This window comes from Sylvia atricapilla, chromosome 17, assembly GCF_009819655.1.
Source record: "Sylvia atricapilla isolate bSylAtr1 chromosome 17, bSylAtr1.pri, whole genome shotgun sequence".
Taxonomy (NCBI): domain Eukaryota; kingdom Metazoa; phylum Chordata; class Aves; order Passeriformes; family Sylviidae; genus Sylvia; species Sylvia atricapilla.
The window spans coordinates 1,937,047-2,046,863 of record NC_089156.1 but is presented as its reverse complement, the minus strand read 5'-3'; the positions used below and the strand labels follow the sequence as shown (position 1 = coordinate 2,046,863).

General features: G+C 51.2%; 3 protein-coding genes across 5 annotated transcripts; 1 reads left to right on the top strand and 2 right to left on the bottom strand.

Moving 5' to 3' along the window:
* The first annotated feature begins 13,161 nt into the window (after positions 1-13,161).
* On the top strand, positions 13,162-68,021 carry FBXW8 (F-box and WD repeat domain containing 8). Its single transcript, XM_066331173.1, has 11 exons — positions 13,162-13,450; positions 16,150-16,254; positions 22,482-22,646; positions 22,895-22,983; positions 38,413-38,570; positions 46,085-46,281; positions 47,135-47,344; positions 56,568-56,695; positions 63,056-63,229; positions 65,713-65,829; positions 66,503-68,021. The coding sequence occupies exons 1-11, from the start codon at positions 13,163-13,165 to the stop codon at positions 66,645-66,647; spliced, it is 1,776 nt and encodes a 591-aa protein (XP_066187270.1). The 5' UTR covers position 13,162; the 3' UTR covers positions 66,648-68,021.
* A 4,719-nt stretch (positions 68,022-72,740) lies between these two features.
* On the bottom strand, positions 72,741-78,741 carry TESC (tescalcin). Of its 2 annotated transcripts, none has more exons than XM_066331216.1 (8): positions 78,573-78,741; positions 74,910-74,979; positions 74,066-74,146; positions 73,700-73,761; positions 73,559-73,620; positions 73,386-73,493; positions 72,930-72,977; positions 72,741-72,841 (listed from the first exon to the last, which is right to left on the bottom strand). In XM_066331216.1, exons 1-8 carry the CDS (start codon positions 78,628-78,630, stop codon positions 72,764-72,766), a joined length of 567 nt encoding a protein of 188 aa, XP_066187313.1. In that variant the 5' UTR covers positions 78,631-78,741; the 3' UTR covers positions 72,741-72,763. The 2 variants fall into 2 exon arrangements, with proteins under 2 accessions (XP_066187313.1, XP_066187312.1); XM_066331215.1 differs by having other exon boundaries at positions 72,742-72,841; positions 73,700-73,839; positions 78,573-78,732.
* A 3,293-nt stretch (positions 78,742-82,034) lies between these two features.
* Positions 82,035-101,455, bottom strand: FBXO21 (F-box protein 21). 2 transcript variants are annotated; one of them, XM_066331198.1, is made up of 12 exons: positions 101,217-101,455; positions 98,583-98,718; positions 96,404-96,498; positions 94,611-94,732; positions 92,810-92,956; positions 92,181-92,314; positions 91,802-91,938; positions 91,119-91,295; positions 90,302-90,434; positions 87,782-87,972; positions 86,715-86,872; positions 82,035-83,691 (listed from the first exon to the last, which is right to left on the bottom strand). In XM_066331198.1, the coding sequence occupies exons 1-12, from the start codon at positions 101,420-101,422 to the stop codon at positions 83,513-83,515; spliced, it is 1,815 nt and encodes a 604-aa protein (XP_066187295.1). In that variant the 5' UTR covers positions 101,423-101,455; the 3' UTR covers positions 82,035-83,512. The 2 variants fall into 2 exon arrangements, with proteins under 2 accessions (XP_066187295.1, XP_066187296.1); XM_066331199.1 differs by lacking the exon at positions 96,404-96,498 and having other exon boundaries at positions 92,810-92,970.
* Between the last annotated feature and the right edge of the window lie 8,362 nt (positions 101,456-109,817).

Sequence of the window (109,817 nt, the reverse complement as noted above, 5' to 3'; positions counted from 1 at the left end):
AGCACCATAGATGTGCTTGTTCCATGCTGGCCAGGACAAGTCTTTTAACCTTTTTTGCTGCCTGTTTGGAGCCCCTGAGGAGAGCAATGCCCTGGGAGCTCTGAGGTTTGGGAATTTTTATAGACAAGCCTGTCCATGGAGGGTTGGGACTGAGGGAGATCAGCCAATCCCAGCAGTGGGGTGATCACAGATTTGGGGGCTCTCCCGAGGTGAGGAGGACAGAACTTGCTTTCCTTTTCCTTGGCTGTTCCAAGGGAACTGAAACACTGGAGCAGCCTGAAGGCTGCAGGAGAGGGCAGTGCCAGCTGTGTGCACAGGAAAATGGGATAATGCCCGTTCCAGGTGAGCACTTTATTACATTCAGAGCTGATAAAGGTGAGGAATTTGTGGGAGAGCCTCTGAGGGATGTGACCCAGCCTGTCCCAGGGCAGGAGGTGTCTCCTACAGCCGAGTGTCACATCCCTGGTTCCAGTTCAAGTGGGACTTGTGTGATTCCATGCACACAATTTCACTCCCACATTCCAGGGATTTCCAGAAACTGGTATTTTCAAGGCTCTGCCCAGCACTGACAGCACTGCTGGAATCAGCTGAGGCTCCTCCTTTTGTTAGAAGAATTTGTCCTTGTTTCTGTAGGAGACTGAGCTGGGAAGGGGTTCAGGATGCTGAGGATTACTGAGCATCAGGCCAAAAATGGCAGGAAAACGTTTCATTGGTCCCTGTGGCTCTGAGACCATCCAAAGGGTTTGGACAGACAAACTACACGGAGCTACACCACCCCTCCCAACACTGCACATCACCTAAGGCAGGGCAAGGTCCTTCACTAGGAACAATCTGCTCTTCCAGCAGAGCCCTTGCTGCTGTTTGGGAATGGACTTGGATCAATAACAGCCAGGAAAATGTGTGCAGGGGCTTGAAACACTGGTGAATATTTGATAAAAGGAGAATTTAGCTTTCAGATTGCTTAGAAACCTTTCTCCTGCAGCAGTGGAAAATGCAAGGTGTGACTGTCCACAGTGTGGCCACTTTTCCTGGGCTGGGCAAGGGGTAGGAAGTATTTTTAAAAGACAAAGAGCCAAATTTCCTTTAGAAATCGGGTTCTAACATTCCTTTATGCCTTTGAAAATGCCCTCCCTGCCCTGGCAGGGTCAATTTTCTGGTGCAAATCTCTGAAGGTAGGAAAACTGTTTCTAAAAAACTGTGCACAGGTTGCTGTTATGTGGAAGGTACCCGAAATCTGACAGGTAGTTTTGGCTGCAAGAAAAAAAGTGCTCAGTACTAGACTGAAAAAAGCCCTTTGACTTCTAAGGCCAAGTTCTCCTGTTATCCCCTGCTCTAGTGATCTGTCTGGATAAAAGTTCTCTTCCCTGGTTCACGGGATTTGGGACTGAATAAATCACCATGCAGGAGAATTCCCAGCTCTGGAGCTGCAGAAGTGCTGCTCTAGCAGACTTTGATGTGCACACTGCAGTGGAAAGGGCCCTGTGTCCTTTCCACCTCAGTGCCTGCTGCTTCCCAAGCTCCACACTGTCAAGAGAGAAAAAACTGCTCCAAAGAAAAGGAGTTTTATAAAGTTATGGGGTAGATTATTTGTTTTGTCTTAGTTTCTGCAGAGATTGAAAAAAAGAAAAAAAAATAGCACCTTCTCAACAAGTCTTATTTTTTTGCTATCTTGTGTATAAATATCAATAACCAAAATAGATCTTTCCTTGTCCCACGTTTCATTTCAGAACATCCTCTTGGGGAAACTGTAGCACCACAAGAGAGGCAGTTTAGCCCCAGACAAATATTAAATGTAGCACCAGAGAAACTAAAGTCATAGGAAAGCTGCTCTCCCCTGGTGCCAGAGCATGAATATTTACACACACAAACTGCTGTCCGAGCTGCTCCCCGCCACGCCTGGGCCGTGCCCGCGCTGCAGCACGCTTGGAATTCTCAGGATTACTAATCTGGGTGTAGAGATTCCTCCTCATCCTGCTGCAGAAATGGGCCAGCAGGGCAGTGGGTGGTGTCCAGCAGGGCCAGCAGCAGTGCCAAGGCTCGGCCTGCAGGAGCAGGGCTGCTGACAGCAGCGATCTACAGGGAATGTCGCTTACGCTCTCGACAAGGCATGCACGCGTCCACGTCTGCATACACAGGGGTTACATTCTTCTATATATAAGCAGGTTTTGTGTCTCTGGTTTGCTGCTGGGCCCTTGAACAGCTCCTTCCGGGCAAATCCTCCTTCTCACGTCGCCCAAAGCACTTCCAGCATCTCCCACTTCTTTCTTTCTCTCCACTCTTCACAGCTGCTGCTCAGGCTCTGGATTCCCTGGAGGAAAAGGGGAAACAATTTTCTCCAAGGGCACAGGGTTTGCTCCAGCCTAAGAAAGCAAAAGAATGGGGTTGGGTGTTAATTATGCTGATGCATTGGGTACAATAAAAGCTTCTTTTAAATTTATGCTTGAACCCTCCTACTAAATTTACGGACAAGAAGAGGTGTGGAATTTACGGGGAGGATGGTTTGTGGCTTAGACGGAGGGTGATGCCTTTGGCCCTGGCCACTGCAGATTCCTGGGAGCTCTCCCCCTTGCAAGGCTCCTTTTGGGTGCTCTGGCTTCATTTACATGGCGTTAGCAAAACCGTGAACTTTTAGGGAAGCCATTAAATGCGTTCCAGGTAGGCAGTGGGGTGCACGGAGTATCACAGGAGACCGCAAGAACTCACTCATTCCTGGCTCTGCCACTGATTAGATTTGTGGCCTCGGGCAAACCACTGCTTTCACTTCTGCTGGAAAATGAGGGCACTAATAACTTCTTTGCCTCACAGGTGGGCTACGAGCCTTAATTAATAAAGTGCTCAGAGAAAGGCACCCATCTAAGTGCAAATTAGCAGGAGAGGTGCCCAAGGGGCATCCGCGATGAAATTCCCATGTCGCAGCGTTTATCCCTCAGTTTGTTGATAGCAGCCCTGGCTGGGGCAGATGCCGTGGATTTCTCATTGGCAGGCTGTGACAGTGAGAGATCCTAGGAAAACCTGCACGGAGAAATCTCTGCCGGCCGCAGGGATGAGGTGATTTCACCGCAGGGAGAAGGGGGGGAGTCGCTGCCGGTGCCACTGCAGCAGCCATGAAGTCACCGAGTAATCAGGGCTGGCCAATCGCCCCGGGGCAGATCCTGAGCTGCCTCACTCCGGAATCCCTTCCCTTCCTGCTCTCCTGTCCTGGCCATGCCAGCGGGAAGGCAGCAGGAGACAGCCCTGGGATGGGCTGAAGCTCCTGGGAAAGAGGTGAATTCTGGTGCTGCCGCGGACTCTGAGCAGAAGCAGAGAGTATCCCGAGTGGGAAGGGACCCACAGGAATCATCAGTCCCACTCCTGACTCCAGGACACCCCAGCAATGCCACCCTGTGCCTGAGAGCCGAGCCCAAACAGCCTTGGGGCTGGGACCTTTCCCTGGTCCAGCCACCTGGAATGTCTCTGGCTCCTCGGCACAAGACTGAACCATGTCTGCTTTATCCCAGTTCCTGCCAGCTGCACACAGGATGTGGCAATTCCAGCCTCTCCCTCCCTCATTCCCAGCATTGCTCTCTAGTTCCAAGGAACCTGAAGCGACAGTGGGAATAGCTGGAAGGAGGAAGGCCGGGATGAAGTGTCCAGAGGTGAAGCACATTTCCAATGTGCCCGCGATCAAGGCAGTCAGGCAGCCCCATCCCCGAACTGCTGCACCTCCAAGCTCCATCTCCCACATCCCACCTGCCCTCTGGAAGTACTGGAGTATCCCAAGGCGGTTTAGCAGAGCTGCTTGGCTTTTGTGGCAGGAGGTAAATAAATAGAAGAGAGGTGTTTGCTGTGTGGGAAGCGACAGAGACGGCTACCCAAAACCAGCTGGGCACTGGGAGTCAGTGAGGGACAGCCCCGGCTTTGGAATGTGCCTCTGCTCAGCCCCCGGAGCTGCATGCCGGGACACAGCCCTTCCTGCACCCCTGTGTGCTCAGGGACAGGCACACAGCACCACGGCACTCTCCAGACCTGCAAACATCACCAGGAGGGGATTTGGGCACCTGCACTCCCCACACAAGATGCCAGAATTCCCCAGAGCAGGGCACAGCCGGGGCTCTGAGTGTGGCACTGTACAAAGCAGGAGGATGTGGCTGCCTCTGCTCCGAGAGGTGAGATATTTACTCAAGTTACACAGGAATAAAGAGTTCAGGAGTTGATTAAAGGATTTCCTCCCCAGCAAAACTATTTAATCTTATTTATTATTTCTCCTGTAGCAGCACTTCCAACTGCCAAGGTCTGAACCCTTGTCCTGCTGTGCCACCCATGGCTGGCAACAGATCATCCGTGGTGTCACTGTGTTTTACAAACTGTCTCTCTGTGTCACTTAACGTATAGAAAATCTATAAAAACCTGTAAAAGTTGATAAATCCTAGAACATCTTGAACTCCAAGCGATAAATCTGCTCCAGGGCAGGCAAAGAGCTCAGCACAACGTTTATGCACCTCACAAGCCCCATTCTAAGGGCTTAAATGGCACTTAAGTTTTGCATCAGCCTCGTGCTGGCCTTCTGCAGGAAGGTGAATTTCATGGAAAGAATAAAAGAGAACCCCAGAATCCTGGCCCTGAGCCCATCTCTCAATAAACCAATTTTGAATATCCTAGGCTGTGTTAAAGCCATTTCTGGGTGCATATTGGCTGCATTGCCAGTATCTGACTCATTAATGGAATATACTTTGAGCCAATTCTGATCTCATTTACAGCACCGTAAATCCAGGGCAACCCAATTGACTCCAGTGGAGTTACTCCAAATTTCCCACAATAGGCACTCAGCAGACAGAGCAAAATTTGGTACTTTGGGTCTGAAAAAGGCTGAGGAAAGCCAAACTACATCCCATTTGTACTGGGGTGGATAGTAAGTTGGAAAGAGACAGCATATCCCTTCTGTAGAGCTGCTGAAAAATTGATTATTTTATGCACCATTCTTGAAAGGCTGAAACTTTGGGGGAAACTGTCCACAACTATCAACGTTTTCATTTCCTTATGAAATAAAAGGAATTATGGCTGAGTGCCTATATGAAAATTGCAGTGTCTATTGGAAACATGGATGGGAGTGATAAGAAAGAATTCACTTCCTTTGACATTTTTTCATGGGAACTGCCATTCCCTTTGGTGATGTATCCATCTGTGCCTGGGCATTCAGGGAGAGACAGGTTTTGCTCAGAAAGTTGCTCTCAACCACTGCACAAATGAAGCAGTAAGGTTATGAGACAACAAATGGCTTTGGTTGCAAACCTCACCTCAGCCAACCTCGCCACATCCCGGTGCTCTACAGGCAGCTCCACTTCCCAATTATCTGGAATTCTCCAGCCTTATCCCACAGCTTTACCAAAAAAAAAAAAAAAAAAAAAAGCTGCTTTCTCATGGATGCTGAGCGGGATGGGCATCAAACGACACAGGTAGGGGGTCTTGTGTCTCTTAGCACTCCTCTGAATGATCTTTATGCAGGGAGGGGAGGAGAAGCCACCTCTGGGCAGCAGAGTTTGAGCTCCTAGCTCCGGCAGCAGCTGAAAAAAAGGAGTTCTGCTCACAGCTACTGTGTCAGCATGGAACAGCTCCATTTAAATGGATTACAGGGGCCACTCGCTTGGCACACGTCCCACCGCTAATAAACAAAATAACAGTTATTGATATATTGAAAGGGAAAAATATATCCAAGGGCTTGGATCGCTGAGGGCACGCTGGAGGCAGGGACTAAACGAGGCACAATCGCTTCCGTCCTCGCAGCAGCAGCTTAATGAGGGAACAAGGGCCGGGCAAGAGCCCTGTCAAATTCCCAAGCAGCTCCGTCCGTGTACACTCACACTTCATTAGCATCTCCGCGGGAGATGGAACGGGAACTTGGAAGACCAAGAAACAATTGGGAGGGGGTTCAGGAGTACTAGGGACACGAACTGGGAAGAATTGTGTGTCCGGGAGATCTTTACATAGGAAGACCAGGCAAAGACCAGGGAACCCAGACAGTAAAAAAATACTTTTGGGCTCCAATCCTCCCACAAAGACTGTCCTGCTTGGCCTCAGGCCACCTGTGGAATGAGCCAATTCTGGGCTGCTGTTTGTTTGTGCAAACTCTGATGCTTGTTTATCGGGAGAGTTAATGTTGAAGGTTTTCTTTATTCAATTTAACTGTGAGGCTGGGGCCAGGGTGGCAGGGACCTTTGGCTTTTTTTGAGCAGGATGCTTGCCACTGGGAAGGGCTGGCTTTTTCCTGATCCAGGAGGATAAACAACAGAGCCTGCCTCTTTGTGTGAGGGACACACACGGGGCGCACGAGGCTGGATGTTTGTCCTGGTGCAGAACCAGCTCTCTGCATCTCCACCGCCTCTGGTCCTTCGTTTGCTCTGCTCTCCTGCACAGCTCAGTGGGACACCTCCAGAAATCTTATAAACCCAGTTTTAATACAGATAATTAACTGCACTGAGACTTTGGACAGAGTGGCTCTGCATGAACCTCGCAGCAAACAGTGGGGAGAATTCCTGGCAACACAGTGGGCACGAAACCAGGCTGGTGGAGCTGGCAGGGACAAGTAGGGTTTGATTTTAATACACTGCCACTCCTGAACTAACAGAGCGAAATACAAGTGACATTGTATGCCAAACTGGCACCTGACAACTATACTTCATGCCCTGGTTGGATGTTTGAAGGTGATGTCAGATTACATATTACAAAAGTGCCAGTTGCAAAGCATCCGTCCCCAAATCCCAAGCACGGTCCGCAGATGCAAGCTGGTCACACGCAGCGGCCCCAGTCCTGCTCTCACTGGCATCACCCAGGGCTGTGGGAGCAGGAGGGGTTCCCTGGAGCACAGGATTATTCCCTGAGCTGTGCTGTTGTGTAAAGCCACACGGAGCTGAGGGAACAAGCTGAGGGAACCTTCTGCCTCAGAAGCCGTGTGTACGCTCACAGCAGCCAACGCTGCTGCCTCTTGAAAAACCAGGAGGGGAACTCGAGGAATAACCCAAGCTGAAACTGGCCTTTTCCTCTTTCCTCCATTCCTTCTGCAACCACCAGATCACGAGACAAAGGCTGACTCTGCAGGGCACTCATTAGCTGTACAAGTTACTCTCCTCTTACCAGCCTTTCCATGAAATCCCAAGATCACAAGTGGTTAGAGGCTGGACTTCCCAGCTTGTTGCAGGACAATGTTATAGTCACTGCAGAGTTCTCTGAGGATGGCAGGAAAATGCCTGTTCTGTTCAGAAATACTCTGCTGAGGTAATCAAACACTGCCTTACCTTATCTCAAAGGCTAACTCAGCTCACTGCACTGTCACCGGAGCTCTGAGACACTGCAGACTGTCAGAAACCTCAGAAACTGATGGAAACAAATTACTGCTCAGGACGAAAAGATTATTAATGGCCAGAATAACCCAGGAACTGAGGTGCAGATGACACAGTTAATTATTCTGGGCTTGCATTGCATTTTCATCTGCAGCTTGGTCACTCGTGCCTTAGAAGCGTGGCAGGAGTGGGACAGGTTGCACACAGGGACAGCCAGGAGAGTCACAGCCAGGAGAGTGTCACCATCTCACACCTTTATCCCTGAAACCGCTTCCCATCCCACACCAGGAGCTCCTTTTCAGCCTTACATGTGTATTTGTGTCCAGGAGCATTTGGAGGCAGCTCAACACTGTCTGTGGCAGCCTTTGAAGCCGTGGGCAGGACGGTGGTGCCCATGGAATTCGCCTCAGAGGCGCCCAGGATGAGGCTTGGCTTTTCCACAGCCTCTCATCAAAGCCATTTATAAGCAACTGGTGGGCAGAAATGGAAGTGAGGACTCCAGGAGCAACAGCAGAAGAGACTGGGGAAAAGAATAGTGTCTGCCCAATAAACCTTCACAAAAATTAATACTCCAAACAGCTATGGCCTCGTGGGATTGCCAGGAAGTCTGGGCTCAGTGTGTGCACGGACCACCAGGGCCAGCTAACAGGCTCCCTCTGCCAGCCCTGCTCACCTGCCACCTTCTCTGCTTGGGATGCAGTCCCAGACTGGGCAGGGAGGATTTTCCCTGGCTTGTTAGAAAGAAAAGGACATTTGAGACATTAGATAAGGGAGATCAGTGCAGTTCCCCCTTGGATTTCAACTCTGTTGTCGCTCAGAGAGGCCAGCAAGGCAGACGGGTGGGTTGGCTTCCAAACACTGGAACCAAACTCGCCACAAACTGACGGGGAGGGAGAGATGTGTTTGCTCTGCTCCTGACCACAGTCCCACACCACTGACACCACCTCTGAGGGCTTTGCTGGGCACAGCCCTGCAGGCACCATCCACTGCCTGCTTTTATAGAGATTGAGGCTTTCATTCACCAAAACCCCACCGTTCTCTGTTTTCGTTTCGAAGAAAGCTTTCCAAGGGTGACCAGCGGAACCTCCCGCCAGACACAGCGGTTGTGGCTCAGCTGGATGACAACAATGCTCCCTCACGGTGTGCACACACACAGTGCAAACACACAGACCTGCTGGAAAACCTCATTTTTAAACTCTCTGATAACTTGACTTCCCCGCCACACTACCCTATCCAAGCTGGTGGGATACCAGAGCACGCTGAAAGTTAGACAAGCACTGAAATTGTTCCCTGAACACAGACAGACACTGGGGGGTGTTTATGATGCAATTCAAAGCACCCAAAAGAGGAGCCCGTGCTCCTCAGGTCTGTGGTGACAAATCCACGACCCAAAGCACACTACAGAGCACCCAAAATCCCTGAGGTGACCCTACATATGCTCAGTATCCGAGTGCTCCCAGGGCTGAGACTGCAGCTGTCCCCACAAGCCCCAGAGCTGTCACCAGGATGACAACAACGAAGGTTACAGGACCAGGAATGTCCTGATTCCCTGCTGCTCATTTGCTCAGTGCCTCTGGAGCACAGAACCAGCAGTAACTGGACTTGGGTGCTTTTCCTGGCCAGACCCCTCGGGGAGAACCCCCAGCACTGTGCAAGGTATTATCCAAAACACAGAGTCAATGTCCCAGGCTGCCCCACTGGAAAGTCCAGTGGGACATTCCACCACCCGGTGACCTCAGCAATGGGTGCCCGTGGGTCTAAAGCTCACCAGGGAATGGCAGGACACGGGGAAAGTTCCTCCAGGCAAAAAGAGGGCTGGAGGTTTGACAGGCACGGGTGTACGGAGCATCCTCCAGCTGCCGGGACCGGCGGCCGGGGCAACACGGGACCTGCTCGGCTTTCCCGGAGCTGCCCCGCGCCGCTGCCGGGCATGGAGCTCAAACTGCCCCACGAGAGCACGGGTGGCGCGGGCGGAGGGGAGCCACGGGGGTGGAAGCCGGGAAAAGTTTAAGTTTGGGGAAGGGGAAAGGCGGCGTTTAAGGAGTCCTGGGAAACGGGGAGAGAGGGAGAGTGGGGATGGAGAGGACGGGGAGGAGAGGTGAGAGCGACAGGTCGGTGCGACCCGGCACCAGAGTCCAGGGAGAGGAAGGGAGAGGGAAAAGGAGAGCGCTAGGAAAAGGAGAGGGATCGGTGCGAGTCGGCAGCACGAGCAGCCCGTGGCTCGGCGCGCTGCCGCGATCAGCCCCCGCAGCCCGGCGAGGCGCGGGTACCGCGGACAGCGCGCTCGGCCGGGCCGGACCGAGCCGAGCCCCCGCGCCCGCCGCCCGTCCCGCTCCGAGCCCCCGCGGCCGCCCCGTCCCGCGCCCACCTGTTGCGCGTCCCGCCTGCTCCCCGCTCCGTCCAGCGCCCCTCTCCCTAGAGGCTCCTCCTGCGGATCAGCCAGGCCAGCGCGGCCGCGGGCGTGAGCGCGCAGAGCAGCCCCGCCACGGCGGCCAGGCGGCGGGCGGCCGAGGGGCCGCGGCCCCGCGCCTTGCGCCGCTGCTCCAGCTCATCGCCCAGGCGGCGCAGGCGGGCGGCGACCCGGCGGGCGGCGGCCTCGGGCCGGGCGGCGCGGCCGGGGCCGCAGGGGCTGCAGGGCGCGGGGGGGCCGCGCAGCGCGCACGGGCACATGGCTGCGTCCGCTCGCCGCCGAGCCCGCCGAGTGTGCGGCGGGCGGGACGCGGGCGGGACACGGGGGGGACGGGGGGTTACATCATCCCCCGCGGGGCGGTGCTCGGCCGCGGGCGGAGAGGGGGGAGCGAGGAGACGGCGCGGGGGTGGAGGGCAGGGGGGGACAGCGGCCGGCTGCTGGGACGGTCTGGTGCCCGGCGGTGGGGTGCGAGTTCAGCGGGACGGGCGGGTGGCGTGGGGATGGGGGGACAGCGCGGGGATGCGGGCGGTGCTGTGGGGATAGGAGGACGTGGGGGGACTGGGGGGAGCAGTGCTTGTGTGGTGGGACACTGTGGTGTCCACGGATGGGTGGGAGTTCAGTGGGACAGCACGGAATTGATGGACGGATGGGTGGATGGACAGATGGACGGATGGACGGACAGTGTTGGGATGGAGGGGACAGCACGGGGATGCAGGGACACTGCAGGATGGGATGACAGTATGGGACAGGGAGGGGAGGGAACAGTGCTCGTGTGGTGGAAGATTCTGGTATCCCGGGTGGGATATTGATGGGGCAGCGTGGCAATGGGAGGATAGCAGGGGGATGAAGGGGACAGTGTGTGATAGAAGGGCTGGTGCGGGAGGTGGGACAGAGAGGTCAGCGTGGGGATGGAGGGACAATTTGGGGATAGACAGGACAGTGTGGAATAGAGGGGACAGCATGGGGATAGAGGGACAGTTGGGGCAGAGAGGGGAAGTGTGCGGAAGGGGGGACAGTGTGGGATAGAGGGGACAGTATGGGGACAGAGGGAACAGTGTGGGGATAGAGGGGACAGTATGGGGACATTGTGGGGATAGAGGGGACTGTGGGACAGAGGAGACGATGTAGGGATAGAGGGACAGTGCGAGGCTGCAGATGACTGGGCTGGAGGAGGGGACAGCGAGGAGATGCAGGGGGGCAGTGAGGGGATTACACAGAGCCGGAGCCGATTTCATCACCCACAGCATTACAGATGCGGATCACATTTCGGGTGGCCGAGGCAGGAGTGCGCAGCCCCCGGCACTGACCGGGGCCCGCGGGGCCTCGCCGGCTGCCAGGGCACAGGAGCAGGGCCGGCACCCCGGGCAGGGCTCCTGCACACACCAGCCCTGGGATGGACCCGGGGGGCTCCCTGTGGGGCAGGAATCACCACAAACTGGCCCGTTTCCCTCCCTACTTTGCAGAGAAGCTGCTGCGAACCTCCTGGCAAATCATCCCAGCCCATCCACCCTCCCTGGAACAGCCCCACGTCCTGCTGCAGGGGCAGCTCCTGGTCTGCAGCCCCACCAAGGGCCAGGTTCATCAGCATGTGCGCCCCAGGGAAACCCCTCCTCTAAGTCTGGCCAAGTGATTGTTTGGTAGGGAATACAAGTCACAGAATCACAGACTGGTTTCGGTTGGAAAAGACCTTAAACGTCATCCCATTCCACCCCTGCCCTGGGCAGGGACACCTTCCACTGTCCCAGGCTGCTCCAAGCCCCAGTGTCCAGCCTGGCCTTGGGCACTGCCAGGGATCCAGGGGCAGCCACAGCTGCTCTGGGCACCCTGTGCCAGGGCCTGCCCACCCTGCCAGGGAACAATTCCTGCCCAATATCCCACCCAGCCCTGCCCTCTGGCAGTGGGAAGCCATTCCCTGTGTCCTGTCCCTCCAGCCCTTGTCCCCAGTCCCTCTCCAGCTCTCCTGGAGCCCCTTTAGGCCCTGGAAGGGGCTCTGAGCTCTCCCTGGAGCCTTCTCCTCTCCAGGTGAGCACCCCCAGCTCTCCCAGCCTGGCTCCAGAGCAGAGGGGCTCCAGCCCTGGGAGCATCTCCTCCTCTGGCCTCACTCCAGCTCCTCCACATCGTTCCCATGCTGGGACCCCACAGGCAGGGGCAGCTCTGCAGGTGGGGTCTCACCTGGGCAGGGCAGAGGGGCAGAATCCCCCTCTCCTTTCCTGCTGCTCACACTGGGGGCTCAGCCCAGGGCACAGGGGTTTGGGGTCCAGCACACATGGCCAAGGCATGGCCAGCCTTCACCCACCTGTCTTTTGCAAGGTTTCTACAAAAAGGAGTTCCTTCCCTAAACGATGTCATTTGGGTTCTTGGACACCTGCTCATGTTCATTAAGTCGGGTTTTATATACAGCACAGGCAGCAACAAGCTGTAGAGGAGAGAAACCAGCAAGTGGCCTGTGATGAAGGTAGAGGTGGACACCAGGGTGGGGGCAACTTTCTCAGCCGGTGTGGTGGGCACGGCAGCGGTGGGGTCACCCTGGCCCGCCCTCTCGGCTTCAGACATGGCCAAGAGAAAGGACATAATGGCCTTAGAGAGGTACATCGGTCACTCAGAGTGGTCACCTCCATGGGCAAGAACCCTCTCGTGGGTTCTCCCCGCGGGACCGGCCCCGGCCGTGAGGGGGCTGAGGGCTCCCCGCGGGGCCGGCCATGGCTGAGGGCTCCTAGAGGCGCTCTGTGTGCCCAGCAGGACCCTGCCCTGTCCCCGGCCATGGCTGAGGGCTCCTAGAGGCGCTCTGTGTGCCCAGCAGGACTCTGTCCTGTCCCCAGCCATGGCTGAGGGCTCCTAGAGGCGCTCTATGTGCCCATGAGGAGCCTGCCCTGTCCCCGGCCATGGCTGAGGGCTCCTAGAGGCGCTCTGTGTGCCCAGCAGGACCCTGCCCTGTCCCCGGCCATGGCTGAGGGCTCCTAGAGGCGCTCTGTGTGCCCATGAGGAGCCTGCCCTGTCCCCGGCCATGGCTGAGGGCTCCTAGAGGCGCTCTGTGTGCCCAGCGGGACCCTGCCCTGTCCCCGGCCGTGGCTGAGGGCTCCTAGAGGCGCTCTGTGTGCCCATGAGGAGCCTGCCCTGTCCCCAGCCATGGCTGAGGGCTCCTAGAGGCGCTCTGTGTGCCCATGAGGACCCTGCCCTGTCCCCGGCCGTGGCTGAGGGCTCCCAGCGGGTCCCGGAGCCCAGACCGGCTCCGCCGTCGCCGCGGCCTCGCCCGGCCGCCCGCGGCTCTCCAGAGCCTGACCGGGCCCTCAGGCCGCCATCGCCGCCCTCGTGTGGGGATCACAAAGTGCCAGCCCCCGCCCCAACACCGGCTTCGCTCCCGGCCCCGGTGCCGGCGGAACCTTGTGGCGGCGGAACGCGCGGGCGCGGGGCGCGGTTTCCGTGGCGGGCCGGCGCCGCCATGGCCGCGGTGCCGGCGGAGCGGGAGCGGCCCCGCGGGCGGGAGGAGCGGGCCGGGGCCGCCAAGCGGCGGCGGGAGGACCCCCCTCGGGAGGAGTCCCCGGAGAGGCCGGGAGGGACCCCGCGGGAGCCCCCGGCCGAGCCCGGCTACCTGGCGCTGGCCCGCGGGCTGCTGGCCGGCGGCGCCCCGGCCCGCGGCAGCCCGGCGCCCGCCCGGCCCGCCGGGGAGCCCGCCAGGGACGGAGCCGGAGATGGGGACGATCTGCTGGGGCAGCTGATCCGGGACCTGGTAGGGCTGCGCGGGGCCGGGGGCGGCCCCGGGGCTGTGCCGGGACAGGCCGGGCCCCGGGCCGGGGAGGTCGCGGTACCGGGGCTCGGTTCAGGGGCCGCTGGGAGGCGGCGAGCAAAGGGGACGTTGAGTTTGTGCTCCTGTGTGCTTGTTTATAACCTCAGCTTCTGATTATACATCCTTCCGCCAAGCTTTAACCCTTCAAAATCTGCTTGTCCGGTGTAATGGCGCGGGGTGGCACTGTTGGTGTCCTGTGTGGGGCCGGAGTGGGGCTCCATGACCCTCGAGGGTCACTTCCAAATCGAGATATTCCGTGGCTCTATGAAACAGGGTTTGTTTTTTTTTTTTTTTTCCTCTTAAGATTTTTGTTGTTTACTCAGACAGTTTGATGCGAGTGCAGTAATTAAGGGTATCCTACCTTGTACCACAGCAGAGTAGTAAGAAAACAAGTTTTACTTCTTTAAATAAAGGCGTTAATTTGGAAATAGTCTTAAACACAGCTCTGAACCAGATAAAAGTTATTTTGGTAAATCCTCTAAATGCCATAGAGATGTTATTTACAGTATAGGAAAACTAGGGGGGAAACCCATTTTCTTGTTTCTCACTAACCTCACTATGACTAATTACTCTTTGCTTGAAAAAATTAAAAGGAACAGATTAAATTTCTGTCTGCAAGGCACAAATTAATCCATTTACAGAATTAGTGCTCCATTAGCACACAGGAGCCCGAATCTGTCTCAAAGGGGCTGGTTGTATTTGAGTTTTGGACTCATTCCAGTAGACTTTTAGACAGAGTGATGCTGACTTAACATCCCTGCTTCCTTGTGCTGAGGACAAGCTGCAGGAATTTTGGGGGTGTGGGAAGACCTGGATCTGCCCCTAATGTTAGGGTTGTATTAGAGTGGGATCAGTATGAGTTTGTGCTGTGCCTTCAGAACCTCAGGCAGATCCCAAATCGGGATCATCCCCTGCCTCCTGGCACTTTCCTAACCCCCATTCCTTTGTTTCTTTGTAGGTCTCTTCTACAGCTACTCTTCATTTAAACTTGGACCCCTTTGCAGCACCAGAATAGGAAAAAAAAAAAAAAAAGCATTCTGGGTTTATTTGAGGCAGGGTATACATCCTCTTGCAGTTTATAAACCGCCTGCTTGGCTGTTTTTTTTCTCTTTCCCCCTCCTTTCCTTGAGAGCACGGCTGGTGCTGAGCGTTGTGTCAGCACTGCAGTGTCTGCAGGCCCCCAGTCCTTGCAGCGAGACCTCTGTGTGCATCCAGCCAGCCCAGGATCTGCTGCCTGCACACGAGTCAACTCCAGTTTGGAAGGAGCACATCCCCGGTGGTGCCGTGCCTGAGCTCACAAGCCTGGAGCTGACAGTCCTGCCCAGCGGCTCCTGTGATTTGTGTGGGCAGCCCGTGGCTCCAGAGCGCTTCTGGGGCTGCTGGAGCCACGGGGATCACATCTGGCCGGCTCAGAGCCTGCCTGCTTGTGGCCGTGGAGAGGCTCCCGGGGTGTTTTCCTTGGGATGGGATTTACAGCACACGAAAACAAAACACATGGAAAAGGAGCTGTTTGTGCAGGGAAACTGTGGGTGAGGAGGGAGGGCAGCAGCAAGGTTGGCTGCAGGTCCTGCCTTAAGTAACTTTAAACAAGCAGGAGGTTCCAGTCTGTGTGATGTTTTGTTGCTCAAAAGATGGGAACATTGCCCATGTTTGTGTTGTCTAAACACTTGGCTGGTGTAGAATATCTTCTGCTTTAAAAACCACATACCACATTATAAACCCAGGATATTCCTCTTCTTCTACTTTGGTACTGCAAATGGCCCAGATTTGAATGAGAAGGAGCAGTTGCAGGAGAGTCCCACAAAGAAACAAAGGTAGCAGGGTTAGGGAAGTGCAGAGAGACAGGAGATGATCCTGCTTTGGGATGCCTGAGCTTCTGAAGGCAAACAGTGGAGATGGGTTTTAACTGAGCAGCTGATTTTGTGCGTGAGGATTGATAGACAATGATCAGGAGCATCTGTGGGGGGGACAGAAACCAGAGAAAACACTGGAGAGCAAAACTGGTGACACAGAAATGGTCAGAATCAGCTGATTGAGCTCCTTCTCTGATACAGAGTATAAAAATTTTGAATATCCAGGCAGGATTAGAGAGAAGATAAATTTTGTTGTGATAACTGCAGAAGGAAGTTGTAGTAATTATGTGATTAAGCCAAACAAAATGCATCTAGGAAAAATCTATATGCTACATTTAGCTGTTAGCTTAAACTGATGCATTTGGCTTCAATTTTTTGTTTGAGATGCTCAGTCAGTTAAAGGAAGAGTGTTTCATATTAAAAAGACATTTTTATGTTAATAATGAAAGAAACCAACATCATGTCCATTTAATTTTATTTAAAACATTTATTCATTTTTCCATCATATGGGATTGAAATCTTGCAAGTGAAATTAATAACGGGCATATGTCTTCAAAGTGCTTGTTTATTGGGTCTTTTTGGCACTTCAGCCAAACTATTGTACTAGAACTTGTGTCTTGCCTTTCTCTGCCCTTTGAAGGGCCATGAAAGAGGGGAGAGGCAGAACTGATGTTTTCATGGAGCTCTGGTGGCTCTGAGGACACACCATTCCTTCTCCTTACCTTCTCCTGCTGTCAAACTGTGTGTTAAGGCAGCCTCACAAATTATATTCTCTTTTTTCCTTTCCAGAATGAAATCAATGAGGTTCCTTTTTTCGATGTGCAGCTGCCTTATGAGCTGGCACTGAAGATATTCCAGTACCTGGGCAGGGCTGAGCTGGGGAGGTGTGCTCAGGTAAGTGCTGCTGGCAGTTTGGTGCTCTGATACCACTTAAAACTGGCAGAAATAGTGAAAATCCAGGCACCTCCATGTAGGGAAGTGGGGTGGCAGCCCAAGGAACTCGGCTGGTTGTGCTTTCACTTACAGGAGACAGTTCCAAAGCTGAATATTGAAAATGTAATGGTACATGAGCTGGATTTACAGCTGCACTTGAACAGAGTTAAATAAAACATCTGTGGCTTGGGCAGCAGCAACACCTTAAAATTGAAAATAAATAGCACAAAGATATTTGATTCAAGGGAGTGTTCTGAAGCATTTTTGATTCAGGTGAGTGTCTTGCAGTATTTAGAATCCAGCACCTGGCAGTGCTAAGGGCATGGCAAGAGCTGCTCCTCCCATCTCCAGCCTGGGATTGAACCACAGGCACTGGACCAGTAACTTTCTGTCTGTAGTATTTCCACGTGAGGCTGAATTCTCAAATGACCCTGATTTCCTCCCCCCAGCCCTGCAAGGGGTTCATATTTTTCTCCTCTGATACTTTCAGATAATGCTCTCAGCAGGCTGTACTCAGCCATGGTCCATAATTTATGTGTAGTTGTAAACTGCCTGTCTCTTCCAGAACTTTACTGACTGAAACACTCACTCTCACCTCATTCTGCTTAGAGTTGTTCAGCCCACACTGTTGGGCCTCTTTATTTCCTTTCTTCACACACTGAATGATGAACCTCCTCTCAGAATGAGTCTTCACAGCAGACTTAATTGGCAAGTGCTGATTACCCTGTGAAATCAAGCAGAATTCTATGATGTCCATTATATTGTGGATATAATTCCAGCTTCTCCTATGGCCACTATTTAGGGTTCCAGGCTGGTGTTCATTAACTCTTATGTACAAAAATCCAACCAAAACTATTCTTTGTGTTAGAGACAGTGGAGGAAAAAATGTTAATGTGTGAAAGCTGAGAAGTGACACACAGGCTCTGTTGAGGATGGTAAACTAAATTCCAATATTCTGCAAATGGCCCAGGCTTTGAAAGGAAATTGGGCTTTTAATGTTCACTATGAGCGTGTTTTGGTGTTAAGTAGCTACAAGTGGTTATTGCTTAAATCCTTGACTTGCTAATGCCTTTTAGGAACAGGGACTGTTTAAAGAAAATTAATTCCTGGTGCAGGACTGCTCTTGCAGAGGGCAGAATTCTCTAGGATTATTTTTTGATGCTGTCCAGGGCAGGGAAGTTTTCAGATATGCTCAAGTTTCTGTCCCTTGGGGTAGAGATGTGCCATCAGTAAAGGTCACAGCCCATGACATGGAACTGGGCTGCATTTTTGAAGTGGATTAATTTAAGGTAATTCTTTCACTCTGTTTCCCCACACACCCCCCCCCCCTTCCTTAGGCACCATCAGTTTACCTCATGGCATAGTAAAAAAGATTGGCTGCTGTAGGGCTGCTCCTTTCCTCTGTGCCTGGGGCTGCACTGGGTTTCCCTCCCCTTCACTTGGCTTTTTAGATTGACCCTGTTCTCATAAGATGGGTTTTAACACACACGATTTTCCACATTTCTCATTCTCCTCTTCCCAAGTCATTGTTCCTTTGTGGCAGCTGACAGGTAACTGAGCAAGTGCCCAGTGTTTTACAGGGCTTTCCCAATCAGATGAATATCCAGTGCAGAGCTGGCTTCTTTTTAAGTGTTCAAATAAAAAGCAGAGCTATAAAAATAAATAGCATTTTCATTTTTCTCTTGATGGTTTTGTTTTTGAAGGGGGGGAGCCCTCTTCTGTTCCATGGAAAACCCTGCTGCTTTATGGTGTTATCCTAGAAAGATTTTTTTTATTAAGGTGCCTTGGGATTTCAGTGAAATTGGGCCAGTTGGTGGAATTGGCATCATTATCTATGTGAGTGCCTTTGGAGAAAACCTGTTTGCTTAGTTTTTTATGCCAAATTGGTAACCAACTAACACGAAAGGAGCCTGACTGCAGAGCCTCTCTGAGATGTAATCACACCACAGACTGTCTGGAGAACTTTATTGTCACCTTGATATTTCCTTCTCCCTCACTCCCCTACAGCTTTTCTTTGATTTTTGGAATTAGTGCTGTAAACCACAACCTGTCTGTGTGGCACTGGAAATACAAAAGCCTGTAAATAAGTGTTCTCGGTGCCTGAGCTCTGCTGGGTCTGTCTGCAGTAGGGAGGTGACATTCAGTAGCATCCACCAGACCAGTCCCTGTTGACAGCCCACGTTTGGAATTCAAGGAGAAAGGTATCCAGGGCTTCATGTAACACAGAGGCCAGAGAAATGCAGGGTTTTTCCTTGTGAGCACTTTTTGATTGTGTTCTGACCATTGGCAGAAATATCTGTGCCATGAGTGACTCTCTTGTGGGTGTGAGCAGGTTTGGGAACAGTCACTCCTTCCTCCTGCTCAGGGTGTAGAGGGAAAGGAAAAACAATCCCTTGGGACACCACAGATGTGACAAACTGAAATGTCCCTGTGTGATTTGGGGCTGATACTGTCGATACATTAATTTTCCCATGGCCTGGGGACCTGGCCTTTATGGTTCAGCTTGGTGATGTGAGGATGTGTTTGAATCCAGCAGCACTGAATTCTGGCAGTTTTGTTTCTGAACAGATGAGTGAGAAATTCCCTTGACCTGTTAGGTTTTCATTTTAAAGAAGGTTTAGAAGTGTTTACCAACAGAGGAATTGTGTATGTATCTAGGGCAGGGGAGACTGCTTCTAGGAATTTAGGAATGAATTACTGTGCATAAATCAAGAATTTCAGCTGCTTGCCTCCAGGACTTCTGGGATTGTCAAACGATTGAGGCTTTAGGCTTTAGTGTTTATACATTTACAAAAAGAAAATTGAATGTGGTTTTTTGAGCATGGTTTTTGCATCAGGGTTGTTTATGGGTAAAAGCCATCATCTATCCTCCTTGTGATTCCCACAGAGAGCAGAGAAATGGATGGATAAGGATATCCCTGCCCTGGGCTGAGCCCCCAGTGTGGGCAGCAGGAAAGGAGAGGGGGATTCTGCCCCTCTGCCCTGCCCAGGTGAGACCCCACCTGCAGAGCTGCCCCTGCCTGTGGGGTCCCAGCATGGGAACGATGTGGAGGAGCTGGAGTGAGGCCAGAGGAGGAGCTGCTCCCAGGGCTGGAGCCCCTCTGCTCTGGAGCCAGGCTGGGAGAGCTGGGGGTGCTCACCTGGAGAGGAGAAGGCTCCAGGGAGAGCTCAGAGCCCCTTCCAGGGCCTAAAGGGGCTCCAGGAGAGCTGGAGAGGGACTGGGGACAAGGGCTGGAGGGACAGGACACAGGGAATGGCTTCCCAGTGCCAGAGGGCAGGGCTGGATGGGATATTGGGCAGGAACTGTTCCCTGGCAGGGTGGGCAGGCCCTGGCACAGGGTGCCCAGAGCAGCTGTGGCTGCCCCTGGATCCCTGGCAGTGTCCAAGGCCAGGCTGGACACTGGGGCTTGGAGCAGCCTGGGACAGTGGGAGGTGTCCCTGCCCAGGGCAGGGGTGGCACTGGGTGGGCTTTAAGGTCTCTTCCACCCCAAAACATTTTGTGCTCAGGGCTGTGAACAGAAAAGATGAGCAGCTTCCATCAGAATGGCTTTGGATTAAACACTTGGCACTATTTTTTGTACTGAGCTCAAAGTCCAGCTAGTTCTAATTGAGGCCCCTGGTCTCAGCAAATGAGCCTTGACTCTGCCTTTGTGTGTCTGGGGAAGAAAATAAACCTAGTGAAATAAAAACCATTATCAGATGCAGAGGGATGAATAAACCTTCATTAGGATTTGAGCCAGTTGATTTAGATGGGATTAGAAGAAATTTTGGATTTGATGGAAGAGGTGGGGTTTTTTAGGGGGAAAAATATCCCCCAGAGGCAAAACCAAATAGCAAAGCCTATGTCAGCAAAAGCCTTTGAAGTCCTTCAGAACATTATTACTTGCTGAACTATAAAATGTAAAACTGTCCCTCTGTGGAGCTCTGGGGAACCCAAACTTTCTTTGCTGAGAACAGTTGTAAAAAGATAATAGGAAAACTGAATACAAGATTAAATTCAGGACTCCAAATCTCTATACAAGTCTGTAAGATGTTGTCATTGATCCTTGCTGGAGTTTCTGTGCAGTTTAGATTTGGAAACAGTTTTAACAAGAGCTTTGCCCATCTCAGCTCCTCTCCAGCACCCAGCGTTTGGGTGCATGTAAATAAAGCCATAATGCCCTGGCTTTTGGGGCCTCACCTGAAAGTCCAAGTCAAGCAGCTCTAATAAAGCTGACTTGAAGCCAATGGCTGGTTTTAATGCTGCAGCTCACAGTGGTGCTGTAAAGTGAAATGCTTGAGACTCTTTATTAGTGATTTCGTGCAGCTGAGCCTCGCTCAGTGGGGTTTTACAAGGGATTGGCATGCGAGTTTGGGGCTGTAAGAAAAGGCTGGGTTAGGGACCCTTTGGAAATTCAGGCTTGTAAAGCAGCAGGCTTTGCTGTAATTTGATTGAAAAAAAATCAGGGTAGGATAGGATCTTTATTCTCCCTGAAAGTTGAAAAGCCAGTTGAAATTTTATGTAGCTTCCCCCCCTCCTTTTCTTTTGTTTTACTGTCTTTATAAAATGCTTTTAAGACCTTGAAACTTGAAAGGTCTGTGCAATATTGTCTGTTTTGGCAGAGTGAGAGGTGTGTGTTTATTTTTGATTTTTCTTTTGGAAAGCAAAGCCAAAGCTGGCCTGGTTTGGCTGTGCTTCCCTGTGCGTGTGCTCAGCCTGTCCCTGTCAGGAGACTGTGCTGCTGTTTGGGGAGGGGGCAGAGGTTCTGCCTGGGGAGCTCCACTCCTGCACCACAGCTGCTCTTTTGGTGTGTCAGCAGAAAGCTGCTTTGGGGTTGGTTTTTTTAATTTTTTTTTTCTGGTGTTCTTGGAGCAATAACACAGATATTTATTCTACTTTCAAATCAAATTGAGAGCAAATTCCTGATGGTTTGGATTTGGGATTGCCTCTTTTTGGTGCTTTTGAAGTTGCTGAGTGTGTCCCTCTAGGGACAGGAGCACTCAGTACTTTGATTCCAGGGTGATGTGTGTTGCTGGAGAAGCCTCAGTGCTGGTTCTGTCATTTCAGGGCATTATTCTTGCCCTGTGCAGGTTGTTTCTTTTGTCAGAGGATGGATGGGCATTGTCTCCCTCCACCAGTTTGCACTGAGGTCTCTGGATGATTAAGAACATTCATTTTGCTGCATTTGGATATTCTTATTTGAGCACTGCTCTTCTCTGTAGGCCTCATATCTTAAAAACACTTGCAGGTTACTCAGATCACCCCTTTTTTCATCATGTTAAACATTTTTTGTGTGTGTGACTATGGAAAAAATGGCAAATAAATTAAAAGTGATGGTCCTGGGAGAGTTTGTGTCCATAGGAGGCTTGGATTCTTGGCATAATCCAGGGACTGAAATGAACATTAGATGCTTAATTGTAACTTACTGAAAATGATGTCAGTCTCAGAAGGTTCTTTTAATCTTTTTAGAAACAGAGCACAATTGATTGCTGCTTTCACCAGTTGTGGCTTTCATTGGTTACGTCTGTTTTTTTTAAATTAAAAATTACAGAGAAAAAAAAAGCTACTTAAGTTGGCTCTTACCTCTTGAATCTTTAATTCTGAGCCCACAATTGATTGTGATGAAGCTGTTCTCTCTGGAATGGGCAGCAACTTGAAGCTGCTTGAAAAACTTAATAATTCATTCCTATTTATGCATACTGTAATACAATAGGTTATAAATCACTAATGTTATACCCCTAATCAGGCATTGTCAGTGGGACTTCAGAGATATGGTGCTGTGATCTGAGAGGGTTTCTTAGCTACAAATATGAAAATAAATTCATATTTTTGCTCTAAGCTCAAAATCCTCTCTTAATTGTTTTCTTGCTGCTTTCCCTGTCAGAATGTTCCAGTCACTGATATTTCAGGTTGTCAGTGGGGCCACTAAACTGGTGTCCACATTATGTGGAGTTATTAGTGGAGTATAAACTCAGTTATTTCCTGAAGAACCCACAGAAAACAAGCCTTTTGTTTAAGGTCTGGGGGTTTTATACACTCAGATGTATAAGGAATGAAAAAATATATCTGTTTAAGTATGACTTTCACCTTGGTACAGGCCTGTATTAAGTTAAATGTTTGCCTTTCGGATACTATTTAATACTCAATATTAAATCTAATGTTCCCTTACACATTTCTGAGAGATCCATATATAAACACTGATTTCTAGGTCAGCAGGACGTGGAAGGTCCTTGCAGAAGATGAAGTGTTGTGGTACCGGCTGTGCCAGGAGGAGGGATACCTGTTGGACATGAGCATCTCTGACCATTCCTGCTGGAAACTGGCCCTCAAAAACTGCAGAGCCAGAGAGCACATGCTGAAAACCAACTGGAAGGTGAGAGGGGAAGTTCCCTAGAGGGATCCAGATGCTGGGGAAAAATGGGAACCTGGTTCCAGCAAGTGGGAGAGGAGAGTTGGTGTTGTGTTTTGGACCTCCTCATTCCCAGCCGAAAGCTGCTGGGGGGGTTTTGGGCTGGATGTGTCTTTTCTCAGCAGCAGTAGCAAAGCTGGGAGTTCCCCAGCAGTGGATTTTGGTGGATGAAGGAATGGCAGCACCAAGCCCTGTGTGTGTCCTCTCTGCAGAACCGTGTGGGTGCCGTGAGCCAGCTGCGCTATGAGCCCGGCCGCGTCCTGTGCGACGTCCACTGCTGCGACGGCGTGGTCATGGCAGGGTGAGCACGGGCTGGGCAGGGCCCTCTGTGCCCTGGACACGGTGTGTGATGCCCCCTGCATCTTCTATGGGGTGTGTAATACACCCTGCATCTTCTATGGGGTGTGTAATGCCACTGCACCTTGGATGGGGTGTGTAATGCCACTGCATCTTCTATGGGTGTGTAATGCCCCCTGCACCTTGGATGGGGTGTGTAATGCCCCCTGCATCTTCTATGGGGTGTGTAATACCCTCTGCATCTTCTATGGGGTGTGTAATGCCACTGCACCTTGGATAGAGTGTGTAATGTCCCCTGCATCTTCTATGGGGTGTGTAATGCCCCCTGCACCTTGGATAGAGTGTGTAATGCCCCCTGCACCTTGGATAGAGTGTGTAATGCCACTGCACCTTGGATGGGGTGTGTAATGCCCCCTGCATCTTCTATGGGGTGTGTAATACCCTCTGCATCTTCTATGGGGTGAGTAATGCCCACTGCATCTCCTATAGGGTATGTAATGCCCACTCCATCTCCTATAGAGTGTGTAATGCCCACTGCACCTTGGATAGGATGTGTAATGCCCATTCCATTTCCTATAGGGTATGCAATATGCTCTCCATCTCTATAGAGTGTGTAATGCCCCCTGCATCTTCTGTGGGGTGTGTAATGCCCACTCCATCTCCTGTAGGGTATGTAATGCCCACTCTATCTTCCATACAGTGTGTAATGCCACTTCATCTCCTATAGGGTGCCCACTCCATCTTTTATAGTGTATGTAATTCCCACTCTACCAGGCTGTGTAATGCCCACTCCACCTTTACCAGTCTGTGTAAGGCTTACTCCACCTTTACCAACTGAAATCTCAGGTGCTTCTTTTAACAGATTCAAAACCAGCACCTGTTTGAAGCCTAAGAAAGGATTCCCCTGCAGCTCCTGAGACAGGCTGTCCTTAAGTGACTGATAAGGATGGTTATCTGTATTTTACCTCAGCAGTTCAAATTTTTATGGAACTATTCAAAAGCTATCTCACGTACAAGTAGTCCCTGTAAAACCTCAGGTGCTTTCTGATGAACTCCATCTATTGTTTTGCTGTGGAAGCACCCAGAATGTATTAAACATTTTACACATGGACTGAAAAAAATCCCCTTTTTTGTGTTTTTTCCATAAAAATCTCTGAATCACAAGGATATCTTGTCACAGCACAAAAATAACTTTAGGAAGACTATTAGTTTTCTTCATTCTTACTTAAAAGACAACCTGGGAGGAAAAATAATCCACTCAGAATAGATAAACTCAAACTTCTTTTTTCCTAATACAGAAGTTTTCTGGACCTTGGTTTAATGTTAGCTATTCATGTGGTTTATACTCTTAAGTACAATTTTAAGAGCCTCACAAATTTTTGGAAGAGGTTACAGTGATTCTCTCAGTAAGTGTGAGGCTTTATTGTGTTCTGTTTGGAATTCACAGGTTCAGTAATTAATAACCCTCCAGAAATCACATGAGTAAGTAAAAATTATGATGTCCTGGGGAGCTGGGACATTTTCCTTGACATAGCAGAGTTCAGTGTTGTGTGGTAGCACTTTGTGTTAATGGTGTGGGATTAAGGAAAACTGCTTCTAAAATACTTTAAAATTCACAGACTGGTTATAAGAAAGATGCCTGGAAAACTTTAATTCATGGAAATGCTTTTGATTGCTCTTGAGTAACTGAGAGCAGGACTCTAAACCATCAGACAGCAAACACAGTTGTCTCCATGCTGCTGCCAAAACCTCCAGCTCTTCTTTTTCTTCATTTTCTCCCTTGTGTTTATATCCAAACATGAAATAGAAAGGAGTTATGCAGATTAAATTACTTTTCTGAAGAATTAATAAACAAAGGTTATGAATCCTGCATATTGAACTCAAATAGTCCATGTTTTGGGTTGGTGTGTTAGAGAATTTGGGTTCTGATGGTTGCACACACCCTTTGCATGTTGGTTCTCCAGTTCCTCCAGTAACTCCAGATTCTCTTGGTGTGGTACATTTAAATAATTCAGGTTCCTCAAAGTAGATGAGCAGGTAAGAGACCACTGAGGGAAATTTGCATGTGTGTGTCCTGTAGAAAAAGTGATGTTCACTTAAACGACTTTCCAGTAACTTCTCTGAAAAAATGAATTATCTTTTTATGGAGCTGTGAGTATGTATTTGATAAAACAGCCTGAGGAAATTAGAATTCAGCTGTTTGAATTTACCTGGTTAGTAAATGAAACGTTTAGAGTATTAGAACACAACAATTATGTTATGTCCTTTGCTGTTTACTGCTTGCACTCTGCTTTGTCTCTTAATTTGGTAAATGGTAAATATCAAACAAGGGAGACTTCAAGTTATAACTAAAACTTCCAAGGGCATCAGCAAATTGTGCAGAGAAGTACTTTATGTGCATTTGCTAAGTATTTAGGATATTGAGGAATTTGTTGGGGTTTTGTTGTTTGCTGTGTTTTTATTTTTTAAATCCAACCATAACCCTCCCCTGTCTCTCCCAACTTATAAAATTGTACTTAATGGCACTGTGCTTTCAAATTTGTCATAAAAATGTAATGAATCTGGTGATCAATAGCAAACTGTTGCATTCTTTCAGTACTGAAGAAGTAATTTAATAGCTGAGGTTTACAAAGTCAATTCTCCTCTCAGTATAAATACCAATTATCTGTTACATTTAATGATTCTCTCTCCTGTTTCACAAACACTTGTGTGCTCAGCTTTGCATGGGAATAATCAGTGATTACAGAGGGCCCTGTGTGTCTGAGCTAAGCTGCTGTGTGAGTTTGAGAGGCCTGATGCTGCTAATCCAGAACTGTGAGGCATTTTCTGAGGTTTTTCTGTCCAGTGGCTTGGGCCATCACCTTTCTTCTGTCTCAGGTTGTCGCTCAGGACACTCGGGGCTGCTCAGTTTTTAGGAGGTTTTTTGGTCAGAATTTCCTCAGCCCTCTGGTGCTCCAGCCCCTTCCCTGGACATGCTCCAGCCCCTCAAGTTCCTTTTTGTCCTGAGGGGCCCAGCACTGGACAGAGGGTTGGAGGTGCCCCAGCAATGTCCTGGGACAGCCCAGGTGCCCTTGGCCTTGCACATCTGGGCACACCTGGGCTGGTAACCAGCTGCTGTCACCAGCGTGCCCAGGCTGTGTCCCCCTTGTGCAGCCACTCCTGCCCAGGCCTTTGGCATTCCCTGGGGGGGTGGTGGCCCAGCACTTTGCCCTGGTATGTGGTCTGGCACTGAGGTCAGGCTGACAGGCCAGCATTTCCCTGGATCCTCCCTCCAGCCCAGCTCCTGGATGGGCATCACTGCAGTCCCCTGGGTGAGGAGGGTCCATGACCTCCCTGGTGGGAAGGTGGGAAGGGTCTGGGAGAGCTCTGCCCTGCTCCCTCAGCACCCTGGGGTGGAAACCATCCCTCCATGGAATTGTGTGTCCTGAGTGTTGCAGCAGGATGCCAGCCATTTCCCCTTGGATCATGGGGGCTCCATTCTGGCTCCCCGTCTGCGTTTTCCAGCCTGGGTACCCTGAGGACAAGGCCTTAATTCCCTCAGCCTTTTCCTCATCTTTTGTCACTGCTTCTCCCTGATCCAATAAAGATGGAGATTCTCCTTTTGTTGCTGATGTATTTATAGAAACATCTTTAATTCTTTTTCTGGCAGCAGCCACATTAAATTCTAGTTGGGCTGAGAAGAGTTCTAGTTGGAGAGAGCAGGAATGCTGGCGTTGGTGTGTTTGGGAATCTGGGAGCAAGCCTGGGATCATTGATTAATTTGAACCTGTGCTGTGCATGATCTTGTCATCCTCACTGTCCTGCTTCAAACTGCCGCAAAGTGGAATCAATTTTATTTTAGTTGCTGTAGAGCTTTTTAGTCTTTCTGAAAGGGAATTTATACAGATTGTGTGCAGAGAGACTTAAACCAGCAGCTGCTGCTGTGATTTATAGAGGCACAGTTTGAACTGGTTCAGGAGCAGCTCTTTATTAATCTGTGGAGGAAGCAAAGGTACACTGCACAGAGAAATGCTCCTGTTCCATGCACTCTCCACTTTTCCCCACGCTGCTGCCCAGGCTGAAGCCAGGAGATGGCAGAGTATCAAGGATTGATTAAGTGCAACCTGAGCTGGGAGCCGAAGGTGGCTGCGAGCAGCTCCCCTTTGTGCGAGCCTGACATCAGATAATTCAATCTGGCCTGCACGCAGAGCTTCTTGTGTTTGTCATTAAAATTTCATCCCGGTGGTTACGAGGCTTGTTTTCTGGGTCAGCCCCTGAATCCCTTTTCATTTGAGCCAGTGGTGTTTGTGGTTACCTCACTCCCAATCAATGTTGTATTCGCCAGCCTTTCTACAGTTACACGTCTCGAAGGATCTTCTCTAAAGGGATGATGTTCTCCCCCTCAGCCTCGAATCAAATGGAGTTCCAGCTCTAACTCAGAGCTTACTTAAAGCAATTATATAGCTGCTTGCTTGGCTTTTAGAAATTCCTACTGGTGATGAGGCTCGCTGTGCCTAATGCTGTCATTTGCTGTGCAGAATGCCTGGATTGCTTCACTTTCTCTTACTAAAATCTGGATTTATCTGGGTTTTTTTTTAAGCAAATGCATGTTCAGACAGTAAAATTGCTACTTTTTTGCTACTTCTTTTCTTTTTTTTGGCAGCGCAGTCAGAAGTTGGGTCCTCCTGGACAGAGTGATCTCAGAACGTGCATCTGGTCCTTGTTTGACCTTGTCATTGCAGAGGGTCCCGTGGTGTGACATGCCCATGGCACGTTGTGAGGCTGCTGCTGCCTGACTGGCTCTGGAATACTCACTGGTGGCCGTTCTGAGCCCTGTGCTGAACTTGCCTTGTGCTGCTGGCACCCATCTCACCTCACAGCTCACCCCTGAAACCACACCAAGTGGGCTTCGAGGGGGATGTGTTAATTTTTTAATGCTTGCAGTGGCTTCACTGCTGGTGGCTCTGAAAAGAAACATTCAGAAGAGGCCTAGAGTCAGACCATCCTTCCCAAGACCCAGAACTATAAAGTACTATCTATTCCTTTCTTTTTTCTTCAGTTTTCCATGACTGAAATGGAAATGGCCTGTTAATGAGGAGGTTGGCCACAAACTGATTTAGCAGATGCTGTGAGGAGTCCCTGCACCTCTTACAGACTGGGAAATCAGCCCTGGGTTCTCTTGAAATTTTAATTTGAGATGTTTTCCTCCTTCCCCACTAAGTACTGGTAGCTTTGCTTGAGATTTGAGGAGTTAGGGCTGGTGAGATTCATCTTCTGCTTGCCTTGATAAACCAACAGATTCACGTGTCCTCCCTTTTCAGGGTGGAGCACACCTGGCACAGGCGGTGGTTCCCCAAGTGATGCTTGATAAAGGAAATGAGAAGCTAAGGAAGAACTTCCTAAATATCCTCTGTGGTTCATTAGGGGAATCTGGACATTTATTTCTTGTGCTGACATCCTAAATGCTGAATAGATTTTGTACAGTTGTCTTCAGTCTGGTGAGTCTTGGGGGAGCACTCACAAACAATTTGACCTTTCAGTTCAAGTCATTTTGAGCAACATCTACACACAAGTCGCTGCTTCTTTATGGTGAGTTCCTTTGTTCTGTTCCATCACCTCCCACTCCACTTTGCTCCTGCTCAAAGGTGACCTGCAAATGACTTTTTAGAAGCTGGGCTTGCCACTCTCTTTAGTTTCATAATGATGTGTGAAACTAGCCCGAAAGGCTTGAAAACCCTTTCCTGCACTTTTTAAAACTTCGTGTCAACTCTCATCTAATTTGGATTTTTTGCTATAGGGCTCATGGGTTATTCTCAAGGTATTTATTATTAGCTCTTGCATCTTAATTCAGTGTGCAGACCTGAGGAAACCAAAATATTAATTAGTCATGAAAATGAATCAAAGTTAACAAACTGAAGACTTGAAACAGCCCAAATAAACCCCCGCCTTGTTTAATTGCCTAAATTTCACTTCTGTGATGGCACAACTTTCATAGGTTTCTCCCTCCCCTCCCAGTGACTGCGAGCCAAGTTGTCAAACAAAGCAGAAGGTGAAAATAATTGCTTTTTTTCTTCAACCTTCCCCAAACCTTTTGTCCTCTCTTCACTCATTCTCGTCATTGTTAGGGAGCAGAGTCAGGACTCCTCTTTTCCACGTGAGTCACCCTGAGGAGGCTGAACACGGCAATGACATCATGAGCTCACAGGGGTCGGGTGACAGATGACCAGGGGCTTAGGTAAGGTTCTGTCAGTGACAGCCAGGTTGGCTTTTCTGTCAGCTCCTGAAAAAAGCCTTTCAGGGGAAACCAAGAGTAGAAGCCTGTTCTGACTCTTTGTGGAAGCTGCTTTTCCAGCCTGCCTGGCCCTGGAGCTCTTGGTTTACCTGTGGGTTTTGCTGCTGCAGGGATGTGCTCAGTGGTGCCTTTAGTGTTCTCAGGCACAGGCAGTAATTTTGAGCTTGTAAATCCTGGTTTTCTACTAAAGCCAGACAAACCCATCCTTCTTTTTACTAAACTTCTTGAAGATTTCATTTTTCCTCTTTGGGCTGTCACCATCAGTGCCTGGAGTTCAGGTGATGCCTCTCCTCTCTGCTGCGTGCAGCATGTTGCAGTCTGAATTCCTTCCAATGAGCAAACAGATCAATTTCCAGCATCCTCACACGGTGTTTTCTCACCTCTGTCTGCAACTGGAGCCATTGTTTTTTCTGTGCTTTGTCCTTTGTGACATAATAGGGCTGATGGAGCAGAGAGCCTTCCCAAATTGCATCAGAATTCTTCCTGAATTCTTATGAAAAAGATAATTTTTTTTTCTCCTGTATGCCCAGTAATTTGTTTCCTTGGTAGAGCAGCTGCTTTAATTAATGGGCCTGGGCTGATGCAAGCCACTGGAACCTTGAGCTAAGGGATGGGAGACTTTTTGCCTTAAAAATCAAATTACTAGAAACAGTTTGGCTTTTTCCAATTGCTGCTTTTATCAATGTTCATTAAAATGTTTTCCTTACGATACAACCCTTTGGCTTGTTTCTGTTCCCTTGGTATGACATTTGCATGCACTTAATATAGAAGGTGAGGCAGAAGCAGTGAGGATGGTGAAATGTTAATTTTGTTACAGATAACAGTGCTAAGCTGCAGAACTACACACTCCAGCAGCTTAACCCACTTTCTCAAGGGATAATTTCCTAAATAAAGCCCTAAAAATGAAGGTAGGAGCTCTCTGCAGCTCCCTTTCTGTGAGGGGTCCACAGATGCGTGTGGGTTGGTAAACTGGGAAGTCAGGTTTCCAGCAGAAGAGTTTGGGAACGGATCATGAGGATGCTCAGAATGGTTTTCCTACATGCTAAATCTAAAAGTGCTTCCAGATCCATTTTGGGACACATTAGTCACATTTTTCATAGCTGTACTCGTGTATCAAGCAACCCAAAAGAACATTTGGATGAAATCAGGGATATTAATTTTCTACTCTACATTCTCTACCAGCATTAGGATTGTTTCAGACTCTGGGTTTAGTTTACCCCATCTGTTTTTCCTTGTGTTTTATGGTGTAGCTTTCTGCTATGTAATAGAAAATTTTCTCTTCCCTGTTCCATTAGTGTTTTATTTTTGGCCATCATGGTCTATTTATATTCCTTTTTCACCATTTAAAGTAGCTCTTTTCTGCTACTATTATTTTTTCCTGAATCCTTTCCTTAAGGAATCCCTCAGCCAAGCTACCTGTTGGTCAGAGTCAGCAAACCCAATGTCTTCAAATACCTGGGAGAATTGGGAACATTTACCTCTTCCAGTCTTTGAGGCACCTCAGCCTGTGGTAGACGTTTCTAAGCAGTCCATCATTCATCCCTCACTTCAGAGGAGTACAAAGAAGGTGCTAGAATCCCTTTATTTCCAGTATTTTTAATTGTGATTGAGGTGCCTCCCAACGTGCCCTGGCTCTGATGAAGAGGTGTTTTGAAATTGGACATGGAGTTGTCTCACGTGAGCCCTGGACAGAGGATGAAGCTCAGGAGCAATTTGAACCAGCTTGAAGGCGTTTGGGCTTGGGTTTGCATCTTTAATTGGGCCTTATTCTTGAGCCTGCTGAGGGGGGCACTGGCTGATACCTTAATTAAACACATGAAGGACTGGAGAGTTGCTTTTGGTGGAATAAGGATGAAAGCTCTGAGGTGCTTGTTGGAGCAAGACAATGCAAAATACTCATTATTTTACTTGCTTATCAACAGGCGTCCATTTAAACAGAGACTGTTACTGCAGCAAAATTCCTACTGACTTCAATAAAATGCACTGACATCGTAAGGACTTCATAATCTTTTGAGTATTAACAGATGGTCACTGACTGCCTGAAACAAAGTTGTTGGGTTTTTTTTGTTTTTTTTGGTTTGTTGATCACCGCAGGTATCTGGAAACCGAACAGACTTTGCCTTCTGGAAATCAGACCTGACTGTGAAACAAAGGGGGTTCTTTCTCCTTCCTTTTCCTTGCTACAGACTTTAGAGAAAATATGGAAAATGTAAACTGGTTTCTGGTGTGTTTTATCAGAAGTCTTTGGTGACCAGCCAGACAAGGTGCAGCGAGCCTTGCCCTGGAGGGGTGTGCTTGAGGCAGCACCAAAAGTGAGTGGCACCAGCAGCCTGTCTGAACAGAAACCCAGCAAGGGTCTTGTTGACCCTGTGCTTTGAAGTGAAATTCTGCAGTGCCAGCAGTACCCCAGCCATGAAGGAAAGCAGTTTGTCTTTGCTGCTGCCATGGACTGAATGAGCAGAGTCTCAACTGTTTGGAAAATGTTCCTGTTAACAGTTTTTCTTTTGTGTATTTGTCAGTTTATATATTAGTTGCAGTTGTACTTTGCACAAACACTAATTAGACAGCCATCAACACTCAGGGCCAAAGGCTTACTAACAATGCAACTGTGATAGCAATGTCTTAATTGGTTGAGTATAATTGTCATTAGGCAACCATAAAGACATCTGGGGCTCTGGAGAGAGATCAGCCTCCCCCTCCTCCTCTTCCCCAAATTTGTTCTGGCTATTGCTATGTGGCACAGTGGAGCTTTTTCAGATGAGATTCTGTGTTTTGACCAGTTTCCTGATGTTTTTCTCCTTATGAAATCGTCTGCCTCTTCAGCACCACTTCATTAGAGCTGTGCCCAGCCTCCAGCTCTGCTTCCTCCCACGTGTGCTCTCCACTCCACCACCTGCTTCCCAGACATTCATCGTGGGGCAGCAGCAGCTTTTAACCCCAGCTCCTTCTGCTTTCACTCATGTGAGAGGGCATGAGCAAAATGTTCATCTCATTAGGGCAGTACTGCCAGTAAAAAGTAGTCACGATGCTTTTGGTTAGTGAGTAGGTATTTTTATTGTGTATGAATTTAATTTTTCCCAGTTTTTCTATGTTATATGCATTCTACCTATTGTTGCTCCATTTCAGCAAGATTTTGATGCATCTCTGTAAGGCTTAAGCTCAATCTCCAGGCTAATTTTTACAGCTAGATCCATATCTGGCCAGAATTACAGAACAGGCTCATTGAGGAGAAGTATATTTAGAAAAATACAGCTTGTCTCTTCTCCTGCTGCTTCTCGTGTGTCTATACTGAAATATTCCGAAGAACAAGGGCAAAGTGGAATGTGAGTCCATCAAAGAAGCTGAGTTATTTGGGTGGAGAGGCTCTGTTGAACATCAGAGATGGAAAAACGTGTCTGTGAGTAGAGAGAGCTGGGAGCCAGGTGTGGTGTGGATGGAAGGGATATCAGGAGGGGGCAAATTGGCCTTGTGAGCAACAGGCTTCTTGTTGCTCCACGTTATGCTCAGGAGAGCAAGACTTTGGACAGCATTTCTAAATGAAATGAAGCAGGTGTGGCCTCTAATGTGGGTTGTTTCAGGGTTTGGGGTTGGGTTGTTGGGTCTGCTCAGTGCAAGTGGTATCAGGTGTTGGAGTATTTACCTGCCACTGCCACAATCAGCTCATGGCACCCCTCAGGGGAAAACAGCAGCAGCTGAATGCTCTTGGTGTCAGAGCAAATAGGATGTGATTGTTGTTGTATTAAACAGGGAGGGAATTTTGAGCTGGTTTAGGTGTTTTTTCACTCCAGCAGAAAGCTAAGTGGGCATTTCATTGCCGTCTTGGTAGAAAAATCAGAAACAGTGGGTTTGGAGTGCTGGGCTTGTTCTTGGGCAGGACTTGTGTCTGGGGTTATTTCATTGAGTGACCCAAAGGAAATTTTCAGGGTAAAATGTAAAAGTTGTGGTGGGAAATGAATAGAAGTCTTGAAATGATCTAGAAAGAGTGTAGTGTGTTCCTCTCTCCAGCCATCTCTATTGATAAGGCAGATTTGCCAATTATCTGCAATAAAGCAGCCTTTTAATTTTTTTTACAGCAAGGCAGTGCTTTAATAGTTTAAAAGCCTTTTGTTGTGGCTACAAATTGAAAGTGTGGTGCTCTTTACAACAGCATTAAATTTTTTTTTTCCTTCTGAATTGGATTCATCTGTGTTTGAAATTCTTCCAGTTCAGTCCTGGTGCAGGCCCAGTGCACACTGGAAATGGGCAGTGGAGGAGGTGCTTTATATCTTTCATTTCCCCAGGCTGCTTCCCTGCCCAGACCTGGAGCTCCACTTGTGTTCCCACCACGGTCTTGTGGAGCATCTCTCCCAATCCTTCAGCTTTGCTGTGTGGGGCTGCACTGGGAAGGATGGGAATGGTGAGGAATGGGGGAGGAGGAAGCCTTAGGAACCTTCCTGAGGAGCCTCTCCTGTGCTGGCACTGCTGGCATTTCTGGGCAGCCCTGGTGGAGGTTTGGTGGGCTCTTGCAGGGTTCTCCTGGCACAGGGAGTCTCCCTGGTGTCTGTCACTGGGGCCAGGATGCTCTCAGGGATTGTTGGGCAGTGTCAGAGCCCACTGGGCACAACTGGACAAACTCTGGTGTCCTGCAGGGCTGGGAGAGCACCTGTGGGTTTTTAATCTTCTTTTTGTTAGAGCCAGGATTAAATGCTTGAGAGATGTGGTTTTGTGTTCAGACTCAGGTGTTTATTAATTCTTATCTATGTTACAGTCTCACAAGTTGTGGGTTCTAGCTAACAAAGTGAAAAATGGCTGTGTCTCTATCTCTCCACAACGTCTTTTAAGAACAAACTGTCCAATTAAGAAATGACACCTAAATTATTTTTATTTTTAACCCAATGACCAACCACCTGTGGCCTGCAATGTGGATTTTTCTATCCAATTACAAAATACCACCCAGACCCATGAAGAAGAAGGTGAAAAAGAAGGACTTAGGTTACACCTGAAAATCTCCATCTTGCTTTATTTATATTATTATATGCTAAAGCCTTAACACTGTTTTCCACCCTGTGACATTTCACACTTCTATTCAAATTGCACACCCACAATCCCAGTGCTGTCACTCAATTTTGGAAGCCTTTTCCAAAGGGTCAGCTGCAGTATTTGCTTGGGGGTCAGTGCCTGTCAGCACAGAAAGTCTGAAATTCTCAGCTCCCAGGGTTCCAACAGTACCACGGCTCCCTGGCACAGGAGTGGGGGCTCTCCAGCATGACCTGGGCCATCAGGAGTGGAGGAGCTGCAGGATGGGCTGATGCAGACCCTGCCAAACAGGTCCCAGCACAAACACATCAGAATTTGTGTCAAATTGATGTTAAACCAATGGCCAGAAGTGTTTGGTGGTGCTGCTCCAGTTTGAGCTTGGCTTAGAGGTGGTTCAGGTGGTTCTGTGTGAACAAAGAATGGTTCAAACTAAATTCTGACTTGATTGAATTCTGAGATAAAATTAATTTAATTTACTGTGGTCCTGTGATGGTGGATCTCTAATTCCAGGATTGCAGTCACTGCATTGTTATTTTTTGGTGGATCCCTTGTGTCCCAGGCTGTGTAGGGAAACCAGATGCAATGTGCCTGAGAATTATCCAGCCCCGGGTCTCTCCTCCTGCCATTTTCTCCATCTCTCAGTCTTTCTTTTTACATCTCCGGTCTGGAGAGCTACACTAGGAGGAGATGCTGTTCTTCCTTGTTTATTTAGACATGAAAACAAATATTCTGTCACTGAGTTCTGTCCAGTCTACCAGTGTTTTATGTCTCCCCTGAAACTCACTTTCCAGTGACAAGAGAATTTTGGCTTCCTGTGGGAGGAATCTGCTGCTCTTGGCAGTCAGGAGAAGCTTGAAAAGACGACCCCAGCCAACCCTAACATAAGGAAACAAAAATCAGCTCAGAATTAAAATGCTTCCAAAACATTGTGTGCCTCTTGTTGAAGGGGCCTGCAGCAGATCTGTGCAATCACCTGTCCTGTTGTGGTTTATCTCCAGATTTTGAAGCAAAATGAGCCCTTTCCAGTTTTGCAGCGTGAAGAGATTTGTTGTGATCTGATCCATGCTCTGTGTCCAATCCAATGTGAAACATTTTGCTTTGGGGAAGCTTCTTCCTTGGTCTGTTCTTCTTAAATTGTGTGCTGTAAATTGGAAATGAAAGCAGGTTTCAGAGGGGGTTTGGGCCTCGTTTGCAGAGGGAGGGAAAGGGAGAAGTGTCCCACCCTGTTCTCTCCTTTCCCTGCATTTCCCCTGTAAGGCACAGCAGAGGAGGCAGGTGACAAGGACACAGTTCTCTCTCTTCCTGATCAGTGCAGGGAATTAATGTGCATCTCTCTCTGCCTGACAGATTTCACCACCCCCCTGGGCACTTTAATTCCTTCTGTAAATTGGAGCCTTTTCACCAGGAGATGTTGTTTGGAGACTTTTCATCAGGGAGTGATGTGCTCCCAGAGAACTGGGAAACCTGAGTGCAACTTCCACATCTCCGAAACCTTCCTTTCCTTCTTTTTCTGTGTAGTTAACTGGGTTTTTTCCTCATAAGCACAGCCCAGCCAGATTCTCAACCAGCAGACCTCTGAGGCTTGTAAGAATCACCCTTACACAGTACTTTTCCCCCAAAATCAGGGTGTAACGACAAAGGTGACAGGGCAGGAAGCACCTTTGATTTTCCAAAAGAATCCAAGTGTCAGCTATGCCTAAGGAAGACATCTGACAGTGTTAATTATCACAGTTTTGCTGGTCTTAAGTAATTATTGAACTGTGGTCTTTGACCAATTGTAGAAGCTTCTCTGCTTTTTCTGTGATTTCTTTTCCTTTAATAGTCTCTTGTGTGGGCATAGATGGCCCAGAGCAGTTTATCCATTGTTTGCTGTGTAACAACTTCCTTTCATTCAGATATATTCAATATTATCTGAAAAGTTTAGTTCTGTTTCTTTAGTTCCTCATTGACGAGCTGATGTTAAACTACAGTTTTTGTGATATTTTAGTGAGTCTGCTGCAAAAAAGGAACCACTGTCTGAATTCCGAAGACACTTAGTCTAATTAATTAACTAATTAGTCTTCAGAGATGTAGGGAAATTGATCTGTGGATGAGACATCAAGAAATTTCTTCTATAAAAATTCTTCTATAAAAAGAAATTGCTTCCTATAAAGAGCAGTAGGTTGGGTGGGTGCTTGTATGGGCATAGGTAAATGCTTTGGTTTAACACAACCACCAGTCTTGAAAGACTGGAGAGAACCAGTTTGAAGTTTTGCCATGTTGTAATTTAGCCTTGTTCCTGATTTCCCTTTTCCTCTTGAGCCTGGCTGTCCTTGTGTGTTAGTTGCAAAGTGAATATTGATAGTGGTAGTTCAGTTGTGTGGGTCACAGAACTGCAGAATGAACTGGGTTAGAGAAGAGCTTTGAGAACATCAAATCCAACCTGTGACCCAACAGCTCCTCATCAACCAAACCATGGCACTGAGTGCCACATCCAGTCTTTTTTTTAGCATTTCCAGGGATGCTGACTCTACCACCTCCCTGGGCAGACAGTTCCAGTGCCCAGTCACTCTTTCAGTGAAGATTTTTTCTGTTGCTTAGCCCAAACTTCCTCTGGCTCAGCTTGAGGCTGTGTTCTCTCATTCTGTCAGTTGTTGCCTGGGAGAAGAGACCAGTCCCTGCTGGCTACAGCTTCCTGTCAGGGAGTTGTGCAGAGTGGTAAGGTCACCTCTGACCCTTCTTCTCTCCAGGCTAAACCACCCCAGCTCCCTCAGCTGTTCCTCACAGGGTTTGTGTTCCCAGCCCCTCACCAGCCTTGTTTCCCTTGTCTGGGTGCATTCAGGTGTCTCAACGTCCTTCTTAAACTGAGACACTCAGAGCTGGACACAGCACTCAGTGTCCTTCCTAAACTGAGACACCAGAGCTGGACACAGCACTCAGTGTCCATCCTAAACTGAGATCCCAGAGCTGGACACAGCACTCAGTGTCCATCCTAAACTGAGACACCAGAGCTGGACACAGCACTCAGTGTCCATCCTAAACTGAGACACCCAGAGCTGGACACAGCACTCAGTGTCCATCCTAAACTGAGATCCCAGAGCTGGACACAGCACTCAGTGTCCATCCTAAACTGAGATCCCAGAGCTGGACACAGCACTCAGTGTCCATCCTAAACTGAGATCCCAGAGCTGGACACAGCACTCAGTGTCCATCCTAAACTGAGACACCCAGAGCTGGACACAGCACTCAGTGTCCATCCTAAACTGAGATCCCAGAGCTGGACACAGCAGTGTCCTTCCTAAACTGAGACACCCAGAGCTGGACACAGCACTCAGTGTCCATCCTAAACTGAGATCCCAGAGCTGGACACAGCACTCAGTGTCCATCCTAAACTGAGATCCCAGAGCTGGACACAGCACTCAGTGTCCATCCTAAACTGAGACACCAGAGCTGGACACAGCACTCAGTGTCCACCCTAAACTGAGATCCCAGAGCTGGACACAGCACTCAGTGTCCATCCTAAACTGAGACACCAGAGCTGGACACAGCACTCAGTGTCCATCCTAAACTGAGACACCATAGCTGGACACAGCACTCAGTGTCCACCCTAAACTGAGATCCCAGAGCTGGACACAGCACTCAGTGTCCTTCCTAAACTGAGATCCCAGAGCTGGACACAGCACTCAGTGTCCATCCTAAACTGAGACACCATAGCTGGACACAGCACTCAGTGTCCACCCTAAACTGAGATCCCAGAGCTGGACACAGCACTCAGTGTCCTTCCTAAACTGAGATCCCAGAGCTGGACACAGCACTCAGTGTCCATCCTAAACTGAGACACCAGAGCTGGACACAGCACTCAGTGTCCACCCTAAACTGAGACACCAGAGCTGGACACAGCACTCGAGGTGCAGCCTCCCCAGTGCTGAGTCCAGGGAAAAGGGTCACTGCCCTGCTCCTGCTGGCCACATCATTCCTTGTAGCTCCAATTTCAATTTACCTGCCTGCCTTGGTAGACTTTGGCACCACATTCAATAAATGGGACTAAAATGGGCAAAGCTGCTGGTTTTGTGCACAGAGGATCAGTCTGGGAGCTGTTTTAACCCACTCTTGTTCCTTCCTCGTCTGCTGCAGATGCAGTGGGGTGACCGTGCCCTTGTTTTGCAGGTACACCTCAGGGGAGGTGAGGCTGTGGGACACCCGCACCTGGGACTACACAGCCCCTGTGCTGGCAGCAGTGGCAGGCCCTGGAGGGGCTGGAGCCCCGCCACACGTCTCCTTTGTGAGGATAAACAGCTCCCTGGCCGTGGCTGCCTACGAGGACGGTGAGCAACCACAAGTCTCCTCTCTATTAAAACAACAGAAAAAAAAAAAAAAAAAGGCTTTACAAAAAATGAAGCAGCTGTGCTCAGCTTTTTGTGTGTCTGTAATCCTGTGTATCCACACACATGCACACACTTGCTTTTATGTGAGAAAGTTGGCCAATAACCCTAAATGCATTAGGAGGCATTGGAACATTGCACCCATTAAAACCGAGCTTTAATTCCTACTGGAGCTGCTGCACAAAGCTTGAGTGCCAGGCTGTAGTCCAGCCAAGCTATCTTAAGCAAATAACTTGTTTTGCTATAAAAATATTAAATATTCTTCCACCAGCCTTCTGCTCTGGCCAAAACTCCCTTGGGGTGCTGTGGAGCTTTGTTATGGGGATGGTGGTAAACTTGGATGTCTGATTAATCCCCGTCCCTCTCGCTCTTGGCATGGTGTGTGGATGCACTGAAGTGTTGGTTTGCAGTGCTGGGTTGTTATTATATACTGGGATTTAAAGAAATGAAAGCTTTGACCTAATATTTAGTGAGTGAAACCATCATAAAATCCTGGTTGTGTGCATTGTTTTAAATATCCTTAGAGGGTTTCTATAATGGACAACAAGAGCCAGAGACCAACATCTTCTGGATGTGGGAACAGCAATTAAAAAAGTCAAGTTTGGACAGTGCCAGCTGACTGGTTCCTAAACTGAGGGGCTCAGACAGAACTCAGCTCCCATCATCTTTCTTTAAAATGCATAATTTGATACTTAAAATGTCTCCTTGGGTATAAATAAAGGATATTTGTAAGTTTAGAGAGCTTTGTACACATACTGTCTTTGATCCTTGGCGTTTCTACGTGGTGAAAACAAAACAGAAGGTGGATAATCCAAACAAAACTTTTATTTTAAAAGTAAATCAAATGCTTTATGTGTTTTAAGATTCTCAACATCCTTAGCTGTTTTTCCTGCTTGGATCATGCCAGGATGGTTTTCTGTGGGTAAAAATTGTTAATAGGCAGCGTTTTCTGACAACAGCAAACCTGGTGTTATTAATATTATTTACTGGAGTCATAGGAAAATTATAACACAGGTTTAAATGCTGTCTTTTTCCATTGTGCCAAACAATGACTAGCAGAGGGTCTTTTGTTTGTTTTCTAGTTTCCCACTGACTAATCTAATAATTTGTCTGGGTTTTTTGCCTGTCATATCCCTTGCTGTCAGTGCTGTGACTGAACTAGTTTGCATAAAGCTCGGCGTCTTTTATTCTTTTGGGTGGAAATTTTAATAGGCTCTGTGATATGGCAGTTACTCTGATTTGAGAAGCCTTGGTCAGAATAGATTAGTTTCTATGGGAATAGGGAAATAAAAAGACCCATTTTAGCAGTGTTTACTAACTGCAAGCCGAAAGCACATATTTACAGTTTGGTGGAGAGAGTTATTTTAAATTTTGGGGAGGGAGCGGACGGCTTTGAAGATAATGTGTTTGATTGTTCTTTGTTGTACTTTTCCAGCTCCCTTTCCTCTTTGTTTGTAAGTTTGACTAACCCAGAGAAACCATCTGCTCGTGTTGGAGGTGGTGCTGTCAGGCAGTCTAGACTTCCCTGGCGAATCCCTGGCTCGTCCCGATCCCATCGGCTGCTCCCGGTCCCGCGGCGCTGGCCTTGGCTCCCCATCCCAGGGAAGGGCTGACAGGCACAGCCTGCCCTGCTCTGCTCCTCAGCTCCCTTCCCCAGGCACAGCAAGGACAGAGGTTTGTCCTCCCGGGATGCCCCAAGCCCAGCTGGGTTGTCACTCCATGGTGGCCCTGGAGGAAAATGGGATTGTGGCTCCTGGTGAACAGGACGCTGCCAGCCTCAGAGAAACGGGCTGCAGGGAGAGGGAGAGGAGGGAGAAATGGATGGGGAGCAAATGAAGTTCCCTGTGCCCGTGCCAGCGCTCAGTGGGGGCACTGGATGTACACCTGGGGCAACGGGACTTGGCAACTCGAGCCACAGTTGTGATTTTTGAATTCCAACCCACTGGCCTCATATTTCTTCTGCCTTGTTTCCTATTGTCAGCACTGGCAGTGCTCCAGTTTGATTTTACCACTAATTGTGTTGCACGTTACCGAACTGAAATGAATCAAATCAAAATGCTTTTCCTGGAGCATTAGATAAAGCAGGCGAGGGTTCTGGGTAATGAGCAGATGCTGCTAATGCAGGGACAGGAGAGGCCTTGCCAGGACTCCATCTGCTCCATGCTTGCCTGCCTTTGGCTGGGAGCCACAGCTTTTGGGAAACAGCAGTCTGCTTCAGCCATCCCTCTCCCCCCTGCGCTCTGGAGTTGCATGGTTTGACTGGAAAACAATGTGCAGCAACAGGAGAACAGAACTTTTTCTTGCAGTCCTTTAAATGCCACGGCAACCCTGGTGCAGCCAGGGCAGGGAACACGGCCCTGCTGCCCTGCTTGAACCCCCTCAGACCCACTGTGAGGAGCTGGTGGCCCGTCACAAGCTGCAGAGTCACTCCATGGAGCAGAGGAGGGTGCTTGCTGCAGGGGTCAGAGGTGCTCCTGGTGCTGCAGGCTCTGCGAGGGGAATTTTGGCGGCTCTTGTCTGTGCTCTTGTCCTTTCTGATGCCCCTAAAGCTGCCTGGGGGTGTTGTCCCTTCTGTACCCTCTTTGCAGAGTGATGGGTTTAGTGCCTTCCCCTGAGTGCCAGGACATGCTCCAAGAGAGCCAGGAGCATTCCAGGCTGGCTGAAGGAAAAAATGTTAGAAGAAAACTGCAGGAGCTGGGGCTGGGATATTTATTCCCATTGGTGGCTGTGGGTGCAGATCTCTTGGTTTGGGTGAGTGGAGTGTGCTTTCCCATCCGAATTTTCCCATTCCCCATGCTGGGAATGAAACAGGGTCTGTGCCTTCTCTGAGGGACTGTCCAGACATGGATTTGTGTGGAAATCCCTGGAAGGAGGGTGGTTCAGGTAAAATCTGGGAACATTTTGTGGTAATGGTAGTGTGAGGGCAAGGCTCTTGTCACTAAGGTCTGATCTCTCACTCTTTGTACCCTCAGGACCTGCTAGAAGTGAAAATTAAATGTAAAATGGTTAATGAACTTCAAATATCTACTAAGGTTAAATTGGCTAACTAGAAATGCTTTTGGGAAAACCTCAAAATTCACAGCAACAAGCTTTGATACTCCAGGCTGGTGCTCATTTCCACCCATGCTTTTCTTATACTGCTTGTACTTCATAGGGATATGATACAGTTGAAATTAATGTTCCCACTTTGGAATAAAAAGAAACACCCTGTAAGGAGCCATAGAATCACAGAATAGCCTGAGTTGGAAGGGACCCATCATCAAGTCCAAGGGTTTTCAAAAGGTAAAAAAGAGTTTCATTTTATTTAAATCAAGGTGGGAAGTCCACAACTCTGAAACAGGACAAACACCATGGGGATGATCAGGTGAATTCAGCACCTTCTGGCTTTCCTACACCGTTGTGTTTAGAGGCTGAAGTGAATGAGCTTGTGAGCCATGAGCACATTTGGATTCCCTGCTCCAGCACAGACAAAATTCTACGGGTTTAATTTTTTTTTTTTTTCAGATAATGTACATGTAAATTGCTTTCCTTTTCCTCCAAAGCTGGCAGCAGCCACCAGCTGACAGCAAATACTGGTTTTAACATGGAAGGGCTGATGCAATGGATCTTCAGGATCCGAGCTGGGATCTTCCACAGCCAGATCCAGCCCCCTCATCCCAATTCCTCGAGCAGGCAGCTCAGGTGGGCAGTGCCCTGTGCTGTGCCCAGCTCAGGAGGGGCTCAGACAGGCTCTGTGACACTGCCAGACACAGCCAGCATAATATTGACAAGTGAGATTTAACACTGTTTGCTCTGTGTTTGTGCTGCCTCGCCCTGTCGGAGGATTAGGGGATTTTCAAGGAAAAGAGATACTTGGGTTTGTTTAATTTTGTAGCAAATGTGTTGCCTGTAATAGCCCAGAAAAACCTGTGTGGAAACAGATGTAACAGCTGCTTTTGCAGGATGTCTTTTGTGCTGCCAGCGCTGCTGATAGAGAGAGGAGCCTCCAGCCTCCCACCTTTGACACAGCAAGAGCTGTGCAAGGCTGGTGATGCTCCCAAAATCTGGAGTTCAGTCAGGATCGGCACTGCACTCCCTGAGGCACAACAGCCTCATGCTCAGTGTTTTATCCAAGTACTTTCCAGTCTGGAGTGAGTGGCAATAAATGGACCTTTCATCAGGCCACAGTTCAAAAATACATGGGTTGGGAGTTGAATTTTTTGTCAAATCTGGGGCAGAGTGATAAATGAGGCTGGTGCAGTGATTGTCGTGTTGAATGTCAGCATTACACCATCAGCAGCAGCTTCTTGCACTTCTTTTCTTAAGGCACATTGACTTTCCAACTTGCTCATAATTCTAAATAATTTTGGGCAGTTATTGTTAGAGTTCAGTTGGAATAATCACAATTATGGTGCAGATTTAGCATGCCGTGAAAGCACTGCTTGTAATTTTGATTTCATGACCTTCTAACACCAGGAAGATTTCAATATAAAAAAAAAAAAATCAAAAAGATAACGTATGGCTGCAACCTTAACTTCACCTCAGCAGAGGAATTGCTGTGGAAATGAGGCGCTGGGCAGTGCTGGAGGCAGGAAGACAGACTGTGGAGAGCAGTGATCTCATCTGCACTGCTAAATCTTAGCCTGATTTTTTTTTTCTTTTTTTTTTTTTTTAGTGCCACACTAATAACCTGAACTGGAATAGTGTGGGATTTTTTGCTCTTACCCAAACATGATTGACTGTTGCAAGGACTTGCACACCCATAAATACCTTTTATTGTTTCTACAGTGAAATGCAGAATATTCTGAGCAGCACGTTTAGCCCTCATAGCAGCTTCACCTATTTATAAACCCAGTGGAGTGTTTGCTTTTTCTGTTTTCCTTCTGTCCTGATCCCTTGAGTCCCTCCCCACTCAGGATATTCTTTGAACTCAATCTGTTACTCTTTGGTTTGTGCTCCTTCATCACATGTGAATTTGTGACTGATCACCTGTTTTTTTAGATTACCAGGAATGTATTGCCCATATCATGTATCAGACGTTCCACACTCTGTGTTTGCCTGGTTAAAATAATTTATTTTGGACAGATTTTGTAATGTTTGAGATGCAGTAGTAATAATAATAATAGTAGTAGTAATAATAATAGTAGTAATAATAATAATAGTAGTAGTAGTAATAGAAATAGTAATAATAAGTGACTTGTTGCCCAGAATTAGAGAATTAGAGAGCAGAACCCCGAGCTCTGGGTTTCCCAGTTTGCTCCTGTGGTCAGAATAATTTTTTTTTTTTCCCCAGAACTTTTGTCCATTTAGACACTGTTAAATCCAGTGGAATGTTCATCACAGAGATGTGTAAACAAAAGGCTTCACTGGAAGCAAATCAGCCTCCCTTTTCCCCTTCATGAACCTGGTCTTTAATTGGGATAAATTTTCTGCTGAACAAAAATTGAAAATCCTCCTGCTTGGAGGAGCCTGGCAGCCAAATCTGTGGTCTGACACAAAAGTCCAATTCTAAGTCCCTTTATCTGATATCAGTTTATCACTGATGGGGTTTTTTTGCCTGGCTCAATCATCTCTCCTGGAGATGAGACCTGCCCATGCCTTTGCTTTGGGCAGAGGTGCCTCAGCTCAGCCCTGGCGTGGGGTGCAGGGGATGCAGCCTGTGCTGCCCAGTTGGATTTGTTAACTGGTTTTAAGCTCTGTGCAACCAGTCTGTTTTGCAAACCCAGTTCAGCAGTTATTTACCTTTCAAGCAATTAACATAATTACCATTATGCTAAGAAGTAATTTTGGGAAGTTCTGCTCCGAGCCCTTACGGCTCCGTCGGGACAGTTTTAGTCGGGACTTATCTTTTTGATGGAAGCCTAATTGCAGTTTTGGCTTTGTGTAAACAAACAGAGGCGGCTAATTGTTTAGGCAAATAGCAGATTAATTTAAATATTCATCCCTAATAAAACAAAAATGGTCCCCATTATGGTACTCATTCCCATGGTGAGGAATATAAATATTCAGTGGGAGTACCATTAGACAGGGATCTTAAGGATTATCTGCATTATTGCACATCGGTAGCACTTTCCAGATACCAAATAATCTTTACAAAAGCTACCATAAATCAATTTAAACTCATTTAGCTACCATTTCACTATGTGCAGTTTCATTACCACACTCTTGCTTCACCTCCTCTGGGACTGGGGAGGAGTGTTTGCAAACTGGCAGTGGTGCCCATCCACAGCTGTCTGTCAGGGCTTTTATGTCTCCTTCTGAAGGAAGAGCTGCCATTAATCATTTCATCATTAACGTGCTCCACTGGAAGGGAGGCTTCTCCAGCCCTGCCTGTCACGTTGGAAGATTGCTTCTCCTTAATTCAGTGCAAAGGTGGCCCAGAAGGCTCCAATTCCCTTCTGTTCCCTCCTGATTGCCTCAGGTTGCTCTTACTCAGATTATGATGCTTTTAAATAGAGAATTGAGGAGCCAAGCTAGCAAAAATGCAATTACAAATATGTTTTGTTTTGACTTACACTCCTTTATTCTTTAGGATTTGTATTCTTTAGCTTTTCTCTGTGGTGACCAGGGACAGGACCCAGGGAATGGAGCTCTGTTGGAAGGTTTAGGCTGGAGATGAGGAAAGGTTCCTCCCCCAGAGGGTGCTGGGCACTGCCCAGGCTCCCCAGGGAATGGGCACAGCCCTGAGGCTGCCAGAGCTCCAGGAGCCTTTGGATACCACTCCCAGGGATTGTTGGGGGCTCTGGGCAGGGACAGGGGCTGGGCTGGATGATCCCTGTGGGTCCCTTGCAGCTCAGGACATTCTGTGGTTCTGTGAATTGTGCAGCAAAGTGACTTAAAACTGGAGCTTGGGTTCTTCCTCACTGGTTTGGGCGTAATTGAGAGTTTCTCTATAACAGTACAAAATTTCAGGTGTCTGTTTACATCTGATCTCCAAACATGGAAATGTGAGAAAAGTCAGAGTCTTCCTCAAGGTAGCTACTAATCTTGTTGGAAAGTCAGAAATCGGAAATCAGGTGCAGAGCAATAAAACCTGGAATCACAGAATCACAAATGGGTTTGGTTTTGAACCTTAAAGCTCATCCAGTCCCACCCCTGCCATGGGCAGGGACACCTTCCACTGTCCCAGGCTGCTCCAAGCCCCAGTGTCCAGCCTGGCCTTGGACACTGCCAGGGATCCAGGGGCAGCCACAGCTGCTCTGGGCACCCTGTGCCAGGGCCTGCCCACCCTCAAAGGGAGGAAATCCCTTCCCAATATCCCACCTATACATCCCCTCCTTCAGCTTCAGGCCAGAGCACATAAATTTCCTGTGAAGCTGTCCCGTGGTCCCACAGCATCCTGAAGTTCAGGCGTCCTGCCCTCGTCTCTTCCCCGTACATCCCTTTGTTCCCTCAGATGGATGCGCAGCTGTTTAAAAGCCCTTTGACAGCCGTGTCAGAGGCTGAGCTAACTGGCAGTGCCCATTTCCCCTGTGCAGGCACTGTCAGTGTGTGGAGCCTGCTGCTGGGCCAGGAGCCCATCCATCACTTCCAGCACAACCAGCGCATCCAGGCCCTGGCGCTGGCCCCGGGCGGCTCCGCGGTGGCCACGGCGTCCGGCTTCCAGGTCAAGGTGGAGAGCCCCGATGACAGAGGCTTCTGGCAGACCCCAGGAACCTTTGAAATCCAGAAACTGGTGAGTCTCCAGGCTACTCTGCTTCCTTCCAGGAGCTCCTCATCCACTAATTATTTGTGGTAGGGTGAAGATGGTTCTTCTAAAAGTCTTAGAGCCTGAGCTAGATCAGGGCTCGAGGCTCCAGCTTACCAGCTCGAGCCTCTGGGATGAGTCTTGCATCCCTGAAGAGCAAGGGTGAACTGCTGGCTTAAACTAGGAGTGAAAATGAACACAAGTCCATATGGTGCAGGAGGTTGGCTGGGTTTAGTTTTTTTTTTTTTTTTTTTTTTTGTCAACAATAAACTAAGTTGGCTCATTTTGTAAATCAGTTTTCTCGCGTAGAATTGGAGCTGAAACTCCAGGTCTCATTCCAGATCTACACTATCTGATTAATTCTGAGGCAGGATATTGCAGGCAGCCTAATAGTGGCACTTGTGAAGCTGTAACTACTCGTGCAGCTTCTTTAGGTGGCACCTTCTGTCACTGAAGTTTTGAGAGTTGTAATTAAAACTCATTCTATGAAGTTTTATTTTGTCTCAGAGTATCAGCATTTGTTTGAAAGGGGAAGGAAGTGTGTAGGAATAATTGAGTCTTGCAGCCTCTCTCCTGTAGGAGGAAGCTGTACAGTTAAAGGGTATGAAGTGATTTAAACCACTCCTGATTAATCCCTTCTCCAAAGCTAAATCAGTCTTACAGTTCAGAAATAAGCTTGATACTTGGTCTGTGTGTGGAATTAATCCATAACTGAGATGATTCAGGACACACATGAGTAGTTGGTTCAGTTCAGCACGTGGCACTAGTGATGCAAAAGAGTTTTTGACTGTATCAGAATAAATTAAAATAAAAAATAAAATAAAAAGTCTGCTCTTTTTAGGTCAACTTCCTTAATCTGGTTCCAGATGTCACGGGGAGCCCAGTGGCAGTGGCAGCTGCAGAGGACATTGTCTATCTCCTGAAAGCAGATGATCCTGGCAGAATCCTCCACTCTGTCTATGGTCAGCCTGTCACCTGCCTCGATGTGGCTGCTCGTGAAGCAGCCTTTGGCATCAAAACCTTTGGCTGGTTATTGAATGAGCCCAACCAGGTACTGTAATTATTTTCTGATAAGATTTTTATACCTTTGTAATTAGGGAAAAAAGAGTTCATGCTGAGGACTTCTTTCCCCGCTCTCCAGCTTTTGACAGTAGAGAGAAGACAATTCAATGCAATAATTTGGTCCTTCTTTGTGTTCTTCTGTGGGCTGAACTGGGGGATTATTGTTCACTCTGCAGCCTCTGCTCCTCAGCAAGGCCCAGCTCAGTTCATGCTGCATCAACGGCTTTGGGGGAACTCATCTCAAAGAACCTTCCTAAAAAACCCATAAATAACCCCAAACCATCCCTCAGCCTTTCTGGTGAGGGATCCTGAGCAGTGTCTGTGTCACCCTTAGGAGGAGGGTGCTTTTTGTGCTGTGCTCTTGAGTATTTGGCCAAACTGTGAAGAGATTTTGGTGTTTCCAGATGCCTTGGGAAGAGTTCCTGTCCCTTTCCTGCCTCCTGTCTCCCTTTTGCACTCCCTCATTTCATTCCATTTTTGTGTTACACTTCAGGCCATCAGCAGTGAGGGAAGGAGGGTGCTTCAGGCAGCTGGAGAAGGGAGCAGGAGTGGAGCACCCAGGAGAAAGGACCTGTGGTCTGCAGTGTGAAAATGCAGGATTTTTCTTGGCAAGTGACTGGAATGGGAAAGCTTTATTTAAGATCTCCTCTGTAAGGAATAAACATGTCCAGCTACGTCTCATTGCCCTTAAAATCCCCATTTGTTCACCATAAATACCTCTGAGGGCTGAGATGCTGTGAGCTGTGCTGCCTTTAGTAATTCCTTTGCTGTCCTAATCCAGCTCCTTTCCCTCCAGAGGTGGGGGGTCAGGAGGTAAAATGGCCTCGTTTGGGGGCATTACCCCAGAGATCACTTCTGTGCCTCACAAAGAGCAGAGGAACCTCCCGAGGCGCCGCTCAGCAAAGCCGGACATCTCTCCTCATTCAGTCCTGAGCTCCCTGGCTCTTGCTGGCAGATTGTATTAAGCCTGGTGCATCCTAATCAGGGAGATGGGCCCAGACGGCCGGGGGGTGTGACAAGGACACTGCCTTGGCACCGCTGCTCCAGCTGACATCACGCCGGAAATTAATTACTGATGTCTATTATGATAATTACCGGCCCCGCGCAGACGTGAAGGGACTTTGCAGCGGCTGATTACGCCGGGCACACGGTGACAATCTGTCTTTGGGAGAGCTCTCCTGCCTGGAAATGCAATCCTGGAGGATTCCAGCCTCGTTGGCTGCTGCCTGTGTTTCTCCCCAGTTTGGGGGTTGCTTTGTTTTCCTCCGGGTTATTATTTTCCTTGTGGCAATCCCTGCCTAGTAACCTGCTTCCTGATGAAAACACTCAGGGAAACCATCTTTTCCCTCCCTCTCTCTTCTTTTTTTAAAATCATTTTCTAATTTTAGCCACGCTTGACAGCAGAGCCGAGATCTGAGGCATAAATTTTGTGGGAACTTTTATGTTGGAGAGGAGGAAAACATCAAATCCGTGGCCTAGACTTGGCTCCTGTCAGATGACAGACACCCGTGCAGGAGGGAGGGGAGAACAGAAATGCTTCATCCCTGAGAAGTTCAGCTTGCATTTCAGTAGCACCAGACAACCCAAATATGATGCTGTTTCTTGAAAGTTCCTCTGTTTTGGTGCTCCTGGAACTCTTTTTTGAAGTTAAGCTATGAAAGATTTTGTTGTTTACTCACCTTGAAATCCAAATTCTGAGATCTGTGTTCCCATCTAGGCTTGTCTAGGGCTAATTAAATAGCCAGAAAATGACCCATGGGGGAAATCCTTATTCCCAGGGCATCCAGGGGACATTCCTTGAGGGATGATGTCAGGCCAGTGACACATCCCCCGTGTCAGGCAGTTGGGAGCCCCGTGATCACAGAGCTGCTGCAGCATCACCAAGGCTGAGCATTCACCTGTGGGAATTTGGGGTTTAAACACCATGGGGGGGATTAAATCCACAGATTGGCTTTGGTCCTCTTCATGTCAGGATCTAAACCTCGTAAGGAGGCAGCAGGATAAATGTTAGGCTTGACTTCATCTGGTTTCTGATGCAATCTGGATCTGGCTGGAGCTTTTCTCATAGCTGCTGCCTTTATAACCTTCCCTGAATCTGCTGCCAGGTAAGTCTGGTCTCCTGCTTTAGCTCAGGTGAGCTTTGTGGATTATTTCCATGAAATTTAGAGGTTTTTATTCTCATGAGATGAGGGGGAAAATCCTAAAGCACAACTTTCTCGTGTATTTCAAATTCTGTTCAGAATTTTTGACATTCAGCAGGTCTTGGGGATATGAGATACTGAACAAAGGAGGATTTGGGGCTTTTTCTACCAAAGAAGCTTCATGCAGCATGCATGAGAATTTTTATTGCTGCTATTGTCAAGCACAGTTCAGCTCTGGGTTTGGTTGCTTTGTGCACAAACCTGATTCTAGGACTGGTGGATGGGAAGAGAGGAGGGAAGGGATGATTTTCCAGTTCCTGCTCAGAGGCAGAAGGCTGGATGTGCTGAGATCAGCTCTCTTGGGTGCTGCTTGTTAATGCTGTGCAGCTCTTGGGAGCTGCTGGTTGCCTTGTACTTGAGGAAAGGTGTTCAACCTCACTGGCTCCTCTCAGCAGCCGTGGAGACACTGCCTGGGTTTGCTCCTGCATTTCATGTTCCCATGGAATTCTTCAGCTGCTTGGAAATGTGGGTGTATCCACTGGAATGAACCACTGTTGTGAACTGGTAGTGAGTGAAAAAAAAATTTAAATCATAGAATCCCGGAGTGGTTTGGGTTGGAAGGGACCTTAAATCCACCCAGTGCCACCCTGCCATGGGCAGGGACACCCTCCTCTATCCCAGGCTGCTCCAGCTGTGTCCAGCCTGGCCTTGGACACTGCCAGGGATCCAGGGGCAGCCACAGCTTCTCTGGACAACAGTAAATAATCCTTTAAATTGAGTTTCATACTTTACAGTCATTTTTGGATGATGCATTTAGGTCATGGTTGCTTTATGTGAGCATTTACACTTTACTTACACCTTATTTTAGCTGAAATCCTTCTAACTGAGAAGCTGCATTGTCTTTCCTGGTGTCGAGTGTCTCCAGTTCTCTTTGGAACCAAAGACTTTTATTTTTTTAATCTTGGTTTTTCTTGTTTAAAAAATGTTTTTCACTTCTGTTGGCCCCCCATGACCCTTGTAATGAACCTAACTTTCAACAAATCAAATTCCTCTTCATGAACTGTTGTTTTCATACCAGTAGAAGGGCAGGGCTTGCTGGTGACTGAACAGATGGATCTTGCCCAAATGTCTCTCTCCGAGGAGCTGCAGGTCTGCAGGGTGTTAGCCGATCTTTTGAGGTGTTGAAAGGTGTTTAAAATACCTTTTTCTTTGTAAATGCTTTGATACCATGTCAGAGAGGCAGTTCTCTGAGGAACTGAACTGTGCTGGCCACTGCAAGAAAAAGAGACCAGCAGAGAGTCCAGAACCTTTCCTTGTCTAAATTTTGCATGATTTATTGACTAAATGCTCTAAATGGCCAGGAATAATTTTGCAAGTTGAAATAAACAAAAAGGCTAAATAAATTAATAATAAATGAATAAATCCCTTTCTATGGGCTGACATTAAGGACATCCTGCTTTTTTTCCCCCTCTGTTTGTGCTATAGTGTGAGTGCCTTAAAACTGGCACAGCAGCTTAGGTGGGTGCCTCAGGTTTGGAAAATACAGCTGCTAGGGTGTGCCACGAATATTCCAGGCGATGAAACCAAGGGATTTAATTCAGTTTCTAAGGTTGTTGCCTCCCTTCTCCATGGGAGAAGGTTTCCCTCACTTTAGGGAAAACCTGTCCCGGGGCTAGAGGGGTTTTTGAGTGTGTGGGTGGTTCGGTGGGTAAACACACCATCCTCCCCAGGGGTGCTGGAGCTCTCAGCCCAGGCTCCAGCCACGAGTCAAACGAGCCTGGTGACCCCATTCCAGGTCCTAGCAGACATCTGCCCACATCCCAGCCCATCCCAGGCTGGCAGAGCCCCGGGGGCTGGCAGTGCCCAGGGCTGCAGGTGCGTTGGCAGCGCCGGCACAACGCTTGGCTCCCCTTCTTGTCACCAGCCTGAAGCCTCACTCTGGAACTCCAGGCGCAGGGAAACTTCAAAGGGAAAAGCAAACTCCACTTGTCTTTAGCTCTGTGTGTGACTTGTGCAGCAGGTGTTGGATGGGGAGGAGTGGGGAGCTGCTTTTCCTGCTGGATTTGCTGGGAGCTGTGCGGGCTCTGGGTTTTCAGGCATTGCCCAGCGCATGCGTCTGCCAGGAAGAGTCACCTTTAGGATGGCATGAAAGTCAATTTTCCACATGCTCAGAGAAGCACTCGTGTTCCCAGCTCCCCACAATGACTTATATCTGGCAAGAACTTGAAAAATAGTCTCTCTGGCTGATTGTCAAAAATTACATCATATTGGAGTAAACTGCTTTTAAATCAAACATCCATTATTCATGGATATTAACTGCTTATTTTATTTATTTATTTATTTTAACTGGCTGTTTTGTGTTTGATTTACTCTTTTTCTTCCTCTCTGATTGTCTGTCTGTCTCCCTCAGCTGCTCCTTTTAAATCTTAGCTCATCTTGAAATTTATGGAGCCAGAACACTTATCTGTGTGCACAAGTCTCAGCGTGCTGACCTTGCATTTGTTAACAGTCAAATTGTTTTTGTTGTTGTTGCAGTGTTATGTGCCATATTTACAGTAGGCAATCCAATACATTTGCACTGGGAAACTGTGCCCCTGGGGCTTGTAAACTTTAAAAATATTCTTGTTTTCCACATCACTTTAGAAATAAAATCCAAACTTGCAGCAGTGTGTACCATATGTTGTCTTTAATTTGATGAGTTCCCCACAAATGCATATTCCTGCTTTTGTAGGTACTCTCTGGATTGGATGGGTTTGACCTGAGCAGAAACCAGATTCCTTTTTAGTTATGGTGGGCTTGGAAATTCACAACCTTTTTTTTTTTTGGCAATATTTGTGTGTATTCAGGCAATGTTTTTTCCAGTTGGCAGAGGGCTGGACCGAAGCAAAGGGGAGAAACATAATCTGAAAATAAATGTAAATTCAGTTCTCAGGCTTGCTGCTTGATCCTCTGCCACTCTGAGCAGCTCAGGGTGGTTTTATGTTACTTAAAATGACAGAAACCTCAATCCTGGATGGTTCTTTCTGAAAGAGTGCTTCTGTAATGAATCCTGTGTGTTGTTCAGTGACGAGAAGGATGTAGGGTTTGAGTGTGGTTTTACAACGTGCTTTTTGCTGATATTTGTGTTCCTTCCTCCACTACAGCATCTAAAAAAGAATCAAATACACCCCACACACAGAGGGATTCACCCAGGCCTGAGACACAGCTCGGTCTCCACCTGCCCCACACTGTTCCTGTGGACAGGAATGGGCTGGGAAGGGAAAGGGAAAAGGAAAGGGGAAGCAGCTCTTCCCCAGAGCAGGCGTGTGCTGGCTGCCAGCCAGGACAGTGGGATGGACACCCCAGCTCTTGTTGAAAGTACCACAGGCTCTTTGCTAACAAGTGCTCAGGGATTTGTTGTTTTAATGTTCCGTCCAAAAAAGACATCTCCAACAACACAGCATCCCAAAACACCTGCTGGGGTTTTGGCCATGCATGGAAGAGTTCCATCAGCAGCGTTTCCTTCAGTTCCTTGGTTTTTCTTGGAAGTGTCTCAAGCAGAGTGCATCGACCACGCTTGACCTCACTTAGCTGTGAGATGTAACAAAGCTCACAGCTCAGCTCCTCTGGCTCCAGAGCCTTTAATGCTTTGGGAATTAATTTCAAGCATCTTTCACGAGTTCTTGGACAGCATTTAAAGAGAGTTCCCTGTCCCCACCTCTCTGCAATGCCGTGCAGAGCAGTAACTTTGCCTTTTTTCCCGTGCCTGGTTCCCGGCGCATCCCTCCTGCAGGAGCGGCCACGGGCTGAGCCGTGCCCAAGTCGCCCAGTAAAGAGGGGAATTAGTCTAATGCACTGCCTTAACAAAGGGGAGACTATCAGCTTGAATAATTAATACCCCCAGTCTGTGGCAGTGGGCTGAAATGAAGTCCCATTTGCTCAGCCTTATTAAAAGAGAGAGAGAGAGAGGGAGGGATGGTAAAGGTCGTTAAGGGACTTGTAACAGGGAAAGGATCGCCTCGGAGATGGATAATGTGTTTGCTAATCTCTGTGGTCTTTAACTAAACAGAGTGCTGGAGGTGCTCTGGCTATTCCTGGCTTGTTGAATTATTAAGCATTCAGGGAGATTGCCTGGCTGTTGGCCAACGACTTGGACTTTTCATTTGGCCAATGTTAATAGGTGACACTTTTTATTTGGGGCGTTGGATCCCTGTGCTGGCTGCACGGGGTCTTTAATGCTTTTCCTCCCTGAGGTCCCAGTGGGGCCAGGGCTGCTCGTTAGTGTGTTATCCCAGGGTTCTTCATTTCACACCCAAATGCTCTTGGTTCACTTCCCTCAGTTTGGTACCTATTAGGTCACTGGGCATGGGTGTCCATTATAGGATTATAAATACCTTTAAAAGGGTAATCCCTTTGCAGGGTGCATTATAGGATTATAAACCTCCCAGAGATCTTATGCTTTATCTGCCCTTTAACACACAGGCCCTTATTTCAAGTCCCTATTGACCAGGTATTTCCATTCTGTCTCCTTGGCCTTTGTAAGGAAAATCCTTCTTGCCTTGGGATATTACAGGAGAGCTCATCAGAGGTGTTCCAGCAACTTCAGAATTGTCATCAGTGTGCTTTTAAATCCCTGTCTCCAGGAAATTATTATTCAGACTTAAGCATTCTGAGTGCTTTTAGCTTCTTTACTTATCAATTGGTCAGGATAAGGGTTTGAAATTCATTTGCAGATCATAAAACTGCTCAAGACAGGTTGAATTTCGAGATAGGCAAAACCTGGATACTGAAAATCACAAAGAGACTATTCCAATGGTGGGGATAATTGGTTAGAAAGATACTTGTGCATAAAGATTAAATTTAAAATAAACACTCTTTAAAAGAATAGAGATGGGCATGGGAAGGAATTGAAGGGGATAGGAGAAGATGATACAAGCTTTTCTTCCATTTTTGTGGGTGTGGACCCTTTTTTTTTTTTTACAGATGCTTAGATGGAAACACTTCAAATTAGTGGCCACCTACAAGTTATGTGAGGAGAAATAAGTCATTTTTCCAGCTGCTGTTACCTGTGGGCTTTGCCACAGGGCTGCAGGCAGGAGAAAATGTAACATGGAAAATGTTACATGGGAATCTTTCAGTGCTACGTGGAAGCAATTTTTCATTGCAGCCTTTCATGGCCATGGCTGGATGTTCAAATATGTATCCTGTCTTTATAGCAGAGATGGGAGCTCTGGTCATTTAGATAAATTAATAGTTTATGGATGTTCACTGCAAGTATCAGCCCCAGGGGACTTTTAAGAAAGCAGCTTTTGGCCCTCTCCCCTCTGGAGTTTTAGCATCCAGCTGGGAAAGGCTCAACTGGGAGCTGGAATACAGCTCTCCTGACCCCATCAGTTCTTGTTCTTAAGCTGAATTCAGCAGTTTATTGACTTTGTCTTTTGTTCCAAACTTTCCAAGGAGAAGTTTGGATTGCCAGGCACAGATATTAATTTCCTTTGCACTGAAAACCCTTTGAGATGCCTTTGCCAGAACCTCATTATCTGTGGGTTTGGTTACTGAGCTGTTGGGAGCTGGGCTGAAGTGAGAACAGGCTGTAAACTGGTTTTTACCTCAAACACTAACATTTTCATGCAGTTTGTAGCAGCTTTTTCCTTGGGGTGGAAGCTGAAAATAATTTTTATTTAAATTTAAACTTTATGTCCTAGGTTTTCCAACAAAGGTCATCTTTGCTTTGGGTTCTTTGGGTCTTAAGGATGAAAAATGCCGTGTTTTTTCAGACAGCTTCACAAAGAACTAATTGAGAGATTATTAATCTTAGGAACATCTAAGGAAGTTTGGTGTGGATGTGTTGATCCTAGTAGGGAGGTGAAGTATGTCTGAATTTGCCTGGTCATTACCTGGGAGAATGGCAGGTGGAGGAAACCTGCAAATTCCCTGCCTCTCTTTGCCCTGTTCCTTGAGATCTTTGAAGCCTCACTTCGGTTGCCCAGAGGCCTCCATCAAAAAATGACCTTCTTCTCATCTCTTAATTCACCTTTCAGATCTCTGAAATGGCGCAGAGAAGAAATAAAAGGCCAGGCAGCATCAGTGCTGCTGTTCTGGCAAATGTTGAAATAATACATCCAGATAGTGCAGTATTTACTGAGCTGCACGTGGCTATAATCAGCAAATTAGAAGTAAAGAGTATTGATGTGACGTTGACATGGCCGTGCTGATGTTGCCATGGAAGCTGTGGAGGCTTTCTGATGTTTTAAATGTCATTAACTGTTTTCATGGTCACAAGGTTTCTTTTCATTTAAACGAGCATCACCGTGAAATTTAATCATGTTTATGAAGTTATATAAGGCCAGGTGCAGCACTGAGCTCCAGTGGGCTTCGACCAGTGCATTTTTCTGTTCCTAAAAATACTTGTTCTCCTAAATTGAAAGGCCCAACTAGACAGATCTGATCTGGCCCCACAGGAAGGACAGCAAACATGATTAAACTGATTGAGGAGAGGAGTGGGAACGGGCAGGGAACAACTCGTGCTTCTCATCCAGGCTCTGGTTGAATCATCTTCGGTGCTGCCTAAAAACAGAATTGTTTTTCTGCCTTTCCCATCCGAGCTGCCACTTCAGATGTGACATTTGTGTGTGTTTGTGTGAGGGCACTCAGGCTCTCAGCAGGGCTGTGGTCAGCTCTGCCCTGCAGTTCCTGCTGCACTTAACTGGATCTGCCTCTCACTGTCCGTCTGTCCAAACCTCCTCAGGGCTGGTGCTGTTTGCTTTTACTGCTCTCTCAAAAGTTAAAATCAATGAGGAAACTCTTTGCTTTCCCTGTAACCCTAAAGATTCAACCTGTCTGCCTGAGCACCATTCTGGTGGTCATCCCTGCTTCTTGCTGGATCCCACTGGGAAACCTGAATTCCTTATTTCTGAGGGTGTCCTTGCCTTTCTTTGTAGAGTTGGATCTGTCTCTTGGTTCTGTTTTACACATCAAGAAACAAGTCCTGCAGACCACCTCTGGTGGTCACAGCTCTGCTTGGTGCTGCTGCAAAACATTGTCGTGGTGCTCCTGCTGAACTGATGTGGTGTTTTATTCTCTCTCTGCCAGATCCTTCTTTACAACCTGGAAACAAACCAGTGTGTGACCAAGGTGGGCAACTCCATAGGTGACTTCTCATGTGTCAACCTCCACAGCAGCCCCCCCAACATGCTGGTGGCAGGCAACAAGGACAGAAGGTAGGTGCTCCCCAGAGCCCATCTCCAATCCCCCATCTCCAGCTTCCTGTCCTACATCTGGCCCTGCTGGAATTGATTTCTCCTCTGGTGTTTCCATGAAGTTGAGGAACAAACTATTAGGTAATAGTTGGAAGTGGCAGTCAGTGTGCTTTGTCTGGGAAGCTCCCTGGGAAGAGGAGCTTTCGGAGCCATTTGGTGGACACAGTTGGTGCACAGCCCAGTGAGACCACTTGGAATATCTTCCACTTCCCCGCCGCCACCCGCAAAATGAGTTTGGCATTTAAAAGCTCACTTTCTGATATTAAAAAAATAACCTGAGGGATGAATCATGGAGGATGAGATGGGCCCGGCTGCCAAATGATGTCAAGAGTGTATTTCGGAACACTGTGATGTCCCTCAGGTGACAGAGAAAAAAAAGAGACTTTCATATGAACAGATTCCAGCTTCTATTTAGCTGATTAGCAGCTTTCTCTTTAACTCCTTGGCTTGGGGAGTAGGATTTTCCCAGCTCAGTGTCTGCTGCCAGGAATGGCCGCGCTGGGAACAGGCAGTGCGAAAGGATTAAAATGCTTAAAAAGACCCTTTGAGTCCAATTTTTAGATTTCCTTTTTTTGGCGAGTCGTTTGTGGGGTCTGATCCAGTGCACCAAAGGAGATGTGGGATGGCCAGGAGCCAGTCTCTAATGGCTCCTGCTTCCTTCCCTCCTCCTTTCCACACTGGGCACCAGGCTGCAGGTGGTGCTCTGCTCTGGTGCTGGGATCAGATTGGAAGGCGGGCACTTCCCTCTGCCAAATCCCAGACCTCTGTCCCGCCAGTGCAGCAGCTTGCAAAAATGATTATTTTGTCAAACAGATTTTTTTTTTCTCCTTCCTGGAGAATAAGGAGTGTGAGCGAGCCTCACACTTCCTCAGCAAGGAGGATAAAGGAAATAGCTGAAGTTTGACAAGTGGAATTGAATCCCTGGGAGGTTTTTTCCCTCTAAAAGCAGATAATTGGTTTTCCAAAGCACCTCAGTAAAGCTACCTGCAGTTTTGATCTGCACAATGACAGGAGTGGAGCTGGAGTTGATATCTCTCTGTTTATAGCAGAGGAGATGTCTGTGCCCTTTCCCTCCAGAAAGCTTTAGGGGTTTTCAGCTTTAGCACTGACTGAGTTCAAGGGATTGGATGTCACTAGAACAGCAAGGAGTTAGGGATGAATAGTTGGGAAGGTGTGTGTGGCATCCAGGAGGGAGGAGCAGAGTATCTCAGAGGTCAGATCCTCCTGTGATGCTGCAGGAAGGTGCTGGGCATCCACAGGTGGAACGAGACTGGGATCTCCATGGCCATGTCATGGAGTGGGTTTATTAAACAGGGGCCTTGCCATGGGAGTTCAGACTGCTGCTGGCCAGAGGGAACACTTATTGCTTGAAAAAAATCCTGCAATTTCCCAATTTCACTTGAATCTACTCTTACACAAAACCATCATTTTGAAAAGCAGCGCTTGTGAATTGGTTTTGGTAGGACCTGTAAAATCTGTCTTTCCATCCAAAATTCCTGCTGAGGCACTGCTGATAGATTTGATTTCCTGAGCTGTGCTTTGCTCTGGCAAGAGGCCTCCTAGCAGGGAGTGTGTGCTGATCCTGCTTTTCCTGGGTGGAAGCTGGGGTGGAGAGGAACTTTGGGAAAGCAAACATATGGCAAACCCAGAAAGGTGTGGATCCAAATGTGTTCCTTGCTCTCCTGAAGGCCAGGCAGCTCCCTCCCAAGGCAGTGTGACAGGAGGGTCCAAGCCTGGCCTCGAGAACACCTCCCTGGAGCTGGGATGAGTCTGAGGTGCTCCCACTGAGCCCAGCTGTCCAGGCAGGACATGCTGGGCCAGGTCTGTGTTACAGCATCACGTGGGGCTGACAAAACTGTTCCTTTTTTTCCTTGAGGCGCATCTGAGTAGCCAAAGTGTGCCTCTGCTTCTCCCAGGGGTGTGCCAGCATGGACACCTGCCTGAAAGCTGGGTGCTTCCTCTTGGGATAAGCAGGGCTGGCTGGGATCTTGGCTTCCAGCTGTGCTGCCCAAACAGGAGCTGTGAGAACACACTCAGGACAATGGGGAGAGCTCCAGGAGTGACAAACAGCCCATCCTTTCCCAGAGCACAGCCCAGGCTGTAGCCAGAGCTGCTCTCTGCTGGAGCTGGGGAAAGTGAGAAATCCTTTCCCCCTCATGCTGTGGGATGGGCTGGGCTGTTCCACACAGAGCACTCCTCACCCTGCTCCAGTGTTTTCCTCCTCATCAGATGGATGCTGCTCTGCTGGAGCTCTGGACTGCTCTGCTGCCTTGTCTCTCAGTCCCTGAAATGTGTTATTTGTAAAATCAGATGATGCAATCTCGGCTGGAGAAGGGGAGAGGAAGGACTTGCAGCACCATTAGGATCATAGCAGGGGTATGGAATGAAGCACAGTTAATGTATTGGAACAAGTGTGTTTTGGCTTTTTCTGGAATTAATGTGTACCTGATGGGTTTGTTCCTGATAGCCATCAGCTGTGAGGAACTTGGTCTGGCTTCTCCTCAAATCTGAGATCAATATTTCCCCTTTCCTTCTGTTTTCACTTGCTGTGTTTTGTGTTTATTTATGTACTGTGCTTTATCTCTTGATCTTGATAAATAAGGATCAAACCCCACACTCCTTTGTGATATGAGCTGGGTTTAAAACTTAACACCATTAGCACTATCTGGTGCTGTGGCCTTGTAGCAGTGCTTGGAATCCTAGGAAATCTAGGAAAAAGGAAGGCCCCTTTTTCTGTAGTTCTGCTTCTGGCTGAGTCTTCAGTTTATTTCTCGTCGAAATGTTTTGTCTGGGTGCTCAATAATGTCCAAAAATCAGATGTATCTAAAAACTGCCCACAGTCAGTTGCATTTTTGGAGTCAAAGCAGATCCTGGCTGCTGGGTGCTTGCTTTAAATATTGGTGATTAAGTCAAGGGTATGAACCTGTAATTCCCTGTCTGTTTTGAATTGCTACACATTTAATCTCCTCTGAAATCTTTGCAATAATAATCCTTCCCTTGATCCTGGTAATAATATCACCCCTCATCCACAGTGGCTGTGGGTATGTACCAGGGAGTGGGATGTGTTGACAGTGTGTCCAGAATGGGTGTTTCATGCCTCGTGGCATTGCTGGTAATTTGGGAGGCACAGAGAGAGGAGCTTTCTCCAAGTCTCACTTTTATTTTATATCATAACTCATGGAAATGTGGAATGGTTGAGGAGAGACCTTAAAGCCCATCCAGTGGCACCCCTGCCATGGCAGGGACACCTCCCACTGTCGCAGGCTGCTCCAAGCCTCAGTGTCCAGCCTGGCCTTGGGCACTGCCAGGGATCCAGGGGCAGCCACAGCTGCTCTGGGCACCCTGTGCCAGGGCCTGCCCACCCTGCCAGGGAACAATTCCTGCCCAATATCCCATCTGACCCTGCCCTCTGGCACTGGGAAGCCATTCCCTGTGTCCTGTCCCTCCAGCCCTTGTCCCCAGTCCCTCTCCAGCTCTCCTGGAGCCCCTTTAGGCCCTGGAAGGGGCTCTGAGCTCTCCCTGGAGCCTTCTCCTCTCCAGGTGAGCACCCCCAGCTCTCCCAGCCTGGCTCCAGAGCAGAGGCGCTCCAGCCCTTGGAGCATCTCCATGGCCTCCTCTGGGCTGGCTCCAGCAGCTCCGGGTCCCTCCTGTGCTGAGACCCCAGAGCCCTCTTTAGGTCCTTAAACCTGTAAGGACTGAGAGGTCCTGTATGGTGGAGAGAAATCCACCTGAAAGGGATCTTTCCTAACAGAAGTCAGGGTGGAAATTCAGTGGTGAGGAGGATGGACATGACTGGTTTTCCAGCCATGGAGCGGCAGTGGCCCTGCTGCCATGCCAGGTGTATTTCCATAACCCTGAGCTGCCCGTGCTGTCAGAGCCCCCAGGCTGTGTCCATGGCTGTGTCCATGGCTGTGTCCATGGCTGTGTGTCCATGGCTGTGTGTCCATGGCTGTGTCCATGGCTGTGTGTCCATGGCTGTGTCCATGGCTGTGTCCATGGCTGTGTGTCCATGGCTGTGTCCATGGCTGTGTGTCCATGGCTGTGTCCATGGCTGTGTGTCCATGGCTGTGTGTCCATGGCTGTGTGTCCATGGCTGTGTCCATGGCTGTGTGTCCATGGCTGTGTGTCCATGGCTGTGTCCATGGCTGTGTCCATGGCTGTGTGTCCATGGCTGTGTGTCCATGGCTGTGTCCATGGCTGTGTGTCCATGGCTGTGTCCATGGCTGTGTGTCCATGGCTGTGTGTCCATGGCTGTGTCCATGGCTGTGTCCATGGCTGTGTCCATGGCGCTGTGTCCATGGCTGTGTGTCCATGGCTGTGTGTCCATGGCTGTGTCCATGGCGCTGTGTCCATGGCTGTGTGTCCATGGCTCTGTGTCCATGGCTGTGTCCATGGCTGTGTCCATGGCTGTGTCCATGGCTGTGTGTCCATGGCTCTGTGTCCATGGCTGTGTCCATGGCTGTGTCCATGGCTGTGTGTCCATGGCTCTGTGTCCATGGCTGTGTCCATGGCTGTGTCCACGGCTGTGTGTCCATGGCTGTGTGTCCATGGCTGTGTCCATGGCTGTGTGTCCATGGCTGTGTCCATGGCTGTGTGTCCATGGCTCTGTGTCCATGGCTCTGTGTCCATGGCTGTGTGTCCATGGCTGTGTCCATGGCTCTGTGTCCATGGCTGTGTCCATGGCTGTGTCCATGGCTGTGTCCATGGCTGTGTGTCCATGGCTGTGTGTCCATGGCTGTGTCCATGGCTGTGTGTCCATGGCTGTGTCCATGGCTGTGTCCATGGCTGTGTCCATGGCTCTGTGTCCATGGCTCTGTGTCCATGGCTGTGTCCATGGCTGTGTGTCCATGGCTGTGTCCATGGCTGTGTGTCCATGGCTCTGTGTCCCTGGCTGTGTGTCCATGGCTGTGTCCATGGCTGTGTGTCCATGGCTGTGTGTCCATGGCTGTGTGTCCATGGCTCTGTGTCCATGGCTGTGTCCATGGCTGTGTGTCCATGGCTGTGTCCATGGCTGTGTGTCCATGGCTGTGTGTCCATGGCTGTGTGTCCATGGCTGTGTGTCCATGGCTGTGTGTCCATGGCTCTGTGTCCATGGCTCTGTGTCCATGGCTGTGTCCATGGCTGTGTGTCCATGTCTGTGTGTCCATGGCTCTGTGTCCATGGCTGTGTCCATGGCTGTGTCCATGGCTGTGTCCATGGCTGTGTGTCCATGGCTGTGTCCATGGCTGTGTGTCCATGGCTGTGTCCATGGCTGTGTCCATGGCTGTGTGTCCATGGCTGTGTGTCCATGGCTGTGTCCATGGCTGTGTCCATGGCTGTGTGTCCATGGCTGTGTCCATGGCTGTGTGTCCATGGCTGTGTCCATGGCTGGGTGTCCATGGCTGTGTGTCCATGGCTGTGTGTCCATGGCTGTGTGTCCATGGCTGTGTCCATGGCTGTGTCCATGGCTGTGTCCATGGCTGTGTGTCCATGGCTCTGTGTCCATGCCTGTGTCCATGCCTGTATGTCCATGGCTGTGTCCATGGCTGTGTGTCCATGGCTGTGTGTCCATGGCTCTGTGTCCATGGCTGTGTCCATGGCTGTGTGTCCATGGCTGTGTCCATGGCTGTGTGTCCATGGCTGTGTCCATGGCTGTGTGTCCATGGCTGTGTCCATGGCTGTGTCCATGGCTCTGTGTCCTTGGCTGTGTCCATGGCTGTGTCCATGACTGTGTCCATGGCTGTGTCCATGGCTGTGTCCATGGCTCTGTGTCCATGGCTGTGTCCATGGCTGTGTCCATGGCTGTGTGTCCATGGCTGTGTGTCCATGGCTGTGTCCATGGCTGTGTCCATGGCTGTGTCCATGGCTCTGTGTCCATGGCTGTGTCCATGGCTGTGTCCATGGCTGTGTCCATGGCTGTGTGTCCATGGCTGTGTCCATGGCTGTGTCCATGGCTGTGTCCATGGCTGTGTCCATGGCTGTGTCCATGGCTGTGTGTCCATGGCTGTGTCCATGGCTGTGTCCATGGCTGTGTCCATGGCTGTGTGTCCATGGCTGTGTGTCCATGGCTGTGTGTCCATGGCTGTGTGTCCATGGCTGTGTGTCCATGGCTGTGTCCATGGCTGTGTCCATGGCTGTGTCCATGGCTGTGTCCATGGCTGTGTGTCCATGGCTGTGTGTCCATGGCTGTGTGTCCATGGCTGTGTCCATGGCTGTGTGTCCATGGCTGTGTGTCCATGGCTGTGTCCATGGCTGTATCCATGGCTGTGTCCATGGCTGTGTCCATGGCTGTGTGTCCATGGCTGTGTGTCCATGGCTGTGTCCATGCCTGTGTCTCCACAGGGTGAGGGTGTTTGACGTGCGCTGTGGCGTGGCCGCCTGCTCCGTGTACGGCCACCAGCTGGGCGTGTCGGCCGTGCAGATGGACGACTGGAAGATGGTCAGCGGCGGGGAGGAGGGCCTGGTGTGCGTGTGGGACCAGCGCATGGCCACCAAACTCTGGGAGATGCACGCCAGGTAACTGGGCTGGGGGCACCCCGGGCAGGGGGGTTATCAGGGCTGCCAGGGGGAGGTGGGAATGGGGTAGTTTGGGGGGAATTCTGTTTGGTTTCCATGTCCAGGTTGCCTCCCCAGCTGGAGGTGTGTTTTCTGAGGGGGCCCTTTAGCTGTCACGGCCTTTTTACTCGTTAGCTGAGTGTTTCAGTGGGTGCTGGGGAGTAGGGAAGTTGTTCTGATGCCTTGGGAAGGCTGACCTGAAACAGAGTGGACAGAGCTAGAGAATAAAGTAGGTATTTACTGAAAGGCCTTTAGGATACACCTTGGGTAGGAAAGGAGCCTGACCAGGTGCACCCAAGGTAGACTTAGAATGGTCACAAATGGCTCCCCTGTCACGAGGTCTCACATTTTTTTATAAGTATTGGTCCAATTGAATATTGGGGTTTAATTTTCCAATTCCGACTTCAGGCTGTGAGGTCCCATCCTTCTTGTCCCTCCCTCCAGCCCACCCTTGTTTGTGCTTTGGGGCTGAAAGTTGTCCTTGGTGTGCAGCAGGACAAGGATTTGTTTTGTGTCCCTGCTGTGTGCAGAGCTGGGTGACACTGACTGTGAGTTCAGAACTGCAGCCCTGAGCAGCACAGAACATGAAATACATGAAAGCTGAAACTTCACCCATCAATTCCCCCTGGAATTTCCCCTGGATAAGTTCAGTCAGTGACTTCTCCCTGTGCCATCCCTAGCCTCTATTTAGTTGTGGAGCCTTGTGTTTAAAGTGCTGGACTGGCTGTTTTGGGAGTGACTGGTTCTGGCTATCTCCATCCCGTGTATCCATCACAATCCCTGTGTTTCTGTTCACCTCATCCACACATTCCCTTAATGGTGAGGATCAAAGCAATTAAACTCATTTAAATATTGAAATATTGGTTTGTACTGAGCTCAAGGAGCATAAGGAGCACAGTACTGAAAGTACAAGCAGAGATCAGCATCCTGGAGCTGACACTTTGTACAGCTAAATGAAGATTTCCTGAGCAAAGCACAATTCCCAAGCTTTGTCTAGATAAAGACTTGAGGATTTAGCCCCTTGTAAGTCTGAGTGATAGTCATAACATGAACATATAAATCCTGAATTCTTTTTTGTTATTATTATTTTTCATGCATCTTCCCCAAAGAGGAGCTAGATGAGGTATTTACAGGCAGGGAAGTTCAAGCTGGAGTTGTCATTGATTAATAGCAGGTATCACTTTCTGTGTTGACCCTGGGAATGATAAAGCCTGTTGTGATGTGGCTGATGCATTAAGGACAATATTCCATTGATTGTCTCCTTGGCATGCTCATTAGTGCTGCTCCAGGAGGAGGGCAGGCAGGGCAGGGCTGAGCTCAGGGATGCACTCCAAGTGAAACCATTCGATTAAAGATGTAGAAAACAGTGTTTAATCTATGGAGTAATCAGAAGGGATCACTTCAATCAAAAGGCTTTCCCAAATAAGGTGTGTGCTCTTATCCCTGCCTTTGGCCCCGTGCCAGGAATGGGAGACAGGAACAGGAGCTGAGGGAGGTGACAGGAGACACATTTGGGGTGTGAAGATGAGCCATCCTCATCTGAGAAGTGGCTCCTGCTTGAACAGAAAGTGCTGTTCCTGGGGTTTGGGGTCACTTACTCACCAGTGAGAGGGAAAGGAATGAAGACCTGACTTGGATGCCCAAAGGAGGGGCACGAGGATGGGGAAGGGTCTGGAGGAGCAGCTGAGGGCACTTGGAATGTTCAGCTGGAGCAGAGGAGACCAAGGAGAGACACCTCAGGGGCTGCAGCTCCTCCCGAGGGCAGCTCCAATCTCAGCCCTGGGACAGGGACAGCGCTCAGGGAAGGGCTGGAGCTGGGCCAGGGCAGGCTCAGGCTGGAGATCAGGAAAGGTCCTTCCCCCAGAGGGTTCAGGCACTGCCCAGGCTCCCCAGGGAATGGGCACGGCCCCGAGGCTGCCAGAGCTCCAGGAGCCTTTGGCCAGCGCTGCCAGGGGTGCCCAGGGTGGGATTGCTGGGGCTCTGGGCAGGGACAGGGGCTGGATGATCCCTGTGGGTCCCTTCCCACTCCATGGCTCTTGCATCGTGCTTTATCGGACATTTCTGAACCAGCTCAGTGCGTGGGTGTGTGGGGCCCTTCCCCTTCGTTTTGGGCAGCATCCTGCCCTTCCCGGGAATGCTGCAGTCCTTAGGGCAGCCAGCCCAGCCCGCATCCATCCCTCCCAGCCGGTGCTCTGTCTGCTTTCCAGCGGTATTTTCTGGCCTCCTCGTGCGTTCTGGGAAGAGCCCGCTAGATGGGGATAGAAGATGTGGGATGTGCTGCAGGCTGGAAAATCCACAAGTGCGGCTTCCCAGCCTCTGGCCGTGGGGAGGGCGCTGATTTTAATCACTCCGTGTTCAATCCAAAGCCACTCCTTTCCCAGCACTCGGATTTCGGGAGGGCGCTGCAGGTGGCCCCTCACCCCGTGCTCTGGGTTGTTTTGCAGACATCCAGTCCGCCTGGTGTGGTTCAATTCCCACAGCCTGATCACTGCCAATGTCCCCGAGGAGAAGAACCCCCGGGGCTCCAGCATCACCGAGGACGACCCCAGCTTGCACCGAAAGTGAGAAACCAGCCCTCAGCAATCTGCTTTGTTTTTAAATAGCACCCTGAGCACCTGAGTCATCACCCAGAGCACTTACAGGGAGGGTATAACAGCAAAAAAATGAAATTAAGAAAAGTTTTAGGGTAAGGTTTATAAAACAAGCGATGAATTGGCTCTTGATTTGCTTGAGCACAGAAAAAAAAAAAAAAAAAAAAAAGGGTTTTTTTTCTCAGCAGGGGAACATAAAGTCCACTGAAGCCAGCCAGGGAATGCAGCCCTCTCCATGCTCGAAATATTAGTAATGCTGTCTCCTCCTCAAGGAAAACTACTGGCATTTAAACTGCAGGTTTTGGTATTTGCATCTCAAACGGCTGTTAGTGTTAATTGAACTATCAAATACCAATGTATTTATCTTCCCCCGTGCTGGAGAGCCTGGAGATGTTTCAGCAGATGACAGTCACGTCTCTGCAGGGCTGGAGGGAGTGATTCACCAGCCCTTCCCAGCTTGCTGGGTCCGTGGCAGGAGGCAGGAGGGAGCTTTCCCTCTTAAAAGTGCAGAAGGGATTGGGGATTTTTATCCAGCTCCTGCAGCATGGCATTTTTCAGTTCAAGTGATTTTTATAGTGATTTCTACCTCTGTCTGCTTTCCCACTGAGGTGACCTGGTGTGGCCTGGTTGTTTTTGCACACAGGTACCGGGGGGTGATTTATTCCTACGAGTTCTCCGTGGACCAGCTGGCCGTGGACAGCGTCCTCCCCATCTGCCGCTCCTCCTACGACGAGCTGACAGGTTACAACTACAACATCGGCCTGGCAGTGCCCTATGACAGCATCTAGGGCACAGCCAGGGCCACAGGCAAAGGGAAATCCATGTGGGACAAGCTCCCAGAAGCTGCTGTGGGCTGCACAAAGCCCTGGGGATGGGAACCAGACAGAGCGTGCCTGCCCTGGAGTGTCACCCTGGATGTGTCCAGAGGCCCAGCCTGCTGGAGTGGAGAGGCTGAGGAGGGAAAGGAGCACTGCAGGCTAAACTAAAATATTCCTGCTGCTTGTGGGAAAGATGCTGCAGGTCCCATCTTGGTCAGGAGGGCAGAGTGGGACACTGAAGGGGCGGGAGGCTGGGAGCTCTCTGAGGACTTCTTGCCTACCCCAGGAAGGAAAAAAAATCACCAAGGACTTGGAAAAAATCATGTGCTGAGCCACATGTTTGAAATGTCTGTCTTGGAATTGAGCTGCTCGTTCTTGTTTTCTTTGGAGTGCATTGGAATGTGCCTGGGAACAGGACAACAGGGCCATGCACAAAAGGTTACGGTGGCTGGGAGAGGGATTGGGATGGAGAGAGGGAGGGGAAGGTTCCCCAGGCCAGGCTGGATGCTTGGGAATCAGCAGGCCACACACACATCAACATTATTTTATAAAAAACTATTTTTTCAGTTCTTTAAAATCCTGGGTTAAATGTTTTCTAATTGTATGTGTACATCTGTCTGTGGAATTTTGTTCCTGAGCCCTTTAGGGTGAGCTGACTCCTGGCTCAGGTTGTCAGGTGTGTGCTTGGCTGGATCCTGTCCGTCCACAGCACCTGGAGGGTTTTCAGTGCTGTCCTTGCTTCCAGGCTGGGGATTGATCATGGAACAGAAGGGATGAAGTGGCCACAGTGCCCTCCCTGGGTATTGAGCCCCAAAGCTGTGGGGAGGCACCAGGAGGTGCTGTCCAGGTGGAAATGAGGAGTGAGGCTTTACCTTTTAAGCCCAGGTAGCACTGACAGGTAAAACCAGTTTGGGGAACAAGAGCTCCAGTCCTGCATGGATCTTTTTACTGATTTAAAATGATTTTATTGTGATTTGCCCTTGTAAACTTATTGGTGCAAACCAAAGCTGTGTCAGTTCTGTTTAAACTGAGGTTAAGTTTTAACTTACACCTTTTTTCCCTGGTTAATGGAATCATTGTAAAGTACTGGGGAGAGGTGCAGGAATGTGCCCAAACCTGCAGGAGAGGGGCTGGGCTGGCACTTCACCCCTGAGCAGTCACTGAGAAGCCGTGCAGAGAGCTGCATTTCACTGCTCTTCTTTGGCTTGGGGTGGTTTCCCATGACCCCTAGGCCAAAGTTTCATGGTTTAGGGTTTTAAGTTACCTTTTTCCATGTGATGGATACACAAAAAGTGCAAGGGGCAAAGCCATTCTGTCTGACCAATAAATTTGATCTTTCATAAAGCTTTAGTCTCCTCGTTTTTATTATTCCTCTACCCTTCTGGGAAGGCAGCTCCCTCCCTCCGTTCTTGGAAGAGCTGGAAATGTCATGGATGCACAGCTTGGACAGGAGTTCAGCTGAAACCTGACAAATAAATAAAGCCTTGTGTAGCATAAATGATGGGGTTTGCTGCAGCCCTGTGACTCCTGCGATGTCAGAAGCAGGGAGAGCTCCCATGTCATTGTTCTCCCGTCTCCTTATCTCGCCTCATTATCTGGGAGCAGCTTTGTTCCTCCTCCATCTCCCTGCTGCAAGGAGTAGATAAGTTTGTGCGGTGCCCACGTGAGCCCTTTTCCCGGAGTCCTCCCCCGCGTTCCCCATTCCCGCTCCTCCCTGGAGCCGCCGGGAGGGGGATTTGCAGCGCCTGCACGGGCAGGTGTTCGATTTCTGATCCAGGCTCACCTGCACTGGAGATGGAGCTCCCCGTCCCCACTGGTTCACAGCTCCTCCGGGGTGGTGCTCCTTTGGGTCTTCCCCCTGTTAATTAATGGAATTAATTGAGGGAAGTTGCACTGCAGCAGAGGGCTGTGTGTAACTCACACTCCTCGTGTGGGTGAGGGCACTCAGATGTTGGAGAGTGTCCATGTGGGGGCTTTGTGGGAAGGGATGTTGTCCTGCTTCCCTGGGATGTTGTCCTGCTTCCCTGGGATGTTGTCCTGCTTTTCTGGGATGTTGTCCTGCCTCCCTGGGTGCTCCTCAGTGCTGTGCTGCGGTGCAGCAGACACCAGTGAGGCTGCTGAGCTTTGGGCTCAGGGGGCACTGAGATGAGCCTCTCCCTTCATTTCAAGAGCAGGAACGGGGTCACCAGCCCAGCTGGGCTGAGGACAGAAGCCACCGGGAGCTTCCCAGCTTTGGTACCAGGCAGTGGCAGGGAGGGGCCCAGGGTTCTGTCCCAGAGGCCGGGGGTGGGCACTGAGAAGGGACAAAGCTGCTGCCTTGGGGTCTGGAGTGGAGGAGCTGCAGTCAGGACACACTGCAGCAGTGTGGGCTCAGCTGGCAGAGGTCAGGCTGGTGCCAGGCTGCGCAGATAAAGGATCCAAGGGCATCCCAGCAGGAAACAGCCTGGCATGAAAAGCCCTGAGCGTTCTGGTGTCCATTGTTGGCGGCAGCGATCCTCAGCTGAAAAGAGGTGTGTCTGTGCTGGTGAGCAGGATCCCAGCTCCAAGGGAATGCGGGATCCAGGCGGAGCTGTGTGTGTGTCACAGCCCATGTCCCCAGGAGTGCCAGGCACAGCCTGGAGGGCAGGACAGGCTGCAGAGCCCTGCTGGAAAATCCCCACGGCCCCTCCTCTGCTCCTGGCTCAGGCCAGCAGCACGGCCCACAGAAAGTGCTTTTTGCCTCTGTTTTGTGTCCTCAGTCACCTTCTGTGAGGGAAGAGCCACTCCAGGGCTGCCATCCCTGTCCTGAGGATCTGAGGAGTGGTGGCAGGAGGAGCAGGGGGTGATTTTTGCACAGAAATGTGCTCTGTGGGTCTCTGAACCCCCTTTCTATCCCTCCCTGTGGCCTTTCCCACCCAGCTCTGCTTTCCTGCCCTGCCGCCTCTGTCACTCCGTGTCCTGGCTGCTGTCACAGAGGGGTGAACGTAGGTGCACTGAAGTGGTGCAGGAACTTGTTCATGTCCTGTGTGCCCCCTCTTCTCCTCCAGTGCCATTTGTCTGCTGTACATTTCCACCTCCTGGAGATGATTCTCAGACTCCAGGTACATGGAGCTGGTGTCCTCCTGCTGCCACAGGGGAAGGTGGGGCAGCAGTGACTGCAGGCCCCGTAAGCAGGTGAAGTGCTGCAGATTGCGCAGTAAAATCCTGGGGGAAAGGGCCTGTTCCAGGTCAGGATTTGTACCACTGGCAGATGTTTTATCCAGATACGTGGAGCTCAAATCTCTGGGCCAAATTCCTCTTCGTGGAAGAGCTGCAGGTGGGGTTTTCTTCTGTCACCCCTGCCTCAGGCAGTGCCACTCAAAGGAACAAGGAACTCCTCAAAGTCTGGCTTAGAAATATCAGCTGCCAGTGGCTGCCCCAGCTCCCTGGCTGTGGGTCTGTGCTGCCTCCTGCTCTCCTGCTCTCCCCTCCCTTCCTGGGCAGCTGTCCCCGTGTTTGGTCTCTCCTGCTGTTCCCAGGCTCCAGGGGGGCTGATGGATGAGAGAGAAGGGTGGGGACATGGATCAAGCTGTGTCCCCTCTGTGCCAATGCCCACCTGCCCTGGGTCCCTGCCCTGCACTCCTGGGGTCACTCAGTTCCCATCTCCAACCCCAGGGGCCTTCTCTCTCTCTGATGCTGCTCAGTCTTTATCGTCCTCCCTGGAGTTTTCCAATTTGTGATAAAGCAGCTTCAGTTTTCCGATCACCCTCTGCTGAGCACTGCTGGGATCTGCCCCAGAGCTTTGTGCCACGTCCCAGGGCTCAGCGTCCTGGCCCCACAACAGAACCTTGATCCTTTACGGAATTCTCTGGGCTTTGCAGGATTTTGCAGGGCAGAAGCATCGCCCTTGCCAGGTTTCCCGGGGCTCTGCCAGATTTTCCTGTGATTTTCAGGATTATTATCCTCGTTTCGCTGGGGTTTGCTGTGTGTAACATCAACACCGTGTGGTGCTGGAGCGATGCTCCTGCCCATCCTTGTGGCTCCTCACCCTTTCCTGGGCTGAGGTTCAGGCTCAGCTTCCCTTCTCCCTGCCTGTCACCCGCTCTGTCCAGCCCTCCCTCCTGCTCCCCACTCATCCCATTTCCCACACAGAATTCCCAACACAGGCAAAGGGAGAACGCTGCAGCCCGTTTGTGCCGAGTCCTTCCTCTGTTTCCCAACCTCCCACACTTCCCTTGCCACTTAGAACATCAGGGGGCAGCTCATTAACTCAAGGGGTAATAATTATCCTCTCGTCCCTCCTCCTCACTCCTGCTGGCCTCTGCCTCCCTGCGTTGCAGGGTGTGCCCCAGCCCCTGCTGCTCTGGATCCTTGTAGACCATTCCTCCAGGGAAATCGGGGTGTGGAGGGGGACCTCGTGGTATCTGCAGCGATCTGGGATCTGCAGGGATTTGGGATCTGCCGGGGTCCCAAATCTCCCTGCAGCCCCAGCTGGGGGTTTGGGACCTTAGAGGCACTCAGGACTGTGACTGGGAGATTAGGGTGTGGGATGGTCCCGCAGCCTCTGCCTGGAGATTTTAGTGGGAAAACAGGGAAAGGAGCCTGGGTTGGCTGCGGAAACCTGGGGATTTGGGGAGGAGCTGGGTGTTGTGCCCTCGTGTGAGGAAGGAGCACGGAGGGTCCGGCACAGGCAGGAGGAGGAAGAGGAGGAGAGGTTCAGCAGGAGCAGGAGGGGGAGGACGTTCCTCTGCCCGGGCGGTGCCCATGTGGTGTCCGGGGCACGGGGCTGCCCAGAGGGACCCAGGGAGAGCAGGAGGGAATCCCGGAGCCCTGCGAAGGCAGCCCGGGCTGTGGGGCAGCCACAGGAGCCCTGCAGGGCCCCAAGGCTCCTCCGGGAGAGCCGGGAGCTCCATCCCCACCGTCCGCCGCCAGCCCAGCCCGGCTCCCGGTCCATCCCCTCGGGCTCCGGCAGCGCTGTCCCGGGCTCCGGGGACATTCCCATTGTGGGGATGGGCTCGGGGCCGTGTCCCGGGGCCGGCCGTGCCGCAGCCGAGCCGTGCGCTCCCCGCGGGCAGCGCTGCATTGCAGCGGGGCGCTGCCCGTCCTCCCCCGGCGGCTCCGGGAGCCGCTCCACGCCCAGCTCCAGCGCCTCCGGACGGCCGGGACTGCGGAGCGGACAGAGCCTGTGAGGGAAAGCCGAAATGTGCCCTCGGTGGGGCGGTGGCTGAGCAGAGAGCCGCAGGCACGAGGAGAAGAAGGAGAATTGCTGCTGCCCTGAGCCGGGGATGCGCTGGGTGCCGCAGGGATGGAGCGGCCGACAGCAGCGCCCGGGATCCGCTGCCCCTCACCCGCCGCCGCTCGGGTCCCCAGGGGAAGCTGCGTTTTGATACAACAAATAAATCTCTCCGGCTTTTCTAAAAATAGCCATTGCTCTTTTTTCCCTCTCCAGCTCAGGCTGCCTCGGAGAGAGAAACCCGCCCGGAGCCATGCAGTTATTAATACCAGGAAACAACCCCCCGTCTCCCGTGCCTTGTTCTAGCGGGAACATGTGGGGGCAGGAGCCACCTGGTTGCCAGGAGCCCACGTCCCCGTGTCCCCGCGTCCCCGTGTCCCCGCTGCCAGCTCCGGGCTCCTCCCGCCCGGCTCCGGCCGCCGCGGGGGCAGGTTTGGGATTAAATCGGGAATATTCCTTGTGTCGCTGCCACCACCTTCAGTGTAAGGTGCAGAGTGGGCAAGGTGGTTGTCCTTTCGGGTGCTGCCTTCTCCTCCTGCCCCTCAGCATCCCCATCCCTGCCTCTCCCCACAGCCCGGGCAGCTCCTTCCCCGCAGCAGCACGGGGCAGAGGCTAAAAATCCAGATTTATGGGGCAGCCAGGATTTGTGGAGGCTTTCTGCTCAGGGAAACACTCCACCGTGGAGTGATGGATGGACGGAGAATTTCCCAGCGAGGACTAAAAAGAGAAATATCTTTTATTACAGATAAAAGCCTCTGATGTTTCTGGAGAGCAGAGGGCGGCCCCAGCGTGGAACGGGCACAGGGTGGGGCAGAGCCATGGAGCTGGGAGCCAGGTGCCATGTGCCAGGACACGGAGCTGCTGCTGCCTGGATCCTCCTCCTCCTGCTGCTCCATCAGTAGCAGTGGGCGATGGTGTCCACGTTGAGGAAGCGGACGTGCATCTTGGTCTCGATGTCGATTCCCTGCCACATCTGCCGGGGGCCGGGGCTGAGCAGGACACCCCCGCCCCCTGTGCCCGCCCAGGCCCCTCCTCCTGGGGACGGCAGAGATGTCACCCACCTTGAGGAAATCCTCGAAGGTGATGCCCTCGTACACCTGGTCCGGGCCCTGTCGCGGTGAGAGAGGAAACATCGCAGCTGCCCCTGGGGGATGGGGAAGGGCTGGCCCAGGGATGTCCCCTGGGGCTGAGGGACACATCTCCCATGGGTTCCCCGCCCTGGACCCCATGGGCAGCCCAAAACTGGCTCCCCACGGCTGCAAGGAGCAGCTTTTCCATGAGCAGTAAGGATGGGGGGGTTATGGGATGCTGTTCACTGATCCCCCCCTCTGGGCTCTTCTCATGAGAAAACATCACCCTGGAAGCTGCTCCCTGCCAAAACATCTGAAGCCAAAAGCAGCCCCGGGACAGGGAGAAGCCCTGGGAAGCAGGGACACCTCCCAGCCCCGTTTCTGATGGCAGCACAGCCCCTCAGTGCCGCGGCAGAGCAGGGCTCAGCCCCCGGCACAGGCTCCCACCATTTGTCCCACGCAGATGCTGGCTGCCTCCATCATGGCCCCGTCGGCGATGGACCGAGCTGACTCCTTCTCCAGGTGCGGGTTCCCTGACAGCAGCTCCTCCACCACCTGCAAGGCACGGGGTGAGCCCCAGGCCGGGAGCGGGGCACGGGGCAGCAGCGAGGACACGTTACATTTCTGTACTCCTGCAGCGTGATCTTCCCGTCGTGGTCCGAGTCGTACATGTGGAACAGGACTGGCAGGGACAGGAGCAGAGGGCAGGGTCAGGGCAGCCCCTTCCACCACCCCGACCCCGAGCCCTGGGACAGCCTCACATTTCAGTTTCTCCTTCCGGAAGCGGTCGAGCTGCTCCTCGTCCATGTTCATCTCGATGGGTCTGAAGTAGGACATGATGGTGAGGAAGTCCTCGAAGTTGATCTCCTCGGCCAGCCCATCCGACTCCTGCCGCAGGTTCCTGCGGGAGCCCGAGCCCAGGGTGACGGGGAGCCCCCAAACCGCCCACTGCCGAGCCCATCACAGCCCCCAGCGGGGCTTTAGGACTGCTCTGTCCCTAAGATTGAGCTTAAAGGTCTCCTTTTCCACCTGCTGCCACCCCAGACATTAGGGAGAAAATCCCTGCCCAGCCCCATCCCGTTTCCAGAGGATAAACCTCCCCTCCCGGGCTGCTGGGGGGTTCTCACCGCTTGTCAAAGAAGGCGTGGACGATTTTGCCCCTGATGGGGTTGAACTCCAGGTCGGGAATGCTGTCAAAGTTCTCCTTGCTGCAGAGGGGACAGAGACACCCGGAGTGTGAGGCAGATGGAGAGGAGAGACCCTGAGAGCCCTGGAGGGACCCAACCCCTTCCCTCCAGAGCAATCACAAAGAGGTTTTGGATAAAACCCCTGTTTTCCTTCCGTTCAGACTGAGAGCAAGTCTGTGCTCAGGGATTTTGTCCCACTACATGGGTCTTTGGGAAGCTCTCGGGGTGACACCGGGGCTCTGCACGGCTCCACCCGCCGTGGATTTGAGTTTTCCCGGGACAGAGGCCCCAAGCAGAGCTCAATAAGGCACGGGAAGGATCCTGCTGTTCGCCCTCCCCTCAGCTTTGTGCTGAGCCCGTGCTGCGCCTTTGCTCTCCACGGTTTATAAAGCAAAGGAGCCAAGGAATAACCCCGGGAGGAGGGAGCAGAGGGGACTTGGAGCTCTCCCGGGGTGACAATTCCCTGTGCAGCCACCGAGGAGAGGGACCAGAGCACCTGCGACCCCCCTTCTCTCCCCAAGAGGGCTTTAAAAACCGGGGGATGATGAGATGGTCATCAGGAGTGTCTCTGCTCAAAGGCCACTGTGTCACTGTGTGGTTTTCCTTGGAATATTCATTCACAAGGCCACGCTGCAGGGGCTGGGGATGGCTGGGAAGGACACTCGGAATCCCAGCCCTGGACTGGGAGCCCTGGGCAGCCCAGGGAACGGGGAGATGTGGGGGTGGCCCCGGCTCTGGGGCTGGAATTGCCCTGGGAATGACAATAGGACTGGAATTTCCATACCGGATCGTCAGCTGGTCCTGGCTCAGCTGCTTGAAGCGCCGGTGCAGGTGCTCGATCTGCTCAGAGGTGACTGCCAGGGAAAGGAGAGAGGTGACAGGGGCTGAGCCCCGGGGGACCCTTGGGACACCCATCTGTGCCTGTCCCCACACCCGCAGCAGTGGGGCAGGGCCGTGGGCACTCCTGGGCACAGCTGAGCCACCCCCACTTGCCTTTGGTGGCTCTGTGCGGCCCTGCAGGGTCCATCTGTGTCCCTGTGATCTGTGTCCCTGTGCCCTGTGTCCCTGTGACCCATATCCCTGTGTCCTGTGTCCCCATATCCCTGTGTCCCTCAGTCCCTGTGTCTCTATGTCCCTCTGTCCCTGTGCCCTGTGGCCCTCTGTCCCCGTGTCCCCATGTCCTCATGTCCCCATGTCCCTGTGCCCTGTGCTGGCTGTGAGGACACTGCCGAGGGCTGGTGGGTCCCCTGTCCCCGTCTGCAGGAGATTCCCTGGCCCAGCACACGGAATGGCACCGTGGGATGCCAGCCCCGGTTCAGGATCCCTGGTGCCCGACCATTGGAACATTTCTTGACATTTCTTTTGGGGTTGTTGGCACCGTGGGCAGAGCTGTGCCCGGGGAGCTCCTCTCCCCCTGCTCCAGGACAGCTCCAGGAGCTTCTTTCGTGTCCACAGCTGTGGCTGCTGCAGGAAATAACTCTGGGATCAGAAATTCCTGACAGCAGCCACCTTTCCCTTGACACAGCAGCACCCCAGAACCAGCACCAGGCTTTGAAATCGCTGCCACTGCTCAGGGTGAAGCCCAAACCATGGGGGTGGGCGCTGCCCCAGGGATACACCAACCCCATTGGGGGTGGGCAGGGCTGGGAGGGGCCACCAGCAGCTCCCTCTGAGCCCCACAAGTGCTGGGGCTCCAGCTGAGGCTCAGCGGCCCCTCCCCACTGCCCCGGTCCCCCGGCACAGGTGAGTTTATCTCCAGGGGCTGTAACCGAGCTCTAACCCCCCCAGAGCCCGACTCTTGTGCAAATATTGTCAGGGGCCATTCCCAGGAGCCCTGCCCTGGCTGGGGGTGTCAGTCTGGGCACCAGCTGGAGCCACAGGCTCCTGCAAGCCCGGCTGGGGCTGGGCACGGGGCAGGGCTGCCCCAGCAGCTGGAAATCCACCCCTGGCATCGTGGGGAGACACAGAACCACATTAAAGTATCACCGAGGGGTTGCAAGGGGTTAATTGCAGCAAACCAGCAGGGTCAGAGCTGGGCTGAGCTGCCTCCCTCGCTCCCTTTTATGATGTCTAAATAATGTCCTTTGCTTTCTCGACTGCTGCTTCACAGCCTGGAAATAGCAACCCTATTGATCAGCGGGGCTGAGCCTTCACAGCCTGGAAAACCCGGCAGGATGAGCCCTGGATGTCACCAGCACCTCTGCAGGATGGGCTCCAAACCCCCTTATTCACCCCCCTTGACCCCCTGGCTGGCAGGTGATGATGCCCCGGCCCCACTGACCCATCCCTTGGATCTTTCCTCCCCTAATCCCTCCCGGCTGCTGCTCTGCTGCTCTCCACACGCACCCGTGGAAACTTTCCCCGGACTTCGCTTTCCAATTTTGGCCATGGAGGAGTGACCTTTCACCCTCTGCCCTGACGACATCGCTGTCACCATGGGAGCAGCTGGGCCACCGAGCCTTCAGCATCTGGGACTTGGGTGAGCACAGAAAAGCTTTGATCTCTTAGAAAAATGTCCCCGGCACCAAGAGGACAAAGAGCTGGGCTCAGGGGCTGGATGGTCACGGTTGGGCCAGCCCTGGAAGGCGGGAGGAGGATTTTCCTCCCTCTGTCCCCAGCCCCAGGTCTTCCTCTCAGGGCAGAGCTGTGTCCTGTAAAGGCGGCAGCACTCGGCTGTTTTCCAGAAAAAAATAGGGAAAATCTGCAGAAAAGGCAAAAGCTTTGCTGGAGGCAGGGCTGGCTCAAGGGCAGCAGAGGCTGCTCGTATCCCTGAGAAGCATCCTGATGCTGCAGGCCTGTGTCCAAGCACAACAGCCCCCGCTAATGGGGGAAAAACGGGATTTAAACCAAAGGGAGCTGGGCTTGCTGTTGCCAGCCTTGAGTGGTTTGTGCTGCTCGAGCAAAGGGGAAGGGGCACTGGGGGGGCTCAGCCCTGCTGTGGGACCAGCCTGGCTGCAGAGAATGGTCACAGCATCCCGGGAAGAGCCACTTTACCCCCGACAGGCTGCTGCAGCTTTGGGCTGGAGCACAGGCAGGGAGAGAGGGGAACCGGCCCCGAGCAGCCCCTCAGGGTGCCCTCCACGGGGGAGAAGGAACAAGCCCCGGCCACCTCCAGGTGGTTCTGCCGTGTCCCTGCTCCTCCCACGGGAGCCAGCGTGGCTGCAGCGCCCTGCACGAGGTCGGACCCCAGCAGCGAGGCTGTAAATGCCCGGAATTCCCAGGGATTTTGGCAGCAGCCACAGCACACTGGGAGCTCTGTGAATACCACGGGGAGCACAGGACGTGCACCCCAGTCATGGCTTGGAGTTACGGGCTCCCCCTGCCCTCCCTCCTCTGGTTTGGGTGAGATTTTGGGGTGTTGCCCTTGCAAACCCTTCCCTGGCTTGATTCAGGGGGCAGGAGCTTCCCACGGGCAGGTGCCGCCTGTGCTGGGGATGCTGCTGCGGGGTCAGGGGCTCCCCAAAACCCTCCTCCCCCCTCGGCAGCCAGGCGGGCACCCCGCGGGCTCCCCAGGCTCCTGAGCACACCCCGGGGTGCCCAGTGGGGTGCGGGGGGCTCAGCCCTCCCTCGGGGAGGAGGAGGAGGAGAGGGGATGAAGGGAGATGTGACCCCAGGAGCTGCAGCAGCTCTGGGGACAGCCCCTGGACCCTCTCGGCCCCCCCAGAGCCTTTGGCGGTGGGCAGAGCCGCCCCTCAGCCCTGTCCCCATCACGGCCGGAGCCGGAGGATCCCGCTGGGAACACCCCGATCCCCGTGCCCGGGGCTCCCCACGGCCTGGAGCGGTGACACTTCCCAGCACGGACACGACCTGCGGGGTGTCCCTGCTCCTTCCCCTCTGCTCCCTCCATCCCCAAGCTCAGCCCGAGGGTGTCAGGGCCCCGGTGGCCCCGGGGCAGAGGAACCGTGCGGGGACAGTTCCTGCACGGTGGCGCGGGTGGGCAGAGCTGGCACGGGCTCGCACGTGTGGCCGCTCGACGCCCTGGCCCGTGGCTTGGTGGCACCGGGGACACGGCTGCACGCCCAGGGTGACATGCTGGCACCCTCTGGTGACAGCTCTACACTCTCCCCTCTTATCCTCTCTTATCTCCCGTCCGCTTCCCCCGCTCCATCCACCGGGTGTCACACCCTTCTCTCCCCCAGCCCAGGTGACAGACACCTCGGCACCCTCCCCGAGTGACATTTCCTGCATCCTCCCCGCGGGTGACACGGCATGTCCCGCATCCCCCTCCCCTGCTCCAGCGTCACCTCCCGCAGCCCCCCGCCCAGCCGGGTGACATTTCCTGTACCCCTCCTCCCTCCCCGGGTGACCCGTCCTGCGGTCCCCCGCGGGCGGTGTGTCCCCCGGGGCCGGACCGCGTGTCCCCTCCGCCGGCGGGCCCGGGGGCTCCGGGCGGGGCTCCGGGCGGCGGCGGCGGCAGCCGAGGTTCCCGCGGGTGCCCGGTACTCACAGCCCGTCCTGTCGGCCAGCTCCCGCATCTCTGCGGGCACGGAGTGCGCCGAGCCCATCCCGGGCCGTGCCGGGAGCGGCGCCGCGGGCGCTGCACCGGAGCCGCCGCCGCTTTTAAGGGCGGGCGCGGCGGGGAGGCGGCGGCGCGGCGGCCCCGGGTCCCTGCGCGCCCCCGCCCGGAGCCAGCGCAGGGACCGCGGGGGTGGGACCCTCCGGGGGCGGTCACAGCCCCGGCAGCGGCTGGCGGCACCGGCAGCTGCCGGCTGCGGCCCTGGAGGGTCCCGGAGGAGGGCTCGGAGCGGAGAGCTCCCGGTGCGGCACTGGGGCCGGGGGCTCCCCGGGCAGCAGCTCCCACCCCAACCCCGCGGCTGCCCCAGGCCCGGCACTGCCCGGGCTGTGCCTCCCGGGGGAGGAGGGACAAAGGGACGCGCAGAGGTGACCCAGGACCCCCCTCCATCATGGGGGGGCTTCCTCAGGGGTCAGCTGGGGCAGAGCCCGGGCCAGAGCGGGCGATTCTGTCACCATCTCCGTCCCTGGCACCGGCAGGGACACGTCAGCCTCCCGCGGGCCCCGGGGAAGAGCAAAGCCCTTCCAGGAGCCAAGGCAGAGGTTTGGGAGCGGCTCCAAGAGCACAGCACACCGCGGCAGTAGGTAGCAAGTCAGGGTTGTTTATTTGTTTAAAGCCAAATATAAAGAGGAAAGGGATGAAATCATTTCCAGCCTCCAGCTGTCCAGGAAAATACCTGTTTGTAAATAAAAACGGGGAAAGGAGAGAGGTCCCCATCCTGCGACCTCGGCCGTCAGTGTCAGGGCCCTGGGGCTCAGGGCTCCTCAGCTCCATTCCTGGGCCAGCAGCTCTCCAGCCACTGGGGAATTTTGCCCAGCCCAGGCACTTCCAGGTGGGAGGAGGAGGAGGGCAGGAGGGGGGAAACGCATGCAGCATTCTGTCCCTGCCCACAGTCCCCGTGTCCCCCACGGGGGAATGGCCAGCAGGGAGGGCCCACAGAGCTGGGATATCCCTGGATATCCCAGAATGGGCCAGGACAGTACCCGGAGCCAGCTCGTGTACAGGTGGAGGTGGCCTGGAAGGGAGCAGGAGATCCCGGGGACCCTTTTCCAGCTCAGAGCCGCCCTTTCCTCCCCATCCTGCCGCCCCAGAGGACAGCTCCCCCTGGCCCCAGGCAGGGCTGGAGGGTCCTGGGGCTTGGTTTTCCTGCAAGGATTCCCATGGTGTGTCAGCGGCCTCACTCCCTGCCCTCGGCTGTGTGAGGGCGCTCTCGGTGTGTCCCTGCGTGCCAGGATGGCTCCAAAGGGGTTGGAAGCACTTCCCAAGAGGATCCAGGAGCTGTCTCTCCCCGCCCCTGTGCTGCCGGAGGGCACCAGCAGCTCCTCAGCCTGGCCTGGAGCAGCAGCACATCGAGATCTCGGCCTCCGAGGGTGGACAGACCTCCCAGGGACCAAAGGACCCGAGGACTCGCTCCCTGCCAGAGGAAGGCTGGGAATAGCTGGGAATAGCTGGAACATCCCTGAGTGCCACCATCCAGTGGCAAAGCTCAGAACCAGCCCTGGCTTTTCCCTACAATCCAGACAGTGAGTACCCCTCGCTTCCTGCCCCTTCCCAGACTCCTCTTCCCCCATTCTGTATTTTTTCCTTCACCCTCTGGATTTTAACGTGGCAGCACGGTGGCTGTTCTGTCCCCAGGACAGGTGACATGGAAAGGGAAGGGAGAACATGGCACAAACCGCAGGGAATTCACCCCCTGCTCCCGAGGACTTTGGCACTGCACAGGAGCATCCTGGCCAGGCTTTGCACCTGGTGGGAGAAGGGAGGCAATTCCAGCTCCCCCAGAAAGCCACACAAACCTTCCTGGGAGAGCTCCACACAGACAGGACAGGACAAATCCCAGGGATGGCATCGGCACCACTGTTAACACGGACACCACGGATCCACACATCACTCACAGATACAAGGAGCGTTTGGGATCCACTGCTGTGTGCTTGGGGAAAAGGTGACTGCACTGGAGGAGGGGAGGGGGCACAGGCAAACCCCAAATGCCACCCCCATCACCCCACAGAGGTGGTCCCACAGCACAGGACTGTAGCTGTGCAGCCTGTGGGAACCCAGGAGCATTCCAAAAGGCTGTTCAAGCATGGACATAGAGGTACCCTGGGGGGTTTCCAGCTTTCCCTGGCCACCCTGGATATATCCTGGGGGTTTCCAGCTTCCCCTGGCCACCCTGGATATTCCCTGGGTGTTTCCAGCTTCCCCTGGCCACCCTGGATGCTGTGCTGAGGCCTCCCACAGCAGCAGGTGCTCACAGGGAGCTGTGAGTTTCTCCACACCAAGACTCCACGCAGGGCAAGCAGCAGTGGAGGCAATGGGGACATCCTTCCCAACTGAGAAACCAAGGGAACTCACCACTCCCTTTGTGTTTGTCTCAAATTCCAAAATCTGACTTGGCTCCTGGGCTGAGGTTGTGTGGAAAACACATTGGAACAGCCCAATTTTTTCCAAGTTTGGCATCTCCAAGGCTGTGCTGGTGTTCTGGGTGACTCCAACACCCACAGCTCAGGTATGGATGTGGGCAGCACCCAGAGCAGGCAGAGCTGTCTGAGGTCACAGTTCCTCCAAAAACTCCTGCCAGAGGGATGAAGATTTAGTTCCAGGGCTGCTGGGTAGCCCTGAGTACCCAAGGCTGTCCCCTTCTGCACCCCAGGCCACACCAGGCTGTGGTGAGCAACAGCTGGGACACTTCCAAGGCCAGGCTCTTCTCAGGGTACGCTCAGAGTGGCCCCAAAGGAGGGACAGAAAGGGCCCTGCTGGCTGCTCTGGGAGCCCTGAAGCACCCAGCAGCTTTCCAGGTGGGTTGGTAAGCACTGGCCAGTTCCCAGGGAAAGTCTGGGTGCTCTCTGTTGGCTCCTGTGGCTCTTCTATGGCAGGGCTGTACCCTGGGCAGCTCCTCGTGCTGTGAGCTCTCTAATCCCCTGCATGCACTGGAGAGAAGCCCAGGTGACAAGAGAAGGGACCACAAAATCCCAGGAATCTTGCTGACAGCTGGGAATGGGAATGGGGAGCCCAAGCCCTGCTCTGCCTGTTCTCAGCTACCTTGGGGCTCACTGCCCCCATTCCCAACTTTGCATCCCTGCCAGGAATCTTTTGGGATCCTTTGCAAAACAGGTTAGAGGGCTGGGATCTGCTCCAACCCTCGGGAACAAGAGATGGATTTTCAGAATTTTGCCCAAGGATTCCCTACCCCTCCCTCCAAGTTCATGTCAGTACAGACCTGGGATAGTGAACAAGAGGAGCTTTAAGGTCCTTTCCAGCCCAAACCATTCGGGGCTTCTGACTCTTTAGAGCCAGAGCTCTGCTTGGAGCAGAGCCCCCTCAGCATTCCTCACACTGTCCCCACAGGCTGCTCTTCCTGGAGCCCCAGGTCCCTGCAGACCACCACCACCAAAGAGCTGGGCTCTCAGCATTTATTTCCACACCAAACCAGTGCTCAGGGTTGCAGGAGGTGACATGCAGGGCAGGCATTGCTGGAGAGGAGGGCTGTGATTCCATGTGGAGATACCTGTAGTGCATAAGAGACTAAAGAGCATCCACCTACCTCTACAGGGCCCTAATTGTCAGCTCAGGGAGAAGAATTATTGTGTTGCAAGTGGACAGTGACAGGAGACACGAGCTGCAGCTACTCTACACACATTGCTTCAGAAACCACAAAGATATGCACAAACACTGTGTCACTCTGCACCCCACAGCCCCTGAGCCCAGAGGAAAACCTCTTCTGCAATGGTTCTGCCTGGGCCTTTAAGTCAAGGTTAAAAGTCATGTGCCTCGAGCTGCTAAAGCTCTTCCCTCGTAGGCAGCCAAGTCTGCACTCCCCTAGAATCCGTTTTCTTTTGGCAACAAGGAAGAAGGCCTCGAGCTGCAGGAATTAACATCTTGCTTCCATAATGGTTTGGCTGACTCCAGGGATGGCCAGGTTCCAGTCATCATTCCACTGTATTGCATAAATACCTATTGGAGAAAAGAACTGGAGCTGGCAGCTCCGTGTCCATCGCAGTCACTCCGCTGCCCTCCAGGTCCCACCAAACATCCCCACGAGGCTCCAAATCCTCCTGGGAACACTCATGGCTGTGCCACGGATCCCACTTTGGACACACACCACACACAGACCGAGAAACAAAGTCAGGACATGGGCTGGGTGTGCTCAGCAGCCATGGAGAAGGGCCAGGAGCTCCTCCTCTGCTTTCGGAGTCTCTGCATCGGTGAGGTGTGGCCACCTGGCCCCGGGGTCAGCACTGCTCACCATCCCACGAGCCTCACTGCTGCTGGTTCTGTGGCTGGAGCTCTTTCCCAGGCCCAGAAGGATATTGCAGGCCCAGATGGATATTCAGGATTGGAACAGTAGCTCTAGGAACAATCAGACTACAGAGGTGAAGCAATACCTGACCCAGAAATTCAGACTGGAGAAGACAAAAGTGAAACGTGGGAGACTTTAAAAACTATCACCTGCACGGGATAGAGACACTCAAACCAAACCAGACAGACACAGCCAAACAAAAATACTGCCAGGACAAGCAACTTCCTTCTCTGGAGGAGGGGGTTCCTCCATATTCCACACCGGATCTCGCTGTGTTGACCTTCTAAGGTCACAGAAGGAGCAGAATGGGCAGATCCTTCCCAATGACAACGCTCCTGGCACAGCTGTCCCTGCAAGATCCTCCTGCTGGGCCTCAAGTACCAAAGTGTCCCTGTGCCTTTGGGCCAGGATGGGCAGGCATACAACGGGAAGATGCTGTAGCACCAGTTTCCAAGTTCAGTGCAGTTTTCAATGCATTAAGCCAAAGGATTGTCACCAAACTTGCTTCCCACGCAAGTTCTGCAAAGAGGGTAAAGCTACACTCCAGCTGCTTCTGTCCCCAGGCTGCCTTTGGCACTCACTCCTTGCCTGAGCTGTAAATCTTCTGCACTGTGGCTCGGGTGAGCTCCAAATCCTCCGGGTAGCGGATTTCCAGCTCGGCGTTTGCCAGGTAGTGAACGCCAGTGAACTCGGAGAAGTAGCGGCCGATGTCGGGGTGAGGGATCTCCCGAGGCTCAGAGTTGTACTCCAGGTTCTCTGTGAGGGAAGGAAAGCAGCAGTTACCATCACAGCAAGAGCTGCTGCAAGGCAGTGAGCCCTGGGCCTCTCTCAGGCCTTGCTTGTGCTTCTAGAAACACCAAATCTGGTGCTTGAAAGGAAAAAAATACCACAATCCAGGAAAATGGGCAGAGCAAGCCAGTGTGACTGTTCACAGAGCCTCACCTCCTCATGTCCCCACTGAGCAGGGACATGGGAACTGGTTTATGCCTGGGATTGCCTGGCATCAGGCTGGAGGAGCAGGATGCTGCTCCCACTCTGCTGGTCACAGGACTCGGCTGTAAGCACAGGGAGAAGCTGCTGCACTGAGCTGTGCTCCTCTAATCCCTCCCAGCCCTTGGGGGATCAGTTTTGGGAGAGATCCCCCTCAAACGCTCCAAGGTGAGCCCACCTGCACAAGGCTGTCCTGGCAGAGCAGCCAAGAGCTTCCTCCCTCAGCCTGTGCTCCCACCATGCCAAGGCCCAGCATTTGCCTCCAGCAAAATAAACTTCCCTAAGCCCAAACTTCCCCAAGCCAAGGGAAAGTCCCTAAGGAGGACACGCTGATTCTTTCTCCCAGCAGCTCCAGATAACCTGATAAGGTACAAGAGTTACACAACACTAAACCCCAAAGGTGACCCCTAAACACTGCACCCCAAAGGTGACCCTGGCCAAGGGCTGCTCTGCTCTGCAGTGTAGGCACAGAGCAGGGACTGGGAGTAAAACCCACAGGCTGCAGCCCTGCAGCACTGCCCAAATGATGTCATTTTTTCCGGCATAGTGCCAGATAAAACAGGTAGTATTAGCTAGGAAAAAAAAAAGCTGCATCAGGATCAAAGGCTGACTTTGGGTAGGGCAGAACGAGCTGGGGTGCAGAGAATGTCATTCAGGAATAATCTGTCTCTGAAATCCAGTTCATTACTGGGAGCAGAGAATTCCTATTAATCCATGCAGGCTCTTTGAAGCTGCTGCATGTCAGGGTGTGCAGCCAGCAGCACCAGAGCTTTCCACGCCTCAGCAGCCTGCTGCAGTCCTAGAGGCTTGCAAAGGACCTTTTTGGATACTGCACCACTGCGGAAAACAATTTGCACTGCTGAATGCTCTGCAGCAGCATGGCTGAGCTGGGAGCTGTGCTCAGGGAACTGCAGGGATGGAGCTGCAGGGATGAGGAGCTGCAGGGATGAGGAGCTGCAGGGATGAGGAGCTGCAGGGATGAGGAGCTGCAGGGATGAGGAGCTGCAGGGATGAGGAGCTGCAGGGATGAGGAGCTGCAGGGATGAGGAGCTGCAGGGATGAGGAGCTGCAGGGATGAGGAGCTGCAGGGGATGAGGAGCTGCAGGGGATGAGGAGCTGCAGGGGATGAGGAGCTGCAGCTGGCAGGGGGAACAGGCTGACACGGGCGAGTTCAGCACAAGGTGGGAGCCTCCCAAAGGTGCTGACGAGCAATTCTGAGCCACAGATCTCTCTCCTGTGCTGTCACAAAGCAAACAAAACACAGCCAAGAGTGGACAGCTACCAAACTCCCTGCATGACACAGGAGTTCTGGAATTAGCTGCACTCAACCCCCAGATTTACAGGAAGGCCTCAAACTGAGGTACATTTATCTATAATAAGCTTGGAGTTATTTCTGAGCTGGTTAAATTAAACTGCACATGAGGATTTGTTTAGGATTCTTTCAGTAAGAAACTCTCCCTCCCTCCCCAGAGTCAGGTCAGGAGGATATGAAATAATCCTTCCCAAATGATCTGGGGATGTTTTAGAGGGACTATCAATAGCAGCAAGAACAAACCCTCCACTTTTCCCCAGCGATAGCAGAACTCTTGGAGGCCACAGAGATGCAGTGATAACAGTGTCTCCTACACAGAGATAACAGTGTCAGCCTACCCTGCAAGAACTGTGGGACCAGACAGGGCTCTGTTTGTTTAAACATCATTAAACTGAAGATAAGTGATGACTCAGACCCAGTGGCACTGGGGACAATTACCTGATTAGGTAATTACCAAGATGCATATTTTAATATCAATCCATGGCACATGAGAATTACTGTTTTTAAGACTCTCTGAGGCCAAGCCCTGCCTGATCTGAGCCAGCAGGCTTTGCCACTTCATCTTTTTGGGCTTCTGAATATAAAAAAGCCACTCTCAGGACAGTGGGAAACACGTGCACCTTAAATCTACAGAGGGAAGCGTGTCCCTGCCTGTAAAACTACCTCTTGTCACACCTCTTGTGACACTCAGGGGACCAGAACATGAGGGAGCACCCAGGGAAAGGGCATTTTGGTCAGCATTTTCCCTCCAGCAGCTTCCCCATCTTCCCTCAGCTGAACACACTGTGTCTGTGCAGCTGCCCTGCCTGCATGGGACCCCCTGGCACAGGGGGAACACAAACATGAGGCTAATGAGTATTTTTACAATGTACAGATGTGCTTTCCTTTTGCAATTTTCTTCAGAACCTCAGCTCAACAGTTTTTCACATATCCCAACCACACACTCTGACCACCAGACAAGAGTTTCCTGTTATGTTTTGTTGCACAAAGCACATGTGACATGGAGATTTCGACACTTCCCTGCACTTGTGAAGAGACATTAGTTTTTGTTCTGGTTAAGGATGGCACTAACAGCCAGGTTACCTGTGTTCCCTGGGATCCTGGCATGTGACAGTGGCCAGAACCATGTCCTGACCTGCAACCTCTCACTAAATCCCATTTCCAGTGTGCAAGGCACAGCTGTCAGATCAGATACAACAGATCTTCAGCCTTCAGCAGAAGCTGAGTTAATTTTTGCTAAGCAGCAATCAAGGTCAACACCACGAGTGTCCAAAACACTTCTGGGGCAAGAGGAGATGACACCAGAGTGGGCCTTCCTGCCCAACCCAGCAAGGCTGATTTCATGGGGAGCAAACAGAGCAGGCCACCATTCAGCATCATTTCCACCTCTATAACCCTTGTTAACCATAATGAACTGATCAATTGAGCATCCCCTTGTCCTGGTGTGGGCAGAGTGCCCACAGGAGCCCCTGCTCACCTTGGGCAGCGTATCTGCAGGAGCCATCCTCCACCAGGACGTTGTAGAAGGGCTGGTGGGGGCCGTGGGGGAGGCTGTGCACGTTCATGTTCCGGATCCACTCGTGGCCCATCATGCAGGCAGGGTCCCAGCCGTAAATCACACAGTTGTAGCCATACCTGGTTAAAGAAATTGCACACACAAAGGCTGGGCAAACGCCAGAGACAGCTCTTTTTCCTCAAGATTAACAGAGCACAAAGAGGACAGGAACCTCCTTAGAGCTGGCACAAGGAGGAGAGGAACAGGAGGGAAAAGAAACAATTCACAAAGACTTCGTGTTTGTATTTTGAGGTGGAGGGAAATGACTATGAATGACTGGATAAACAGACAGGACTAAACAGCTGAAGACAAAGGCAAACCAAATGTGAGCAAGAAAAGAGAACAGGGAAGAGCCTAGAAGTCAGCAGCCAGAAGAGGAAGGAAGAAATAAAGAGGGATCAACCACCCTGCTGGGCTGTGCAGCTACTCCTGTACACATGATGCAGATGTGGCAACCCCAACACTGAGAACAAAGCCATCGCTATTTACAGAATATTTATGGGAGTAAGTGTGAGGTGTTGGAACTGTCATTGCTGATACCCCCAAATGTGCTCAGGATGTCCTGGTGAGTCAGAGGAGTGGCCAAAGCCACGCAGTGCTGGCCTGGCTCTCTGGCAGAGCAGTGCAGGCAGGAACAGGAATGAGAGAGCACAGGGAAACATCCATAAACTGTCCTGGGAATATCAGAATCGATTTTGAAGTTGACTCTGTTGCACAGTCCCTCATTAAGTGGTTGCTGCTGTTTCCTGGAGAGCTCTGTGCTGTGGGGATGTTACCTGTGTGACAGGGGATGACTCAGACAAGTCAGGCTCTCTGCAGTGCAAACATTTGCTCTCTCCAGGCACTCACAGAGCTGCCCCCACTTTCCCGCACGGGACAGACGCACATGCCCAGCATTTCCCACTCCACCTTGGCACTAAAACCACGTCTCACTGCTGGCAGCTCAAACCCTTCTGCTCTGCTCACTGTGGGGAAGGTTCCAAGCTCACCTCTTGTGTTTCATGATGAGCCCAATGGAGAAGCAAACCTCCTTGTGCTTCTCATCCGAGCGGTGCTTGACCTCGGGGCCCAGCTCCTCCTTGCGCCGCTCGATGTGCTCCAGGGTGTGCTGCACCAGGTACCCCACAGCCCCGTGCTGGGACGGGTCCAGGGCCTGGATGTGCTGCAGGATGTCCAGGACCTTCCAAACCACAGCAAAAACACGTTCAGGACACGTCCCTGCGGCAGCACAACTCATGAACACATAGAGATACATCGCATGTGAAGTGCCCTGAGATCTGCCACAACCTCCTCCACACTGCTCTCTGCTACAGCTTCATGCTCAGCCTGCACACAGCCTATCCATATTCCTTTTCTCTTTGTAAAGCTCCCAACCTCCAAGGAAAGGCACTGGAAAGCACAGCAGCTCCTTAAAACTCAGCCCCACGAGTTCATCACATCCTGTTTAGTGGCCACAGAGCATCTCTCAAGGTTTTCAAGAATGCAGCTCCCAGTGTTTCAAAATACTGCTGGAAAGTGATGCCAGGTGACTTCTGCTGCTTTTGAGAACTAATGTTTTAACTTAAAGAGCTTCTCAGCATGTCTGTGAGGAGCAAAAATAGGGCAGCACAGGAGGAAATGGAAATAACCTCCATGATGCTCTCCCATGGAACAGGGAACAAGACAGAAAAGCTGCTTGTCTCAGGACGAGTAAAGAACACAAAGAAGCAAGGTCTGCAGATCCAGAATTCCAACCTCCCAACACCCTCTGGCACAACATCAGAGCATCTGCTGCTGAGTTTGTTAGAGGCAGGGAAAGCAAATCTTAGTTTTTTGGTAAAAGCAAGAAAAAAAAAAAAAAACCCAACCTGTTGTGTAAACATCTTGGGAAAAGACACGTATCTGTCTCAACATCAAACACTTCAGCTCCCAAAATCTGCCACCCTTCAGCACCTGGCTGAAGGATTGTCTCCTGGAGCATAGGTTTGGTCATTAAGTTCAGAGCAGCAGCAGAAGAGAAATGGAAATCTCAGGCTGTTCAGCATGAACAGGAGCCAAAACCCGAGGAAAATCAATTTAAATAAAGGACAGGTGAGTAATTCATGAGAAGAAACACAGCCCAGGCTTCCTGGCCACTTTCATTCCATTAAGAATTAAGAAAGATGTGAAAATCCTGAAAAATCCTAAAGGAAGGAAGTAACCACAGCTGTCAGAGATTCTTGGGAATTTTATTTACTGTTATTTACAAATGTTTAGGGCAGCATTATGTGTATCTCTGCAGGACTTTTTAGATTTCCTACCCATCCATAAATCTGGCAGGCGCTGTCAAAGCTGGTACATTGTGTCCTGTCAGACACAGCATTCTCTCTGGTTAGCTGCAACCCTGCCTGACAGCCCAGAACGACTGGATGCAATCCTGAAAAATCCAAATTTGCTCATTTCCATCGCATCTGCTGCAGAGAACTCAGTGAAACTCAGCCCTGGGATTGGCTCATGTGTTCTGAGGGGCTGCAAATCCAAGTCTGGAGCTCTCCAAACACGTCCCTGAGTGCCAGGAAGGGGCAGGAAGATCTTTCAATGTTCCCTATTTATGTCCAGTTGCCATTTCAGCTCAGTGAGTCCCTCCCACACACAATTTTTTGGTGCTGGTTTTTCTGTGCTGACACTAAAATTTGCTGCCATAAGAAAGGAAGGCCAGGCTTAGCACAGTTTGTTCTTCAAAGGGAAGGAGGAAGCTTCTCCAGCCACCCTGTTCCAGTTGATTTGGTGGGAAGAGCTTTGCTTTCTGCTCAGCTGTCCAACCAATATTCCGTGTTCCCTTCCCAAACCTGACAAGTGGAACTGGCACAGGCTCCACTGAACCAGCACAGGGAATTTTGAGTAGGAAAAACCTCTGTGCTGCAGTGACATATTAAAAAAACCAGACTTTTTTGAGTTACAGGCTCTTCTCTGTGCCTTCTCCTCATTCAGTGAAAGCCTTGGATGATCCAGACAACCTGTAAATCTCAGCATCTTCTTTCCCACACTCCCAAGTTAACAGGACTGCAGTTGTTACCCTGAAGGAAAAGGAATTCCAAAGACAGGAATATCAAGCTGCTTTTTCACAAGAGCCACAGACTGTGTGGCCAAGGTTGGGAGCACAGCTTTGATTTTATTTATAGAAGATAAATTTCTGAAGTTTGCTGGTAAGGTAATTGCTCCTTTTCCAGGAGCCCAGCAGGAGTTTTACCACAGAGCAAACTGGATGTTCTTATAACTCACAGTCCACAGTGTTGGTTGCAAGACAAGCTGTAAATAATAAATTATGACTCAAGGCTGCTCCTAAGCCTTCCCTGGGACAAGCAGGCAAGAATCATCCACTCTTTCTGCTTCAAATTGATTCCCTGCAATGTGAGAACTCCTCCAGCTACATTCATTACAGATACACCTCGTGGCAGAATGTAATGCAGGCTGACAGAGGCCAAAAATCAATAACCCAGTGTTAACAGTGCTCAGCCTTCCCCAAAACATTCCCCTGAGTGCCCAGGTACCTTTTCTGGCCAGATTCCCAGGTGGAAGTATAACCTGGCCTGGAGCATGAGGTGCTGCACGTTGTCTGGGTACATGGCCAGGTACAGGTCCAGGGAGTCTCTCAGGAGCTGGTAGGACTGGTCAGTGCTCTCTCTGCCAGAAGGAAGGAAACTCAGCTGTCAGGCTCTGCAACCCTGTCCCCAGAGCCCCCAGAATGCTGCTGCAGGTCCAGCACACTCACAGCAGTGACTGCAGCATGGACTGTCACCCACCACATCAGCCTGCTACAAGGAAAAGCACTGCACAACTGATCAGTGAACTCTGCCTCCCACCCACTGCTCTTCTCCTTGGTCAGATAATCCCACACGGAGAATTCATTCTCCAAGCCATTTCCTTTTGTTCCCCTGACACCTAAAACAATCCTCCCACTCCTGTGAGTCTCTCTATGGCTGTGCAGGAAAGGGATTATCAGGAGGATTTGAAAACAAAACTTAATGTTCTACACACCAACAATCTCTCTGAAAATGCTCATTTGAACTTGAGGGTTGTGCCTCATACATGACAGAAAAAGGCTCTCCTCTTAAGGTGGACAATCCCTATCAGCATTTCATAGAGAAAACAAAATATCTTGTTTATTTTCTTGAGAGGAACTATTTTCACTAAATATTTTTGTTTGCACTCAGATGCAGGTGACTGAAAGCACCCACTCAATGCCTTGTGGCACACGGAATTTTCAGGATCACAGGAGCTGAGTGACACCTTTTGGAAGCACCAATACTGGATATGCAGATAATGCTCCCTGGGTCCTTTTCCCCAGGGTATGGATGCCCAACTCACCTCTTGCCAAGGTTCAGGAGGTTGCCCACCATGCGCTGCAGGACCTCCTTGGAGGTCACCACCCCATAGAACTCCTCTGTCACGTGGTGCCCGATCAGGTACTCGCACTCCTTCACTGTCAGCTGCTTCCCCTTCCCAAAGGCATCGATGTAGGTGTAGTCAAAAATATCTGTGCTTCTAGAGAGGCAACAGAGACACCAAACTGTGATCAGGGTCTTGTGGTAAAGCAGGATTTGCTGTTTCTCTTCTTCTCTCAGCACTTCCAACCTGTGTCCTGCATTCCTCAGATCCCTCCTAAAGAAAGTCTACCTGGTACCTTCTCTTTTTTCCATAATTCTCACATCACCTCATGGGTATTATTAATTCAGGAAATCTGTTATTATTCAGCAGTACAGAACTGAGTTCTAAGAAAACTTTCCTAAAGATCTGATTTTTCCCTCCATATAGGTTATAATTCCAGATGGAAAATAATTAAAACATTCTCCTCTAGGTCTAGAGCGGGAAATCTGGGATTACCATTCAGCAGCAGCTGAGTTCTAGGAAAACTTTCCTAAAGATCTGATTTTTCCCTCTGTACAAGCAGATGGAACATAATTAAACACTCTCACATAGGTCTGGAGCTGTGAATGTTTTCTGGTTTTTGTCACTGTGGGCACAATTTCAGAGCTCAGCAGGTCACTCACCCTTCTTTCCCTTGACACCACCGCAGTAGGAAATGGCTGGGAAAGTTGACAGGCTCCAGTTTGACTCCCAGCTGCCTGGCAATTGTTAAATAAAGCACAGACAAACTGATGGGAATTCCTGTCCTGCGGATCAAAACCTGGCGGAGCAAAACGTGACAAAAACACAGGCGGGATTTAAGAAAAACAAATTTCAGTGGTTTCAATTTCACAATTCAAAATGCAACTTGACAGAACATGCACTGAAGGATGACATATTTATTTAAGAACTGCTCTTATTTATTTAAGAGTTGCTCTTCAGAGAGAATTATTTGTCTGGCTACAGTCAGACAAAGTGTCTCAAGACTTGCAGCCTCCCAGTTTTTGCCTAACACACACACACCTGGTGAATGTAGGAATTCAGGGAGTTGTAGTAATCCAGCTCATTCCCTTTGTATTTCAGCTGCTCATACAGGACACAGTTCATGGCATCAAGCACCTGCCTCTGAAGTTCCACTTCTGGAACGAGAACCTCTCCTGGAAACACATGCAGTGAAATAAAGACTGAGAAAACAAGAACACTCAACCTTTATGCAATGAAATCTTCACATGGGCAGGCTCAGTCTCTCCTTGAAAGCCAGAAATTACTCAGTGTTTATAGAACTAAGAAGCAAGATGCTGCCTGACCTTTGGAGATGATAAACATGCACCTTTCTACTGATCATTTTCTGAGATTGGCAGGAAAGAGATTGTTTCCCAGTCCCACAGCTCAGCTATAGATAACAGGACTAATAAGATTTCAGAGATAAATGGGAAAAAATGGAATTCCCCTCTCAATTCTTTTACCATCAGAGGGACTGAACCCTGGGCTATTGAACAGCTGTTTCTTGAATGATGGCTTAAGTAAATGTCAGAATTCTGTTTGCCAGGGGATAAAAACAACAGCTCTTTAAGCTGCCACAACTCCACAGCTGTTTCAGCTGTGCAGAGGTGCAGGAAGGCTCTGCAGGAAAGCACATTTCTGTACAGTACCTGCCTTGGAAGCCAAGCTGGGGTGCCTGGGGTTCTTGGTCCGCAGCACTTTGCGCACTTTGTCCGTGATATCGTCCACCTGAGCCTGGACACTCTTGAGGCAGATGTCTGACAGGGGGTTACAGTACTGATCAATCAACACAGCACCTGCAAAAAACAAACTACATAAGAAACAGGACTTGAGTTTTTTTCTTTGCTTGGTTTTGCCTGCTCTGCATTCCAGGCATGCAGCAGAACAGCAGAGCTCTGCGTGTGAAACCTGCAGTCATCTGCTGGATTTGTCACATAAACTGCAGACAATGAGCTGACATGAGAAATTACCAGCTGAACTCAGTATTCCCCTCTCCCCACGCTGAAAGGTATCTGTGCCTTGTGCAGGAATGCTGCTGGCTCAGGCCTGACCAGCTCTGCACTCACACCGCAGCCCCTGGCACCTCCCCAACGTACAGAGATTTTTATTCAGAGCCTGAAACAATCCCAGCTTCACTCAAACTGCCTCAGCTCTGACCTCTCCCTGCCACATCCTCCCTATCATCCTTGTTCATCATTTCCTTGTCTGCTGCATTCATCTTCCTCTTCCACACCTGCTCTCCATCTTCCTAACACAACACAGAACAGCAGAGACTTTCCTGTTGCTCCTGCCCAAGCAGGAAAACATTTCCTTTTCATAGAACCCTTCTCCTTGGCACCACTGCTCTTTCCAAAGCCTCCTTCTGTTCAATCCCTGGAATCAGCTGGAAGGATTTTGCATGGACTACACCTCTTCCAGCCTCCCACATGGCTTTGTCAACATGTCCATGGCAGGCCTGTAAATCCAGGAATTCAGCAGGGCCCTGTGTCTCCTTCCTGTCCTCCCAAAGTGTTCCCTGTGCTGACCAGGTGAAAATTCCCAAAAAGCTTCCTGCTGCTGCTGCTCCAAAGGCACCTTCATGGCAGACAAATCACACATATTTGTGACCTACACGACTAAGTCTCATAATCAATTTGGTTTTTTTCTACGAAAGGCCATTTTCTGCTTTCCTTTCTTGCCCTAACAGTGCCTTCTTCAAAGTCTATTGCATTACCAAGAACCAGCTTTGGTGTGACAGCCTTCTTTGTCCCCTTTCAGGGATATTTTGGAGCGTGTAGCAAGAGGAAGGGACTCTTCTACAGCCCCTGGCAGCTTCTGAGCCACTCAGAAGACAGAAGGAGAATATGTCCTTCACATTCTCAGGAGACTGAGGACATGAAGCGCAGAAGAAGCAGAAGAAAGAGCTTTTTCTTTCTTAGCAGATCTAAGTGCTCTCCCACCATGTGACTGGACTTGGAATTGTTTCCCATCAAAGTCCAGCACTCAGTTCTTGAGACACTCTCAGTGCTCAGGCCAGTACAATTCCCTCTGCTTGCTCCCTGCCCTTATGTGAGGAGCTCCTGGGGAAGGGGAAAGCAGGGAGCTGACCGGGAATCAGCTCAGCTGAATGCAGCCCAGGGGCCACAGCAGCTATGTCAGTAATTAGGATGTTGAGCTGATTTTCTCAGCACCCTGTTCAAGTGTTTTACCCTTTCCTGCCTTCAGCCCAGCTGTCCAGGGGGATTCTCAGTGCTTCACACAGCACTGACAGCACCTGATGCCATCCTGCCATTTGGACACAACGCTGCTGCGGGACGGGAAGGATTCCAGGCACACCCCAAATCCAACCTGAATTCTGAGCCATTAGCCAAGGGCTTGCTGCAATCTAAGCCAGGCAGGCTCCTTGCAAGCCAAAGCATGATGGAGAGCTGTCATCAGGTGTTCTAGCTGGGCTTTCTGCCAAGGACTCACCCTCCAGAAAGGACTGCCGCTCCGTGGGGCGCTGCAGATACTCCTTCAGGTTCTTCAGTATGTTCTGCTGCCGTAGGAAATAGAGGATTTTCTTTGCATAGTACTTCCAGGTGAGACCTTTCCTGCACAGTTAAACACAAGAAGAAGCATTTCCCTAAAGAGGTATTTGAAGGGTGAGCAGTTGGTTTAAGTTGTTCGGCGAGTACAAGTTTACAGTTTAGATTATTGTTTTTCTCAACAAGCGCTGTCACTGAAAGTCAACCCAGAAGGGGAATGTTGAAAGGAATTTATCATAAAAAGCCACACAACTTGCAAAACACTGCTCCTATCATCTGCAATTTTCATCTCATCACTGATATGTCATTTTCAGAAGATACATTATCATGGGAAACAACACAGACCTTAATTAAAGGAGCTCAGGAATATCTGATTAAAATCCTATACTTTATTCATTACTCTCTGCCTGACTGCATCTCTCCAGAGCCACTCCTAAAGGATCCTCTCAGCATTAAAAATACATTGATGAGGGACATGAATGCAAGTCCAATAGCATGCAGAAGAAAACCAAAATTCCCCAGAGGAAAACCAACTCTGCAGCTCTGAAAAGGCAGGAGGAGATCAACAGTTGCTCTGTAGATGACACAATCCCAAAACTTTTTACAGTAAAGCCTCACCACTTTCTAAAGCCTCTCCATCCTCTTGGACAGCAGGGCAATGAAATCTCGTAATATTTTATCTTTCAGTAAACTGGGATCCACAATAGGGACAACTGCTTTATTGGGATATCTTCCAGGGAAATGATTTAGCCTAATGCTCCTGAATAGCAATGACTACAGCTTAATCAGGGTGTAATTAGCATCAATTCTGCTTTATGGGGAGGCATTTGGCCAGTGCAAAGCCTCAAAAGCTTTTTAACCAGTTGTCAAATGAGAGATGCTCAGGCCCAGCTCAAACAGAGATGGCAATAAAATGGATGGGAAAAGGCAAAAATGAGATGATTGCCATTCCAGTTGGGTTTTTTCAAGCTCTATTAACAGTCCCTCTAATCAAGGCTATTAGGCCCCATTAAGAACACTTATCACAGCTTTGTATCACACCAAACCCAGCCTGGGTAGGTGGTACCAGCAGAAAAAGCTTCAGATAAAGCAAATAAATCCTTCAAATAAACTTACTCATCTTGCCCAGTGTTAATCGAGGTGATGGGATTGCCCAGGCAGATAAAAACCAGGAGTTTTATTTACCACCTGTCTGAATAATTTACAGAACTGCAAATTTTGCAGTGGCTGAATTTAATTCAGTTGCTTTTTTGGGGACAAAAATTGGACCAACCTCCTCCAGCTCAGAAAAGGAAAGAAAAAGCTGGAATTTCATGGTGCAGGGATTCACGGTGGCAATCCTGAAGGATTCCTGCTTCCCTCTGGTGCTCTGGCCTAATCCTGCAAATCAGTTCAGCAAACTGATCCAGGCTTAAACCAAAAAGGAACAAGAGGATGGGAACTGCTTAGGCAGAGACGAGGGAGCATGGGATAAGTCCCAAGAGATGCCATGAGCTGGCAAGGAAATCAACAACAAAAAGCAACACAAAGCCAGAGGATCTTCTTCCTGTAGGACAAGGTTTCCATGGTTTCCTCTGGATAAACTCAATCTGTTCTGCAGTCAGGCCTGAGCAAGTCTGGGGGTGGTGTTTAATGAGTGACCAAGGGCAGAAGCTGAGGTCAGGCATTAACCAGGGTATTTTTCTCCTTGGGCTGGTGAAAAAGGAAAATCCCCGCCAATTCTCAGCCCTCTCTTACCTTCCTTCCATGTTGAGGATACACATCAGCTCATCCTCAAAGAAATGGCTGGGGCAGCCCAGAGTCTCAATGTCACTGAACCCGTCACAGGGGACCTGCCAAAGCAGACAGAGTTACACACAGCACAACTGATCCTCCCACAACTTCAGAAACAGCCTCTAAACCAAATCTGTCCTGTTTTCTAAAATTTACACAAGATCTTAAAAATGTGCTGCTGCCCAAATACTCACAGTCTGTACTCATGGATTTATTATTCCATTGAGAACCCCAGAAAACATCCTACAGCAATTTCAGCCGAATTCTACAGCATTTAGGGCTGTGATGCTGAGTTCAGGACCAGTAGAACCACATTTTTGCAGGGTAGGCACAAGCTGAAAGTGACTTTAAGGTGGAATCAGCTTCTGCTTGAGGCTGACTGAACCTCTCCATACACCCCCCTGTGCAGGAGATTCATCCTGGGTGAAGGAATGAAGAGGCAGGAGCCTTTATTTTTTGCAACAACCACTTCTGCATCTAAATTCAGAACAGCTATTTTGTTCCAGAATTCAAAATTACTTTTAAAACTTTGGTTGAACTGTAAAAAAAAAAAAAATTGGCTTTCAAGCTTTTCACCATAAGGTATGGGCTCATCTATGGGTTTGAAAATCTTTTCCTCTCAGTTCTGAGCAGGAAATCAAGCTGCAGTTTCTGGCCCCACAGGAGATGGTTCTCATCATGAGGCCTTTGGGTATTGCTTAATGGTTTCTCCACAGTCTTTGCATACATGATGAAAACAGGAGGAATCCAGGAGCAGCCTCTCCCAGTCAAAGCTCTGACAATTCTCCATGGAGCAATGCCTGGCTGCTGCAGAACAGAGCAGCCAGGGCACAGCAAACACCCACTTGCCCCTGCTGCCTTCCCTTTGCACAGGAGCCATAAAAGGGGGGCTGCTCAGTGGCTCTTTTGTGGAATTTTGAATTCAGCCAAAGTTACAGGCAGTATTTCTACTTCTTTCACAGAATTCCAGGCTGACCCAGCTGTACAGCTTGCCAAAATCCACAGCACCTACTAAGCAAACAGACAAGCAGCTCCTGTTTCATGTGCACGTCAGTGTGAGACATCACATTTTCACCTCTTCCCCAGTGAACACAGAAGCATCTCAGGGTCATGGCTGGCTGGAGAACTTCAAAAAAAGCACTTTGCAACTGAGTGGCCCTGTTGTGCCTTGCTCCTGAACTCAAAGGGCTTGTGACAGCTCTCAGAACTCGTCCTTGCACAAGGTCTGCAGCCAGAAACAGCAGCTGTGCTCTGTGTCAACAGACTCTGTGGCCTTCACAATCCCCAGAGCCAGGGCTGGACTCCCAGCAAAAAGCAAAGAGCTTCTCAGGCTGAATGCAATCCCAGAGTGTGCTGCATTCCACACACCTCTGCATTTGGAACTCTCCCCCCTCCTGGCTGTGTTTCAGCATTTTCACACTAAGTCAGGAAATACAAAATCTCTGACTGCACAGTTGAGGTGACGTGGAGAGAGGGGCAAGAGAAAGGAATAAAAAGTATTGATCACAATCAAGGAAGGTGAATCTTTGAATTATTATGGAACCATGGAATACCCTGAGCTGCCACAAGGATCATCCAGTCCAACTCCTGGCCCTGCACAGACATCCCAAAATCCCACAACACCCCTGGCAGTGCTGTCCAAAGGCTCCTGGAGCTCTGGAATCCTTGGGCTGTGCCCATTCCCTGGGGAGCCTGGGCAGTGCCTAGCACCCTCTGGGGGAAAAGGAACCTTTTCTAATATAAATAATAATAAAGACTAAATAAACACATTTCTAAAAGGCAAAACCCCCTAAGAAATAAACAATTTTTAAAAGAAGAATACACCCTGGTGATGTGACTGCTCAGGCAGTGTGGAGGAAACAGCCTCAAGCTGCTCCAGGGGAGGTTTAGGCTGGAATTTAGGAAAAACTGATTTATTGAAAGGGTTGTCAAGCCTTGGAACAAGCTGCTTAGGGAAGTGGTGCAACCACTGTCCTTCAAAGGGCTCAGAAAATGTGAAGATGTGCTTAGGGACAGTTCAGCGGCTGGACTTGATCTTGGAGGTCTCTTCCAACCTTAATGACTCAATCAATTATTTTACTAATAATTCTATTAGACAAGTGGCCAGGCTGCTGCACAGAGACACGAAGAGAGGAGGACTTACATGCTCTGAGAAGAACCTTTTGGAGAAGGAAGCCACGATCCTCTGCGCCTCCAGCCCGGCGTTGTGCCGCGCCTTGTACTCCTCCAGCCAGCTGACACTGTCACTGTGGCTGTAGTACTTGAGCAGGGATGGCCACCTGCACAGAGACACCAACCAACAGCTGTGAACATTCCCCACCCCTGAGAGCCTCCAGAGTGGCCTGAGGAGCTGAGACAGCGCCCAGACACTGCCCAGCTTTAAACCGCACTCAATTACCTCCGACATCAAAGCACAACTCCCTGATTGCAGCAGTGCATTAATGATGATTTGAAAGCTGAAAATATTTCTCCTGAAACCTTCAGAGGCTCCCACTGCAGGATTTCAATACCTAAACATCCTAAGTGCTTCAGTTTGATAATTAAAAGAGTTTACCACAAAGAAGTGTCAGGTGCAAGCCAACCTGGCACTGAACAGAACAGGAATTCTTTGTCCTGTGTTCTTCCTGCCACCTCGGGGAGCTCATTAAAAGGCTGCACAAAGCACAGCTCCCTCCACTGCCCTTGCTGGTGGCAACATCCACGGGAGGAAAACACAATCCTGAAGTCAGATTGTGACAGCTAAACGCTTCTGCAGTTTGGTTTGGAGACAGGAAATAATTGTTTGAAGAGGGAGAAAAAAAACCCCAAAACCCAGCCTCCCAGCTTTCTTGTAAAAACTCCTCCTTCCCTGAGACATTTCACAGCTTACTCAGAATTTCGAGGTTCAGCTGAAAACCCAACTTCAGGGCATGTTTTGGGGGCTGTGAGCGGCACCTTTTTGAATAAAGTGGGTGTGTGGTGCCACAACACAGCTTTGTGCCATCAAATATGTGCCAGCACTGCAATCCCTGCTGCTGGGAAGACACCAGGATCACTTGTGTGAGAAACATGACCAAGAATTAGCACAGATGGAAATATTTTGGAAAGAAAGCTGAGAGAAAGGGGTTTCTTTTCATCTGCTGGGGGATTTAATCCACATTTTGAAATGCTGTTCATTATTACTGGTTTAGACAAAACATTCTCCTTCAGTTCCATGGGTTGTCTTAGGTTCTTTTCAGGTTATATATATATTTATACACTTAATTTGCCAAATACTGAATTTACAGCTCCTGTATTAATAATTATTACCAGTGTCCAAACCACACTTGAAAGATATTTCACTGCTGGTTAATAATTTAACTCCCCTGCCATTTTCCTTCACAAAATAAAGTCAAATAACCTCACATTACATAACAACATCCCTCCTGCTGGCCCTTAAGCTATGGCTGAAATGCAGCCACCTCCCAGTAACCAGCCACAGCCCTTGATTTTGGGATGAGAAAGGAGGATCTCCTGGGTTGGAAGGACAGTGGGAATTTTAGGAAGATGAAAGTGCCATTGCTCACAGTGGAATCCAGCCAGGATGGCAAGGTCAGGGTGAAACCTCCTGCCAAAAATCCCATTATCAAGGAGAGAAGAGGGGAGCAGCGTGTGCCAATCACCCACCACATCCCATTCCAGCTGCTGGATCCCAACCAGGCTGAAACTTGCAGGAGCTGCAGCCACTGAACTGGTGAAAGTCAATCCCAGAGCCACGCCTTGGTGGAGTGGGGAAGCTGTAATTGTTCAGCAGCCTTTTTCCCCCCCATGAAAAGGGAACAATCCCCACATTTGGGCTGTGCTGAATTTCAGGAGCCAGCTGGCACTCAGAGAAAGCAATTCTGCAGATTTTCCTGTGCCATCACAGCCAAAAGCAGGTAAGAGATGAGCAGGTGCTACCATGGACAGCCTCTGGGACGAGGGGAGGTGCCTCCAGGACTGCTGAAACCAGCACAACATCACCAATATCACACCCACCCTTCAGCCCCAGCCAAAATGTCAACAGTGTCACTGAGCACGGCACCCTGGGGGAAACAAAACAGCAGCAAAACCCCAGCCCCAGGATTGGGAGCTGTGAGAACAGCTCTCCCCAAATCCTCCCGAATAAACACCTCTCTGCTGCCCAGCATCAGTCCTGAGGTGGGTCTTGGCTGCTGTTTTGGCAGCTCCTGGAGGGCTCAGGGAGGTACATTCACAAGCCCAGCGCACGGTTCCACTGCCAGAGCCCGGGCTGGAGCTGGGAATGCAGGGAATCCACGTGCCCCGGTGTGGAGAGGGCTACAAAACTGATCTCTGGCCAAGGGGGACCAGCGAGCAGCAGGCTCGGCCCGGTCGCTCCCCACGGGATCTGGGAGCGGAGGCAGCCTTGTACAAGCCCTTGGAGCAGTGCGGGACCCTGCCCGGAGAAGCTGCGGCTGCCCCATCCCTGGGAGCGTTCCAGGCCAGGCCGGATAAACCTGCAGCAACTTGGGACAGCGCAAGGTGTCCCTGCCCATGCCATGGGCTGAAAGGACGGGCTCAGAGCTCCCTTCTCCCCCGAAGCGCTCCGTGGCCAGGATCCGCCCGGGCCGCCGCAGGCTCAGCCCGCCAGGAGCCCACGGGGCAGGCACCACGGGCTGGGGCGGGACGGCGACACTTCCACCGCGCCGGGCACACGCTCCCCTCCCGGGCCGGGCCGACCGTCCCCGGGGCCGCTGAAGGCCGGGGGCGCCCGTCCCCTCCCGTCCGGGCCCGGGCCGGGCCGTGCGGCGGTGCCCACCTGAGGCGGAAGCGCTCCCGCCACACCTTGCCGCGGGGCTGGCACGCCTCCCGCAGCCGGCGGCAGGTGCAGGACACGCGGCCGATGTCGGCGGCGCCCAGCACGTCGCAGCAGAGGATGAGCTCCAGCAGCTCTCCCGGCAGGTCCGTCAGGCCCGTGCCGCCGCCGCCGCCGGGCCCGGCCGAGCCCGCGGCCTCCGCCGCCATCTTGGCTGTTTACCTGCGCTCCGGGGCCGCCGCCGCTTCCGGGGAGGGGCGGCCCGGGGAGCGTCCGCAAAGTGCCGCCGCGGCGCCGAGCGCAGAGCGCGCCAAGGGAGCGTCTGACAAGTGACGGGCCCGCGCACGGGGCGGCCCCGGGGGGACAGGCAGGGACACGGCGGGATCCGGAGCGGGGGACGGAGAGGGGCCTCGTCAGTGGGGTCAGCACTGGAAACAGGGGCCCAAGAGGGTCCTAATCAGTGTGTATGGATATTGGAAAGGGAGTGCCAAAAAGGGGCCTCATCGATGTGTATCGATATTGGAAAGGGAGTGCCAAAAAGGGGCCTCATCGATGTGTATCGATATTGGAAAGGGAGTGCCAAAAAGGGGCCTCATTGATGTGATCAGTATCGGAAACGGGGGCCAAAAGGGGCCTCATTGATGTGTATCAATATTGGAAATAGGGGCCAAAAAAGGACCTCATCGATGTGTATCAATATTGGAAATAGGGGCCAAAAAGGGACCTCATCGATGTGTATCGATATTGGACACAGTGACAGAAAGTGACATCCTAGATGTGATCAATACTGGAAAACAGCCTGCAGAGATAGGGGGATCTATCAACGTGTATCAATATCAGAAACAGAGTACCAAAAAGGGGCATCATTGATGTGATCAATATTGAAAACGGGGTGCACAGGAGGATCTATCAGTGTGTATCATATCACAAACGGGGTGCCAAAAGGGACCTCATCAATGTGCATTGGAAATGGGGTGCACGGGGGGATCTATCAATGTGGATCAATAGAGAAAAGGAGGAGCCCAAAGGGGACTTGTCAAATGGGTATCAGTATCAGAAACGGGGTGCTGAAAAGGGACCTCATTAATGTGTATCAATAGCAGAAAGGGGGTGCCCAAAGGGGACTTATCGAAATGGATCAATATTGAAAAGGGGGTGCCAAAAGGAGGACCTCATCAATGGGAATCAATATCTAATATGGGGTGCCCAGAGGGGACCTCTCCATGGTATCAGTATTGAAAAGGGCTGCACAGAGGAGACCTATCAATGTGTATCAATACCAAAAAAGAGGTGCCAGAAGGGGATCTCATCAATGTGTGTCAATAGCTGAAAGGGGGAGCCCAAAGGGGACCTTATCAGATGTGTGTCAATACCTAAAAGGGGGTGCACAGAGGGAACATATCAATGTGTAAAAACACCTAAAAGGAGGTACCAAAGGGAGGTTTATCAGTGTGGATCAATACCTAAATGGGTGCACAGGGAATGTGAATGTGTGTCGGTACCTAAGAGGGGCTGCACAGAAGGCACCTCATCAGTAGGTAGAAATATTAATAATAAATAATTAATAGTAAAGTGGATCAATGTGTATCAATATCCAAAAGGGGCACCCTGTGCCAGGGCCTGCCCACCTCCCAGAGAAGGGGAACAATTCCTTCCCAATGTCCCATCTATCCCTGCCCTCTGGCAGTGAGAAGCCATTCCCTGCCCGTGGAAAAAAAATCACTCAACCTCTTTTTTAAGAAGCCCTCTTCAACTACTGGAAGGATCCCTTTTACATGGGAAAAATCTTTTTTTCCCGTGGGAAAAGCCACCCCCAAATTTCTGCCTCTTCCCCTGGCTGCTTCCTGCCATCCCCAGGCCTCTCAGCTCCTGCCTGGGCTGCTGTTGCTGTGTCCCCAAGGCTCCAAAACTGGGCTGCACACAGGCAGCCCTCCTCGCTGGGCTGTGACATTGTCCCCGAGGACACGGGGATGGATGACGGGATGCAGGGAATGCTGTGACTCACAAGGCACCTCACAAGGCAGCTTCTGTGTCTGGCAGGTAAACGGGTGCTGCTGATTGTCACTGCTATTTATGGCACCCTGGCATTACAGGTGGCAGAGCAGAGCAAGGCCAAGGCATCAGCAGAGACCTCGAGCAGCCTTCTGGTGTTAAAAACCCAGAGAGGAGAGAAAAACTGTCAGGCTTTAGTTCACTTTTTTTTAATTTATTTTGACCGTAATGCAAACAGGCATAAGTATTCCATAAAATCAGAAGATTGGGACTATACAGAGAGAGGTGCATGCTTCAGAACAACGTGGATATCTTGCAAACAGAGCCAGAGTCAGTCTGAGAGAGGGGCTGGAGCACGGGGGGCGAATGGCAGAGATTTTAGCAGCATTGAGAGCTCAGAGGTAGGGGAAGAACCACGTTTCTGGCTGCTTAAAGCACTGGTAGGATCACACACAGCTCGGGCTCACCCCACCCCTGCACCCTCAGCACAAACCTACCCTGGGATCACACAAAAAACCCGGCTACCCCAGGAGCTCCCCCTGCTCCACACACCCCCGTGGGACGGGGTGCAAAGCGAGAGTGGCGGGCTCAAATCTTGGCATCATTTCCTCGAGCGAATGAAGGCACAGCGAGGAGCAGGGAGCAGCCAGGCCTGGGAGCCCCACACAGCCCAGCAGGGTTTACCCACACCTGAAGGTCTGACAATGGAAGGTTTGGGGGTTCCCTGCCCCAAAGCTGCCACCTTCCCCAGCCCAGTCCCCGTCCTCATCGCGGCACCGCTGCTCGCCAGGGAAAGGCCACCGGAAAATTACAGACTCCAACCCAACCTCTGAGTGTGGGACTAAAGGTGCCTGGGGAAGCCGAGGGGATAAATCCCTGCTCCTATTACAGAAATTAATTGGCACTGAATATCAAACTCCCCGGGCAGCTGGCAGGAGTGGTGGTTTTAACTCTGTGCAATCTGAAAAGCGATGAGTCCCGGCTGAAAGCCGTCATCTCCCCCTCTGCCTGGGGAATTGTGTGTGCACTCTGGAAAAGCTGCAGACTGCTCACAAAGCACACAGAGCCCGGGGTTTTTCAAGGCAATTCGAGGCAGCAGAGCATGGGAGTTCAACCTTGGGAATTGTGAGGATTTGCCTATATTGTAGGATTTGAGCAAAGCAGGGATTTTGCACTGAATCTCACTCGCAGGGAGATTCTCCAACCCCATATCCTCTTCCTGGACATCCTCTGGGCTACTGGGAAGTGGCTTTTGTTAAGACAGGATTCCATGCTATGATCACACTGAGAGGAGAACAAAAAAGCAGGCTCAGAAGCAAGGAGCATTAATGTCTCAGTTAATTAAGGCTGTTTTGTTGCCCTTGATAAATTTTAAAAACCTCCGCTAGCAGTTATTGTAGGAACAGAAAGTTAGATTTAATCCAAATTTGATACACTGGCTGTTTGCTCTCTGTTTGCTTTCCCCACCTCAAAGCCAAGACATGAAAACAAAGCAACAAAAAGAAGCCCTGAATTAGTTCCTCTCTTAGATCGACTTTTCCAGTATTTAGCCTTTCAATTTTCCAGGTATTAAGGATGCCCCTGGAAGGAAAATGCTTTGCCTGGTGTTTTTCACTCCCAGATTTCTGCACCAGCCCTGCAGAGAGACAGGCAGGAGCTGCTCTGAATCCCACTGCTGCCTTCCTGCTTTTCCACAGCTCCAGAACACCTCTGAAAGCTTTGGGTTGAAGAGTCTCGCCCAATTCCTCGTCACAGGAATGAGGAATGGCTGCAAAACTTTAGCTCCCGATAAAGCAGGAACTCTGGGGGCCAGGCTCACAGGTTTGATTTGCTCACTTTGAGGCACTCCCTCTCTCCTCCTCCCCAAAATCTGGCCAGGTGGATGGGTCAGGCAGGAGAGCAGCAGCCCTGGCAGTGAAGTGCTGCCACTGCTCAGCTCTGAGCTGGGGTTTTATTCCTGTGATTCCAGGGCTCTCATTTCCAGCACAGCCAAACCCCTGTAGCGGTGGAGGCCAGGAATTGCCAGTCTGCTTCATTTTCCCAGCAGGAAAAAAAAACCAACAAAAGGTGGATCTGCATGGCAATGCTTGGACACCCCAGGAGTTTCCCTGTGCTGAACCAAGCTGCTTTTGACCTCTCCTAAATTCCGTTTCACCTCTGGAACCAAGTGCTTTAAAGCAGCAACTTTCTCCCTCTCCCCTGACTCCCTGCTGAACACATACAGCCACATGGAAGAAGCTGGAGCTGGGATCTTCCTGGGAAAGGGGAGATTTCCCAGGGATTGCTGGAGCCATGCACTGCAGGCACGTGCAAGAGCAGATTGACACACGCAAAAATATTCTGAATTTGCTGCTGCTGCTGCTGTGCAAGCTGCCAAAATCCCCAGTGCCACTGAAGCCAGCAGGTGTGGAAGGCATTTTGGATCTTGGGAGGACTTGGATTCCAGGCTCATTTTATCCAAGTTCAGGATTACAGGTTTTCAAGAGCACTGGCCAAATTTTGCTCTCCCTGTTACGGCAGAAGGAATTGTTATAACAAACACGGAGTTACAGCGAAGTGGAATGGTCCTGAAAATGTGTCTCCATCTGTTCTGTGAAGGGACTGTGCTCCCCTCTGGAACTATCAAAGCAATTGCAGAGTTATCAGAGCAATTCTGAAGCTGAGAACTAGTCCCTGGTGAAAGCAGGAGCAGAATTTAGTTTGGAGCATAAAATTATCCTTCTAAAAAAAAAAAAAAATGCTGGGAGCCCTCAGAGGTCAATGGGATGGCTTCAGCGGTCAGAAGTCAGGAGGCAGCAGCTTTGGCTTGGACTTGGAGCAAGCCCACGAGGCTCCGAGCACAAACACGAGCTCTCCCGCTGCAGTTTAACCAGAACGGGTCTCCAGGATGCGGGAGAGTTCACAGCCCCATCCTGCACCCGCTCTGTGAGCTGTGCCCACCTCATCCCCCTGTGGAGCCCCACCCGGGGAGATGGGGCCGGCTCACTCCGGTATCCCGGGGGATTGCCCAGCCCTGCGGAGCGGCGGGCAGGAGCCGGGCCGTGCTCCCTTCCCAGCACAAGGCACTGCGAGCCCGTCCTGCACTGCACCTCCGGCCGGGCAGGGACCTGCCGGGGGAATCACCCTGCCGGGGAATCCCACCCTGCCGGGGAATCCCACCCTGCCGGGGAATCCCACCCTGCCGGGGGGAATCACCCTGCCGGGGGAATCCCACCCTGCCGGGGGAATCCCACCCTGCCGGGGGGAATCACCCTGCCGGGGAATCCCACCCTGCCGGGGAATCCCACCCTGCCGGGGAATCCCACCCCGCCAGGGGAATCACCCTGCCGGGGGAATCCCACCCTGCCGGGGGAATCCCACCCTGCCGGGGAGAATCACCCTGCCGGGGGACTCACACCCTGCCGGGGGAATCACCCTGCCGGGGGAATCCCACCCTGCCGGGGAATCCCACCCTGCCGGGGAATCCCACCCTGCCGGGGGAATCCCACCCTGCCGGGGAATCCCACCCTGCCGGGGGAATCACCCTGCCGGGGAATCCCACCCTGCCGGGGGAATCACCCTGCCGGGGAATCCCACCCTGCCGGGGGAATCACCCTGCCGGGGGAATCCCACCCTGCCAGGGGAATCCCACCCTGCCGGGGAATCCCACCCTGCCGGGGGAATCCCACCCTGCCAGGGGAATCCCACCCTGCCGGGGAATGCCACCCCGCCAGGGGAATCACCCTGCCGGGGGAATCCCACCCTGCCGGGGGAATCACCCTGCCGGGGGAATCACCCTGCCGGGGAATCCCACCCCGCCGGGGGAATCCCACCCTGCCGGGGGAATCCCACCCTGCCGGGGGAATCACCCTGCCGGGGGAATCCCACCCTGCCGGGGAAGGAGCGGCCACCGGCGGGGTCATTCCCGTGTGTTCCCGCGGGCTGCCCTGCAGGGCTGCGGTTCCCGGCCCGGGACACCCCTGCAGGACTGCTGGCCGTGCACTGAGCCCGTGCTCAGGGTGTGAGCAGGGTCCCCGCTGCCCCTGGGGACACACAGGCACAGAGGGGACAGGGAGCTGGACAGCCCGCAGTCACATCCCATTCTCTGGCCAGCTGGGTGTGACTGGCTCAGTTCCTCTCCAGCAAGGAGCTCAGGCCACGGTGTGGAGGTGACAGCTCTGTGAGGCCACTGCTGGTGGCAGATGTCCCGCTGTTTTGCCATTGTCTCATTGTTTTGCCATTGTCTCATTGTTTTGCCATTGTCTCTCACAAACGGAACGACAAACTCCCAGGCAGTCCTTCCCAGGAGATGAAACCTCAGAAATCACCAACAACACAGCTCTGGCTGCCCGTGCACTGGATGGTTTTTCCCTGCCGGTGGACACAGCAGCTTGGGAAAACACCCAAACCTTTCCCCCTGGCTTTTCAAATCCATACAATGACTCTCTGCAGGCGCTTGAAAGACCTCGGAAGTAAAATCTTCGCAAAAAAACCCCATTTTGTAGTGTCTTGAAAATCAAACCTCCCATTCAGAGAAGAGTCTCTTTAACACCTGGAGAGTGAAAAGGAGCAGAGCTGCTCAGATTTGGGGTGGTGGAGATCCTCAGGAGAGCGACTGGGACACTGGCCAGGCTGGGTGTCCCTCAGGTGCAGCACAGGAGGGCTGGGCAGCAGGCACCCAGAGGGGACAGATTTGTGACCCGAGTGCCCCAGAGGCACTGTCCCTCTGTGTGTGACCCCTGGAGCAGCTCCAGGGCTGGGGCAGAGCCCACCCCGCTCTGTGTCTGTAGCAGAGATCTTGTGGCTGCACCTGCACGTCAGAAATGCCACAGCGAGAGGAGCAGAGGCCAGGCTGCAAAAGCCACGTCTCAGGAATCATAAAGCACCTCCACAAGTTTCCTTCCCCTGTTGCTATGGGAGAAAATGAAGCTCGAGGGGAGTGCGAAGCCCCTGCAGCTGAAGGAGATGAAGGGGAGCAGTTCAGACGTCGGAGGCTGACTCAGCCAGCAGTGAATCCAAACTCCCAGCGGTGCAGCTTGTGAGGAGCCAGCAGTCCCACCAGGCTGCGGGAGCACGGGCAGCTCGGAGCCCTGGGGCTCTTCACCTCCCTGGACCTCCATGGCAGGAAGGGCATTTCTGCAAGGAGCCTGAATCCAGCATTTCCCTTGGCCAGGGCGCAGGCAGGGGCTGGTGGCTGAGCTCTGTGTGCCTGCCCAGCCCACACCCCACGGGCAGGGCTCTGCTCCCCTGCTGCAGCTCAGCTGGCAGCGGGGACAGAGGTGGCAAGCTTTGGGATGCATGAAAAGCAAGAGAATCCAGCTCAGGCACGGGCCCCAGACGGGAGATGGTACAGCAGAGCACGCAGGAGCAGGACAGGAGGGAAAAACTTGCCAGCACCACAGCATGAGCTGGGAAAAGGACTAAGAGATGTTTCTTTGGGCATTACCTCCGCCTCCTCGTCAGGCTGCATCAGCCCTTCTCCTAAGGGAGGACCAGAGCACAAAGCCGGAGCTACAATTTCCCAGAAGAAGAGGACGAGTCTGATTTTCTTTCTGATTTTCGCTTTGTTTCTCCAGCCACAGGGTGGGGCTCAGGCCAAGCTTGTGCGTGTTCCCCACTCCCAGACAGGGACTTTCCTCCCAGACAGGACCTCCCCCAAACCCACACATCCCAAGGGCCAGCTCCTCCATGGGAACGGGGCACAGCCCATGGGGTGGGCTGCCCTCTCCTCCTGCTCTGCAGCTGTCCCCTGCAGGTCACCGAGTGCCGAGGTGGTGCCACACCGCCGGCCCTGTGTGCCAGCCCAGCTCGGCTCCGGCCACACCGTGGCAGCATTTATTCGTTTTATCCCGCGTTGGATGCTCAGACCTGCATCTCCAATTCTCCCGGTGCCTGGAGCCCTTGTGCTCCTGGATTTTGGGCTGGAGACACTTCAGGGATGCGGGGAGTGGAAGTTGCAGCCCGTGGAGACGTGGCAGGAGAGGGCAGGGAATGCTGGCTGAGGGTGAGAATAACAGCACAGCCTGAGCCAGGGGAGCCAGTGGGGCTCGTTCCATGGGCTGGGAGAGCAGCAAACCTCCTGCAGCTCTTTCTGTGCTGCCTTTAGCTCGGGGCAGGTGATCTTAGCCCTGTGAAAGCCCCTGGAGAATCCCTGTCACCGGTTCTGGTGCTCAGCTCCATCCAGGATCCCTGCACAGCTGGGCAGGGCAGGAGGGGAGGATCAGCAGCTGCCACCTCAAGATGTCAACCCTGTGTCCTTGCCTCCAGCAGGAGCTGCAGCCATGTCCTGCTGTCCCTGTGATGGCAGTGAGGGAGGACAAACCCGGGACTGGCTCAGCTGGGCAGAGCCTGGTGCTAAAAACGCTGAGGTTCAATCCCTGGATGGGCCATTCACTCAGGAGCTGGGCTTGAGCCTTGTGGGTCCTTTCCAATTCAGAATATTCTGTGATTCTTCAGGGTGCAACAGAAGGAAGGACACACAAGGTCATGTTTGCTTTCCCTTGCAGACAGCTTTTCTCTGTTAGAGGCTTTCTGTTTTCTCCAACCTTTCTGTGGTCGTGTTAACAAATTGCTTTTGGGGCCGGGTTCTTGCAGCAGGGCTGAGGTGTGAGCGTGTCAGAGCCCAGCACCTTT

What these genes read in the sequence shown, in the direction of transcription:
- FBXO21 (XM_066331198.1), bottom strand. Translation starts at nt 101,422, where the DNA reads ATGGCGGCGGAGGCCGCGGGCTCGGCCGGGCCCGGCGGCGGCGGCGGC. An exon ending in CGGGAGCGCTTCCGCCTCAG is followed by an intron (nt 98,719 to 101,216) that starts GTGGGCACCGCC and finishes GTCTCTGTGCAG; the next exon opens with GTGGCCATCCCTGCTCAAGT. An exon ending in TGAATTCCTACATTCACCAG is followed by an intron (nt 91,939 to 92,180) that starts GTGTGTGTGTGT and finishes TTGCTCCGCCAG; the next exon opens with GTTTTGATCCGCAGGACAGG.
- TESC (XM_066331215.1), bottom strand. Translation starts at nt 78,630, where the DNA reads ATGGGCTCGGCGCACTCCGTGCCCGCAGAGATGCGGGAGCTGGCCGAC. An exon ending in CCGGAAGGAGAAACTGAAAT is followed by an intron (nt 73,621 to 73,699) that starts GTGAGGCTGTCC and finishes TGTCCCTGCCAG; the next exon opens with TCCTGTTCCACATGTACGAC. An exon ending in CGCTGCAGGAGTACAGAAAT is followed by an intron (nt 73,494 to 73,558) that starts GTAACGTGTCCT and finishes CGTGCCTTGCAG; the next exon opens with GTGGTGGAGGAGCTGCTGTC.
- FBXW8 (XM_066331173.1), top strand. Translation starts at nt 13,163, where the DNA reads ATGGCCGCGGTGCCGGCGGAGCGGGAGCGGCCCCGCGGGCGGGAGGAG. An exon ending in CGTGGCTGCCTACGAGGACG is followed by an intron (nt 38,571 to 46,084) that starts GTGAGCAACCAC and finishes TCCCCTGTGCAG; the next exon opens with GCACTGTCAGTGTGTGGAGC. An exon ending in GCAGGCAACAAGGACAGAAG is followed by an intron (nt 56,696 to 63,055) that starts GTAGGTGCTCCC and finishes GTGTCTCCACAG; the next exon opens with GGTGAGGGTGTTTGACGTGC.